The 131,749-nt window shown below is 40.4% G+C and overlaps 1 protein-coding gene across 4 annotated transcripts; it reads left to right on the top strand.

Moving 5' to 3' along the window:
- Window positions 1–10,233: 10,233 nt before the first annotated feature.
- fstl5 (follistatin-like 5) lies at window positions 10,234–117,749 on the top strand. Of its 4 annotated transcripts, XM_029847434.1 has the most exons (18): window positions 10,234–10,456; window positions 10,527–10,760; window positions 28,091–28,232; window positions 35,054–35,084; window positions 50,175–50,423; window positions 65,958–66,154; window positions 68,857–68,977; window positions 82,132–82,298; window positions 85,816–85,896; window positions 89,033–89,153; window positions 95,965–96,126; window positions 96,333–96,467; window positions 105,872–105,898; window positions 106,109–106,227; window positions 108,511–108,660; window positions 110,811–110,918; window positions 111,775–111,899; window positions 115,448–117,749. In XM_029847434.1, the coding sequence occupies exons 2-18, from the start codon at window positions 10,738–10,740 to the stop codon at window positions 116,148–116,150; spliced, it is 2,661 nt and encodes an 886-aa protein (XP_029703294.1). In that variant the 5' UTR covers window positions 10,234–10,456; window positions 10,527–10,737; the 3' UTR covers window positions 116,151–117,749. The 4 variants fall into 4 exon arrangements, with proteins under 4 accessions (XP_029703294.1, XP_029703296.1, XP_029703297.1 ...); XM_029847436.1 differs by having other exon boundaries at window positions 10,236–10,760; window positions 85,885–85,896; XM_029847435.1 differs by lacking the exons at window positions 10,234–10,456; window positions 10,527–10,760 and adding an exon at window positions 25,773–25,910.
- The last annotated feature ends 14,000 nt before the right edge of the window (window positions 117,750–131,749 follow it).

Here is a 131,749-nt window from a genome sequence, read left to right as displayed (position 1 = left end):
ATTTTTCATGGACTTATTGCTTATTCTCTGTGTGATATTTTCCTCATGTAATATTTTCCTAAAAACAGAGCTAATTAATTGTCTGCATACCAATTTTTCATTTGCAGGATGCTGCTTTGCTCTGGTTTTTAGTTCATTTTTGTTCACTTTCTTTGACTTTAAGAGCTTGATTTCCTCTCTGACCTAGAGAACCCAGTCTTCTTGCTAGAGCTTATTAAAGGGATGTTGTTCACTGTGTGCGCTGTCTGCTCAGCTGCATATCTAGTGGCATACTTACACAAGATAGTGAACAAACTAAATTACACCCAGATATACACAAATAAGCCAAACTAACGTATCTCCAACTCTTAAAATGTTTCATTCCTTTAAAAATAATTATATTGTAGGCAAATCTGAAAAGGCTATAATGGGACCATTAACCATTAGGAGCTCTGAAAATGTGTGAAAGTGAAGAAGTGAGCCAAGGGTCAGCTCAGTGTCTTTTTACCAGACATTTGCCTTTGTCTCTTTGCACTCTCTACCACTATAGAGGACAGTGCATCGTCTCTGCACTTCGTCTCAGCCATTTCCTGCATGAAATCTGTGTGCCACAGTCCACTTATATCACCACTGACAAATGTGGCTTAAATTGTTCTCCGGCTGTAGGAGAAAGTCTAATCATCCAGCCAAATTGTTTGGACCCTAGTCCTGTGGGAGACTCTGGCTCCACTTATGTCCCGTCGGGTATCTCTTGGACACGAGTAGGCATTTGACACATAAGTCATTTGGATCTTCCGCCGGTCACCCACCAAACTGTGTCAAGCACTACTCTGTCACCATTTGAATTCTCTGCACGCCCTTGTTGCAGCCTCCAAATGAGAGTTTTGGTCTGGTCCAGGACTGTTGATTGCTTCTTTTTATGACTTTTAAATGTGTTGGGAAGCTGAGCAGCTTGGATTGGATGCTTAATGGGAGCTAATCACATGGCAGAGGGAGGCAAAGCAGGGACAGGGACATGGAGACGGGATGGAGCACTCCACTGCCTATACAGTTCATCAAATCACATTTATGTTAAATATTGTACACAGTCATCTTAAGAAATTAAATGGTAACATGAATAAATACAGAAATGAAATACATAGACTCAGTGGGAACTTTATACCTTGTTAAAACGAGTTGTGCAATGTATACCCTTATTTAAGACATGCTATGGTGTTATAACAGTGTTATAGTAATAGCTGAAACTGGATTTGATGATTTTTTATATACATATGAAAACTGGGCTGAGAGGTGGAGGGTTCTTGGTTCACCTGGAAGGTGTTCTGGTGCTAGGGGACGGTGCCAGAACACCTTCAGAGTACTGCCGGGTACCTTTGAGCAAGGTACCGAACCCGCAAATGCTCATATAGGGACCTGCGAAGAACTGTCAACTCACCCAGGGGGTGGACCCTACCTTCGCCCATTCTGTAAACTCTTCGTGATCCCTGAAAGAGATGAAGTGGTTAAGAAGACAAGAGGAGAGACACACAATATTGTATTTAATGCAAATTTTTACATTTTGCAAGGTTTCCACCATCACACTATCTTGTTGCTTCACCCAATCAACACTAGGTGGCCCCATGAGCCTTTCATAAAAGCGGAACAGCTCTCACTTTTTTCATCTTTTCCATGCCAAGAAAAGGGGAAGAAAAAGCAGTGCATAAATAATCCTCAACAGGCAGCTTACTTACTGTATACCCCCTTTTAGAAATGAGCCTTAACGTGGGTGCAAATTATATAATTAAGCAGCCTTATCAATAGGGGTTTAGATTACTCACTGTCTGGTATCTGCTGTGTGATAACACACAATCCAGGTGTGTCATGAGAGCTGCAAAAACAAAACCCTGTGTATCACAGACTAGGCAGTCTAAACAGAGAGGATTAGATGGCCAAGCTCGAGGGGTGCAACGTCTCAGATCACACAGCAGCTCGGCACTAAAGTGGATTATGAAACTAATATTGATGTCCAACATTTACTGTCAGGGTTAGAGAAGGTATAAGAGAGGGGGCTGGGGGTAATCTATTGGTAAACAGAGGAGGCGCCGTCAGTGGCTGATGTAAGATAAAACTGCAGCTCGCCTGGAGTAAGGCTTAAGATCAGCATGGAGAAGCAATAAAGTGATACTGTAGTGCCTGTGGGATGGGGAGCTGCTCGAAGAGGCTTTAACAGGAGGAAGAAGTTGTGATTAGAACAAGATTGGAGGCAAAATCTCCGCGAATCACCTCCGTGCACAACACTGCTTATTGAAGTCTCACTTTCACGGATGTGAGGAAACAATTCCGATGAAGTTTGTGGAGGGGGGGTGAGCTTACCCGTGGAAGGATGGGGGGGGGGGGGGGGGGGGGGGGGGGGGGGGGGGGGGGGGGTGGGGTAGCAGAAAGGCCAACAGCTGTTTTCCTCACTGAAATGATAATTACGAACAGAAAAATCCATCCATTTGCAAGCAGGAAACAAGATTACAGCATCTGCATCTTCGGACAACACACACGTCCTCATCTGCTGTACTGTGCAAATGCTGTCAAAGTCAGGCAGGAATCGTTACAAAAGGTTAAAAAAATAAAGGCTAGAGACAGTTTAACACTAAAAAGTCTTCGGATTAAAGCTTTTCTATCTGTTTGATTCTCTGCTCTGATCCTAAAGGAGTACGAACCCACAGCACGTTTGACATTTACAGGCAAACACGACCAGGAATCAGGTGTGCTGAGAAAATACCAGCACAATCATGTACATCACACCTTTAATGACGGCGGGAATTAAAGTAACAGTCATTTACCTTACAAACACAGAGCTACTTTATTCTTCATTTGCAGCAGCCAACATTACTATGGCAACCAGTGCTCACCATGTCACAGTATGTAAATATCGGTTTAATGAGCTGGTTGAACACACAACCTACACCTACATTGTTATTTTAGGATAGGACGGGCTGTATAGGTAGAACTTTACTGCCTGGTGTTTTTCTTCAGATATTGTCTGCTACTTGGTGAAATCAAAGCTTCAGAAGAGAAAAAAGATCAAGCTATGCCAGACCAACGGAAAAAAAAAGAGGAATCAAAGCATTAGAGTGCATATAGGTTGAATAAAACATGTATTAATATCTGCATTCACTTCTATTCTTTTCAGTACATTTACCAGTTGGCTACTTTCATAAAACTTATTAATATATGAAGTTTATTTTACAGAATCATCAGAAGTTGACTGCTTTGGTTTGAAATACACGATTTTACACACAAGATTTTATTTCATCTACAAAGAACTTCAATTTTCTTTACAGGAAACTGGCACGGTAGCTTTTACAGGTTCATTTTCTTTACCTACAGTAATCATTTACCGATAAAAAAAACAAACGGCTGTTCCATTGCGGCTGAGCTCAATGATCAATCAATTATTGAAGAATATGCCATTTCTTTTTCCTTCAGAAAGTCCTTGATTGCTTTCACACTTTACTCTTAGTTACATTACCCTTGAGCATTGTGAAACACTCTCCGATCTTTTCTATAGGAGAGAGCGCCATGCAGCCATTCAGCTGTGTTGGAGACGAGAATGTGGCTCTGGACATTTCAGAGTTGCTCCTGCTTCTTCTGCCCGGGGTCCCTTCATCAGTGAACAGAAGTGAGCAGAGAACTTTTGCTCTAAAAATTGTCATGCTGCGCATAAAAATGGCTGTCATCAAAAGTGTAGCTTGGGTTGTAAACCACAGTGTAAACGTATTGGTGGTTTTGTGATTTAAATGCCAAAATAAAAGCAGAAAAAGGTAATAGAGTGTAATATAATAATTGTGCTGTCATTGGTTGTTTACTTGTTATTTTAATGGTTGGAGAAGAAAAGAAGTCTAATCGGGTACGTGCCTCAAGGGATATTTTTTGTTTTATTTGTTGCAATTTCTTGTGACACCAGTAATTAATGGGTCTACAAAGAAATATTTCAAATGGGACAATTGATATGGCAAATTGAGTTGATTGAACACCAGCACATACCCAGTGTAATTGCTGTTTATTGGACTGGATAGCATCATTCCTCACCATCCCTCCTCAAGAAAATCCAAAGTTGAACTTCCCCAGGAGCAAAGACAAAGAGAGTCCCAGTCTGTGCAGCAATCTGTCATGTCTGCTTCCTTTGCATAATAGAATCTGAGCACAATATGGACGGAATAAAAATGAACAACCTACTATGGGATTAGTCTGTTCATAAGCCACCTGGGGGTCCAGATGTAATGAGTGTGTACTGACCATAAAGCCCTGAGTTCAGTCACTGAAAGTTGGTGTGAAGTCCTCATAAGTATGTTGAACATCATGTGGGTTACAATCACCTGCTAAACTACTTGTTTAAATGAATACCAGGTCAAACTTAAAAAGAGCACATTTCTAAACATGTAATAATGAATACATTGATGAGGAAATGGGCCCATTTCGAGCCAAAGTTCTTGTGACCGTTCCAACTCTGCCTCCTTAATTCTTTAAAAGTCCACTTTTTGAATAAAGTTCATCTTAATCTTAATCTTATTGTAGCTCCTTTTTGGAGAGTTACTGGGACCTTACATCACTCGGTCATTCCCGCTGAGATAAACGGAACAGAAAGGAAGCACAGACATCAAGAAAACAGATCTGGGCCTCCATCAAGCCAACAATTCCAGTCTGTTTCTCGTCCATTTCCGGGTTGACTGCCATCCCATGCATCCACGTCATCTTGGCGGATGTCTGCGATGGAAACATTCGCTGATGTTCTTCTTCAGGGCAAAAGCTTTCATTAATCGATGACTAACATGAAGATTCATCCACAACCGTCAGGCAGATAGCTTTTTCATTTAGTCAAACACAAAACGTGAGTGGTCCATTAGTCAGTCCACTTCAGAAGCCGACCATATGAAGAAATAAACAAGCTCTCATGGGATTAGCTGTTCATTTTTGCACTGTGCCGCTATAAAAAAGTATCCAATATTTCTAAACCATGATGTTGAATAGAAAAACCAACCACACCATATTAATTTAATTAGCAGGTTAATATTTAAGTGCATTGACATATTTTCTCCTTTCACACTGATAGACTAAATGGTGCTTAATGACATGTTTTGAACTCCCTCAACAGCTTTCACACACTGTTAAAGTGTGCTTTAAGTGAAAAGAACTCAAATTATGAAAGGTCATTTTTGACAGCTCCAAAAGAAGTCTAGGCTTTTGTGTGATAATCAGTGCCTTGTAAGAGGAGCGCTGGTTCTCACCCAACTATAAACCAACCTCTCAAAACATAGGAAATTAAATATTGATAAAACCTAATGCACCATCCACAGGTGAAGAAAGATCTCTGCAACGCCATTATTGCCTCTAAAAGTAGAATTACAAATCCGCTCTTTAAAGAGAATGCATGTAATCTAATTTTGACTGTCTAATTCCAGAGTAACCATGTCTCCACAAGATAAAAGCCTGCAGAAACATTGTTATCAGTGTTTGGTTTTCTCCTTGCCAATGGTCTGATTCTGAGACCTGATTTAAATCTGGAGGTACTTGTTTAAGGTCGAAGAGGTGTTTCATGTCTGTCTCCATGTTTGTTCCCCGTGGGAACAAAGCTTTGCTAAGAAGAACTTCAAAAGGCTACAATGCTAATTTGTAGCATCACCAAAAAAGTTTTGATTAGCGGTGATCCACTTTTTGGTGTGGACCTCTGGGAGTAGTGTTATTAAGATGTTTGGAACGCCGCCCCTTTTTACACATGTTCATGCCAAACAGTGTGATAGAAAGTACAAAAATGATCATTTAAATTAGTGGGTGGCGCTCAGGTTGTTGTTTTAAATCTACTGATCACAAATTTATTTGCCCAAGTACAATTCAGGACACAGTGAGAAGCATGCAATTATATTTGTACTGGCTCCCAATGAAAGAGGCAGCCTTGAAGCAGCACTGTGGCACCTCTCTCTTGGAGAGCTATTTCGATTTCCGTCTTATGAAATGGGATCGATGTTTGGACTCCATCATCAGCGCTACAGACAAAAGGCGCTATGGCTTCCTGCATTAAAAAGGAACCAGCAGAGTGGTCCGTCCTTCCATCTGGACCGACTTATCAAAGGCTTCCAGCCATTTGTAAGATATTTCCCCAACCGACAACGGCGAGCAAGTCGTGGGAGAGCATGCTGAAGCACAAAGCAGGGCACTACAGGTGTAATCATGGAAATGCTGCAGTCTTTTACTCTGTTCTTGTCAGCTGATGTAAAAGTCTGGAGTTGTAAGGGTCACTTTTGAGTTGGTGTGAGAGTATGCCGACGTGAGGAGAGGAACGTCCGCAAAAAAACCAGATTTGGACTGGAACTCTTGAGTTACCACAGCAACGGCCCTTTTATCCTCTGCGTGATAATAGTCAGATAAACAAATGAACTACACGCCATCAGTTACATGCTGTATTGTATCCGACATGTGCTGGTGCATGTTGCTCATTGATCAGAGTTGTGGATGAGGAACGCAGGATTCAAATCGTTCCACATTTTGCATAAAGAACACATTTAGGAAGCAAAGTATGGAATCTCTGCATTAATGCACTGTCATGGAAATGAATGAGATGGCTGCCTCCATTTGACAAAGTGCTGAGGTTATTGTGAACACGGCCTCCCTAATGTGGCAGGGATTCATCCAAATCAGGAAAAAAGAAGGAAAGAAAGAAAGAAGAAACTGGCAATAATGGCACTTTAGACCAGAAATGTGACTATTAAATGCTGTATTACATGATCAACCAGTCTCACTTTGATTATGGTGTTACCTACTGGGGCCAAAAATCAATAGAACAGTGGAGTAGAATAGTTCAAAAAGCAACCGTATCATATGATAAAATGAAATAATTTAACAGTGCTGCTTACTGGCAATACAAAAGAATCGTATTCTTTGGGTCTGTAGGGATATTTGAAAATGTGTTACAAATTTTGGTGCACATTGTCAGATCCGATGTCACTCTTCCAAATCTGAACTTGACTGCGTGACATTTAGACATCACTGGAGGCTCCTCTGATAGCAGGAAATAACTCTTGTTTGACAGTCATTTGACTGACACGGAGCGTTGACAGTGTGATCTCTGTTTAATCTCCATCTCTGCTATGTATGCAGTGGGTGTTCTATAGTACCTAAATGTGACATTTGACGGCTGTAAAGGGCATTTAGAGCCAAATAAATTATTGGTCAGCGTTGCGTTATGCCCTGATGTGATCCGTGACATGCAGCGGCACAATCAATACTGCTCAGACTTTCTCAGCATTCATGTTGGAACTTAAAACATCTTGCTGAAACTCGGCATACAGAATGTCCACCTGAAAATTGCTTTTTAAGAAATCTATTCTACTCCTTCATGTCTTTTCTTTTGTAAAATGAGATTTGCTGTTGAATCCTTCAGAGTGCAGGTGGTGGAGGTGATTCAGCCCAACTGCTGCATTAATTCACAGAGGTTAAAAGGAAAGTAGTTGGGGAAGATAGATCCTATCTAATGTCATTCTGTTTCGAACAGAGTGGGAGCCATATGCTTAGTCTTAACACAGCAGTCAGTGAACGTACACGGGGTTGACGTTGCAATCTGGAGCCTCGTGCGACGTGGTGCAGTTTACTGGATAATGGGATGTGAAACTGGCCACATCACATCTGTGTGAGCTCGCTGCTTCTGCTGACACTCCCTATATCACACGTCACAACCAATTACCGTCTCCAGCATGTACCAACTCACGCGGACACACACCCATTATTCTCACTGTTGTTGGATGGTATAAATGCACATACATGAAACGGCATACACGCATGTTTGACTCCCCCCCTTAATCGCAAATCTGCCAGAACGTCTGACAAAGTCCATTTTCCCCCTCTCTGTTGTCTAGAATGCACACTGTGATTCATTGTCGTGATCAATTACAGCACGTCATCAGCATTCAGATGACAGATTATTCATATGAGTAGATTATAAGCACAGATGTGCGGATGTGGTGATGTAGGCATGGTGGTAGCTCAGTCTAGAGGGGACTGGGCCCAGAAACAGTGGGTTCTTTGTTCAAGACCCAGTTTGGACAATCAAGCCCCAGTGCAGACAGAAATTGAAGTTCTGTTGGTGGGGGAAGGTGTCACAGCACCACTGAGGTATCCTTGAGCAAGGAACTAAATCTCCAACTGCTCACGTAGGGCCCTACAATGAGCTGGCAACTCATTTGGTGCATTCTTTCATCACCCATATGACAAAAGGTAAGGGTCAAGGAAAAGGAAAAGGAATGTGATGATAAGCTCTCTGGATTCATGGGGGAAATCTCAGAGCATCGTTCTTTTTGTTTGCCTTCATGAATTCTGTTGACCCATTTGGCTGAATCAGCAACACATCTGTTTGAAAATAGTGGTATTGCCCTCAGTCAGTCCCAGTGTGTCAGATAAGTACGTTGTTTTTCCTCCCACAAGACAACCTGGATAAATTTGGGTTGAGGTTCCACCAGTTTAATGGAGTGAAAAGCTGAGGCAGTATTGGATTTATGCAAACGATGATTTGTCTCTACTCCTTGGGGATTTTTATTTTAGCTGAAATTATTCTCCAGGAATAAAATTTATACCCCAGGTCTTTTGTGCAAAATAGATGTTAAGATCTTGAGTAAATAGCAATTTAATACCCTGAAGTTCTGTTACACTGACGATGGAAATGGGGTTTGGGCCAACATGAAACACAGCAGATTACATTCAAAGGTTTATTGGATTGAGGCAAACTCACAGGTCAAATGCACATATGGTCAAAAGCCAAGCAATCAGCCTGAAAGCAAACAGGGTTCAAAGCACAGTGACCATCCAAAAACCTAAAAGTAATAAGGAAAAGGTAATAAAAACAGGAAGAAATGCTGTAAGATGGCACCATGATATACATGCACATGGGGGTGGGGCCGCCAGGACACAGGTGAGATGCTTGAGAATTGCAAAGGATGGCAACAAAGGAAGTGGATGTATATAAAAAGGAGAAGATCAACAGACAGAATGTATATGAGGTAATGGAACTGCGAGGAAATTAAAATGTACCAAAGATTAAACATTGAAAGCGATTATAGACCAGAAACAATAACAGTCACAAGAAATTAGATGTAAAAAAAATAGAAACCTGAAATACGTTTAACATAAAATTGCCTATTAAGCAATAAACACCTTCTTTTTACAAGAAACAACAATTTAGCTGCTGCGAAAATGGAGCTATTAACACAAATGACAACCTGAAACTCAAATTTATGACACCAGAATGCACCTCGATACAAATGCAAATTGGAGCCAAGGATGAATCATTCTAAAATGCAACATTTTGCAAGAATGCTTAAATCCATCCTGTGGGTGCTGGGTTGACGCGCGAAAAGGAAAACGGAGGGTGATGAGTGGTGACAAGTACAGATGTGTTATTTATGACTATTCCTGAAGACGCTGACATATGACCTGCTTTGTGTTCAGGTTCATGGTGGTGTTGAGAAGTCTTCTCGCTCGAGTCCAGTTTGAGCTTCCTCAGAAAGGATGAAACCATTTGATACACAGAATTTAAATACATTTATTTGTAATGCAAATTAGTTATAGAGAGAGGGGGCTAAACTGGAACAAGTGCACAAATAACTCAGAATAAAAATGAACCGACAGCTGTCTCTGCTTGAGGGACAGACTCCTGATGCTGTTAATAATGCATCATACACATATATGCATCTTAAATGGAACTGAGCCGGTACAGCGTAGCTAAAGATTGTCTTCTGGGGTGATGACTGCAGTGTGTAGTGCACTTACCAAACTTTACAAACTCAGTTCCATTCAGTGTGGTAAGAACTATTTTGAAATGCATGTGGAAATAGTGGCCTTCTAGCTTCACAGTTTTTATTAATTTTTGAAAATGATTTAATTATGTTTTTTTTTTTTCCATTTGTTATTGAGCATCAAATAAATATTTGAATGCTTCTTGCGCTATGTCCCAGGATGTGTTCTTGAATTTTTTTCGGGTTCCATTCATGCAGCATTTCAGTTTTTGCACAAGGTTAATATTTATAAATTAATAATGCAAATGAATTAATGAACTTTGTATAGAGGCTGACTTTAGTTGCCATCTGTGCCTGAAAGTGACCACCTCTGGCTGCACAATGGATTGGGATGTGTCACTTTTTGTGTGCGACTGGGTAAAAGTGCATCCATAAAGAAACCCAACACAGACTCACACGCGCGCGCGCGCACAAGCTCTCTATCTCTCTCCCTCCATTTATTTCATTCCTTTGGTCAAGGGCAGTTCCGCCTGACGCACGGGATTGAGCCGCTTCATATTTCGTCTGCTACGGGATATTCGTGATTGGTCCGTCCCTCCTTCTCCTCTATCCCTTCCTCCCCCCGTGATTGTATGTAAATCCGGTCGGGACTGAGCCAGTAGGTGAGGTTGGGGCTGGTGGCTCCTATCTCGGTGGCGCACACAAAGACCCGAGAGGCAGCCGAGGTGAGATCGCTGCGCCGTCGGAGCTGTCCACTGTGCCGCGGTGCTGAACTCCTTCTCCATCTGTCCACAGTTAGTGCACCTTGATGAGATTTTGGGACGGGATTAACGGCTTCCACTCGCTTCGAGCTGCAAACTTCTCCCGAAGACACCTCTCTGCCCTCTCGTCGCATCGCGCACTGCGTGAGCCGTGGATTTGACCGGAGATTATCGTCACTAATAGTTTGTTGCGAAGTGTTGCCTCTCCGCCTTCACCTTTATTCTCGTTTGGATTATCTTCCTGGATGGTGGACGTCTGGACACAAAGGTAAAATCGGGAACAAGATTTGATTCCGGTGTGTGCCTTTTGTGCGTGTGTTTGTCGAGTATTTATCCATCCGTGAAAAGTCCTCCTCTCTTGTAGTTTAACCCTCATCATCGGCGAATGGCCACAACTCTTGTCCAGTAATCCACCCGGTCAATGTCCTCGACTCAGAAAATAGCAGGCAATCTTCTGCCTTCATCTTTGATCCACCGATTCATTCTGTCATCACGGGTCCCGGCGGCTCAAAGCAGATGATAGGAGGCTTTCTGAAGTTGAGATTACTGTTATTCAGGCGCAAACACCTCCCCGCTGCAACGCAACAATACCTCTGAAATGACTGGAGACAAAAACATTGCCGAGAGCTTTTAATTTATCCGCGTAGTATTTAGTGGGGGTTTTTTTTCCCCTTGGCACGCTAATCCTTGAGTGACACCGTTAGCAGCAAAGGGATTATACTTTTGTTTTTATCCTCTGCTGTGCGCCAGACTCTTTTTGCACTATATTCTAGGCTCTTGCGCGTATATGTATTTATGTTTTTCCAACAAACTTCACAGGACTAAGTTAGTAGTAAATTACCTCAAATTCATATCCCTTTCCATTTGTGCATTTATGCAATCAACGGAATATGAATTTTAATACTAATATATTTTTAAAAAAAACTATGTTTTCACTGCACTCCCATGCATTTTTCAACTTCCTGCCATAAGGCCACAAGGTTGCCTGTTCAAAGCCCTGGAGGCTTGACTGGGGAAGGTGAAAGCCACCACTTGTCCCTCTTTCACATCAACCACATATTATACTGTAAAATGTTACATATTTTACAGTGTTTTGCTGAGTACATTTTCAGGAGTCTGGGGGTTTCCTGTTTGAGTAAAAACTTTACAGTCTGTGTATTTGTGAGTCTCAGGCTGTAAAGACACCAACAATCCCAGCAGATTCTCCTAATTACAGCAATAATTGAAATTCTTGAAGTGGAGTGCTGTAAGGAAACCATGCATTTTCAACATCCAGCCATCTGTATCCATTTAAAATTCAGTTTTAGTCCCTTCATTCCCACAATTCAGCTACTTTATCTGCGAAGGCTCTTTGAATTGACGAGATATAATCTATATCCAGTGGAACATTAGATAAATGAGAGGATCATGCATCTTTTTCAAAGCTGCACTAATTCATTAAGTGAATAGAAGCAGCAATCACGCACTGCACCATTTACCAAATATGGTCTTTTTGTGTACTTCATATCTGAAAAATTGCTTTATAGGAACTATAGATGCTTTTCCCGATAGACAACATAACCATGGTGATGCTCAGACCCACAAGAAGACAAGACAAACTGCAGCATTGTGGGCACCCTCTAAGGGAAACATTCAACCCCACCATGCCTAAGCTAAAATCACTACCCACTCATTTTCCTCCTCAGCTCAGATCCAATTAAGTAATCTATCCACAGGTCCGAGATGACGCCAGCTGAGCAAGAGAGAATGTTAATGGTGCTTCACATTTTTTTTTACAATGGCTCTCTCTAAGCACTACAGGGAGGAAAAAAGGTTCCGAGTCAATGATGCTTTCATGAAAGATGTCAGCAAATCTTTCAAAGCTGTGCAGATTTAAGAGGAAACTGGAAGAACCAGAGCCCGGTAATGGCAAATATGATTTCAACCTTACGGCATCTCCATTTTGGTGTGTGTGTTTGTGTTTTCAGGGGAAAACTTTGGGAAGTTTCTACGCATCACTGTTGGTTTAAAACTCACTATCCCAACTACTGTCATGGTGGGTTTTTTTATTTGATGGAGAGACTTATTTAAAACACCTTTTATGGTTAGATATGATAGATATATGGTCCTGACATTTAGCAGCTTCCATCTGGATGCAATAAATTTGAACAATTGCAAAAGTCCTAGCAGCAACCAACATTCTCATTTGGGTCACACAGAGTTTTATATAAAAAAACAGGGAAAATATCTACTCTGTGATTTTAGCATTTTTCATGTGGGATGATTTTTTTCCCTGCCTGGTGTGGGTTAAAACCTCTGGAGGAACATTAAAAAGTATTAGCTTGCAGCACCCCCAGTGGAAAGATTCCTCAAATTTGAAAAGAATGGCAATTAGAGACGTGTTCTCAGAGTTACTACGAGCTGCAGGACCATCATAAGAGACCTCCTGGTGTTTCCTGGACTCGGATCCCTTTTAACGATCTTCTAGCTGTTTACAGGGGATATTGGAGCATCTATTATATTTTCCCTGTGGTTTCTCCTGGGAAACTATCCTTTATTCCTTTGGTTTCCAGGATGGAGACAAATTCAATCTTCAGCCAACATTCCAGTATATACAACGCTTCACAATGCTACTGCAAAATGTATAAGCCACATATGGCCACATTACTGCATCTACAAACATTTGTTTGGGATGTAAATGCACTTGAGCATCATGTCATACTGTCAACAGGAAAGTTAGTGTTTTATGACATTGGCAAAATTGGATTCTATTCTCTGGTAGGACGTCTCTAAAAGGAAAGGGAAGTAAAATATAGATTTTCAATTGGAAAAATATTCGTTAAACCTTTCAAAAAATGTTGTTTTAATTTTGATTGTTGCAATTAATCTGTGTGGCAAAATGTGTATCACAAAAATACAATTAAAGTTGTTAACATGTTCTAAAGAAATGAAATGTGCACATACTGAATATCACTACCTTAAGACTGCAAAACTTCTTGAACATTCCTTTTTGTTTTGACACTTAAATTATAAATGACTGCAAACACTTACATCACATTCAGCGCTCCACATATTAACACCTGGGAGATGCACATGACAGGAACAAAATGCAGAGTCAAGCACTGCACTTCTATTATGGCTCCATCAGTGCTGTTTGTATGATTTATTCCTCTTGAAGCTGCTTAGAGCATTTGTCAACATGACAACTTTATTTGTCGGAGAATTTCCCCCTTCACCAAGTAGCGGCCACATCTTAGAACACAATGGATCCAACAAAATCACCTGCCTGCATGTAAATCAACTGAAACAATCAAAATCAGCTGGTGGAACAAAAGGAAATAGCTGCATTCTTCCCACCAATAAAAAAAAAACATTTCAAACATTGTTACGGCTCATGTCTTAGAAGTTCATACCTCAACAATAACATTTCTCTCCACCATCTCACCCCTCCCTTTGCTCTCCACCACCTTCCCACTCAAAGCAGAGCGCTAACTGCTGCCAACTCCCATCTGTTTCTGTCACTGTTGTTCTCCTCAGTACATGGGTTTTTATCACACACGCGCGCGCGCACACACACACGCACACACACACACACACACACACACACACACGCACACACGCACACACACACACAATCAAATCTGTTATCTGCCTACCACATTAAAGGGTACCCCACTTTAAATTCAATTTACCTTTATTTCTATAATATCCATTACAGTCAAAATTCTCTACAGGGGCTTTACTGACACACAGGGCCTGACCCCCAGTAAGTGAGAGTAGCAATGAAAAACTGTAGTTTAACAGGAAGCAACCTTGAGCAGGACCAGGATTATTTCCTGTTTTATACAGGTTTACATGCAGGCGATCTGTTTTTGACTGCAGGTCTTAGTTAAAGTGTTTTATTGTGGATGTGTTTTATTCAGCAAATTAAACCAATTGGTCTGTTTGGCTTCGCTCGCTGTGGTGATGTATGAGCGTCTCCTCTATGTGAAGCGAGGTCAGACATTTCCACTGGATCATATTTCTTTTTTTTCTTCTTTCCACTTTGAGGGTCAATTGAAGGCAACAGAATGAAGCTGTGTCTCCTGACTTTTCAAACCGCACCAGCTTTCTGAAGCGTGACCTCCTTTACTCCACGTCTTGATTGAACTCCATGTGGGTTGTTAAACTGTCAAAGTCACAACCACTTTCATACCTTTCGAAGAACACATCTTTTTTGGAGGATGGGGGGGGGGGGGGGGGGGGGGGGTGTAGGGGGCTGCAGTTTTAAATCAACCCTGGTTCAAATGTTGGTACATCTCTTTTTTTCCTTCTGACTGCTCATTGGCAGATGGCCCAGTCTGATCCGAAGATTCACAGACCTTAAGGTTGAGGGTCAACAAGCTTTATGAGCTAATCCTGTCATGCTACAAGAAGGTGGTTGCAGAATGTGACTTGAGGCTTTAACAAGTGGTTTTCAAAGGAAGGGAGGGAAGGTAGCATTGATCAGGGCTAGATAGTAGATGTTACAGCCTGTTTTGGGAGTAATGTGGTTTGCAGAGCACACAACAATGAAGGAAGCAGCTTTCGTGGCACTGCAGACCACAGTTCAGTGTCGCTGAGGCCAAGTGTGATTGCATTGTTCTGGGCCACAGTAAAGTACATCTGACCGGCTTGATTATGTAATAACTGTTGAAATTTATGCAGCCTCTGGGCCTCAGGCAGGCTTCTCCCTGAAGACTTGGGCTTTAGAAATGGGCCATAAGTTGAACATATGTATATAGAGACCAGAAGATTCCAGGTGTAAGAGCAGAGTCAGTCAAAAAACCTTTGTTTATGTTTTTGTAATGCAAGTCAAAATATCTTTCCCAAAACAATAAGTAAAAATCTAAAAAGAAATAGGTAAAGATGCACTTTAATAGGAAGCAGGGAATTTGAAAACGGAAAATTCAAAGCAAAGATTCAATAAATCCACAAAAGGAAACTTGTTAGCTGAGCAGCTGCTCAGGTCCAACATTTTCAACAAAGAATTTTAAATGGATTGTTAATAAAGATCTTATTAAAAATGGCTTTAATTTGCTTTTTCATCCCTCGAGACACCTTTGCCAAAAGTTGTTCAGTTCTCTTTTTTTAATGTCTGAATTCCATCTCATCAAATACTCACTAAATGTTGGACTTAATCTCAAACACGCTATCGCCCCCTTTTTCAGTCTTCAAAAGTGAGGCAATGGGACTCTGATGGTCTCAACAAGAGTCATTGATCATTAATTTTGCTCCCAGTGGTATTCACATTTGTATTTGGGGAAAAAATAGAAATTCCAAATCAAGATGAAGATATTGGTGAGGAAGAAGATAAAGATCTTAAGCCATTAAACTGGGGAGTTAGACAGTGAAGCATAAAAAGGGAGCTGTGCTGATGAGAACCTGTTGTTAGACCTCATTTAAAGATTCAGAAAATAATATTGGCATCCTTGCAGGACGGTTTCACCCACTCTCAGAGAGAACTTAAAGCAAACCGTCCACAACACTATATTTCTATAGTTCCGGCTGAGAACAAAGAAGGTTGCTAAGTTAGAGACACATTGGGGGCTCATTAACGTTCCATTGATCGACCAGCTGAACTCCTTTTACCCTCATGACTTTCCTGGGGTTTTTACTGCTCTGAATCCTTCTGCCGTCTTTCAGCGTATGCAGCCATTTCAAAGGGTCGGCATCACTGTAATTGAAACAGAATCCTTTTACAAGTCAACTCCGAGCGTAGTCTTTTTCCTCAAGATGGAAAATAACTACCTGGTAAGAATTCTAGGAGTGCCCACTTCTCTGGAACAGCGTTTTGCACTCGCTGAAAATCTGCATTGGATTTTAAAGGTTTATCTGCTGGGATCTGGACTACTTGCCTTTTCTTTTTAAATCCATAGGTGGTGATTCCCTTTTTCACAAAAAAGATCCAAGCCATTACTGTACGGTGAGGAGCATATCATCATTTAATTAAATGATTACAAATAGATTATTGACATTTTGGATTGGGAATAAATTTGGACAATACACTGATGGTTTACCCATTTTATTCAATAAGGCCCACAGGAAACATTGATGATGTGCCTCTCTCAGAACAAAGGATTCAATACAGTACACTTTCCTAAGTTCAAAGCTCAGTGTAATCACATTTTATGCTTTCGGATAGATATCTGAATGGAACTGATAACACCCTCATGGAATGGATGAGGGATAATGAATTATGTCATCACAACAATGCACACAACAAGTTTACACTAAGGCCTATCTTCTCCTTAATCTGTTATCTGGCTGCACAGGGATGCACTGCTGTTATCTGCTTGCTATTTGGTGACATACACCCTGTCTAATGAGTTGGGATATCAGAGCAGTTCAATCCCAAAAGGCTTAGAAGCAGAGTTTTAGATGGCAAGCTCCTCACTGTAAAGTCCAGGGGAAATGAAGGTTCAAAAATCCCAAGAAATATAAAGTAATTATCCATATATTAATCAGGGTTAGAATGATGGCAAAGCCATCTCTCAGAATTTGTGTTCAGTAAATTGAAAGACTGAAGTCAAATAAATGTAGCTGTAAATGAAGTGTTCCTAAAAAAAATGGGATATAACCTTTTTATAGAATACGCTATCAATTTTCAGTTCAATTCGTTTCTGTCACAATCAAGATCATCTCGAGCCGCTTACAGAAACCAATAACCTGATTTCCAACAGGAAGAAACCTTGAGCAGGACCAGGCTCACATAGTGGTAGGAGAGGAGAGGAGAGGAGAGGAGAGGAGAGGAGAGGAGAGGAGAGGAGGAGAGGAAAGGAGAGGAGAGGAGAGGAGAGGAGAGGAGAGGAGAGGAGAGGAGAGGAGAGGAGAGGAGAGGAGAGGAGAGGAGAGGAGAGGAGAGGAGAGGAGAGGAGAGGAGAGGAGAGGAGAGGAGAGACTGCTGACTGTTTAATCATTTGTTTTGGCCTTTTCCCCTATATAACAAGATAAACACTGTAGAGAAATGATGCCAGAAATGTTGAATTGGTCAGGATGCATAATATTAAGGAGATTATTACCACACACGCACACACGCACGCACGCACGCACGCACGCACGCACGCACACACACACACACACACACACACATACATATGTACACACATACACACACACACACATACATACACACATACACACATACATGAGCACCATGAGCACTCACAGTTCAGCAATACTGAACATTTTGGATGGCCATAGAATAACAAGTTCCCTGGTGAAGAAAACCACTGATTCCTTCAAGAGTCTTAGAGCTGTTATTATTAAGGTCGAGATTCATGAGATGGCTGGAAATCAAAATATCCCAAGATCGGGCTGGACTGCTCACCTTGAATTATGAAAACGTGGCATTCGACTGTCAAATTACACCACCCAACACGTGTATATGGCTTCCAATGGGAAGAGCTCACCAGGGTTTATTGATGAATCGATTCATTCTGAGAAATATAAATCTCCACTCGTTTTGCTTTTATTCAGTCAAACCCGGCAGAACTGACGTTGTTGTAATTCTGGACCATGTCTGTGAGCTGCAGGTATTGACTGCAAAGCACAGCCATCCAAGTCTTAAGTGTTGTATTCATAATAATTTCTCCAAATATGTTTGCCCCTCTCAAAATAAGGAAGTACGTTGTAAGTCTTCTACATTTTTTTGCAATAAAGCTGGAAATCTCTTGGCCAAATTTGATATATTTGAAAAATCCAATGTCAGCATCTACATATCAGCCTATAACTGTATATCTGAGCACTTGTATTCCCTCCAGATATTCTCACGGTGATTACTGGACACTACCACTGTCTGCAAAGGTCAGAACTGCATAATTGTAGTTATATGTGCTGTAATTGCCTCAGTTTGTCTTCATTGCACAGCCTGTGGTGATGCTGCATGTACAATGTATGTTTATGAAAGCAGCGCTTCTGCCGTTCCAGGGTTCCCGCAGTCACAAGTGAGAGCTCCCCTTAACGACTCCAGCTTTCATCCACAAACCATTTAGCAGCCTGCGGGAGCAAATGGAGGTTAAGTGCACATTAACACTAATGAGGTATTGAAAAGTCATCTATACAGCCAAATTTAGTATTTTGTCTTCATTTTGGCACTTTCTATAATAGAACTGGGTCAAAACGAAGTCTCAGGTTAAAGACTCACTCTGCAAACTTGACAATACCAATTTAGGCTAAATAACAAAGCTCTCAGTGGCCTGGGCCTAACCACCCAACAGTTGCCTAATAACATTATCATCCAAATAAATGTTCTCCTTAAGTTCTTTTTTTAATTGAACTCTAATAACCTGAGCAACATAAGTGCAACAACCCGAAGGTAAAACAAGGAGTCACATCATTGTTATTGCTGCTGCACCTTAAAGTAACGCTTCCGTCAACCTCTTCTGCCTGTTTGCATCAGAGATTCTGTCAGCAGCAAGTTTTCTGAAGGTAATGACTGAATATTTCCATAAAATGCTAAATTGATGGAAGCCATTAGAGGCATTAATTATCAGGTTAATAGCTAATTAGTGTGGGTTTTTTTTTTGTTTTTTTTTAAAAACATAATTATTCTGGGAGAATACAGGAAAGCTCGAGAGGCTCCTATTTGGATGCGATCCAGCATATTTGAAGAGGTGATTAAGGCTGTGCCAGGCTTAGGCCTCAGCTGTTTGGACCCATTTTAAACCTCCCTTTTGAAAAAGTTCCCAAGAAACAAGGCAATACAGCTATGAATGTTTTCAAACCACTGCCCTTCACGTCATTTCACTTCCACAGCGGTCATTACCCATTATCCTACTGTGAACAGCGCAAAACTGAGGAATAGTTAATGGAGTCTTACACGTCCAATGGCTGCCCCTTTGAAGCAGGGCACTGTTGAAAAGCATCTTAAAGGTGAGGTTGACTTAGTAAACATGCCACACAGCAACACTGATCTCTGTCTTTCTGCAGTTAAAAGCACAACAATCATAGAGGGCTCAATCCTGATGATCAGGTATCATTAATTGGGTTCACTGACACCTAATAACATAATTTGCATAATGTAATTCTAAATCATTTTGCACTTAAAGCCAACCCAGGGATACACTGTGAATCTTAATGGTGTTTCACAAAATAGGCAGTTCACAGGGAAATTAGAGTTGCATACCAAGCAGAATGTATGCTAGCTGTCACCATGATACAGCTGCCTGCACAGCTGGGTGTATGCATAGGAAGTGTTTAAACAGGAAAAGATGCTGTACATTCTGTCACCATGTCTTTTTAGATAAATAGCAGGTGATTTCAAATGATGCTTTTGTCAGGTGTTTTTTTTAACCAACCTATTTTAGGTTTAGTGAAGGTTGCTGTTCCTGTTGCTGCATTCTTCAGGAAGAGCAGATGAGTCGGGTCACATGATTGGCTTTTGTTCTTGGTGAAAATCTAAACATTCATGTCGAGTCACCATTTAGAGGGGTGTTTTCATCTTGAGTCATTGCTTACATTTACCCAAACTTGCAGCTTAAATGTTTTTAAGAGCTGACAGGGAGACGCCAGTCTGGGTTATTTAGCGTTTGGTTGGTTCTGGTCAGGAGACAGGTTGGGCTCACACATTCAGTTAATTAACCTCAAAGCCAGGCAACACCAGCTGATGCCTCAGCTGATTCTCCTTTCCACAAATCTCCTGCACAGCCTGGTATTTAAGCTGTTTTGCATCCATCCATCTAGAATGCCCCTCCTTTCTTTCTACTGGTGCATTCACACTAAAATAATGCCTATTATTTTCTTTTTAGATGCAAATATTTGGAATTCTTTTAAAGCACAAAAGCCAGCATAACCGTGTGAGAACTATGTAACTTGACCTTTATAACATTTTTCAAAGGAAAAAAGAATCTGACAATTATTTTAGAGACTAAATATGAATTTTTAAATCAAACCATTACCTAAGATGGTTGGATGCGGTGACATAAACAAAGACTAGCGAAAGCTTAGCATTCCCTGTGTCTCCCATGGAAGTCACAATAAAAGTAAGGCTCACAATTTATGAGATGGAAGTGTTGAAAGAAATCACGTGAAATCATATTATGTGGTTATAAGAAGAATCAAAGTTAATCTCACAGCACCTCAGCCATGAAAATTGTAAATGGCCTTTTGTGCCAATGCCAAAGATTTTATTAGTTACACATGATGGCAGATTGCTGCTGTTTATGGGTCATCTGGAGAACTATCCAGGGATGGTGGAGTGCGTATCAGAAAGGAGAATTTGGGGGTTTTAAAAACAACAAATTCCCACACAGATGTGGTGGCTGAGTAAAGGCCCACATATTTATCTGCCTGAAGTTCTGTGTTCATCATTGGAGACACAAACATTCTCCTTTTATCTTCAGAAAACAATATCTTTAGAGCAAAAGCAATTTGAGTTTGGGTTTGAACAAAAACACTCACAGTTGAGAAGAGGATAGCGAATAATTGTCTTGAAATTGTACTTTCTGGAAGTTATTTCTTTATTGATTTTGTTTTTTTTTAGTTTAGTTTCTATGTGTTGAGTGGAAAGTTGGCAGGAAAAAAATCCTTACACTGGATTTTACTTTTTATTCCTTTTGTCTCACCAGCTTGGAAAAAACAAGGTAGTTATTGTTTCCAGCAATAAACTAAAAGAACAACGTAAAGAAAGCCAAACTTTGTCAACAGAAACTTGAGTATGAGCCAGATTTAATTAATCTCGGTGTCGTTCAAAAATCCTACCATAAAGTTTATACTGCTCTCACAAAGAGAAAAATCAGCACCACAGTTAAACTTTACTGCACAGCAATAAAAGCAAGGTGGGAAAAAGAGATTAAATCTGCAGAATCCTGATGAGTGTGTACTCACGCATCTGCAAAATGTGAGCAAGGACAATACTTTTACCTTAAAAACAGCGGATGAACAACAGTTCCGAGAATTCCTATTCCTCTTTTTAATTATGCTGAGCAACTCCCATAAATGGATAAAATAATCAGGGCTGCTGAGTCTGGATGCCAACATCGGCAGGACAACTGAGCCAAACTCCATCTGCTGTGGAAACCAGTGTGTGAACTGAAGGAATACAGGAAAAGCTGCATTTTTAATGTCTCATAAAGAATTAACCAAGTTTTTTTATGAAAAACCAAATCACACGATAATAGGTGTATACCTTGATTACACCATATATGAGGAAATTAATAACATCAGTAAAACAAAATGTATGAAAGAAAAGTATCATTTTAGTTTTATACATTGTGTGGGTGGCTTCAAAAACAATAAAGTCTAAAAATAGATTCACCTTTTGAACTGATTTACCTCATGGTCAGAATACTTTTGCTTAAGGCTGTGCTCAAAACCAATAAATATTATCAGGCAGCTCAAACTTGACCTGACATTCTGAATACGGAAGCTAATCTGCATCACTTTGATCGCTGTGTGGTATTTAAAAATTACACATCTCCAGTTTCTTTCTTGACCTGTAGGTCAAATACTTGAGACTGCAAACACAGAGGATCTGCCCATTGCGACCAACTTTATTGATTTTCCCTTTTCCCCAGGAGGATCTTCAATAGCAAGTAAAAAGACTTCGGGGCCTTTACTTCACACATGCACTTTCTCACAGCTTATATGGACTTCATATAAACTTACAACCTCGCTCTCACCATTCAGCTTCTCTAACCTGAAGGCAAGCACAGCCTCCTTTTATGAAGCCATTCTGCCATTTATTAGCTGACTGCAAGTCATGCACACAACGCGTGGTCTTTTTGAGCAATTGTGGCTTTGTACTTTACAACCTGCAGACAGTGCTGGGACATGCTTTTCTCACAGCACTTGAAACATTCTCAGGAAAACCACAAGCGCTTCTTTGTATAAATGTGAAGAAAGCTGCTGATGTTTGCTCCATCCCTGTAAATATCAGCAAATCGTTCACACAGACACCGCCAAGCGACAAAACGTGAATCTGAGAAGCTTTACTCGATATCCGCTTCATTCAAAGCCATGCTTCTCCTCCTTTGTTGTCAGGAGCTCCACCGGAGTGAATCCAGCAATTTAGGGATTTGCAAAGGAAAAGCAACAACCAAACAAAGAGCTACCTGTGGTTTTAGACACACTTAAACTTGAAGGCGTTGCTTATCAGCGTTCTGTGCCGCCGGGAATGAACAGGAGAAATGCCATAGCAATGTGCCCAAATAAGACCTGCGACAGTGGGGTGCTCGGGCAACAAACGCAGCAGATGGTCCACTTCTCAAAAGATCTCCAACACATCTCAGTCCTCCAACCAAACTCATCTGTCCATAGGAATTCTGTTGAGCATTCTTGCAGACGTCTGCCCACAGGAGCAGGAGCGGGGACAGCAATTTATCTGCACACTTCCAGTTCGCCTGCAGTGACACCACTGACAATTTGAATAATTCCAGACAAGCCTCTCTTTGAAATTACTGGTTTACAGATCAAACTGGGACACCCCTGCAAGAATAAACAGATCCATGGGTCCCCTAAGAAATCTATTTTTTCTTAGCAGCCTCCCTGGATGCTGGGAAGACACTATTTTTCAGCTGGGACCCACCAGTGGAGCTTAAAAATGAGAATCGGTTTATGGAAGCCTTCTTATCTAGTCCAAAGTTGCTGTTATGAGTTACTCTGTAGCATACAGATTCCCAGAACCGAATCTCGGTTTGCATGATGGGGAAAATTCTGTCAGCCGTTTAAAAAATACCAGACAACTTCTGGATTTAATGCCCATAATCCTTTGCAAGAGGATATAGAGTATATCTTTGGTAATCAGGGACATTATGGAATCATCAATGCTGCTGCATCAATGCTGCTTGGCAGCAAAAACTATATTTTACTGGATCTATTTTACACAACGGCATCTGAACTCAAGCCCAGTTTATACCAGTGAAATACTAACTCGTGAAGAAAACATATTCTGACACCTGGACATGGCCCCACTTTTGCGGTGGCGTGCTCAAGGACACAGTGACTTATGAACAAAGCGTACAGCCTGAGCCAATAGGGACAGACAAGCCAGTGCATTTATCATCCTGGTCCCAAACCCTGCGTGTGTAAAGTCTTCTCCAATTCAAACAAGCACACGGATTATAAAAGTCAGATTAGTTTCTCCGTTTGAGTGAAACATTATGCCTGTGAGACTGACACAGGAAGAGTTTTTTTTTCCAGACTTAAAAATGAAACATATAAAACCATTTTATGTATTCTAGATTCAGTAATTACGGGGGTATAATTCCCACATCTAGGAGCCAGTGGCTGCCCAGAGCTTAATAACGTGGAGCTCAACTTTTCTGTTGTGGGAGGAAATTGTGCACATTATTGGATGTTCTCAGCCGCTGTGGAGTTTTGACACACACCGACATAAACTGTTCCGAATTTTCTTTCTGAGGTTCAACTTCCATGATCACCACTTTAAATTTCTGTTTACAAATATTAAAAAAAGAAAATTTGATCAATTATCGAATGGTTTCCTGGTTGTTGGTAATGAAAGCGAGTAATATCTTTAATAGGAGTTCAAATGTACATTTTTTGACTCCTGTAGTCGTGCAGAAATAGTTCCAAGGCAGCAAAAATCCCAACTGGTCGTGACATCACTGTCTCCGCTACTGTATAGTGTGTGGTGAGTAGTGAAACACCTCTGGCTGAACAGGATTTCACGATAGCAGGCGTGAAACCAACTGACGGCAGTATGACAGCGTGCAAATGAAAAAAAAGTAGTGTTTTTCAAGTCCGCACACTTTGAATATAATTCTAAATAAAGATAGTTACTTGTGAAGTAGTATTTCAACAGCTGACAGCTTTCTAATGTAGCAAGAACTGCATTCAAAGAAAAAATTCTGAGTGTCAGAGAAAAGAAAACAGGATTTGATGTTGAAATTAGCTGAGGGGGACGCAGTTTCTGCTGTCTGTATATTCTGTCTGACAACAGCTTATGCCGTGGCAGACAGGCTAATGTGTGACCTTGAGCGTTACAGAAGCGGGAGGTGTTTTTGGGATGAGATGCTGGAGAAATTCGCCTCATTTCTCGATGTCTCACTGATGGCATCTAAGGATTTAGTAGAAATAAACAAGTAAAAATGATCAAAGCTAATAAATGATCTCTTATCGAGGTAGACGGGGCCAAATTGCACTATTTCATAGTTGAGTTGTCTTTTTTCTCTGCGCACTGCACTGTGGAACCTGCAGACTTTTGTGCACTTTTCTCTGTTACTGTCTTGCATTTTGTTGACATTTTTTGAGGTTTTTGAACTTATGGATTTTGTACTTATATCTAAAAGTTTAGTCATCAACACAAGCACACGTTTTTAGCTCTTGCGATGAATTTTGTCCAAGACATATGAGCTGTCACTGTGGAACAGATGCTGCAGCAAAGCACTGTGATGGAGAGTTTGTTGCCCTTTTTCAGAGCAGCTGAAATATCTTAACTTGCACCATATGTTCCTGCAATTGTCCTCTTGTCCAGGCTGCGCCTGTTCCACAGTGCTGTCATAGTGGAAGAGCAGAGAAGACTCTGTGTTCGCAGAGTCACAGTTGAACCAGATTTCTCAGAGGCTTTGTTTAATTATGTTGGAAACATGTTGACTGTAATTACAGACTTGTGAACCCCAGAGTTATCAGCAATAATTCTGAATTAGCATAAGCTGACTGATGGTCATGTGGGAGATGAATATTCCTCAAAGATATTTAGGGGAAAATCAAGTATGTCAAGAAAAATGTGTGCGTATTTAGTATTGCTTCTCTACTTCCCAGACTTATGTTTGGGTTAAACATGTCTGACAATTAATCTCAGAGCATGCGCTAATTAAAAGCCTGTCTATTCTGGGTGTGGCAGCAGTCAGGAGATCAGCTCAGCGGAGATCAACTACAACACACTGCTGTTGTTTTGCTTTCCTGGTGCACTGTGGCCAAGAAAAATCTGTTAAATGAAACAGATGTGGAGGGGTTAGAGGAGAGTGCCTGTGAGCTTGTCAAAATATGATGCATTGTGTACATAGTAGAAAGTAGGTAGGCTTAATTTGAAAGTCAATGCCTTAGCCTGGGAGAGCTCTAGGGAATGTGATGCCTCAAACATTATGTGGAATGCCCAAAGGGGGATTTCAGAGAAAACTTCCAGATGGTTTCTGTCTCATGTACTTCCAGGACTAATAAATATGATTCAAACTATTTACTCAGTCACACCCCATGTGGCGTAGGGGTTTAAGTACACAATTACCGGCTCAGGGGGGGTGTGCTCTAATGGAATTAACGAATATTTAAATTTCTCCACTAGTGACCTGCTCTTAGCTCCCTGGTAATATTCATCCACTAAACGCTGAGTGCGTTCGTTGCGTAGGCGCCGCAAATACAGACCACGCCCCCTCCTGCGGACACCTGTCAATTAAGCCGGACGCGCAACACCTGGAATTTTTAACAACGAAAGCGACTCACTAATAATGAAAAAGGCAGCAAGGTAAAAAATATTCTTTTTTCGACACATTTAACGTAATGCTGCCTGGATAGAGTAGACAAACTCGACCCATTTCGTGATTTGACGTTCATGCGTAAAAACGCATGACGAGCTCGCGCGAAAACGGTACAGCGACCCATTAACACCCAAATTTATTTATTTGAAGTTAGTTTAGCCACAATGTGTTAGTCACGCATGCAGAGTGCACACAAAAAGACACTGGTTGACATTTGAGGCCAACGAGGTACTCAAAACAAGGATTATTTGAACTGTAAACGACCCCTTAGTTTCTATATCATAAATAAACTTGATTATAAGCAAAGAAAAGAGAGTAATAATTAAACTAATAAATTCGCAGATTTCTCAATCTTGTGGTCGTTTTTGTGTTTGCTGTATTAACTGTAGCTTCAGTGAGGTTGTAATATTAAAAGCTACACCCTAACGAGCCTTTCTGATTCGGTTTTGTGTAACCTGTGTTGTAAATAATGGCATACAGGATGAATACTCGCTCACAGAGCTTGTAGTCATTAATGAGGAAAATCTAATATGCAGTTTAAAGCGGCCGTGCACTGCAAAACACATTCGTTGCAGGTACAGTATCTGGGTTCCTTGCGTCTTAAAACTGCGTATCTCTGACACGGCATCCTCCAGAACTTGGCCATTAGTAACCCATTTAAAAGCGGGATGCTGCGCGGAAGTTGATTGATTGTGCTTGCAGATATGGTAATCGACTAAGAGCGGCTGTGATAGCAGAGAGGGGAGCCGCCGCCTCAGCAGCTGCTGTAAGGCGGGGGGTCCTACCTGAATCTGCAGAAAGAATACAAGCATTAAATTTGGCTATGGGTGAGACTGATACCCTGTAGCATGAAGCAATCACTCTGTTTATAGGGGATTTTGTATGGCTGCTGGTTACTGCTGTTGCTGGGTTTTGATTTTCTTATTCAGCCATTAAAAATAAAAGCTGCCTTCCCACTGAATTATCAAGATCATATTAATTGAAACAACCTAGGAAATGTGGCGATAGTTAATGTTTGGCTGCTAAAATCTTTCTTCTCTCTGAAGAAAATGCTTAAATTGTAAATGCAGCACAGAATGCACAAACATCATGAATAATTATGTATCAATCAGAGTTGTGATCGGATGATTCTTTTTTCCCACATCATTAAAGATACCTGGGTGAAGGGTTTGTTCAGTTGGGTGAGAGATTCTGTACTACTTAACACTCTATAAAAAGGTGGCCCTTTTTAAAAAAAACATGCCAGCATTGTTAAAGGTCAAAATCTAGAAGATTGTACCAATTAAAAGTTAGTTTTGAACTTTGTGTCACCTGAAGGTTTCATGTTCGGTTGTCACTGGGTACAGTTGTCTCTTCACTGGCCATATTTCTGACCCCCACTGAATAGCATGTGGATTTCACTGCTGCCACATTAATGCCGTTGTTGTATGAGTCAGTATGACTTCAGAGGAACCTAAAAGTGGGGGTCATCAGCCTGCCGTCAATTATTTGCAGTTGCAGGAGGCTGACAAACAGCCACTGGTGGCTCAACAGAATATCACTTTTTAGGTTTGCCTGTAAACACCAGCCAGACAAACAGAATCAGGTTTGTTCATGAAACGTTCAATATTTACATCACATACTGAGGGCATAAATATAGATAAAGATGGTGGAACTGGAAGTTATGCGTGGATCTTTGTACTGCATGGTAAGGAATATGGGTGTTTGTCTTTACACGTGGCTTTGAAAATTAATTTTAGAGGTGATATGAGAATAGTTTTAGCCCTCTCAGATAAACATTTGGACTGCTTTGCTGCACGGTGTAAAGAACCCATTCGCGATGTAATCGCTCTGCTACATCACAATTACTTTCCTGAGACACTTGCTGTAATTAATCCAAAGCCCTCAACTTAATTGCTTTTAATATATTGACTCTCGGTCTTCTTTATCTTGATTCTTTTTTCTTCCTGACTTGTATTTCCCCTTAATAGATTCAAAAACAGATCTAATCTCTTTGCTGAGTGCAAAGCAAATATTGATGGCTTTAGTTTAAACCGGGGACAATTTTTCCGCTCCTATTGTCTCCACTAATTGAGGTGCGCCTGATGTATTGTCTTTGGAAGCCAGTATCGAACCTCCAGCGTGTTGAAGAGGTGCACTCACCATTCTTGTGTTTGTTTTTTGACAGGAAAAGACCAATGAAGGCAACCAGATGGGGGCCGGTGGCAGTTCTTCTGTTGGGGGTCGCTATACTCGGTTCTACTGGGGAACCCAACAAGGAGGGATACAGGCTGACGCCCTATCGACCAGTTTTGAGATTCAGACACAAGGTATTGATTGCCATTTTTTATCATTTGCACGCCATAACAAGTGGGATATTGTTCTTTATAGACCTAATTACAGCGATGCTTTCTACCTGCCTCTAATCGTACTGGTAGTTTTTCTGCCTGCTGAAAAACATTCCTGGTGATTCATTATCCATCCCTCTGCCATGATTATATTGGTGTGAAGCACAGCTGAGCATAGACGAAGGGAAATTAATGAAGTGAGGATGTTCACGCACTGTTGTAGCTGAATGGTTGAAAGGGAAACATGTTGTTTTATGGTCATTGACCCAGTAGAACTTGGCAGGCACCATAAGCAAAACTCACCACCTTAATTGAGGTACTGTATATTTTAAAAGCATTCTTCAAGGTTTGGGACAAGTAAACAAGTTGTTTCATTTGTTTTTTTTCCCCACTTTGTGTTCATAATGCCAGGGAAGCAAAAAGGTTGATTAGAACTGGGGCAGGACATTAATTAACTGGTCTAGCAAATGGGGAATTGAAAAAACAAAAAGTTTGGTCAATAGGCTTCAGTTGGAGTTTGGTTCTCGATTTCCTTTCTGTTCACGTGGAAATTTTCCTCGCTCTCCAATCCAGGATGAAAAAAGAAAAGGTAAAACGTGCTGTACTGAAAATACTTCAAGGTTCAATTGTCACCCTTGGATTCAGTCCGAAGGAACTTGGTGGTTCTGGAAAAAAAAAAACCTGTGTGCAGCGAACTAGAAGCGACACAGAGCTGCAGACGTGACAAAATAGCCAAACCTTTTCAGCAAGTGTTTTATGTGTATTAGACTTGATTTCAGCTTCCATTATAACCAGTCATAATGGATAATCTGACGGGTAAGTAAATGTAATTTTAAAACCTTGCACTTGAAGTCTGTGAAGAGTATATGTAGATATTTTTCCAGACTGGGCTGATTTATACCACAAGAAGAACAATAATCCAAACTCATCCCGTTAGGACAGTGTTTAATATCCATCTGAAGCAAACCAGATTGTTAACCTTATCTCTGGTGGGGTATTACATTATTGCTCTGTCAGTAACTGGCCAGAATTTACATCCCCAGATAAAATAATACATCACACTGAAAACGGAGTCTGCCTTCCCCCTTTTAGAGGTCTTTGAATAAGGTGAGAGGTAAATATAAAAGCAGTCATTAGTTTAAGCCCTGTTACTTTGAAGGCCAAGTTTACAGTAGACATCATAAAAATTGGACACCTTGTACAATTTTCCTGCAAATTATCGCCTCTCATGCCTTTTAAAAAATGTTTCGCTCACAACCCAAAGAAAAGAATTAACCTAATTTACCATTGGAAAAAGGCCGCTGCTACATATGTATTGCATAATGTATTGTTTTATTAATGATAGCAGGGTAGAGTTGGACCCTTAAGTGTTCTTTCATGTCACCTTATTATGGATTATTCAGATATTTAACTCAAGTCTACAGCAAATTAAAGCATCAGTTGCACAAAGTGCTGCATTACAACAGAAGGCAGGGAGAATGATTAAATCACAAGAAGTGGTTTTAAATATCTTGAACATGGGAGCTACTGTAATATTGAAAGGTTGTTTTGCTTTCTAATATGGATTAACTTCGTATAATTCCCTATCATTCCCCATCCTGTGGAGTTTATTCAGTGGACTTTTAATAATGTCATCAGGCCATAAGTTTGTTCTTTTTTCTCCTCAAGTGCTGGTGGTAGATGATGTTAGTCCGAATAGTTCAGAAAATATTTATAGAACTGAACCCGGTTTGAACTGAAGTAAGCGCAGCTCCCCTTTTTAGTTTCATTTTTGAGCTTTACTGTGTACCGAGGGAGCGTTTACATGACAGATGTGGTACTGGATCACACTCGGAAGCCATGAGCTCTAACCCAATTGAATTTAGTGTGGAAGCACAAGCTAATTTTCGTTATCGGAATCCTTTCCTGGTTGTCTCTCCATTTGTTTTCTGCCAACTCAATCGAGATGCTTTTATATTATTCTTTATTGTGCTCCGCTGCAGTATATTATTTAGGGTATGTACTATCTGCAGGGCCAAAGGTTAAGAGGTTAAACATACAGGATTTTAGGTTTGAAAAAAGTAGTTGCTGTCTAAATTGAGGATCTTGACACAAAATCATGAGACTTTGCAGGCACAAACATCAGCAAACCCTTCATCTGATTATTCCACATCAGTTATTTTGGCTATAAATTGCAGAGTGAATACAGGATCTAATTGTGTTTCTGTTCACCTTGGTTTAGTAGTGGAAAAGCTGTGTCTGACTCAACATAAAAGGATTTTATGAATCACACCTCTAATGTTTGAGCTTCCCTGAAAAAGTCTCTATAGCTTACTATTTAGTTACACATTTAATTATTTTGTATTATTTTCCTAGTTGCATACAGAATTCCCAGTAGTTTTGGCACATTGCCTGTTTATCAGGACAATAGTGCTCACCTTCAGTGAGGAGAGCGGGGTTGTTCATTGGCCGGGGGGTGAGGGACTGGGAGAAAGGGACGCTGAGCTGCATCTGCTTGGCATGGCAACAGGGAAGGATTGGGCAATTTACTATGAAAGGCTTATTTGCACTGATTAAATATTGGCTATGACACCAGTGAAATGTATACACTGTTTTCAGTAAAGATATAAAGTATCTCATTTTATGAGAGCAGGAGTAGCCCCCTTAACGACAGACAAAATAATCACCTAATACCCACAACTCATATATTAAATCAACCATTCTCTGGGGCTCGCTGGGCTCCTTTCTTGAATATAATTCATGCCAGGTCTGTGGGCAGGATGAAATCCTCTTCTTGCAAAAAGAAGGGTGGGATTGGGCAGTTTAGAGCCCATGTGGATGATTGCTTTTAACTTGATGGACAATATTAGCACCTTTCCCCTGGATTCTTCTCACTTGGCTTGTTGCTTTTGTTGTGCAGATCAGGAGCCTCTACATTGTGACCTTTATGGGGGATAATCAGTGGGTTCATAGAAAAGGAACGAATGTGAGATTTTGTGAAGAATGGAAATGATGCAAGAGTGTGCGAATGAGTGTACAAAAAGTCACACAGATTAAGAGGATTGTTTATTTTTCACAGACATCTTAAGTGAGAAATTCAAATCCCAAGACAATATTTTAACATAGTGTATTTTGTTTGTTACTTGCCAATTATGTACTTAGTTTAAGCTTTGTTAAATTAATGTGTAAAGTGTGTATTTCACTATTTAGGTGCCTTTCAATGGCCATCTTTGGTGTCTTGAAAAGAGCTATCTAGGCTTGTGACTTTGTAATATCATTTTAGCTTGTTTTGTACATCGACCAACAGCATATATATGTGAGTGTCTACTGGTTGGCTACTGCCAGTCTTTCTTGCCTTTGTTGAGAACCAGTGATAATTAACATAATGTCAGCATGGAGTGAGAATTTGACAGGATGCTACAAAAATGATCTATATGCATTTTCTCTGCAATTAAGTTGGTGTGCCGGTACGGCGATCAAACTGCAGGAGCGTCATTGTAGCACCACCAGCAATTACAATTTATCCCGCAGGAGGACAGCAGTAAACACATCTCATCTATCTGCCTGTCAAGAGAGACTGTAGAAATGTCAGTCCTTTGCTGTAAAATGGTCATATTGGACCTTTCTATTGCTCAGAGAATTTTCTGCGCTGGTGGCAAGATTGCAGAGACCGAGGTTGTTCGCTTGTCAATACGATTGAACAGCAGTAAAGAACAGTTGTTTCAAAAAGAGCCCTCCTGAGGCTCCCTTTGAGAACTTTCCTCATGGTTTTGCAATGGTTAAACATGGTTACAGTATATAATCGTCAATACTAAAGCTTTGCAAAACATTTTTATTAGGTCCTTTGACATTTGTAATTAAAAATGTGGAATGGCACAAAATAATGTGACTCCAAGTGCAGAATGGTACAAACATATTGATAATTGTTTTATTGACATAATTGCAACAATTTTGTAATTTGTTCATTTTGGAGAAATGTAACAAGCTCTACCAGCAAGCCTTGATTGTTGAGTAACGCTATGCCTGTTCTTTGAAGGACAATGGTTTACTGACCGACAAAAGGATTGGATATGAACTCTGTAAGCTTTTTTCAGAAAGACTTCAAGCAGCACGAGGTGCTCAGCCATGACACGTTCTACCCATAATCCCTTTGGTATTGTTTCAGCATTTCTGTGTTGAATCCTCTGTATGAGGTCACCTATAGGACACAGACTGACCCTGATCTCCAGGGTCCAGATGTGATTGTAATTGATGAAATGGGAATCTAAAAACACAACACTTTTCATATCTTGAGATTTAATTTCTTAAAGCTTTTATTGTGTTTCTCTTTGGGAGAGATGGAGAGACTGTGTGTAATTTGTGGAATAACGACCAAGCCGATGCTGGAGATGAGTGATTTCAGAGAGTTTGTCGCCATGACATCAAGCTGTTATTTCAGGACAAACAAAATGGAGGCAAGGACAACTGTGTGCATTGCCCAACCCCATCCATTCAGCACTGGCACGACCACGTAGCTAAATCTAGATTAACAGAGGATAAGCAGAGAGCCAGAGACAGAGGGGGATTGGGTAAATGACATTCAGCCAAAGAGGGAGAAGGAGAATTAATGACAAAAAAAAATCCCTAGCTTTTTGGACAGCTTCAATTGGCTGTATGTGGGGCTAAAAAGTGACAGTTGTCAGTATTGCATTACCTCTCGCCATCTCCTCCTCCACTGCTGGTCAGTTTTTGCCCGGAATTGTGCCGCTCATCTTGATGAGCAGTCTATTTTCAAATGGCAGCCACCCTGAGGCAGAGGTGAGCAGCTTCTGTGAAGTCTCCAGAGGGACTGTAGCAACTGTGCTCGAACAATAACTAGATGTTGGTGCTCTTAGTGGCATTAACTCATGTTATTCTGCTCTGCAACTTGCTGATTCTTGGTTGTTATTCTTGGTCTTATGACTTATTTACACTGTGGGGGGTTAGCAGGGGTACAATATGTAGCAGTTGTCAGATATGAACAATACCGCGTTAAATACTGAATAACAAGTGAGCTGACACCTGGTTAAAATGATAAAAAGTGAAAATTATTAATTGTAGACGCAACACGAGATTCATTTGGCAGTTACTGAAATGTGAAACAAGTATACAGTGAAGCCACGCCGCTAATGTACACAGTCATGTACAGGGCAACATCCTGTTCATTGTCTCATAGATGGTCGCGGTGTGGTGTTCACAAAGTTGCTCGGTCCTGGATTCTACTTGCTCAAAGAAATATGTTGTAATTTAGAGCTGTTATCAAGTGTGCTTGAAAACTGATGGTGTGGGGGAGCATGAGGGGTGAAGCTGGAGCAAGCAGCAGGGGAGCGGGTGTAAATTGCCGGAGAGTTGAGATGATACCAGAAAGAGAGTGACGTGGGTGGTCAGCCAGCTCGCTGCAACACAGGCAGGTGAACCGCAGGTTGAGCAACTGGGTGCTTCCTCATCCCTGGAGTCTCTGAGAGGGGTCTGCCAGCAGTCTTGGGGGAAATCACTCTCTTCAAACAAATGGAGTGTGAACACTGTCTGCCATATGCAAATGAACCCCATTTGATATCTTCCCTACCTGCGATGCAATTCAAAATGTCACAGCCTCCAGAGGGTGTAGAAGATGAGAGCCCCAGGTGTTACCAAGTGATTTGAGCCTCCTAAAATTCTAGCCAACAGTGTTTTGCAAAAGATTTCCCCCATTTTCTTTCTTTTTTTAAGCCACATGAGAATTAACCAAATGTGAGCCTGAAGGTAGTTTTCAGAAATGTACACTGCCAACTAGTTATTTATTTTATTTTGAGCACAATCTGTGAGATTTGTTTTTAATTTGATTAGAATGCAAAAGAAAACACAAGACCAGCAACATGAATGCAAGTTATTGCCGTTGCTCATGTGGATACATTGAAGTATTGGAAGTGTATTGAAACACAAACCCTTCTCATCGATTAGGAGCATTTCCAAACACAATTCAAACTCAAGCCTTTGCTGGGAACATGGAACCGCTAATAGTCCGTTTTCAACAGGCCGTCAGAGACCAGTGTTTATTACCGACTGTAGACCTGTTGCATAATGCATCATTTTAATGATACCACTATGCTGGAACTGGGAGTGGAGCTGGAATTTCTGTATGGGAACAAGAAGGATGAGCAATGCAGCTTCCAGAGGAATTAAACATTTATGCGATCTCTTTTGTATACATGTTCTGTAAAATGCAGCTATTTGGTGTTTTATTCCTGATAGGAGCAATTCTACAGCAGCATCATACATATTCTAAAGCTGCATCTCCTAAAAGGGTGACGGTTATTTTCCACTTTGACACATCTGGTTTGTGTTTGATTTGTTTCTTTATTTGTGAAGACAGTAAAGTTATATTGGCACATATATATTGTCAGAAATGTGGCCCAAGGGATTATTAGAGGCAATTTTAATTTGAACTGAACATGTTCTACAATGGATAAACATAAATAGGCAACAATTAATTAACCAAAAAATAGACATTTGGAAATCATCATGGAACCATCCTAGAACCTTGGGAGAGTGATGTGTGTGTTATAGTTAATGGTTTTACAGAGTCTGTCTGCTTCAATCGTGCCTCCATAGCTCAGCTCTTTGTTACTCACTATTCACATTAGAAAGGAGGAGAAATAATGTGCTGAAGTGAATTATTTCAAGGAATATAATCAATGCCTGCAGCTAAAATGTTGGATTTCACAGCAATCACTTTAATGTCTTCGTTTTGAAGACGTGTCAACGTATCAAAGCTGCTTTATTATAATTGTGATTCTTTTTCTTTCCATTTGTTCATGTTCCAACAGGATGGGATCCCTGAGAGCTTCAGGATAAGTGGTGAGTTTGTCTTTGTCCTTTTTCCTTTTACTTGTGCATCATACTTGGTAGTTGCAGACATGCGAGATGCCTCTGCTGTAATATCTGCAGGACCGATGGTGTACATTATCCACAGATTTAATATTTAATCGATGGTAATAAATACTGAATACAGAGAGCATGCTGGGAAACATGTCTAACCCAGTTTACCCTTGAATGGTTTATTTGACATGGTTTATTTGACATTTAGTCTTAACTGACACATGCCGTGCTATTGTATGAAGGGTTATGAAGATTTGAGTCCAAATTTATTTTCATCTGTGCACGCGAGTGAGTGAGAAGCAATTTGTAAAATGTCAATTTCGGTCCAGGTAATCTGCAGAGGTGCATTAACGGTCGCTCGATGGCTTTGCTGCATCTCGAATGTTTTTCTCCCAATGGTGGTCGTGCATTTCTGCAGCATGGTGAGGCTTGATATACAGATTTAAAACTGTATATTTGGCCATATTTATAAATGTAGACTCATTGGTAGCTCTCTGCTGTCCTGTAGCCTTATTTCAAGTTTTGTGGAAAGGTAGAAAATGCCTTCAGGTGATTTCTAAATGTGTTCAAAGCATAAGTGTGGAAGAGAGTTCTACTTCCATGCTGCTGGCTATCAGAAGAGATTAAGAGGGAATGTGATGGCATATTTTTCTATTAATGCCAAAAATAGCTGTTTATCTCTTTAAAAATAAATCAAATAAATGGTTAGTAACTGCAGTGAACCCCTTCTCATGGAAACTCCAGCTACTACTGAAACATCTGCATGAGAACCCACTGGAAAAGCATCAGTAGATGTCCATCAAGCATCTACGTTCATCACATTCCACATGCTTTCGGCCAGTAATAAATGACAAATTGAATGTAATTCCATAGTAAGAGGTTTGTTCGTCAACTTCTGTGTATGATGTCTGCTCGTCATTTAATTTTATAATGTATGTTTCTCTTTTCCATTCAGTTTCCCAAGACTCACTGCAAACTATTGTCTTTTTTCTTATACTCAGCATGTTTACATGCACTGATTAATCGAGCTATACTAAAAAAATCTGACATTGGCTTCTGGTTGTATGTAAGGTAGAAGGAACGAATTCCAGGGGGATGTCAAATACCAATTCTGAGCATAGCCCATTTTAGCCGCGTATGTAAATGTACTGACTCTGTCAAATGTTAATTTAATTAGCATTCAATGCAAGGCATCAAATCAGCATGATTACAGGATCCTAAATGATTGCAGATCAGCTGTTTTTGGCCTGAATGGGAGAATCTTTGGGCTAAACTACAGGTTGATATGCTGTAGTTTTGTTGTGATAAACTGACAGTTCACTGAGCATATATTGTTGGAGACCAGGATGAATCACTTGACAAAGAAAAAATCTGTTAGCCCTGAAAGTGTTTTTGAGAGCTGAGTTACCTCTGAGATAAATGTCTCAATTAACCTGGATTCTCAAGCAGAAATGATTGCTGTATCATTATGGGATAGAAGTCCTGGCTGTCAGTTTGACAAATCAAGCTTGTCACCATAGAAACTACTGTCATACGAAATTGACTTGGTAACGTAATCAATATTTAGATTGTTTTATAATAAAGCTAACCAGTGGTAATGGCAGCTTTATTGGACTGTCTGGTTGATGGCAGTATGGATGCATTAAAGTGTCAGAGCCCTCCTTCTGTTGGACACATCCATCTCTTCTGTCAAGCTGCCACCTTCTCCAAGAGTCAGTGTCAGCGAATAGGTGGTCCTGCTGCCCAACATCTGACACCCAGTGTCCGAAAGGGCCACTAAATGGAACCCCCATCTCTCTTTACTGGGGAAGGGCGAAGCTATAATTGTGGAGGGTGTATTAACATAAAGGGCGGACTCGGCTGTCTACTGTGGTTTGCTTTAATTCACCGTGTTTTGTAAGCTGAGAGGAGATATTGCACTTTGGCTAGCTTTCAGCAAACTCATTTTCAGCCCTGATAAGAAGACATGCAAACAGAAGAGAAAATCATAAATAATTCAAACCTCCCTCCCCCCAATATATTGAAAGCCTTTACATATTATGTAACCAAGTTTGGCATGAAAACTTGTCTCCAAAGCTGTATTTTGAACGGCCATATACTGTACAGTAGGAAACACAAATCTGAGGGAGACAGAGGGACAGCACAACACAGTCGAGCAATATTTTTTTTTTTTTTTTTTTTTTTTTAATAAAGCACAAAATAAATTCTGGTGGAGATTTGGGTGAGGTGGGTGAGGGTCTGTTTCACAGAGTCTGTCGGATAAATTAATGTTACTCTGGGCTCAAAACTAAAAAAAAACTGGGTATTGTTGTTTCTTGTTCTGTATTCATACATACAGCACATACTTGAACCTGTTCAATTGTGCAAGGTTGTGATATTCCCTGACCCGCGATAGTCTGCCGGTCCATCCACAGAGGATTCTCTGCCAAATGTTCTCAGTTAATGCGTGCCACAACCACGAGCAGGGAGCATAGTTAAGAAAAAGAATGGGGCGACTATTAAGTTCCTCCACTCGGTGTGAATAGGAAAGGAACAAATAAATAAAGCAATTATAGATTGAGGGAATACATTGCCATATATACTCTGTGTGTCAGCACAGGGGCAGACCAGAGGAAAAGTGTCAGCTGTTTTCCTGGATGGACTGTAATTGGTGTCCCAGAGCAAGCGTGCGCCTCACAAACGGAGCTTGTTCTGCAGGCAGGCGGCACATAGTCCTGCTGCCAGTGAATGCTATTTTATGCAATAGACATTGCTCGATGTAACACACCTAATGGGAGTTGTGTTTATTCTTTTTTCTTTTTCTCTCTCCTTTTCTCCTAATTTGTTAAAGTATGACTTATGCGGTGAATCCGACACTGAGATTTTTTTTATTTTGGACTGTTGCAAACGAGCTTTTGACAAGTCCATTCTGACAAGTTTCAGCATGTAGAATATTTCTTCAATTTCAAACCCAGATTCTTTGTCATTTTCTGGTGCGACGGCGGTGCACTCTTATTAAAAGTGATATCGCTATCTTACATCTTGTGAGGGATTTTTGCCAATTTTGTTCCTTGAGGTGGCATCTGAAGTGAATGTGGAATGAACGTGCAGCTTGGTGCCTTTCCCAACGTAAATGGCACAATTAAGTCAGAAATGCAATTGCTGCCAAAACCTATTCTCACTGTATATTCAGTAGTCTGCCTACACAAGATATGGCCCAACCACTCACTGCCATGTAATTATTTATGATCAGTTCTGATTTGAGTACAAATCGTGTGGCTCTGTATTATTAGTATTATTATTATTATTATTAATGTGATTTGAAAATTCCACATTTATGTGAGGATACACAATTTGTTGAATGAAATATTTTATATAAAATGATTTTATAGTTTACAACCTCAAAACATTCACACTCAAATCGGCCTTTGTAGTTTCAGGGTCAAAGGGTCATAGGGTCATAGGGTCAGCTCGCCTTCAGTAGATCCTTCCTGTATTCTTTCTGTATGTATTCCTATTGGTTTCAGACAGTATTATGCTGGCATTAGACCTGTATAATTACCAGTACACGGCTAATTTATTATACATCTGAGTCCCCATCTGAGTGTGGGTTATGTCTTAAAAAATACAATTTTAGAACAGATAAGTAAGAAAACAGCTTTTTCTAATTCCTGGTGGTCTGTTAAGTAAGTTAATACTGGGGAATAGTTATGAGGAAGGCTACAACCTCATAACCTGAGCTCTGACTATCGTGCTCATCAATCATTTATTCATCATTTGACATATTGACTTGTGGTGCTTAAACATGATTTCCAAACACTTTGGAAATGATTTCCAAACACGGAACACTGGAATGCAAACATTATGTTCCTTGAAGAAACACAGGAATGCTGATAAAAGCATAGTTTCCTTTAAAAAAAAAAAAAAAAAAAAAAAAAGTTATTGTGATGAAGTAACTAAAGTATGACAAAAAAAAGTATAGCCTCTGACAATAGAGTCGACAGTATTGTTGCAGTATTATCTATGTATTGTGACTGTATTGGCCATATAAATTGATGTTGTAGACTTTATTGCAGTTGTAAAATGGCCAAATCTCTAAAGACTTGATTAATAGTGTGCTACTAAACGGAAATATTGTAATGCAGCTTATAATAAACTGATTATAAATTACCATTAACAGTTTTAAATAAATGTCTGGTTGAAATGTCATAAATGATATTTTTATTGGTTCTTCTAATACAACCATAATTAATAACAATTTCATCTAACAGAGAGACGTGTTGAAACAGTCCGGAGCACGTTAGCCAACTGAAGATTTTCTCACCGATGGTAAATAATGATCGAATGACTGACCTCACCTGTTTTCCTACTATGGCACATCCTTCTAGTTGAACACAGCACCACAGCAAACATCTTGTTTTGTAGCCCGGCACCACTGTTTGTTCCTCTAATGTGTTGACTCCCATTCTTTCATATACAGAGGTAATATGTTAATCTGTATGCAGAGCAGCTGCCTCACTCCCTACCAGACTCAGGGCCCGGTGCAGTAGTATGTTTGAATAATTCAGAGGATGCAAGCACAGGGCTTTAAATTGTATATTAATTCTAAAATTACACACCACCCCCCGGGTTTAAGATACAGTTTTAATAACTCCTCATAACTGTATAACGGATTGAGCATTTCTGCATTGTTCTGCGCTTTACTTGGAATTAATGGGAGACTCGTTTTTGCTCTGTCTAACCTCTCAATTTCTGCCACAGTTTAATTTGCTGTCGCTTTCACACAGTACGTCTTAATCAGTCCACTGACTTTTGCAAAGTGTGCAGTCTTGTATGTAAAAGGAGACAAGTGTTTTATAAAGAGAGGCTATGGTCTTGCTCTGGGCCATCTGCTCATGAGTCCTGCAGGATTCTCATTTGAAATTCTTAGGGGACTTTTCTGGGTATTTTGACAGACCACTTATGCTTCTTGACCCACTAAGCTTTAAAAGGACACTTGTCTCTGACCTAAATAGTGTATGGGACAGCTCTGCCACCTTCCCAAGGGAGCAAGCCACCTATAGCTTTCATGGTCAGAGATGCATTAAGGTGGATTTATGGTTGTGCAGAAGCTCCTCACAGAGCCGTTTGCTGTAACTCAAACTGGTCACACATGCCACAGTGAGCATTTAGGATTCACCATTTGTGTAACTTCAACATTCCACAGCTGAGCCTGTGAAACATTACAATGTACAGTAGGTTACACTATGCTCCATGAGACGCTGCAAAAAAATGTCGGAAAGGTAAAGAGCAGTTAGGAAGATGAAGTATACTGCACTTTCCACATTGCTGATGTGTTTGCATCTCATGTGTTCAAGATTAAAAAACATTATTAGCCAAATATGGATGGAGCTCGAAATATAAATGTAAAAAAAACAACAACAAAAAACACATTAAAACAAACACGCATTTAAAAAAAAACAAACAGATTAAACCCAATGACGGTTTGTTTGTTCACGTGATGCTGTTTTAAGTGTGGTGTTAAAGTTTTTGTGGAGTTTAATTTTCAGCCTGTCATTATGTGACGGGCATTAAAGTGTTTTTGAAACTTGAACGCAGCATCGTCAGTAGCAAACAAACAGGTGGATGCAGTGAAACAGTTTTGGAGTAAATGAGACCGATAAAACAGCACCCATGCCAAACATCAACATCATTAAGTCTTTACAGCCGTCATAGAAACTGCATAAAATGCGAAATATCGGCAGATTCAATATAGAGTTTTTATTCTGCAATGGTCTGGGCATCCGGCTTGCCAAACCAGCGACATTTCCCCGACGGGGGCAGCCATGTTTGTGTTTACATGTTTCTCTGAACAGGACGTTTCTTTTCTCCCCTGATCATGAAATATTGGTGCCAGAATTAACTTGTTTATGAGTAATGTGTTGAAGCCTGCTGTAGTTTTCCATTAGACCTGTTTGTTAACTGCTCTCACCTGGTGTCCCAAGTGTGTTTGCTAATTTGATGCAAGCTTCAACATCTTGTGAACAATAATTTGGAGGACTCAAGTGTTTCCTGCAGAAACACTGACGCTAATGAGCATCTGTCTATATATAAATTATTGCACAAAATTGCGTTGCTTTAAATTCGGTACCTCAGCTGTGCACTGCTTCGAACCACTTAAATCACAAGCTTGTTGATTTAGTGTTTTTATACCGTAGTTTAAAGGTTTGAATTAAAAAGGCCTAGGCGCCAAAATGAAGCGTCAAAGAAGAAAGGAGCGCCACACTTCGGTACTGTTGCTAAATAAACCGAACTCTGGGGTGTGTATTTAGTATTATTTAAATTTCATTTAGACCCATGATTTTGAAAATCTGGCTCTGGCTCAGAATCTGTGAGTTCACGCTTGCAAGCGTTGACTGATAACCACCCGGGGCTGTTAGAATTGTGTTTACGAGCCGTACTATAACTGACACGTGTGGTGCTCAATTATTTTCATGTCTGTAAATCGTTTAGCGATCTTGCAAAACTGCTTACTTGACCATGAGAGGGCAAGAGGAGAGCAAAAGATGCAATGATGATCAGCAGTTTTACCAACGAGTGTATAACGCGCTGCACAATTAGCAGCATCAACATCACCACCTTCAGCCGTCATTTTCAGCATATAAATGAGTCCCAGGATGTTGATCCAATCACTTTTGGCAAACCATATCTTTAATATGTACCATTAAATGAAGTGGGACGAATCAATTGAAATTCATCAATAAGACGTGTGAACCCGCAGAGGGTAATGATGAAAGCTTGGTAATAAATGTACTACTTTTCCCAGCTGAAGGTCACCGCGGCGATCGCTAGAAGAGACATTGTTTTGAATGATTGTTCCAGCTCCCGTCCAAAATAGAATTTCCTGGGAAGGATGGCACTGCCTCTGTGTCTGTGAAACACCTTCCTAAGAGATGTACTCTTCACACGTGAAACGCGTCTAATGTCCTATTTTATGGCTTCCAATATGAGCAGCTCCAAATGATTGTCAAATAAAATTCAGGATGAAAGAGACGGCGAGGGAAAACAAGCAAGGTCCTAGTGTGTCTGGTATCGTCATAGTGATAATAATTCAGAAGTGTTTTTCCCTCATGTACAACTACAGGGCCAAGGATATGAGGAAGCAACAGGCTTTGGATATAAACGGCTGACAAACTGCTGCATCACTATTATATCATCTTCTTCAACATCCCATCACCAAGTTGTTTCGATTATATGCGATAAAATTAACAGAATTCCGCAAAATTGTTCTGCTCTACAAGAAGCTTAAATTAAACATGAAATAACTTGGGCTTTTTGAGATTCTCCATTCATGTTCCATTGTCTAACATTTCCTGTCTCCAGTGGATCTACATAATTACCTCGGAACCATTAACACAGAGCAGAAAAAGAAACCGTTGAATTTCCTCCATTTGCTCAGAGATTTTGCCATAATGTGAAGAAATGGGAGGAGCTCTCAATTAGTCTGCAGGGCTGATAAACGCCGGTATTGGCGGGAAAACGGCCGCATGCTGATGTGGATGGAACGGTGGTGGGACTGGGCCCAGGTTAAGTGATTAAGCAAGAGGATAAAATGCGACAGAAAGCTGCTAAGTGGCTTCCAGGCGTTCTCCTATACATTTTCCGATACTTGCATCTATCACGAGGACCAGTGTCCAGGGGTGGGCAACAGAAAAGCCTGCTGAAATTGTGGAAGCGGTTTTAGACACTCCTGGTTTAGGTTATCCACAAATGTAGGGGGGTGGTTTGAAACAGTGGGCCCCAACCCCCCCTGCAGAAGATGAGAGGGACAACATACCATAGCAGCCTCCAGATTCCTGAATTAAATTCAGTTTTCAATTAGTATTTAATATCTAGAATTGCAATCAGAATGTAGTTTGGCTGCAGATGGTCGACGTCATCTTTTATTTATTTATTTATTTTATTTTCAAAGCTAACAGTATTGTAATTCTGGCCACTATATATCAAACTGATTTAAAGAGCTGGATGGGCAGACGATTAATCAAATTTGGCTCCACACAGAAGAGCCATGCTGTATAGGAACATCTGATCCTGGCACACAGATTATTTACTCTGCACATTCACTGTTTTCTTCCAGAATACATAAAATTCCATTCTTAACTTGATAAGAAGCATAAAATATGAAAATATTCCAGTTCCTAAATCTGTATCTGTTGATTACGAGTGCAGATTTGTTTTCGGTGAGGCCACTGATCACCAGAGGAACCCCTGAGTACGCTTCCAACTGGTGTTATCTCAGCAACTCTTTAACTGAAAAACAACCGCTGCTTTGTGAACGGGGCTCTTTAACACATGCACACGCACTTCACCAAGCTAATCTTTACGAGCAACCGTTGGCGGCATTTGTATCGATGCTTTCAATGCTTAAATTAGAAGAAAAACTTTTACACTGGAGTGGAAAACAAAACACATCAGAGGCTTTAAGGAATGTACTTCATGTCCTCCATACACATTCACGTTTAGTAACTTGGGTTATTTTTGGCGTGGACAAAAACCCTCGAAGGGAAGCCTTTTTTTTAAATCCATGATCAGATAGTCAAATAAACCTAATTATTTTTGTTCAGCTGCTGTTGTATGTCCATTATTAACAGGCTACATTATATTTCTGTAGTTTGTGTAGATTTTACCCTGCTTTCTTTATACTCTGAACGGTGGTGATGATCATGTGAATGGATTGTTTACTCTCCTAATGGCCTCTTGTCTATAATCCAAGATGAACGTTCGGTAGTGAACGTCTGTCTTTGCAATATCTGCCTCTTCTGGCTTCACTCAACATGTTCTGCTTGAGTGTCCATTTCTGGCCCAGAATGATCTTGATGATTGAGGTGTGCACGGTGGCACTTTGGTCAGCATTTTAATGTTGTGACCTTTGCACTTTGAGACAGCTGCATACGTTGTTCAAAGTGACTTTTCACTGTTAGGTCATCTAGCCTGAGAAATAAGTGCTGAGCACTTAATGCAAACAGGTTTATGTGTTTCAAGTGCAGAATTCTGGATAGAAGCTCATAAATGGCCCGTCGGTCTAAAGTCATCACACAAAAAGGTGCAATTTGGGATTAAAAGAGCCACAGTTACTCCTTTTGAAACCCATTCAAGGAAATCTTTATAAAATGACATAAGACCTTTTAAAAATTGTACTCTGGGCTGTGGAGGGATTCATTGAGGTGGAAGAAAAGATATAAATGTTTTAAACTTTGTGTGTTACTCAGCCTCAAGGAGCTGAGAAGCTCTTGTGCCTTAAATAGCTTCTCATAAAATGTTGACAAGTCCAAACACCACATGGAGTACATCTCCTGGAACTGAAATTAGTCAGGTAGAGGATGTGCATCAATATTTCTAACTCGAAGATAGAAAAGAATGGGTGTTAACAGGAATCTTTTCTTCAGAGGCAGAAAAACAGCTCTGATCATTTGCACACTTTAATTTAATCTTAAATTTCCTTTTTATTTTTTTTAAATAAAAATGGAAGCTGCGCAGTTTCTATGCTAATGGCTCCATCCAGCCACATTAACACCCTGTTGATAGTATTCAAACAGGCAGGGCAGATAGCTCCATGCTCAAAGATGCACTGTGCCCCTTCCAGTGAGACTCTGTGGTCTCCACTTAACCCTGAAATCGGCGTGTAAAATAATGCTGCTGCCGCATGATGGGCAGAGAAAAGGAAAAGTAACCAGCGAGTCGTACACACAACAATGGGCACGATTCCACACACAGGTTCGAGTAAAGCATCCTTCTAAATCACTCAACATTTTATAAAAAAAATAAAAAACCTTTTAAGCCTGGAAGCAGGCCAAATCCATATGGAGAGACACAGTATACAGTTCAGTCATCTCAGCCAGGCATGCTGACTTATTTTTCATTTAAACATTGAACATACTTGTACAGGTTGTACTTTAATTTGTATATAATGTGGAATCTTTGTTTAAAAAGTTGGATGGATCCTCTACTCCTTTCCAAATGCTGCTGCAGTCTGTTCCAGTGACTACTCCATGTCTGTCGAGAGTGTTGAGCAAAGTGTCAGCTCGTGCGTGAGGATGTTTCATTGTTTATGTGCCATGTAAAGTTTGAGTTGTAGTCTGCTCCGATTATGTTGTTGTTAAGGGGCCTTGTGGGCCAGCTTAACTCCGTATGCCGAGTGTGAGTCTTTGAGTCTGACTGTTGTTTACCACTCTTTGCTTTTTCCCTCAGGAATCAGGCCCCTTTAATGGAGAACATCTGATGGGTACTACACAGCCTCTCTTAGTTTAGGAAGCAGTGGGGGAAAAAAGAGGCGCGCAAAGTGGTAAATGAAATGAAACTTGAAAAAAAGAAGTTCGGCTCTGCACGAACGGTGGCAAACATTTAAATTCCGTCTGAGCAGCACAGATGTCACAAAGCGCAGGAACGGAGCAGGCTGTTCCACATTTGGAGGACAGTTTCCGTTTTATTGCTTTCTGTTGACGGGCACGTCTCTCCCTGCAGAACGGTGCTTTGATCCATCCGCAGCGACTGATCTGATCATGTCAGCCACATCCAAATACATCTGTTATCCATTTACACGGTCCACCTCATTATGCGAGCGGCACAGGAAGATGGCCTTTGCAAAACAGACTGGAGTCATACGTGTCAGGAGTTGCTGTTGCCTACATGCTTGGAGTTCAAAATTGTTCACTTTTAACGAGGTGCTTCGGTATGACTAATAAAGTTTAGTCTCGAATAAGTACATTTCTAACTTTGCCAGATCTCTAAGATGCAGAAGTACAATACAAATAGTGACATTAGTGGAAATGTTGTATGATAGAAGCCACTAAAAACACTAGACCTGTAGTTCTTAGAGTTGCAGCTCATCTTATTTAAAAGCTAATATTTAGTGAAGCAACTGCCAATCGGGGAATTAACTTTAGTCTGACTTAATTAATTGTTGTCAGTCATATTTCTGTTTGCAAACGCTGTCAGGATGTCTGATTGTCACTGTATTTCAACGAACCAATTATGGAGCTGGTAAATTCTTCTCTAAATAAATGCTACTAATGTGAGTGATGCCAGTTTTTAGCATCTAATTTAATAAATCCTTTATATTTTTTCCTAAAACCTGGCAACACAGCTGGATTTGCTGCACGGCGTTGCCTAAAAGCACATTCATCCATTTTTGTGTCCAGCTCTCTGCTGTGATCTCTAGCAGCAATTTGCTGAGTCATTTTACCTCCACACGTTACCTGAATTTGTGCATGATTTCATCTAACCCCCAGGATCATCAGTGTATTTCCGTCCATGCTCTGGAAAAGGACGAGGTCATCAATAACTGGTCGGCTGCACAAGATTTCTCATTTGTTTCTGATGTCAGCTGATGACCAGATTGTGTGACGTGCATACTGATAACAGAGATGTGCCCTTTGTCGACCTCGCTTGTGGCAAGGGATGCTTGGCTGTTCGACACAAATTTGCCAAATAAATCATTATGCCAGGGCGCTGCGGGGATTTAATAAAGTAGAAAATTGACTGGCTTCAGTCAGGTCACAGTGAACACGCATGTATACTGTCTACTTTGACAGCTAGAGGATAATGAAGGAGCCCGTCTGGGGAAATGTTAGGGACACAACTGAGGCTCACTACTTTAGGTCAATCTATGCAGAATGGCTACAACTTTGCTCTGGTGTTCACAGAAGATTAAAAGCCTCTTTTTCAGTCTTAATTTTAATATTTACGCTGAGCAACACCGACACACTCTTTCCAGGTGATCTTTCTTGCTGAGTTAATGCCAGTTTATCTTAGAGTAGTGACAGCTGTATGCACCCGTCCGTTTGGAAGAAGTGGCTTCTCACAAATGTTCGTGAGCCCTAAATCATAATTTTACCAGCTAGGCTGCTATAGCTGATATAGTTGGTTGGGAGAAGAGGTAAAATGGGGGATGGGGACAGGTGGAATTGGAAAATGCCGCAATTGGGGACCTTTTTGTATTTGATATTATCATTCAATACACCAAAGATAACCTATGTACGGTATATTTATGACCTATATTGAATAACATTTTCCAGAATCTTGGAGATACTGACTTTGCGGCTCTAAAGTCACCAGCAACTTAATTCATAAGCCAAAATTCATTACTTCATAAAACACTTAGAGAAGCCTTGATGTATAAATTGGAAAAGTTAAGATAGTTGTGAAACAGTTTGATGAGATAAAATAAGCCCTTTAAGCTGTCAGAGCAAATTATCTGGATAATTTCTCCTTAATGGACATGAATAGAAGAAAATGTCATTTCCTTTACTTTTATATGACTGTAATTGGTTAAATGCAGTATAATGTTGGCTCAGGCCACATTATCATTAAGTTGAGCCATGAATGTGTTATGTTGTATAATAAAAAGTGCTGAATGATAAAGGAGAGGAAAATAATTTGCCATCACATATACCAGTTGACCAGAAATCACAAATTGATGAGTTCACCCAGCTGTGTGTGTTTGGTGCTTTAAGGATGAAAGATAATGACTTACCATCACCATTGGATATATTACGTAATGAAATTAGCATGCACATGGACCACAAATCTACTACAGTACACATGGTGTTTAATAAATGATGACCAATAAAAAAGTGATTGAACATAATGGAACAAAATATTATGCCATAAAAGCCTGAAAGCTTTTTAAAACTCCAGAATTTATCATACACTTTAATAAACATAAAAGTTATGATTTATACTGGAAATACATGAGTTTACAGATTTCTACAAATGTTTTCAGAACATCATTTTATAAAATAGAAAATTGCACTTTTATGGACTTTCATCATGATAATACAAATGTTGTGAGCTTAATATCCTTTTGGCTTATTTGATTTATTTACTTCTTCCTACTCTGAAAAATCAATGCCCAGTTACCAGAATGCTGCCATTTTGCACTCATTTATTTATAGTTTGAGTTATAGAAACTGAAGTTTGGTGCAATTGAATTTTTTTCTTCACCTTACTTTGAGAAAAGGAGCTCATCCGTTAGCCTGTTTGTCCGCCTCATTCACTGCATGGATGATGAATCAATTTTTTTTTTTTTTTTAAATATCATGAATTAACCTTATCAGTCTTCTGAAAGCAGAAACTAATGTAGAGTTTGCCATTTCACAAGAGGCACTTGACACATGGCTGCCTCCACATTAGTCTTTCATTTGGCATATTAGCAGGTGACAGACGAGTAAAAGCGTGTTCTTTACTATAATGCCAACAGTACCTGACCTAACGGTACCTGTCCTGTGACCTTTTTGGAGCCTAATACTTTACAAACATAGGAATACTGTGGTTTTTCATTATGAGTCTTCAGCCTTAAGCGACATTCTAATGAAGCGATATATTCAAAATGGTTTATGGGCTGCTGTGATGTGATCGGTGGCCTGACAAAGCCCAGTTAGTGTTCCTACAGGTTGAAATGGCTGACTGGACTGGGCTCCTGTCCTCCCAGAAAGAAATACAAAGACTATTCCATGATCTTCAGATAGTGTAGCTTTATTTGTTTGATGACACTGTTTTGCTGTGATTCAGTGCTGACGAATTTGCAAAAAAACCTTTCATATAAGGCTATATTTTCTTTCCCTGCATGGCCAAGAGGAAACTCTTTATTTCCTTCTCACAGAGGTCAGGTCATTGGCTACTGTGGAACTGCAGCCCTGCAGGCTGAAAATGAGTGTTTTTCTCAAGGATGCTTTGCTTGCATTTCATTTAGATTTGGGTTTTCATTATAATAACCCTTTGAAATCCCTTAAAAAAGCCTGAAAGCAAATAGAATAACCAATGAAAGTCATTCAAAATCTTTGGGTCAGAAAATGATGTCATCGCTGGCATTAGTGTTCTGTTGTGGTCCAGTATTTAGTTTCTCACTGAATAAAAGCTTGACCTTGCTGGCATGTCCAGAGTAACAGACACCCATTTTTGCAAGCTTAACACACATCATTTCATAAAAAGGCAGTCAAAGTGAATACATTTCTTCTCCCTGAGTATTAAGCCAACAGTGCAGAGCCGGTATGAGCAGGAGGCAGCGATGTCACAGACAGAATTTACCACTCGCAGACCTTCCTCCTCCTCCTGGGAGTCCGTGTCTAGCTCAGACATGTACAGTTGAGTTGCACCAGTGATTTTTCGGTAGTGCCTCACAGCAGGCTATTTTAAAATTGACAAATGAAGTGAGCTCTGACCTCAGGCAAGGTGCAGAGTGCTGAGTAGAGGTGGGGGAGCTTAAATAGATCCCCTTTTACTGTAGCTATTAGATGTATAATTATATCCAAGACATTAACAAGAAAAAAGGGGACACTTTTTGGAATAAAAACAGCATCAGACCCCACCATCCTCCTCTATCCCTTTCTTTCTTTAAGCTTGTAAAAGCAGTGAAAGGAATATTATTCCACCTATTTTATTTGAGGCTTTTTAACAGAACAACAAAATAGTAATCAGCAAATCAATTTGTAGATAACAAAACTTTAGCTGCAGCTCTAAATGATAGATTCTCCTTCTCTTATATTAGGTTCATTACACATTTCATGAAACCTAACTCAGCCATGAAATGGACAGGAAAAGGGACATTAGGTGCACTCGCTTCATCATTATAATAGAGTCAATAAGACTATTATACAGTAGGCATGAGGATCTGGGCTTAAAATTCAAATCAACCTGATTTTAGAGGGCTATTGGGGGGTGCACGTGTCCCCCGCAAAAGGGATTACAAGTTACAACTTTGTTTTTTTATGACAATCTGAAGTGGTCACCTTTGTGGTCTGACGTGGTCACCTCACCTTTGTGGTCTGTGAAGAACTTGATTTGATTTCTTTTTGGAACTAGAGAGATATTGTCTGAGAGAGGCTCTGAGGTAAATTTTTAAAAAAAAACTAATTTCAACCTGCGGTTCCTGAAAGCAGCATTTCATGGGTCATGTTGCGCACTGGAAGGTGGTTCACTGGTATACTGGACCCATATTGAAACATATTTGTGTGTCCTGTAATTTTGTCATTACTTTGTGTCTGAGGCTCCTGTGTTGTGTTGGTAATTTTTTTTAATGTTTCTGTTAAAAAATGATTTGTTTGTTGTTTCCAGGACTTATGGGACACAGTCGCTACCCTGGTCCTTGTCAACACAAGTATTGTGGTTTGGGTCAACACTGTGTGGTCAACCATGAGACTGGCCAAGGGGTGTGCACGTGCTTGGACCACTGCAAACCACATTATAAACCTGTGTGTGGGTCAGATGGGAAGCTGTACCAGAACCATTGTGAGCTCCATCGGGCCTCCTGTCTCAAAGGGTTCCGGATCACCATCGTGCACAGTGAGGAGTGCTTCTACAAAGGTAAGAGCTGAATTTAACTATTGTCTGTGACAAGCTTGACCTTTATTATGACCAGAACTAGGTTACTTATTAAGGAATAGCAGCATAGGCCTGAATTAAAATAAAGTAGGAGCAAACTTTAATTAAAATCATATAAAGGTTTGCCGCAGAGACAGCGGACTCTTTGGAAAGCAACGAGCTACCATCAGAAAATGCAAGACAAACATGTTTTAGTTGCTCAGATAGTGTCAGTTTTCACAGAAAGCAATATTAAGGAAACCCCATAGAAGGTGCTTACCCAAACTGGGCCCCTCCCACTGCAGCGTGCACCACACACGGTCTTTATTTGTGTGCACCTTTTGCTCTTTAGGTCTACATCTTTACAAGTTTGTATTTATTTGTGTCTTTACACAACTTTAACATGATTTGTTGTACAAGTTTTCATTCTAGCTCAACAGTATTCTTAACATTGCGTATCCAGCTATACAAGACAATGGTAGGAAATCTTTATTTAACAGAGGCAACATGCTAATGTAATCAGTAGAAAAGCCCAGAAGCTTTCATGCAGCACAGCGTGCTAAGAGGCACAGGCAGGTGGTGGAACTGCAGTGCTCATGTTTCCCATGAGCAGAAGTGTTGGAATTGACTGGAAACTCTAATTATTTGTGGTCTCTGTAAACAAGGCCTCTCTTTTGTTAAGTGAGACATCAGGGAGGTAAGATTAACTGACACGTTGACTCTTTGTTCCAAGGCAAAGGGGAACAATTGTAAACTGCTCACAGATAACATATTCATAACATCCACAAGTGTGAGTTTGCACCAGCAGGGCAGCTTTGCTCCAGCATGAGGAGTTGCTTTGAATTCCTTAATATGTGTTTATGGTCTCTGTGTGCGTTCTTTCCATTTTAGAGCGCAACATCTTGTGATTGTAGAGGAAATCTTTAAAATTAAATAAAGACTCTTCTCACATTTGACCCTTCTATCATAATGGAATGATTTGCTGATGTTTAGTGACATTGCCCTCTCGCCTGGAGGAAGCCAAATAGGCTCCAGCCCCACCGCGACCCCGCTAAGGGACAAAGCAGTAGATGATGATTGTGACATTGCATCAGTAGGTCAATCAAAAACAATTCCCTCCGGTGTACAAAAACATCACTGATGACATGAGCGCTGCAGCCGCAGTCATCTTGGAGGAAAGCCAGTCAGAATTAAAGCATCCATTTTATCACAGTTGCAGAAAAAGCCATTTAGATCAATCATATGTCCCTGCTTGGTGACAGTCCTAATCCGCCTCCCTCATGTGTCCCCCTCAGACTACATCCACCCCAGGCCTTCCGTGCCCGCTCCATATCTATCCACAATGCAGAGTGGGATATTTGACCGATGTCAGGCAATCAATATCAGATCAACAGCAGCCAAAAAAAAAGAATAGAATAAGAAAAGAACACTAGCAGTCTTTTCTCCTTTCATCTCATCCTGCACTCAGTCCAGACCTTTTTCTTCTTTTTACTGTGACTGACGTGTAATCAATTTCTCTGAGAGGTCCAGGGAGAGGACACAGGAACCTGTTCAAGCCTGTAGTAATCGCTTCTGATGCTGATGTTTTCTTCTGTGCCTTTGTGAAAACAGCCAAAAAAGATCTTATTCAGAGAGATTTAAACCTACTAATTCATGTTTATTAAAAGTTACTTGGCCCTAAAACAGCTGCTCTCAGTTAAACTAAAAATAAACCACTGAAATGTGAGGAAATAAAGGTAACTAACAAAAGCATGCACCTATTTTGACACTCCAGAAGCACAATAATATATCCTTATTTCATTATTAACGTCCGTACAAGGTATTTCATTCAAAAGCTGTGATTGTTGGCAGAATTTTGACTTGGATCAGTTCAGTCAGTTTTGTTTTTTGTCAGATTAGAAGGTGATTGACTGTCATGTTAGAAGACAATTTGAGGCCTTGATATTAAAACGGTGGCATATTTGCTTTGGTCCCTCTAGAACAGATGCAGACATTCTGAGCTGAGTGAATTAAGCAGCATTTGACATGAAGAAAAAGCCCCCATGTAGGTGATATGTGATCCATCGTGATATCATTTATAGTTAAGTTGTGATAAGTTTGAATGGTTCGATATGTTTACAGTTTTGGAAAACATCTACTCTCTTATTCTTACCTGCCATTTTATCGCAGCACTCACAAAAAAACTTTTAGAATATTCTTATCACCTCTAATTCATTTTATTTATCTTTTTAATATTTCTTTCTTTTAATCAGTCCTTCAGATTAAATCATACCAGATGCATAAATATTGTTTTTAAGGAAAGTATGAATTGGGGCTATGATGACTTAAATATGTAGATTCATATAACTGATAGTTTCCCCCGATCAATAACACTGAATTATTGTTTTGAAGTTTGCATTGTCACCTTTACCAATTGGAAATGAATCAGTATTGGCCTGGACATACTGTATATACCAGCATGAAGCTGACATCTAAAGCTTTTCAGTTGCACTGGTGAATGCAAGTCATCATTTACCCATCATGACAAATGGATGAGATTCTATCCAAAATAAAGTCAGCAATAAAATGGAAATGTTCAAATAACATCTGGAAATGATTGCAGCCTCCCAGTCAGGATCCAAGGTTACAGCACATCAGGGAGGTGGCTTCAGTGAGTCTGGCTCATCTAATCATCTCAAATGTCCTACATTTTCATAACCTACAGAAAATGTCCACCCCACATTTCATGGCAGTGCTTCTAAATTAATTAATGCAGCCCAGCATTATCTACTTCCCTGCTGCAACATGGGAATGAGGTTTAAAATGTGAATTTATTTTGACATTACAGCTGAGATGCTTTTTTATGCCAGTGCAAATATTTATGCTTAATTGAATTCAGAATTGCAGATCAAGTCATATGCGCTTTAAAGTTCAACTGAATAGTAGGCTGATGTGCTTTTTCCCTTCCTTTCTTATTCTAGATATCAATGCATAAATGTTTGAAAACTGCACTTAACCTGGCAGAGTTGACAAAGTTTGCACATTTAATTAAACATAATGAAGTACGGACCTTTTTGAATATGTAAAATAAATATATTCATGGTCGAACAGCACGTAGAGGAAAGCAGGAGATGGAGTGCAACAGTCGGGTGTTTCTAATTACAGTGAGGCTTTTAATCAGGAATGGGTTGCTGAATATACATGATCAAACATGATTAATGACTAACACCTCAGAACCTGGAATAGTCCCTTCACTTTCATAATTGCGGTGCCATTGCAGATAGCCGAGTAGCTCCTGTACCGCATTAATGATCTCATATTTCCTGGTAATGCTTTTGTGAATCAGTATTTTTGTATGGGTTGTAATTAGATTTTCCCCTCCACTGTTCTGCACATCTGGAGTTTTAACCCAAATTTAAAATCTTCTTCTGACACTTGGGGTCAAATTTGACACCACAAAGTGTTGAGCTGATCATTTTCACGTTTCTGTCTTGGTTTCTGTCTCACGTTTCTGTCCCGCGAACTGATTAAGTAGCAAATTTCTAAAACAAACACTTATTTTTTGCAGATCAAGGTGTGGTGCCTTTGCTTGTAATTTAAGGTCCTACTAATCAAGGATGTAATTGCACAAAAGATGAAGGGAGATTGTAAAATGGTATTTTCTGCTTTGCAAAGCAAAGTAGTAAATATTTAGTGTTTTGCATCAGGCATTGGAGAGATAAATTAGTGTCCTATGTTGGTGCCTCTCTCTAACATTAGTGCCTGTATGGGTGTGGGGCTCTTTATGTAACCAAACAATGATAAAAGGAGAGCTTTGTTTTGTTAAATGTTTAGAAGGAAAAACACATGTGAACAATCTAATGCTGTTTTGGGGGGTGCAGCTACATAAATCCACATATGAGGTTTTTTTTTCAATTTTTATTTTTTAAATGTATTTGTTGCTTTGGCGTTGACTCATTGCAAAACACAACTTAGAAGATGAAAATGTTTTAACTCCCATTTTTCAGACTCTACATCGTATGACAGCCAAGTTACACTATAGATTTAGCAGCCAACGAGGCACATATGCTGCACAACAACAGTAAACATCTGTAATTAGGCTGTGTCTAAAAGAAGTAGCCCTCGTTGCTTATAATGCTTTTGTTATGAGCTGCTTCTCTGGTACTTCAAAGTCTCTGTGGATGGCTTCCCAGAAAAACATGCTCAGGAAGCGTCATAACTGAAAGCCTCGAGAGCCCTTCAGCAGTGGTGATGCATGTGTGTTTTTGTCACCAGAGAAATGCTCCAGTGGGATCGAGGTGTACACATCAACAGGCTTTGCAATCTCCCGTGCATTCATGCACTTCTTCTAACGACTCTGTGGCGCCTTTAACGCTTCGACCTCGCTTTGGGGCCTGACATTGTAATCGGCAGCCACGCCAATGAACAAGCTGCTCATTAAAATCCATACCTGTGGATCATTAAGTCTGCAAGGACATCCAGACCATTGTCAGGAAAGCCTTTCTGCCAAATGCAACTGAAGTTTGTGTGTGTGTGTGTGTGTGTCTGTGTGTGTTTTGGTCATGAAACCTGTGATGTTAATTAAGTAGACTCATCAAAACAAAACAAAACATTGCTAGTGTCATTGTTTAACAGTTGGATTCAGCTCCATTTTTTTTAGTCTCCTATGGCAACTATATGATATTGCAATCCTATTTATAGTTGATTACAAATCACCTTATCTTATGTTTTTAGGAAGGTCACATGGATATGAAAAACTTTAGAGGCAAAATTCTTGAAACAAACTGACAGTATAAGGGCAGAAAAGCCATTAAGTCAAAGACAAAGTTGCAGCATGAGCAGCAGCCTTGAAATTCCATAGGTTACACATGTTCGCTGTCACTCATCATTTTGTCATTTTCAATGGTCAGCTCCAGAATTGACTTGTAATGTGAAAGTACAGAAATCCAAGGCCAGGTTCATGGCCTGTGTGATGAAATCACTTTATTAGACAGAGGTGCGTGCTGGCTAGGTAACACGCTGCTATATTTTACAAACAAAACGTTCAAAAACTCTTGTTTTAAACCGTTTCTATCAGCTGCCCCTTGTAAAAATGAAATTTGCTTCTTTGTCCTATTGATTTTTTTATTTTTTCCATCTTATTTCCTCTGGCCGGAGATCTCCTGATGATAGTGATATAACTGAATGCACGGCACCGTTAGCTGCTCTTATTATGTCTGAATGAAGACGGATACTGTAGAAAAACGGCATAGACGTATGACATAGCTGTAGGGACTGGCACCGGCCCATTTGTTGAAAAGTGATACGGTCATGGAAATTTCAAAGCACAATGGTGCCATCACACTTTGTGTCTGCATGAATGGCTTTTCTCATTCAGTGATCAGGAAGTAGGCCCTGAAGGAGGTGAGGATTATTAATGATGCACAAAACAAGTCAGAGTGGGAGAAAAAGTAACATTAGTTTAGACATTGATGGGGGTTTGTCATTTTATGTCTCATTTGTGAAATGACAGCAGCCCAACCATTCTTGGGTTGTTTCCTGCAGTCTAGGAGGAGATGAGGCCCGAGGTCTTATTCTCCTAATCTCCAGCAGTTTGCAGCCCCTAACTCTTGTCAAAGTCAGCCTGCCTACGTGTTGCCTAAATTAGGCAGATGGTAACAGGCGTGAGCTGGAATTGCTGTTTGATGTGTTTTTGGCGATGCATTTAGGAATGTAGCATTGCTCGTTATTCCCCAAATGATAGAACAATTACACAAATGTGAAAGCATAAGCCTTACAGCCAAAACATGCCAGGTAGTGGATGATACACAGGTGACCTCAGTGTGGTTACATTTCCTGTCTCTAGGGTTGCCTTGCACACATCTTTACATGGCTCCTAAATTCCTATATGCATTCTTGTTCACCACAGTGATCAAATGTTTGGTTGACTTCAGCATCGGCTCAGCTCATCACCTCACTGTCTTAAATTTCCTGTCAAGGGCTGCTTCTGTGTTTTATCTGATTGAGAGTAACATGGAGAATTATTTTACTATGTCTATCTAAATGTGAAGTTACAGTGTATATTACATTGGTTTTAGTCCAAATTTTATGCATTCTGTGCAGCTTGTCATCAAAGTTATTATTGTCTGTATTTCCTTCTGCTCTTTCTGTGTGTTCTTGTTTTCTGCTGTGTATTCAGTGTGTCTGGATCCATTATCTTCAATATCTATATGTACAGTATTTGTTAGTGGCTCAGTCTAGAGCCCCGAGGCTCAGTGGGCTGGTGCAGTGGTTAGCACAGATGCCTGGGGGTTAGGGCTTTCGTCTGTGTGGAGTTTGCCCCTTCTCTCTGTGTCTGTGTAGGTTCACTCTGGCTTACTCCCACAGTCCAAAGACATATGGAGGACGACAATTTGGTGACTCCAAATTGGCCTTGGGGTAAAAATGAGTGTGTATTTGTCAGCCCTGAGATGAGAGGGCTACTTGTCCTACGTGTACCCCACCACATTCACCTACTGTATTCACATCAGTTATTTTAATTAAATATCTGCGTATTGTACTGTCATGTCCTGTTTCTGATTTACACCCACAGGAGCAGCATGTTCCTAAGTTGAGACAAATTGGTACTGAGTGGATAGAACATTTTGTTTGTGGAGTGTAGACAGCATTTAAACCCCTGTAGGTTTGTGTACTCAAGATGTTGGGTGGGGGGGGGGTAGTTGTCTGTGATTGATAGGTTTATTTATAGCCAGCCCAGCTTCAAAGCACCTTATAATCAAGTGGATCTTCACTGTGTGACTGAAATGGCCCATTATTCCATCAGAGGTGCTTGAAGAGGACGGGTCACAGATCCAGAGCAATCGCAGACAAATTAGCCAATTAAAGATGCTTGAAGTTGCTTCCCCTTTTAGTGCTAAATGGTTACAGTGGGAAGATTTTTTTTAACAAAAGGGCAAACATACACTTTTATTTGGTTTGGTATTGTAACTATTTGTCTCCAACTTGTTTTTACTGCAACATGAAAACATTTTATCAAGTAAATTATGCATGTTCCATTCTATGTTCGGCACCCACTTCTATGAAGGAATGCACAAACTTGGAGAGTTTATCTTGTGGTAAGTTGAACTTTTTGTGCACCAAATCCACTGGAGGTTTGCTAAAAGCCATGTAGAATTGCATATGTTAACCTAAAAAGAATCCCATAACAAATTAATATTGCTTCGGTTTTCCTCCTGTATGTCTTTCGTTTCCACCCACTTTATCAAGAATATCATAACTTTAAAGAATCTAGTGAAATGAAAGCAAACAATAGTTGTTACTATTGCTTGGAGCGATGCATTTGAGTAAGTCACACATACAGGGAGGAAAAGACGAGTGTAGGGAGAGAGGCTTGCAGCACTGTAGGCGTCTTCTAATATCAAAACATTGACTTCATTCTATGTTTAGCAGAGGCCTTGTGACCCAGGCACATGATGGATGTGCTGGATTTGAAGTTGCTGGGCAGTGCAATAAAACACCTCTGGAATGATGGTGGAATCCAGTATTTAATAGCAACATGGAATTAAGCATCAGGCAAAGACACAAGGGGTTAAGCGTCCTGTAATAAAGGTTTAAGAACATTTTTAGGTCATTTGAAGAGGTAGCAAAAAAATAATACCTTCTTTTATGCAACTGTAGAAGTTTGGGGTGAGTAAAGCTTCAGTCCCTCCAATGATAAAGATGCCGGACTTAATGTGTTTTCTGCAGACCTAGAGGTTTTATTAGCTGGTTTTGGTAAAAGGTCACTGGAACATCAGATATGTGTGGTGTCTGCTACAAAAAAGAAACAGTATAATTCCACCTGTCTGGTAGTAATGGTGCACAAAGAGGTCAGATGCTTTATTCTGAAACCAAGGCTTTGACAGGCTGGTGTTATCCTGGGAAGTACAACAGGATCCTGCAACATGTGGCGAGTTTTTATGTTCACCATTAAAACTTTATGCCTTTCTGTTAATGGTGATGTGAGGGCCTAATGATGGAGAAAAATCATAATAACTAGGCAGCTGTGGACTGGAAGGTTAGTGGTTTGATCCTTAACCGCTGCAGTCAGTCAAAGTGTCCCAAGGCGACGCTGAATGCTGACTCTTGATGCTGCGTGCGAGTGTGTTTGAATGGTTGCTACTTCTCATGAAGAGGTGGAACTCTGTGCGGCAGACACAGGGTGTGAGTCTTGAATGCAGCACTTGCTGTTGTCAGGTTTACTAGAAGGGAGTAATGTGCTGTAAAAAAAACAATTCATTTTATTGACTTAATTGCCATAATCAGTTTAATGTTGCATAGTAAGACAATAGAGCTGATTAATCTTTAAAATTGGTGTAAATGTGATGATGGTTAACAGAACTGGGCATGAATATTTTATTTCAACATTGTGGTGTTGGTTAAATACAAAGTCCAGCACATACTGTATGATGCACATTTGACACTAACAGCATGAGGTACTGATTAAGCTGACATCATATTGGATCTCAGCTTTACCCTGATCACTGAATAAAAACATTACTTTTGCTGGCCTTGACTTCAGCATGTGAATTTTTTTTCCAGCCTTTAAATTAGCATCATATGATAGTTTGGGAAATCCATCAACCCTTACCCATTTCAGTAAGTGAAAAAAAGCAGTTGACAAATTACTTCTCACTGCAGATGCCATCGGGGATTTGGACAGAAGCTACTGAACAGATCACTCTGTCTTAATTAGTTGGGTGGTTGAAATTCAGTGAGTTGTGTTGAATAATGTCCTCTTCATTTATAGTATAGACACAAAGAAAATTAACATTTCCTATGGGCTTTTTTTTTTTTTTAAATTTCAGTACTGAAACACATGTTCAGCACAATCTTGCTTGACTTGGTTAATGCATGTATTGTTCATCCCTACGTTAGGCTCCATCTTATAAATTTAGATTACTTAAGTTGTGAAAATGGAGAGTCATTGAAGATGTCAGTATAGGCTTGGAATTGTGACTAACTAGAATCGAGAATAACTTTATTTGCAAACCATCCAGCCCAACATCAGAATCATTTTGTTCCTGAGTAATTGATGGTTTTGCTTGTTTGTACAGTAAAATGAGCTGGACTATTCAATACAGCACAGAACACTCACAGATTCTTTAAGATATTTCTCAAAAATCCCTTTAAGATCTCTTCAGCCGTATGGAAAAAGTGAAGGCTTGAATTATTTTGTCAGAGCCCACTAAACAGCATCTGGGAGGGGTGAGTTGCTGGGAGTTTCAGGTAATATCTCCACCATGTTAATGATCCCCTTCAAGGTGAGCTGGAGTGGAGAGAGATACATCTAAAATCAAGACATGAGCAAGAGCCGCGGTCCTGATGAAGGATTGGGAGGGAGAAAATTACAATTGCATCTAGGAAGGAAACACAAGTGGATAAGCTGAATGAAGGAAGAGAACCTGTCTGGAGTTGTTAAACATTCAGGAAGTTGCCACTTTGTTCTCAGAGGTTCTCAACAGTTTTGCATGAAGACGCTGCTTAACAAAGTTGACAGCGCTGAGGGCTTGTGTGAGTGCAATCTTCAGAGAGGTGTTGAACAACCCAGGGAGGCTGCCATTTTCTGCTCTTGCTTAAACTTGCCATCTTTAGAACACAGCTTGTCTGTCATGTATTGTGTTTTAATGAGATGTTAGAGGTACAAAGCTATTTAACTTTGTTTTGATTGCTAACCAACTTAAGGATCACAATGACACGTCCTTAGCCTTTCAGCATGACCTGTAAGACCGTATTATAAATGTCCAGGCAAGCAGGTGAGACTCAGAGGCTAAAATGTCATAGCCACAGAAGAACAAGAGTTCCAGGACTAACTGCTGGTAGTAATTTGGAAAACGGTAATTAGCAGAGTAGTAAATGTATCTGTGACGTGTCAACCAGCTCCCGCATCACCCAGTTTAGTATCACACATTTAGAGAAGCCTGGAGCATTTTAGTTGAATAAAACTATGACTTTACCTTAAACCATAAGGATTAAGATTATGACTTTAACAGGTTCTAGTTTCTGTGGCCAGCATGAAGGCGAGGAAGCCAAGTTCTTTCTTTTGAATGTTTGTAATTGCACCTGTAAGGAGAGAGCCAAGAGAATGAGAGTTTAAGCTGTTGAATATTAATAGAATTCATATCATCTTGGGAATAGTTTCAGGGAGGAGATTGCAATCCTAGATAGCCACTTTAGCGTCAGTCAGGTGTAGCGGCACTGACACCTCTAGTTGCTCTTAAAGATTGCAATCAGTGACCTCTGATTTGGTTAACCCAGTTGTCACACTGTGCTCTCTTGATGTATCGTGAAAGATGCCTGTACTCGGAACCCTGGAGAGGCTGATAAGAAAAAGAAAGGGGGAGGGGGGTCTTGCTGCACTCTAAAGATGGGCCACTATCAGCTATTTGCTGAGCCACCTTTTCTTTACATAAATAAAATAGTAGTGCTTTTAAAGGAGGAGGCGTGGGTACAGGGGTTCACTTGTGATTATGCACTCAGCCCACAGGGGATGGAAAAGTTTTTTTTTTCCTTCTTCACAGGCTTTACTGGGGATCGACTAGTTCTTGTTTCAGACAAAAGCAGTTTGACCTGCATCGTTGTGCTCCTTAGGTGCTTAGAAAGCAGTTTTTACTGTTAGTTCTCAGCAGTATAATCATGCACTTTTAATGAATACCTGGGTGAAATGATCAGTGTATCTGTCGACACACTAATGCAGACCACCCTTGGTCCCTCTGAACTGGGCCCAGTGCAGAACCTGCCCTGCATATATTTACAATTAATATATATCATGTAGTGCTAATCTGTTACCATATCTACCTGATTCTACCTTGACAAGTGAAGTTCAACATGATGCAATAAAGGATTTTATACAATTTTACAATCAATTTTGGGCTTAGTCTGCCACACAGCACTTAGGCAAGGCATCAATTTGAGCTGGTGTTGGGGGCTACATGAAGCCAAAATCTCCCTTTTGTCCATTTAAGCATATTTGTATACAGCTACAGAACCGGCTAAAGTGGTGCTCAACAGCTCCCAGGCAGAGATATCCGTAGAGATTATACTCTCAACTCTTCAGCAAAATTTACAGTATATTGTAGTTTTACCAATTTCCTGACAAAGGCCAGTAAAACCATTTTGTAACATTATTTTCCTTTGACTTTAGTTTGCCCAAGAAAGCAGGCTTGTTTCAACTGGGTGTTGCTGGAACATGTGCACTCCTGATTAGAAACACACCACCAGAACAATGAGCTCATGTTATAGCACGCCTGTCATGAGGTCAGTGGGCAGCTGGTGTCAGGGTGAAAGCAAAGTGTCACCAGCTTTTATTGCTCGATGAAAATGCCATTTATTTATTTTTTATTTTTTTTAAATGAAATCCCCTTTGAAAGACTCTTCAATAAAATACTCTCTGATAACCGGCTTGAAGCTTCTTTCTAATTCAGCAATATCAGCCCTTTTCTGTGCAATCTTTAACACTCAGAGCCAAAAGTGTTTTATTGACGGCCAATGTGGCTAACACAGCTGTTTACTAAAGTCCCCCAGTTCATGCTTTTGTCACAAAACCCTCAGAATTTATCTACAGAACTGCTATGAGGACCCAAGATGGCAAGCAACCAGGTCATCATAAAGCTTATAAAGAACTGTAAGGAATTTTGACCTTCCTTCAAGGTTGTGGCGACAACCTGAGTGACCCTGGGTCCTCCTCACCGGGGCACAAACTGCAAAGGTGTTTGTTTTTAAATGCGGGACTTTAAAATTTCGATTTAGCAATGTTCCTTATCCGCTGAGCAGCAGCATATCAAAGTAATAGACTGTATCCGATTTATGTTGTTAAATGATATATTGATGGTAATTTCACCTTCAGAGCAGCCATGAAAGAGCTGTGATCACAGAGAGATCGCTGCCTGTTAAACCCTTTTAAGGATTCTTTTATCAATCATTCAGTAGAAACTGCAGCTAGGAAAAGGGAAAAGCCAGGAGTCTTTTCTGGTGTTCTGAAGTAACAGGCAGAGAGGTTTTTTCTTCTTTTTTTCCAGAGCTCTGTTTTTGGATGGGGTGGCTGTTCTGTTCATCCTGCAGCTTGGTCATAAAAACAGGATAACTCATTTGTAACAGCAGGTTGGCTCAAATGTTGCTGGCTTTTATCACCACAGACGCTGTGAGCTTGTTCACTGTGGTTGGTGGGGCGTCGACAGTAATGTCCTGAGCTAATGTCACTCAGTGTTGTACCTCACTAACACATTCTACCATGTTTGCTATCAACTCAACAGTTGCCTTAGTGTTTAGATTCAATAAAAAGAAACACATTTTTATAGATGTTGAAGGAACTTTAATGTGACTAATAATTAAGCAGTGGTATATCATATATTTCACTTTATGCTTAACTTCGTTATCTCTGAGTTAGTTTAATGTCCACATGCATTCTTGAACATTCGAGAGTTTACCAGCATGCATCAGTTTCCAGAGTTGTCAGTCTATAATGACACAGCTGTAAAAAAAAGATGATTTGACTGACAACAGGAAGATTAAATCTGTGCTTGTGGATTTCAGTAATCAATTTTGAGAGTGAAGCACGGTGGAAATATTCACTGAATTTGCTTTTGCCGGTTGATTGATTGGATTCTGATGTGTCCCACGCAGCTCAAATGCAATTTGGGTGGCTGAGACATCCACTGAAACCCGGGCTGAGTTGACAAGATAGAGAATCTCATCAGCTCTTCAACAAAATGGACTGGGCTGCGGAACAAAATGGATTCTGTTGGCTTGCTTCTTATTGTTTAAGGCAGCGATTTTAATTTGAGACAGACTCTAAAACCCATTCGCCAATTAACACTAAAACCCTCGAGAGTAGACCGACTCGTATCCCAGAGCTTTACATTATTACTTATCATACACACAGTAACGCAGGAATCAATTTATGCTTAATGCTAAACGCTATATTTCAGAGGAATATTCCAATATAATAAACCATTATGAATTTTACTGTAACTAGGTTTTCTTCAGAGTAATGTACATACATGTGTGCATGTGTGTCTCCATGCATACGCTCATACCTTTGACGTCTCTGACCTTCATGTCTGCTGCTTATGCCAGCAGCATTTATCATTTATTCATCCTGCCATTTGCGGCCAAGCTTTTCTGGCGCTGACACTTGTCAAACGGGACTCAGCCTCGTGATGTGCAATGCGCAACAGCCTGCCTCTGCGCTCCAGCAGCTGATAATAGACTCAAACCTGTTATTTTCGATCCAAAGAATTTGCCGTTCATACTTAAGTGTGCGCTGTAACACCAGAGCAAATTCTTTTTATAAATTACTAGTTTTTCTAGCTCAGCTAAAGAGTAAAGCCTTCAAGTTAAGTCCTTTTTATATAAACTGCAGTTGCGGGAAGGATCCATAAGCGCACGGCTCCTGCGTCTGTCAGCAGTCATGTTCCTCACTGATGCATTGTTCCATAACACTGTGCTCATAATATTTCATTGTCACCATCTGGTCCAAGCAGCTCCCTTAGACATCGCAGGTATAGATCTAGTGCAGATGGTGCACATCTTTATCACAATTTGGAAGTTTATGCAACATGGCTATTAATTTCTTTGACCTCCTTCACAAGTTTTATTTTCTGCAACACAACTAAATCCTTTCCTAGTGATATACGCTAACCGCTTTTGGTGGTGGTGCCATAACAGCTACACCATTGCATTCCTTGTAAGTGCTCCATTGGAAATGGAGCTGGCATGTTTTGAGGCCTGAGAACAGATTTATGCTCAGTTGTTTGGACATAAGGCATTATAACTTGTAGATATATACATGGCAGGAGTGTTTATTACAGGCTACCTCACTAAATCCGTACAGTTTGAGGTAATTAGTGACTGCATTGGTCACTCTAAACTGCTGTTATGAATGAATATATTGGGGTATAGCCCTTTATTTCAGTGTTGTCAACTATACCTCAACCAGTTGATGCAGAAATATGTGTCAGGACGGTAACTGGTGACTGATGCACGGACGAATCAATGGATTCAAACCAATGTACTGTAATTAGAAAATCAGTTTAATTTAATACACATCACACTTCAATGTCTGTGACTGTGACTAATCTGTGTAATACCTGCATCATTTTTTTTTTATCAATAACAGTAGCCCAGACATTTTAAGGTCTTTTTTTTTTTAGCTTTATTACTTACAAAAGTTACATGGTAACTGATCTTTTGAGTCATCTCTTTACTCAGATCGTTTGTCTATATATAGAAGAATATAAGAATTCCCCAGTTCAAATTGAACTGTGGATTGACAAGGTCACATTAAAAAGGGATGAAGAGGAATTGATGCCTCTATAAAAGCTCATTGGTTAGGAAGCATATCTGAGCCCCTTATCCCCTGATGATGTTTGCTGTCAGGGTCGCAGCGAGTGTTTCATCTCCCTGATTGCTTAAGTTGCTTCCCTGAAAGAATGATGGCAAAAATGAGATTGTAGACATCTGAAAATGATATGTCATTGGTTCCTGGGGTTTGTTCTGATTTTGCTTAACCAGTCATCAGCTCTCAGCAAGCACCCGGTTCTGCTGTGTGGAGATCTCATTACTACGCTCACTAAGTCATCCAGCCCTGATCATCTTCAGCCAAGTTCATTTGCCTTACAGAAGGCTCGATTCTGAAAGCTGTCTTATTATTTTTATTATTAGTAGTATTTTCATTATTATTAATATGCTCATTAGGAGTTTCACTATTAATGTTTTCAAGAAGAGGTTATCGTGCCATCTGATGTGCCAGAGATAACACATTCCTCCCCTGAGGTTTGCAAATGAATCTCAGCGAACAACAACTTTTGTTGTTTCTTGCGAGTTGTTCGGCACCAACTAATATAACCGTTCTTAGAAGCGAAATGGTTCCACCATTCAGATGTTGATATGACATGTCAACCTGTAGTTCTACTCATTAGTTCCTCTTTACTGTGACACCTCTGTGGTGCATCTTTCATGTAGTTGAAGTTTTGATCCAGAGTCTATTGTTGTGGTTTGTAAATACACCATCTTGTTCTCAGTCGCTGGCAGGGTAAGCTCTTAATACTCCATGGATTTTTTTTTATTTTATTGTCAGACTCTGTTCCTTTTTGGAGGCAGGGAACAACAGTGCGTCTGTCACCATTGGTGCTCCTCTCAGAAGAGTAATCCCCAGCGTTAATTATTCTACATGTGAGCTATGGTAAAAAGTGGTGTGTATGAAATGCTTAAACCGGGTAACCATAAGACAGAACAGAATGGAAATGAAATGTTTGTGTGTGCATATGAAGTGTGTGTATGAAGTGTGTGCGTATGAAGTGTGTGCGTATGAAGTGTGTGCGTAAGTGGCACGGCTCACTCCGTGACACCCCAAATCACCTTTACGCCTGAACTATTGTGAGTGTTTAAGTGAATTTGAGCTTTCCATCGTGTTGATTGACTGATATGACAAACACCCCCATCCTGTCATAAACTTAGTGCTTTTAATCACCTTTGTACCAAGTTTTGGGTTTATGAAAAATTCTCTCAATCTGTCACTCTTGTCATTTGCATTCCTGCTAGATGACAACTGCAGACTAACTGACTACCGCCAGCTGAAAACCAAGATTCTGGATCTGTATGATAAGCGATACACAGGTTCCAACGCCCGCGGTGCCCACAAGGACAACATGGCTGCCAGGAAGCAACTGGTTGACGATATGTTCAAACGCTTTGACGCAGATAACAGCGGCCGAGTAGACGACAACGAGCTCTCACAGGTAAGTCAAAAATCAAACTTTACAATTTCAACCCAGATGGAGTTCTGAAACAGAAATTTAAATATCTCTACATTGAGATTTGTCACAGTCTCTTAAACACGTCGTCACATCAGTTATCGTTTCGGTCAGTCAGCCGACCATCACCACCACCTGGAAACACAGCAGGTTTTAAAGTTGCATAACAAAATTACTCATTTTTTAAACACCATTTGTATTTTTTAATCTTTAAAAAGCGCAGGGTCGGTTTTCTCTAAAAAAAAAAAAAAAAAAATCCGTCGAAAAGAGACTGATTCTGCTACGACGTTGGCTGCGATGGTGGCTATTTTCCGACTTTTACCCCTCAATCCTGTAGCTGTGCCGTGTGCCTCCAAGTGAGCCTTTTGAAAAGCCAAGCACGTCAAAAGGGGCCCCGTGTGTTCATAGGATGTTGCAGCTCTTGACCAGCATTGCCATGAGGAATGCTGGGAAAAATGAGCTTCCTTCAGCTGTCAGGCGAAAAAAACCATAGCCTGTGCTTTACTCGTTTTTCAGCTCGCAATGGCTGCGTTAATGTAAAGCGTTGAAATAATTGAAAGCAACCTGCAGTGGGATGAATTCTCAGGTGAGTTTCCTGCTGATTCAGTTGGATGTCCCATCTGTCCGCGGGTCACCTTGGTTAGCCTTGTTAGTGCCCTCTTCGCTGACACAAACTCTTATTTACCAGAGAATAATTTAAGCATTTCTGAGTTCCAGGCATCCAACTAAAGCCGGAAAAATTATTGCGAGCATATCTGTGCCTTATTTACATATTTTTACACAGCCAAGAGAAATCAATCAGTCATGGCTGAAAACCATTGTCAACAAGCCCTGTTGTCCTGTCCTATATGGAATATATTGTCAAATTTTTTGGAATATAATTTCCATATGCCCTTTAAACCTAGTGGAAATTACTCTGAACTGCTTCTTTAGGAGGGTTCTGTTTCTCTATCCCCAACAAAGTTTTATCACAACACTTCTGGCGTTTCTGACATGTTTTAATATTTAATATTACAGGTTCATTGTAAAACATTGAATCACATTCAAAGGGAGAACAGCAGCATTTCTCTCTGTTTAGTGGATTTACACCTAGATCATTTTTTATCATGTCTGGAAGTACAGTAGATCTATGAAAACCTTTATATTTAATCAGTTTCCCCACAGTGATGTATAAAATATTAAATGCAGAAAGCTGCTGGTGTGAGAATAGAAATTGTAGAATTGTAGAATAGAAATTAAGGAGCTACAGACTGTTGCATACGAAATAAATTACCTTTCAAAAGGATGGGTTTGAAATATCATCCTTAATGAATATTATGTCAGATTCACCCAAACTGATCTGCGTGGGCAACCTAAAGGATTTTCTTGATTGCAGTTGGTTTTAGCAGCTCGGGAGAATTTCGCCTTCCTGGCTAGAAGATAAATGTGGAAGAGGTGTGAATACACCTCTCAGTACACCACATAGGCAAACTTCACTCTTATCAGCTGAACACACCACTGCTGCCATCATTCCCCAGTGCTCTCTTAGCTCGGGGACCATTGTCTGATCTCATTATTAATTCTAGGATGAAAATGATTGACCCTGGATTCACAGGGTGCGTGAACATCATGAGACAGGCGCAAATGTCCCTGGCCTTTAGGTCACTGGTGCCCTTTTTAAAAATGGCAAATCAAACAATATTCCCCAACCACTGGATGTAATTAGACCTTTTCTGAAAACGAAATTCTCTGCCCGATTTGGAACATTTGAAATACTGTATAACCTACCTATTTACTTTCTGGCACTCCCTGTAACCTACCAACAATTTTCTCACACTGTCGATCTAAATTAGAGTAAAAGTAGCCTATAGTTATCTTATCATTGATGTGATGGTTCATTTATTTATTTCTGTGCTTATAAATCATAGAAACGTAACAGCAAACATGTACAGTAGCCCACTAAATACATTCATTTTATTTAGAGAGTACGGTTATATGGTTTTTAATATTCATCATCAAAAATTTTAAGTGGTCCAGAATAGGGCCCAAGAGTCAATAAGGTTTTTGATGACTTTCTGATGTTTTCTACATTTTTGATGAACATGTTTTGTTCCTTAGGTGTAAAAATATGTGAAAGAAGAGGAAAACAGCAATTCTTTGCAAAAGAATGCAACTAATCCCTGACACATCACTTGAGGGGGTGATTTTCTGTGTCTGTGACGCATTTAGGCATAAAGGTGATGCTGTATGTTTTAAGTCATCCAGAAAGGGAAGTGCACTGATCCAGCGGCTGAGTCATCATCTATAAATGTGTCTGTTGTGATCAGTATTTTGACAGCTGATACAGCCTGATGGATGGTTCAGAGCTGAGGGCGTAAAGCAGGATCATGCTGTAGCGGGATGGCGGTGATGATGAAATCCTCCACATTGTGAGGGGGGAGGGGGTTAAACCACTTATGGTGTCAAAATCAAGCGAGCCTTTTTGGCTGTGAGGAACTTGATAAATACATATTTATCAATGAAACTACACACAAACAAGACTTGAACATGTTAACACTGGTGAGATGATAATGACTGGACTTTAATCTCTGTTCAAGCATTTAACTTCTTCAGTTTATTCATCAAGAGTGTATTTACGTCTGCTAGCCAGTTGGATATACATGTTGAGAACGCTTTTGTAAGCGGACCTGAACACATTGTCATTAAAGGTCATCAAGCAAGAGGGGCTCTTCAAGGATGTGTCCGAATGCACGCTGTTCGACCTGCTTAAGTACAATGATGTCAACGACGACGAGCACCTGACTAAAGAGGAGTTCTACACGGCTTTTGGTGAGTTTTAAGAAACATATTCCTTTAAATAAGAAACACAAAAGAAATAATCGGTAGGCTTCACAGGATAATAATGGGGATAATCACCACAGGTTTTCATATGAATAACCCCCACAAATGATATTCTCACCTGATACACTGATTCTGATTGGTGTAATTGGAAGAATTAGTAGTAATTATTAAAGAAACTGTAGTCTCTCAGCCTTTCTTCAAAACTGTGGGTTGATAAATTGTGACTAGCATTAATCGGAATGCTGCCATGTCTGAATCTTCTCGCTTCTTGCATCATTGTCCTCGTTGTCGTCCTTCCATTGTTTCCTCCTTATCTCTGTTTTACGCTGTCGTTGTGTTTGACATTTTCAGACATCTCAGAATCCAGAACAGAATATTCTGACATTTGACGGGCTCGGCATATTTAGCAGCTGCAAGGAATTCATAATCAGCCATCTTATCTCGCTGGCCCTTTGTCTTTAAAGCACTCCTTCCAACACACAGGCACAAAGCAAAAGAAAAAGTGAATGAGTCTCATTTTCTGCATAAAATACGAGAACGTGTGAGCAAATCCCTTCTGGCAAAACACAAAAAGAAAGCACGCCCAGTCTACAGTGACTTGAATGGATTTCTCTGTCCCAACTCTTTTTTTTCCCAGTTGTTAGATCTTTTTTTGCAAGCTTCCAGCCTAAGTCATCATAAGGAAATGGGATATTATGCTCTTTTTAATTTCTTTTTCATCCTTATATGCCACTTCACTTATTTAGTAAAAAAGATCGCTTGGAAAATATATAAATGAGTCTTACATAAGTTCTTTTGCGGCTCTTAGCTGTATATACTTAACAGTAAAGTACAGTCTCTCAACTTCAGCCAATATTTTCATGCACAGTGAAGCACAAAGAGCCGGCTGACCTCTTTACACATTATTATATGTTTGTAGATCACTGCACACACTGATATTACTGATGTGTAATTGGTGTGTTTAGATTTTGTGTTTTCATCATTCGCAGCTCTGTTCAATGATGATGTGTGTGAATTACATTTGATGAAGAGAAAAAAGTACTTTCTTTTTAGGTCGTTTTCATTTCATCCAATATTAGAAGTCAAAAAACAGTTGTACTCTTCTGGCAGACTAGGAAGCCAAAAAAGGCTCAAAGCTGCAGTGAGCGCGACATTGATTCCAGTGATCATACAGTGTCTGTATTTGATATTTGCAATTCATCATACAAGCCTCTTCGATGCTTTTAAGCTGCTAGTTAATACCATTTGTATGCAGGGCTGAAAGTATTGCATTCAGTGGACTAAAATCCTGACAATTAAGCTGATTTTGTCTACTTTTTTGTTTAATTAGACTTACTTGCGTTTCCAGGTGAAGCCGTTACCAAGTAACTGAGTCATTTATTTGATTTCTGTTCATTTTCACCAACACTCACGTGTTCTGGTGGATTTATTGATCTAAAACTGTCCTGTTTTTTCATTCTTTTGGAATTGGGCTAATTTAGAGTATTTACACTGAATAACTCAATACTGAGTTGAAAATGAATGACTTGTTTACAGAAAAAAGAATTAAATTGTTTAATGAAACAGAATATTTCTAGAATCATAAAGAAATAACACCCATTTTTCTGTATAAAGCAGAAATAAATGAAGTAAAAATATCAAATACATACTTTTATGCATATTTAAGTAGATTTGTGGAGTTTTTTCTGAGTAAAGTTTTCCAAGATTCTGTTGGACAGTAGGTTGGATTTTAGTGTTTCCTATGACCAACACAACACACAGTGCTGGATATGGCCAGGAAGTCATCATCTGAGCAGAGTCATGTTGGAGGGTTTTATAAGCCATTTTAGCTCAAGGGTAATTGGTTTGAAATGACACTTGATGTAGCAGATCCCGCACAAGTGGATAGGTAGGGGTTGTTCGGGGAAACATGAAAAGCCAGTGATTTATTTAAAAAAAAAAAAAAGCCATTAAGAGGAATAAATGTATGTGTGTGCTGTGTTTTAAGCAATTTGTCCAAAGTAAGTGATGAATCATTCAGTCGAAAGAATTTAAAGAATTGCCATATCATCACTATTTATATGTTGCAATGCGATGTGCAACCTGCCCTCAAATCACCTGACATTTATTGGTCTCATATTCAGAGTGGCTGCTAATTGAGAACGCATTAGTTTTTATTATCATGTTATTGGATCGACTACAAAACACAACTCAATCAGATTTACTGAGCATAGCCAATCGTTTTTATTACCTTTTATTTTCCGCAGTGCTACGACCACATTTTTAATATGTTGGACTAGTTGCACAGCTGCTCATTTAATGCAGTTGCAGGAAATCCATATGAAGTCGAGTCCTGAACAAACTGGTCACAGATGTGTCCGGCAGTGGATGAAACTAATATGGACACTAAATTGCGTAGATATTTGACCTTCCAGCATGCCTAATGCATGAATGCATGCCAGTAATGCAGTTTTTCATTGCCGATCACGTATAGCTGATAAACTATGTGTGACATAAACTGAACACCAACATAAACTGGTGTCTTGTTTCAGTTTCTAAATCAATATGAATAAAAAAGGGACACTCGTTTATTCAATGATTAAGACATTAGTCATAAATGTGCAATAATCATTTGCAAAATTTAGTTTACAGTCAGAAAACTTATAATTTATTTCTTATAATTAGATATACAGATATGGATGATGCTGGTGACTCGATTGTTTGCCATAGTTGAGTAATTTGGTAAAAACCAAGTGCCTTCCGAGTAAACAGATAAGGTGTAATCTGTCATTAGTGATATGGGCAACGCAACAGAGCATCGACTGTCAATCATTTAATATAAAATAGAGGAGAGAGAAGTGAGTGTCCTTTCAGCACAAAGTGGCTCAGAATTTATTTCACACAAGTTGAAGATTTCTCCTAATAAATCACAATTTTTAAGTCCTCATCTGAAGTGTACACCAGGGGTACTTTAAAATGCATTCACTGTGCAATAAGTCTCTTGCAAACCAACATAATGGTTTCTGATGCACTTTATCACCAGCCGTAAAACATTATAAATTTGAATGGATGCTCTGGAGAAGTCATAAAGTCATAAACAAGACATTGACTGATGGGACTACCTCAGCCAACAAGGACTTGTGGTGTATTGGTCCACATGCAGTAGTTTACACAAGCCTAAAATGTACACTGATGAGCTATAACATTAATACCCACAAAGGGTTCTGGATAGTCAGCAGAGGTCCATGGACAGAGCGGTTGTAGAGCCATGATGGGGAGCTATGAAGAAGGCGATGTAAAGGCTTATCAGCATTTTAGAATCTATAAGGTATGTATATGAATAGAGATAGTCACAGAGCATTTTACATCCTTTTATATGAGACATAGAATTCATTACTATCTGAGTATTATCCATAGAATGAACTGGGTTATAATGGCGGAACAGCTTATTCCTGCAGCTGTGTTATGATTGCAGCATTTTAGTAAATACAATCTAGTAGGTTCGTCAGAGCTGTCTAAAGAATCAGAGTCTTTGAGTTACGTTTCATAATATTCTGTTCACAATGGAAGGGGGGGGGGGGGGGGGGGTGTTGGAAGCGCTAGGTGGGAAGCTGAAAAAAAAGAAACGGTTTAAGGAGAAACAGATGTGTCGTTAGTTCAGGATGGTTGTTGTGAAAAGCGATGCAGATGCTTTTCAATCCATCTGCATCTTATTTTTTCCCCCAACGACTCTTCCGTGCAGCATTTTTCCTTCCTTTACACGTTGTTTCACTGGTTTTCTGCAGCTGTGCACCCCAACAAAACATGATCGCTACATTACACATTTGAGTGTTGTGCTGGAACGAGGCAGATAAATCAGCATCTGTGCACTTCGCCAAAGTAGTCGAACAAAAGGTCATGCGTGTAATATTTCTAACAATGAACAAAAAAGCCCAGGACCTTTATTTTAGAATTACCATTTGTCATGTTCAACAGAGGGTTGAAAAACACAAAATAAATATAATAATTTTCACTTTTTAGCTAATGGAGACATCTAGTTGTCCCAGCGAGGTGGAGGGCTGTTCTACATGCACTTGTCTGTAACTGTTCATCGATTTGTCTTTTCACCACCGACTGTGTCCCCTGTCTGATGTCACAGCCATTGGAGAAGCCATAAATCAGCCCAGTATTGTATCCCCTGATGTTAAACTGACCTCCACCTGTTACACTGGCTGTGTCTGACCTCCACCACATCTTCAGTCATGTTCTGTCTGCAGTTCAGTCCAGATGCCCTCAGCATTTTTTTTTGTTTTGTTTTTTGTGGTACAAGGTCATAGTGTGGAGTCAATGGCTCCTTTTCTCATTTAGCTAATTATTCTGTCCTGAAACCATTGAGTAGATAGTACAATGCAGCATCTTGTGAGACATCTAACTACTGAGGGATCTTCCAGGATCTTCTGTAGTTATTGAATTGCCCCCTTAATTGTACTTTTTCATCAAGTTGACCATTAGAGCCCATTTAGATAGAACATGTGGAGGTCTTTTTTACTCTGCTGATAGTTTCTTAAGTGCCTGGCTATAAATCTTAACTACCGATCTACAGAAAGAACACAGAGCCAGAAAATACAGTGGGTAGATACCTGCTGAAGCTTGAGAGTGATTATCTTAAATTCGATAACTTTAGTGTTACATTGGCTCCAATGATAAAAGCAAATTTAATTTGCTTTAGCAGCATTGCCAAGTTATTTGTAATTTGCACATTTGTTTGTTGTAGAATCTCATTATTTGCTATCTAAAAGAGTTAACATTTGGTGGGATTTAACTATTAAAGTCATGAAGATTATAGAGGAAAGAAGCTGATACCAATTATTAGAGCACAAGAACTGAGTCAGTTGGAGAAAAAGTCTCTCACTGTCCCTCATTTCTGGTTTCAGCATTGGATATTATTTTTCTTAACGATAAAACACCACCTCCGTGACGCACGTCCTCAGATTCTGTGAATATAATGAGAAATAAAACGTCTAGACTCCTGCTTAAAAAAGCTTCTTCCATTAAAACGGTGCAATTCTATTCAGACTCTACTTCAACAATTAATTGACACTCAGGGGTTGTTATTTTTCAAACCCCTGCTGATTATTCAATAAGCTTTTGGGAAAAGTGCAGTTTTAATGGCTTTATTAGTACCCTAACATTTTGTTGTATGGCATGAATGTATTAATGATTTAAGGAAGCTCGCTCCAAATGAAGCCAGAATTAGTTTTGTTTATTTTTTAATCAAAATCTACAGATTTAACAGGGCTGATTTTTTCATTTTCCAGTGGTTCATGAGAGTCTGATGCTTTTATTTAGTCACCACTCTATCAGTGGTGAAGCTGACAGACTTAAAGAGCTGTGCCTCCCCCCTGCATATTCTTTGGTCCCCGACATGCATCTATCTCTTCAGTCATGTGCTGAAAGCAGTTGCAGAGTCATGCTCACATGCAGCTGATGGGTCTGGTTTAAATTCACAGGAAGAACAAAGCACCACTTGCAGAATATATTCTCACAAAGATGCTCAAGCTGCTTTTCTGCCTGTCAAGACAGTTCAGCAGCTCACTATAAAGACAGTCCTGCAAATATCCACTTTTCTCAACGTTTACCGTGTCTTCTCATCAAGTTGGAGGCGTGGGAATGCAGCATGTGCAAGCGTGCAACTACTGTAACGTGTTTTAAAGCTGATGCTGGCAGATTGTGGGGTTCCTTTTGTATCATGCCTTTTAATTATGATGGGCGATGTTGGCACATCTTTGTTAGACAGACCAGCCTCAGCACACAGATAGTCGCCCCATTGGGGGGAAAGATCCTCACTCACCAATAAACACTGAATAAAAAGGAGATCAGGCCATGTGATGACGTTTCCAGCCATGCAAGCATACGTGCATGGATTACGAGTGACTGCTGGCTCACGTGCGATAGCTCAAGTATTCTGATTTACTTGTTGCATTGAGATAGGGTGATTTTTCATGAGTTGTTTTCCACAGCGTAGCTGTGATAACAATTAATCCAATTAGAACTCCTCGTAGGCTGCGTTGCATACTAATGCCTGCTGTCTCTCAGGATCTCTCCCAGCTGCTTTCAAAGCAGACTTGCGGCTGATCAACCAAAAGTAATGCAGGCCATTTGTTACATTTAACTAAATCCCAAGTTCCTCCTACACAGAAACGTTGAAAAATTCTTCAAAGTGCTCAGATCAGAGTGGCAGCTTCACGTACAACCTGTCAACATGTATTTCGGCAAGAGTTCCAAGGTGCTTTTAGTGGAATAATATCCTAAGCCTAAATGATCAACCTGCAAAAAACATTGCTTTATAGTACAGATTTGTGATTTGGTTATTTGTGACGACAATACGGTTGTTTGCTTTCCTGTTCTCTTCTGCTTTTCTGCTGGAAATATCTTGGATGTATTAGTCCGTCCATGTACGGTTTAAAAACCCATTAACAGCTGCACTCTGTAGAATCTGTGCTTTCATTGTCTGTTTTTTTAAAGCATTTTTCTGCTTGTAACCATTTTGACTATTATGCATGTGTGCAGGTGCTGTAAGCAATGTACAATGAAGACTTGGTCTGCACTGGACATTGAGAGACAGTTGGTTTAACTGATCATTCTGTTGTACATTGACACAACTTATATTGTAATAGCTGTTTATTCTAAACAAAGTTATTGTATTCATTGTGCTATCATCTCGTCTCCAGGTAGTCTGGCATCCATTCGGTCATTTTCATGCAGAGACTGTAAACATGGACAAGTTTGAAAAATGTTATTGTATTTTATGTTAGGAATGAATTATCATGACATACTGTGGTAATGTTTGGTTAGGCATGGAGTAATTGTTAGCAAGATGTGCTAAATGAATTGGCTTAAAGGCAAGGAAGATCATCGAGCTCATCGAGTTCATCATTCAACAGCTGGAAGGACTAAACCATAGGCAGTACTTTGCTGAAGGACCTAAATATATCAGACATGTTGATTCTTACAATAAGTTAAAGTCATATGGAATCTGCATCAGTGGTTCCATGGATGGATTTTCATCCAAAATATTTTTGGTTGAAAGCTGTTGACAGCAACCCACGCGTCATAGTGGGCTACTTTATACAGCCCTTGGAGGAGTTTGGTGGCTGTCCTCGGACTGGACAGATGCAGGAACCCTCTTTCATTTAGCCTTACCAACAGTCCGACTTTGTTGACATTAGACTCGCCATGACAATAATAACAAGGTTGCTCATGAATACGAAAGCAGGCTATAATTAGGCTACCTTTATTCATGAATTATAAACGGCATAACCTTAAAACTGATGGTTCCACATAGACAACCATCCCAATATTGAAGATTAATTATCTCATGGTGACAGATTCCTTTTAATACCATTTCATGAGAGGGGTTCCATAAATGTAGAATATATGTAATAAAAGATAATAATGAAACAAGAGAAAGATCATTTTTGGTGCAGAATTTGATGGGATATGAAAATATTTACCCAAATTTAAGGGTAATAACACCTTATGATTGCACACTACAGGATAAGGCCTTTAAAACAGACTCACAATGGTAACATCCCTCCATTATTGACTAAACATACCACACCACAATGAGCATCAAAATTGTTACATTATGTGGAATAACATAAAAATTATCTTGATTTCTTTTTTTCTTTTTTCTTTTTAAATGGCTTAACAAGCCATGGCCTCACGTGGTGTACCTTATTACAATATAGATTACTTTTCATACATGAGATCACATCATTTTCTCTTTGGAAACAACAACAAAAAAAATTCTGCTGGAGAAGATGCTGAAAACAACTGAATGCCCAAATATCTATATTCCTATTCAGCCTTCTGAATATTCAGGATTCAGCTCCTTTATTTGTCCCACACAAAAATTTACAGCGCAACAACAGCAAAAATAAAATAAAAATAAAATAGAATAAAATTGGGAATATACAAAGAGGATGTGTATATACAATAATCCAGGTAAATGGATACTCAGCCCCTGTATACCTGTACATAGTACACAGGGTGAATACAATATACATATCAGAATATATATAATATTCAGTCTGTGGTTTGAAGTGTGACCTTTTAGTGTGAGATCAACAGAATGTTTTTGAAATTTTGAAATGTTTGTTGGTGCATTTTGGATGCATTGTGGAGACTTTTGGTTCTGGTTGTTAGAGAAAGAGTGCATTTCCACTTCTGTCTCCATCAAACATTCATGCCATATATGTTAGGAGAAAGGGAGACTTTGTTCCTCTTGTTTGGGGGGAGTGAGTTTGCACAAATCAGCTGTCCAAGATCAGACAGCGTTAACATGAGTGCGTATTTTGTTCTCCCTGCTGTTTATTTCCCCAAACCTTTGAGCTATCGCATATGGGCCATGGATACTCGGCATCGGGGAGAATACTTTTATCTCCACTTCAAAATGTCGAAGTCAAAGCAGTTGTGGGTACGTAAGTGTTAAGCCCCAGTAATACTGAGCATGTAGAGGAGGAGTGTGCTGGAGCAGTGAGAGACTTGCTGAAGAGAGACGGGGCGAGCAAGTATGTGTCTGAGCAAGGGAGTGACAGAGCATGATAGAGGATGGGGTAACGGGGTTGGCTAAGCAACCTTGGTGCAATTTGTCTTCATGCAGCCAGCTCCTTGCAACATCTTGCAGTCTCATGCTATTTTCCTTGACAAGCATGTTGCCTCCTGTGCGATGGGTGATTTACCTCTCGCAGCAGAGCTGACCAACATTCCATTCTGGGAGCAGAGAGAGTAAATGAAAAGACTGGACTGACTGTTAATCACTCATTACAGGGTGGATACTGAAGGGTGATCTTTCCCCTGCGACTGAGTCCCCTCTGGTCCCAAGTCAGACAGGAAATAGGAGCCGGGGCTACTTCCTCCTGTGATAAATCTCTGACAGAAGATGTGCTGGACTTGAGTCAAGTCCTACAGACCACGATCTGTCAGAGGTTGGATACTGACAGTTGCTTCCTAAATCATATTTATAACTTCACATGTCTGCACCCCCAAAGACCTGGTGCTAGAGGGCATTTGAAAACTATTATGGTACAAGGTGGCCGTAATTGAATGGTTAGGGGAGGCATTATTGGGGGAGAGGTCTGTTAGGACCTTCATCTCCTCAACACAGAGAGCATCGAGTGCCTTCATGGTGTGTTGAGCTGCTGGCTAATGTACCCTTAGTCTGATGCCCAGATAAGAAATCCTGGACCGGAACATCCATTTTCTGTGAGTGCGTCAAGCCAGCAGTGTTTATTTTCGGTCTATATTTTTCTGACAATATATGTATATGGAGCAATTAAGTAAATGTAGATCATCACTGCCACAAAACTCTTTATATGAAGCCAATCCACGTTTACATTGATATTGAGCTGCTGCCATGCAGTAATGAGTACTTCGCTGTAGTATTAGGACCAAGTGCATGAATTTAAACCAGTCACATCAGCGCACAGTTCCAGCGGGATGTCACAGATATCTGTGGCAACGCCATACAAGATGCCGCAGTCTGTCAGGAGTTGTTCAGTTGGAGCCAATGTAAGGACTGACGAGGTGATTGGTCGGCCGTCACAGCCGCCCTTGCAGCAACTGCCAGTGACAAATGGACAGATATCTTTTTTCAATTACACAAGTTAGCTGCTATTTCTGGCTGAACAGCAGCAGCAGCAGCCTGGAGCAGGGTTGCTGTTCATCCACAGAAACAAGTAGTTTGAATATGACCGCGTAGCTCCTAGTGTCACACTTCAATTGGTAAATGAATGTTGTTCTCTCTGTTTAAATATGAATTCTTACTAGTATCAAGTCCACAGAGAAAATGTTTGGCTTTTTAATAAGGTTTGTTCTGGCTTTTCAAGTAAAATTAGAAACCTTTCTTTTCTCATTTATATACAAGCCAAAATGAATCACCCGTCACAAGACACCTTTATTACCTACCTGGAAAGGAGCTTACTAATGTTTGCATTTACTTTTCCACAGTGACACACTGATTGGCTCATCAAGGGCCATTTTCTCATTTCCTGTTTTGTTTCCCCTCCCCACTTCAAGCGTGTGTGTAAAATCCATTCATTTGGGAACAGTCTTCACAAGATTCTTGTCAAAATGAAATGCAGCATCCAACAGAAATTACTCACACATGCCAACATCATCTGCAGAACTATCACCTCAGTTTACAGTCTGGTGCAATAGCTCTGTAATCTTTAATAATTTGCAACTCTTAATGTTCGTCTTTTGTCAACGAAGTCTCAGAGGTGAATCAACAATGTTTTCTGAGCAAATGTGAATAGTGTTGCATTAAATTTCATCACCCTGTTTCTGTTATCCAGATGCAAAAAAAGAGGAAAACCTAGATTTCAAATCCTATCCCGACACTGAATAATTTTGTATTTAACTTTGTCTTTTGTACATAAACCAGGCTAAACACTGTAAAGTGGCTTGAAACGCAGCTGCTCTTCTCTTTAATCTTTCTGTGCCTGTCACCTTGACATTTGATTCAAAGTGGGATGCAATCCTTCCAAGGTGAAAGCTGTGTGCGGCCATATCATTGCTCCTCGCTTTCAAAGCAAATACACAATCACAAATAAAGCAGGTCTGTACTGCAGTTTCCCAGCTGCCTCTGGCCAAGACTTGAGGTAAATGCTGAACAAGTATTCAGCCCCGCTAGGGGCAACATGTAGAAAGAACCATTCACGCGTAGTCCTACGGTCAGTTTAGAGTCGGTAGTTTACCTATCCCCAGAATGTATGTCTATGGGCTGTGGGACAAGGCTGGAGCAGAGATAGGGAGAACATGCAGACAAGCCCTTGACCCCAGGGGGATTTAAACCCTCTGCACCACCGAACTGGCGTGACATTTATATATCTGTCAAAAATCCATCCAGAAAAAAAGTTCATCTTTGCCTTAAAGCCCTAAATGGAAATGTTATTTACCGTAGTTTATCCTTGAGTCCTGTAGGAAGGTTGATTGTATTTAACAATAGAAGGTTTGTACAAGGTGTTGTAAAAAAAAATTCTAAAGTTGGTAGAAAACTGTAAAAACAATTGTAAGGGCTTTTCTGTGAGTTTGCATGTTTTGCATGGATGGGTTGTGTGACGGATGCAGTTTGGACCCAAAAGCAGCACCCTGGAAAGCTGGGACTGTTGGTAATGACCTTTATTAGTACACGGGCAAACAGGAACTCAGGCAGACAAAGAAGCACAGGAAACAGTCCGTTCTTCAGGCTCAGGGCCCACACAAAGTCTGTGGGTTTCAGGCTCGGGGATTGGGTTGAGCAGAGCCGGAATGCGGAACCGAGGGGGAGGACGTGAACCCTCGGAACCATACAGTCCCGTTTACAGCGGGCAGGAGTGACAGAAAGGGGCTTACAGGAGATGAGGCCGACGATGTAGCGGAACAGACTGGGAATGAGCAGCGAAGTCGGGGCCACGCGGAGTCAGGACCAGGTGAGCAGACAGGAACCAGAAACGCTGAGGCAGAAGTCGTGGTCAGGGACAGAAGGCTGGTGAGTTTACCGGGAGACGGGGGGTGCAGGGGCAAACAGGTTCGGCAACAGGAGGTCAGGCAGATAAGTGCCGGAGAGTCTTGCATGGAAACGCAGAAGAACAATCTGGCAAAGACAGAGAGTGCAGGGGAGGCTTATAAGCAGGGCTGATTGGGAATAAGCTGCAGCTGTGCTGCAGGTGAGTGGAGTTGAGCTGACGGGGTGGGAGTGGCTGGCAGGTAGAGTGGAGCAGAGGCAGGGAGAGAGGAAAATTACTGGGGCAGAGGGACAGGAGGGAAGTGGGGAAATGGGGCTGTAACAGGATGGAGAGGTAAACTCACATTTCTGAACTAAGTCCGCCCACAAAGAATTGACAATGTAAAAAGGTGGCGTGTGTGTGTGTGGCTCGGGAGGAGCACGGGGTGATCATTTCACTCTCGGATGCTGACTTCTCCCCATTGACTCTCCTTGCTTTAAGCATCATTGTAGTAGTCCTCATTCCACCTCTTGTTTACCAGGGTGTGTTATTACCATATTAACCGGGGCACTAATGTGTTTCTGAACAACAGAGCCTCATGGTTTGTTCTACGCTCCAAGCGCAATATTTACTCCCAGCTATGTTTGCTTCACATTTTCATTTGTTGAATGTTCAAGAAAAAACATTCAGACAAATGAGCTGGATCCACTGTCAATTAAATTATGTTAATCAACTCCAAATAACCCTACATTCTATTATTCTGTGGATTTTTACTGTAATCCTGACAGATTTGCTTGAGCTATTCAGAGTTTCGTTGGACTAAAAGTTAGAAATAGAGTTAGCTGTCTTTGCTTGGGTGTGTCTCTCACGGAGGAGCTGATCTCACAATTACAAACCGCAACAAGCCGACCAAATATTGTGGTTACAGAAGCAGTGGTGAAGCTGAAGGGATACAAGAGTCACGCTGTAATTGAAGCTGCTCTGATCGTCATTCTTTGCCTGGGAAACTGAGTCTGCTGGACCCGTTCTTTCATTAGGTTTTGTATTTCATGCCCTCAGGAGCAGAACAAATTGAATCTGTGTTTCCTTTTGCTCTGTTGCTCATTAACCAAACGAGAGATTAAAATGCGTTTTCACACAGACCATGTTACGTAACACTACCAGAGAATCAATGAGTGTTGTCATCGGAATCCTGGAATAATTAACACCATGGCCTCTCTCCGACCGACCCTGGCGTCTCTCTTCAGTCATATTTGCTCTCAGTAATGGGTAAAAATGAACACAATGACATCAATTGACTCATAGCAGCAGTTTAAAAACTTTTATGGAGGAGAATTTTTTTTCTCCATATTATTTTAACTGTAAGGATGTTTGCATTCCCTAACAGCACGAAGAGCTTGTGTGGGTTTAGCCTGTCAGGATAATGAGCATATTTTTGTCAGTGTGTTTGAACGGGAGGTAAAACACCTTGTGTGAATAGTTACGTTTGCTCTGACACTTGAACTTTTAGCTGTGGGGCCCTTCCATTTCTTTTGATCATGTTTGAAATGTTTCTGCACCTTAATGGGGATCCACCTGCGCTAACTTCAGCTGGCTGGACGTGACTCGTATAGATGACAAACCAGAGCAATCACCAAGCCAAGTGGCCATGATTTCCTCAGCGATGTCACCAAACTTCTTTTTTCTTACCAACAGATGTGTACCTGCTCACTCTTCCCGATGACCAAAAGGTGAGCATCACCACGGTGACGGTTGGCCAGAGTGCTGTGTTGACCTGTGCCATCACAGGACACTCCAGGCCTCCAATACTATGGAAGAAGAACAATAATTACCTGAACTCCTTGAACTTGGAAGACATAAACGTAAGATAATGGCTCTTATTTCATTCTGTGCTTCAGAGTTTGATAAACTGGTTGCTGGGAACGATGGATGTAGATGATCCGCAGATGCTTTGATGCGTGATATGATTTACTGTTCTTTAACACATGCGGCGCACATGTCTGACTGCCCTGTTTTCAGGTTAGGAAGCATCATTAATTCTTAACTGCGATGTCAGCACTCGCTTGTTTTTGCACAGGCTGAAAATTCCAACTGTTATTTCATTCTCCACGTATTTCAGCACTAATGTTCGGCAGCAGCTTAGACTGTCAGCACATTTTATTTGACTGTCGGCACCAGCTTTGTATTGTAGATCTGACAGTAATCCAGGATGTCAGCTTGTGTTCTCGGCATCTGTGTTTAGACACTGCTGGGAGGGACAGGGATTTGAGACAAAGAAGAGAGATGAAGGGGCATACCGAAGGGGGCTCAGCCCAGGAGAAAGCACCTACTTTTAGAATTCACTGAAAGCCCGAATGGATGTATCCAACTCTGTGGTAATCCTTAAATGGGACCCTGGACAGACCACTGTGTCGCTTTCATCCACATCAAAAGCAGAAGAGACACTAAGATGGAGAAGTACGGTACCCTTTCCCTCAGTGTCAGAACTGACCAAGAGTGTGATACTGCTGTGCATAATCAAGTCAACACTGTCACAGTGGATAAACAGAGATCCAGTGAAGCCACTAATGCAAGATAAAATGTTGATGACCCTTAAAATGAGTAAGAGGCACCCAGCTGTCACCAGTCATCCTTGGCATCAGCAACTGGACCTAAACTAGCACACAGCTTCCGAGAGCTGCTGAAGTGTGACTTCCATTTCCCTTTGATTCCACACAAAGAGCTAAACATAATTTAATGTCTATCCTATTATTGCTATTTCCCATTACAATTCAAGGATTAAAGACCAAGGGCAACAAAACAAATGTCATTATTTTTTTATTTTTTTTCCCAGATCAGCTTATTTTCTTCAGAAACGGCCCTTTTCCTCTTCATTTATTTTATATTTACTATTTCGTATGAAGATTCTTACCTAAGTTCAGTGTCCTGACCAGGTGCGTTCCTGGTTTTCATTCCCCACACAATAAGTTTTCTGCAGTGATGTTTTCATTCAAATGCCACCTCAAAGATGAATGTCAGCCAGGTGTTCACGTTTCATCAACAGCTGAAAAGGTGCAGGTTTTCACAATGAACATAAAATGATTTATTTTTGTGCTATATAGCGTGTCTGTAATTTTGCACTATTAATAATAATATTGACTTTTTTAGTTTCAACTCTTTTTTTTCCTGTTATTTTTGCAATCAAGGTAATATTTGGCTAATCAATGTTGCCTTGTTGGTGCAGAAGAAACTGTCTCAAGTTCACACAAGTAGAACAGAAAGACCAAAGCAAAACAGCACTATTTGAATAAATCCCACAATATCTGAATTAATTCTGGGCAATTTGAATACATTTCTGCATAAAATTAACTCTTCCTCCCCCTGTGCTGTCTGCAGATTATGTTGGCATGTTGCCAATGTAGCCTTATGAATCCACTGGCCTCTTCTGCCTTGACTAATGCATCTCTTTATACTCAGAGAACATGCACTTTGACCTCTGCAAGTCTGCAATAGTTAGATATGATTTTCCATTGCCTAATAATGTATTTGGTTCTTGTGAGCGCTTTTGGACCACCACAAAATACAAGAAAGTCGTACTGCAGAACCTCTTTTGCTTCTCCACTAGAGCTCCACCTGCTCAGAGCTAATGGTTTATTCCAGATTTAATTTAGCATTTTTGGAATTACGAATAATCCTCATTGCCTGTTTCAGAGCCAAGAAAGGATTTAGTCTGCACCTGACATTTAAAACCTAGATTTAATGTCAGATCAAAATTGCAGACAATTTCTGCCGACTTCAGATGTTCTTAATTATTAACTGCCAGCCTTAATTAGCGTCACATTTCTGAAAGTAAAGGTGAGTTTCAAGCACTTTGATGCTGCGTCTGGACGTGAGCTTCTGCAAAAGTTCCAAATGTGGTTATTTTTTGAATTTTATTGGTATTCAGACTTGGTAAATCTTGCATTAATCCCAGCGGTGCACTTGTATCCCAGAGTTCAACAGAGTCTCTCTAAAATTTGACAAAGCAGCTTACTGTAATTCCATGAAGTTGACAGTTGCTGGCTATTGCATCATCATCCAAGGCTGTTAGTATTTCAATCCTCCCTGAGTGGCCGAGCCAAACACACAGTTGTGTTGTTGTGTTTTGGTGCGTGTTTTCAAAATCCTTCATTTGGCCAAACATTGATGCATTTGTCCCAGAAAAATGAAGGGGAAATTTTTGGAAATAAAAGAAAGGCAGATGAAAAGAACAAACACTAATAAATACAATCATGGACTGCTTTTTACTCAGTAAGTCTGACTGTGCAGCTCACAAGGACACTATGAATCTCTGAATATGAAAGTGTGTATGTGCATGTGTGTGCGTGTGTGTGTGTGTGTGGGGGGTGGGGGGGTAGTACTGTTTTATTAAAAATAAAAATCTGTTTTGCGGTTTGCTCCTTCAAGAGTGACAGAGATAAATCTCTGCTCTTCTCCTTTCTTATCAATCCGTGGATTTATCCTCTGTAAAGTTTTGACACCTTATCCGTGTAGCCTTCACCAGATTTACTACGTGTTCCATTAAATAGGATTATTATCGTCGTTTCTTCAAAAGAAAAAACACCTTACCTTTGTTTCGCTCAAGAAAATCCAGGATCTTGTTCATTGCTCAAGATTTTAAGTTAAAGTAAACTTCGGATGGTTCCTCAGCCAAAAATGTATTGTAGTTATATTATTATCTCCTAGCACAGCTGTTTTTAAACTACGTAAACAGACGAGTTGATATTTCAGAAACGGCATTTTCCAGTTTTGACTGTTGGCTGAGGTAAACCTACCTCCCCCACAAAGACTGAGTTTATATATATATATATATATATATATATATATATATATATATATATATGTGTGTGTGTGTGTGTGTGTGTGTGTTTATGGTTAGAATATGTCAATTTCCTGTACATGGGTGTAGATCAGTCATCTTTGACAGTTGCAGCTCAGGAGAAAATGTGATCTTATAACACCATTTTGTCCTCCTTCACCAGCTTTAAGATCGTGCTGCTTGATTTTGAAGTTTTGAAAGGGGCAGCTCTGTACAAGTTCTGCTGAGATGAGAAACCCTGAAGCCATTTCTAAAGATCAGCATTTGTGTTTGTGTATTTCTGCCTCTGTACAATAGCTGACATTCTAACATCTGCATTGTGTGTCTTTTGGTGAGATTCTCACAAGGATGACCAATGGTGTTTTGCCAAATCACAATAAAATGTTAGATCTCCATTTCCTATGAGGATGTCAGAGAGTGATTCATGTCATCATTGGTACAACTCTTATCTATTGATCTTAAATAGCATTTATAAATGTACCACTGTTTAACTGGAACAGCTGCGGGTATTTTTAGCCAAACAGCTTTCACATCTTTCATAGGTTTTAATGCTGAAAAGAAAGAAAGAAAAGAAAAGCTCTAATTGTTTGACCCTTTTTCCTCATCAACAGATCCCATTGAAGGTAAGTCTTTTTTCTTTTACTCGCTACTGTGCACAGTTTCTCCACTCATTCCTTTATTGTTCCATTTACAGAAACCACACAAAGACATCGAGCTGCCCACAAGAGCTGCATGACAGCTAATCAAACATGCACAAATAAGGACATTGTACATTTGTATGGCAGCTGCATCTGTTTCATCCATGCCTGACAAAACAGGATTATGAATAGGAAATTCAGTATTTTATTATTTTTCTTTTTTCTTTCTTTCTTTTCTTTTAATTTTTATTTTTCGCCATTAAAATTGCAAAAAGAGGAAAAACTCAAAAGGAAATCTTGCTTTTTTTCTTTGCTCAATGCTTTGTCATCGCCAGCATGTGGGCCGCTCTGAGCCTCAAGCATTTTCATTCCTAATGAAGATGTAAATCAAACAACGGTTACAAATATATTTAATTATTCAAAAAGCCTAAATAATTAACTTGACAACATGGCAAAATGAATAATAGTGGCACCATCGTGGTAATTAAGAGGGACAAAGAGCACCAGTGTGGCCCATTTGTTTTGAAATATTTTAGATATAAATGGGAAAATAGTGTTACACCTTACCCAGCAGCCTTACCTCTGCATAAAATGTTGCTATATGTTTTTGGTTTTGATATAATTTAGAATATACTAAAGCATTTATCATATTTTGCTCCTGTACACTTTTTTTTTAGAAACTCTTTAAGACTGCCAAAAGGAAGTCAAAGGGCTTTCTTTTAAGAGTACATATGTGAAGGTCTCGTCTCTGCAGTTTTGTGTTAAATCAGTCAAATCCTGAGGATTTCTTTGACGTTGACAAATGTATAATCCCTGCACTGGGTCTGTTGTGCTCATATGTCACCACTGGTGCACTCCCACATTTGAATCCCCTGCTACGCTACCTGTGAAGCTGTGCGACTTCCAGCGGTTAGCTGTCCAATGAGGTGGCTCTGTTAGCGTTTCAGAGGTGACCTGCCACTGACAGCTTTATTAATTATAGTTTCTGAAGCGTTGTGCCCTATTTGTAAACCCACCTCCACCCGCCCTTGTTTCCCTCAGAGTTGTAGTAGCTGGGCCCGCTGTGAGCTGGGTGCAGCGATAGCTGGGCCGGGGCGAGGTGGAGATTTCGTGTCAGGGGCTTCCACCGTGCCTCATTCCACCCCTCTGAGTTTTATTTCTCCAACCGTTCATTTTTCATTTGAGAAAGGTGACACAATATGCTCCTGGCCCAAAGGACCAAAAATGCGCCATCGATTTCCCCTCACACGGTGAAGCTCTGATGCTTCACTCAGCTGCAGATGTAAAGCTTCTAGAACAGATCAGTGAACAACCAGGACAAACTGAGCAGCACCCTCCATCCCTGTAAACATAATGATGGAATTTCCTAGATTTTCTAATTTGAAAAGGATGCTAAAAGCCCAGGAAGCCGGCTCACAGATATGGGCAGTCATTGAATCTTGTTGAGAAAGCATATTCCTTCCTCTTATGAACCCTCCTGGAACAGGACTGGCAATAAGGCATCGAGTCTTTTTATTTCCCCCTCAATAATCCCTGTGATGTTTAAGTACCGAGAGCAGACATTCCTCTCAGAGCAAGGTTCACACCACTTAAGAGATCCGAGTGATTTATTTATTTTTTGCAATCCATAGCAATTGAGTGTTTAAAGTGAGCTATAAAAAACCACTAATGAAGGGTAAGTGCTCAAGCATGAATATTACTGAAACCCTGTTCAGCATTAGAAATTAGTATTAGTCCTTAAAATCCACTCATTCCTTCGTGTAAGCACAATACTGCCTTTGTTTCCAAGCCCCCTGAAAATTTGAATGTGAGCATTTGATTTAGAGAATGCGCTCAACCCGCAGCAATTGTGGTTTAGTTTTGTTTTAAAGGGACATTTTATGTGTTTTTTCCATTTAGGGTTGATGCATAATGTAGTGGAAAGGGAACAATAAAATCTCTGGTGCATGTTTCTATGGATGTGCATTATGTCTAAAACTCTGATCTGCATAATACCTCTCCCCAAAATGGATATTTGAGCAAAATATATGAGAAAATGGTGTCATCATCATATAGCACTGTAACTAATTCTGCACAGGGATGAAGGACCTACAATAAAATCAATTACACATGATAATTTAAATGGAACAAGGTTCAGAACTGCAGCCATTTGAAGCAACACACATGCAAGCTGACAAAAAGAAAAAACAGTTTTTTAATGATTTCAGGAGCATACTGGTTCATTTGCATGTCTGTAGAACATCCAAGCCCATTCTCTTGACTTTTCTTGATGACCCTTTTGTTTCTAATTGCAGTCAGATGAAAACAAGATGGCAGACAGCCTTTTTATTTTCCGTCCAACGGGCACGTCTTCCTGTCACCCGAACATCGGGCTCATTAGCTTTCGGGGATTCTGTCAATGCTACAGCTACAGAATCATTCTGCAGCGGAAAAAAATGACGAATAACTTGAATTCATGTTTATTTTTTTCTTTTATTCTCCAGCATGGATATATTTCTTTGTGAATGCACTGGCCTAAAACACAGCATGAGTGAAGTCATTACGGTAGTCCCACTAATAATGTGCGTAGTTGTTTCTTCCCAAATAGTCTTTCTTTTAACGAGGTCACATTATGACGGAAGTGCAGCGTGTTTTGTGGCACACACACGGGGGGCAGTGATATTTCCACCAGCAGCACGATCCTTTTAGATTGGCTGAATGTATTGACTATCAATTATTGTTGAGGTTTTATTTTGAAAGCAGCTGTGCAGTTTTCACTTTAATCCATTTTACTCCGAGTTCCTGTTCTTGGGAACGCTTTCCTCTGATTTGGAAAAATGACTTCCACCAGAAAACTATTTTCCTTGACGCTGCAGTGTTTTCTCTGGTGCCTTTAACTTTTGACACAGACTGATTGAGTTGCGCTCAGAAATGTGCCTTTTTAGACTATTGTTATTTTTTTTCCTACATGATGAAACATGTTTATCTTCTCCAATGCATGCTCCAGCGTTATTGCATTCCCATTGGGACATTGTTCATTTCCAGCCATAAACATCCTCAGCCGTCACCGATGCACCGTTACAAGACCATCACCATATTTTTCTTTGGGTTATTAAAGTTTCTGTCTCTCTTTCTCTGGCAGGATTACGGCGATGACGGTTCGCTGTACATCACCAAGGTGACTACGACCCACATGGGCAACTATACGTGTCACGCAGATGGATACGAGCAACTTTTCCAAACACACACTCTTCAAGTAAATGGTAAGAGGCGGCCAGAAGACATTTCCAGGTTATTGTATAGCAAACTACGAGATTTTGTTGTCTGAAAAAGAAACTATCTTGGTGACAGATTCCATGCAATCATACCACAAATGTTACAATAGTAAGACATCCCACGGTCAGCAATCAGGTTTTCCAGAGGGACGCTGCACTGCCAATGTGAGCTGATGGCCTGATCAGCATGGATCAGCTCAGCACATTCAACAGCATGTTTTTACCGTCTCTACTCACTTACCCGTGACATGTGGCCTACAGCGCCATTTACCTGAAGCATTTTCTGGTCCTCTGCTGCTGGTCCGATTGATGCCATTTCCCACGGAGGAAAGAGGGTAGAGGTGGGTTTACAGAACTATGTGACACTGCGGTGGCAAGGCGCTGTAATCGCAGAATGATTGAACAAAAAAGCTTTAGCAAATAGAGCCAGGGGTGTTTATGAAAATATGAGTTTATAAAGCTCCAGCCAGCCCCGCTTCTCTTCCCATTTGCTGTGCTTCGTTATGCATTCATGTTGATGTTGACCTTACATCACAGATACCATAAATCAGCATTCTTTATAAAACATATCAGTGCATGTTTCATGAACATGCACATTACTCAGTATCTGAATATTGTGGACTTGGATTCTGGAAATTGTGTATAATAGGCGATGCCAACACATCTGGTAGTACCAGACCAACGTAATCCAAATACACAAGACCTGCATTGCTCTCGTTAATAGAGAAAACACTGCATGTTCAGGTTTTTCTTGGTCCCAGATGTCAGGCAGCAGTCTGTGAAACGGGTCTGAATATTTTCTTTACTCAAACAGTCATTTTGAGAACAGTGACTGTCTGACCTTCAATATTGTGGTCTGGCTGCAGTCTCCAAGGAGCTGCTTTCACCCTGCCGGACCTACTGAGATTTTCTAAAACTCTAAGAACAGCTGAACAGGGGTGGATGTTGTACAGCATGCCAAGGCCACACTAGATACGTTTAAGAATTGTATTCTGACGTTTGAATAAAATTTTGATTCCATGAACATTTATAAAAAATAAAAATCACTTTTTACAGAGTAAATAGTTGGTTTTCCAAGTTTGACAAAGACTTTTCGAAGAAAATGTTCTCAAACTTTCCCATTGCAGCTCGTGCACATCAATTGAGTTCCTCCTCATTTGTTCTATTACTGTAAGATCCGTGTGCTCTCCCAACCACTTTTGCTGAAAACTTTTTTTTTTTTTTTAGATGATTTCACTCACATTTACTAACAATATGAACCTGTCTGTGCTGCTTTGAAAATAGGTTTTTCCAATTTGAAATGTGTTCACTTACTGCTACATCTGTATCGTTCAAACCTTTATGCCGAGGGAAGAAGCCACAACACATATGGTACAGATCTAATTTTCTTTTTCCATTTGTTTGCACCTATGATCTGTCTCAGATGCTTATTGGGTTAATGGCTCCTCAGAGGGAGAGGACAGGGACATGCTAAGGGTGTGGGTTGATACCCAAGGTGCCTTGTTAGTATGTAATCTGAGGCCGCTACCGTAAAAGCCTTCAGGGGTAACTGCATGTGGCAGGATGTGGTGTGTTGATCCCAGGCTGAAAAAGTAAGCCCTTAGCACATTGAATATCATATTTATTAGGACAGGGCCCATGATAGAGGAGGGGCCATTACACATAAGTGGATAAATAGTATTTTAGCTCACCTCAATGAACAGCAGCATCTCTGCAGCCTGAATTGATCATGGTTAGACTGTATCTCTCAAGAGTTACTGGACCGTTTTAGAGATACATGTACAGTATGTTAGACAGGCAGATGGTCGACTGCATCTTTCATACTGGATGACTCTAGACTATGTGTGCACTCGCCCCAAAGGAGTTAAGAGGAAGGTGTTGCTATCTGTGTGGTTGGTTCCTGGAGTAAAGCTAAAAAAGAGAATGTGGAAAGAATCGAGGCATTAATTATGAAGCGCAGCCACAGACAAGATTCAACCAGCGTGCTGCGGCGTACCTGCCGCAGACCTTAGACCGATATTGAACGGTACACTTTGTGATCACAATCTGACCCACAGCCAAATGTGATGCAGAGGTCTTTGAAGAGCAGAGCTTTTAAGTTCTCACTGCATGAACATTTGAACCGCAACTGCCGCAAAACATCAAAAACATGCAGGCATTCATTATACACGGGCCTTTTTAAAAAAAAATTGTGTATGCTCCAAAGAGCATGTAGTATCGTAGTTAGTGTGTCTTAGATGTTAAAGGACATATTCATGGTTTGGTCATTGTTAACTGCTCTTAATTTGCCAAGTGGGATGACCTGTAGACCTGTTTCCTCACACTTTCTAGGCCAAATGACTGAAGCAGGCAAAAATCCTGATGAATTTGGTTTTATTTCCAAGTACACTTCCACCAGCAGTGTGATGCACTTGTAATTCCGAGGATTCAGGTGTTGGATAAAAGCAGTTTTGTCCCTTCTGAGCAGCATCGCTCCCACATCCGCCACGAATTTCAGGTGAGAGAGTGATCCATGACACAGAGGAGGCATCCATCCTGGTGCATCTGTGAATGCCGTAGGGGCTTTATGCATCATAGAAGTGTATGCTAAAGACAACACGGGACCGTCATTTATTATGTGTCACATATTTTCTCTGTCCATTGTTGTTTCCTCTTGACAGCCTTGAATTCAGTTGGATTGTTGAAGCAAGTCTGTCAGGCTTGGTTAAAAATCCACTGGAAGTTGTCTGCTACCACAGTGTTGGTGTGCTCTTCCCTATTTGTGTGGATGTTTGGGTGTTTGCTTGCATGCTCATCTTCTTGAGCTCCATGGTCGACGGGAGCCTTGCTGAGTGATTGACAACTGGCTGGGGAGCTTTATGATGGAGATATCAGCCCTGCTGTGTCACATTTTCCTGGCAGTGGCTCTCCTGACACTCAGAAACGAGGCAGAATTCAGCTCCTCTCTCATCCTTTCTGAATTATTTTTGGAGTACAAAAAAAGTCCAGGCAACTACCTCTTAACTTTTATTTTTTGGAGTGTTTGGGCAAAAGTGAATGATCTGAATGCAGGAAGCAGGCAAGTTGAAAGCTTTTATTCTTTAGAAAGAATTTAAGAAATCTGTGGTTCTCTGCAACTAATAAAGGATTTAACTGGAAGAATGCAGAGTCTACTGTGAGAAAAGGAAGATTTAGTGATGTCCTCAAGCAGAATACTTAACACATCTGAGCATTTTGAGATGCTTTCCCACGATCTGAGTCAAACTATGACAGAACTCATTAAAGCGGCTGGCTGCACTTTCAGTTCTCGTCGAGTCAGGGGGCACAAATGCAGCAGGACCTCCACTAAAGTGCTTTCAGAATTGCTTGGATGTGGTTGTAATGGATGAAGACCTGTTGCATACCCATTTGGTACAGTGCTCACAGTCACAGGAGACTGCAGCTAGAGAAGCTAAATTTAGCTGGATTTTAGCCACACGAACTCAAGCAAACCATCATTCCATGGCGTTGCTGATGAAGAACAACAACTCGTGAACTTTTGGCTTCCTTGAGATCTCATTCTTCACTGGTTGGCTCAAAAAACGAGGTTGACTTGTGATTTTGTTCATGTTCTGTCTTCAGTCACTTCCTGTTCACTTTTGGGAGCTTTCCTCAGTATTTACAATGATTTGATAAATCCACTAAGGAACTCACCTCCTGCCGTTATTCTGATCCAAGAACAATAAAATAAGAGACTAACTTTTGTGCCAATAGAGAATAATGATAGAAACTCTGATAAAATATGGCTCTGTCTGCCTCTTGGCCAAGAATAAAAGCTCAAACCCTCAAGAGTCAGCTTTATTTATTTATGTTTTAATTTTTAACTAAATTAGTAGTCAAGTTGTTCCCGCCTAAAAACACGTGTAATGAATCTCTTTTAAACTTGTAATAACTTGTATTCATTGATCTCAGTTCGGGGATCTCAGTGTTCTTGCATTTTATGACTCAAATATTTCAGAATTCCTTTGGAGACATTGAAGGCCATGACCAAAAATGCATTTCACGTCAATTCCGAAGCAAGCTATTTAAATAACCTTTTAATTAATTATACAGATTGACATCTCCGTTTCGGCAGGAATTTTTCATTTGCAATTGCTGATGGATTTTTCTGATTTGCGATTTCTCCAATGTAGCTGTGGCCACCTCAGGCTATTTTCCTATTTAGTTTTCAGTGTTGTAGAGTGGTGTAGCATATTCTGCCTTTGTTGTGATTTTCCATTCAGGTCACAGTTGTAACCGTGTCATGTTGAATACCTGAATACCTGCATCCAAACCAGATGTCAAGGTTTGATTTAACTAGTCCTGGTTATTAATAATTAGGCAGGGGCTGACCCTCCCATCACAGATGTTTTGTGAATTAGGCCCTGCTCTATTTCTGTGCCACCCCAGTCAGCATCTTTTCACAGCCTAACGACCTGCACTTACTGTGTAATTACGCCTGCACACGCTGTGTTTGCACTATCAGCGTTACCCATCCGACTGACTTTGATTGGATCTTTAGCATTACGTACCATGATGGTCCTTTTTTAATCTTTCATTTTTGCTATTTTCAACATCTCTTCGTGACTGCAAAATGCAACAATTTAATCACAACCTAACAAGATGAAATATAGCATTTATTGGATAAACACGGACTAATTTTAAATAACTCCGTAACTTTGGAATTGCAAAGGTCAAGTGCAACACAAAGAGGCAACCCTGCAGATCCATGCATGTACATGCATACTGTCAATTATAGGTATATGGGGGGGCTTAGTGTGTTGAGGTCTGGGCTGAGAAGTGGAGGTCTCGGTTCAAGACCCAATGCGGACAAAACATGGAAGATGTTCTGGTGGTAGGGAGAGATGCCAGAACACCTTCAGAGCAATGCCAATGTACCCATGAGCAAGGTACCGAACCCACAATGGATCACATTGGGTCCTTTGAGAAGCTAGGCAACTTGTCCAGTGGTGGACCTTGCCTTCACCAATATGCAGCTGGGATAGGCTCCAGCACCCTCCCCGGGAACCTGCAGTCTTCTTCAGGAAACTCAAACAGTAGAGTTGCCATGACCTGGATGACTGAGAACCTTCACAGACAATTATAGTTATGATTAAAGAGCAGCCAAGCCACGATAACAAATCTAATTTTGGTCAATTGTGCTACACAGCAGGCCGTGATTATTCCATATTTAAGGGACATACTTTTAAGTCATCTACTAAACTGACTCAGTTTAGCATTGAATTAAGATTTTTACTCTCCATATATTGTTTATTCCTCTTAAAAAACAAAATATAAGTTGGAAAGCTGTTGAAGCTTCTATCTAGCCACAGAAAAATGTATTATGCAATTATTACAGTCTTTAGGGTGTTTAAGCTTTTATTGCCCATTTAAGGTCAGTTTGAATCTGCAAAATATTGACGAAAAGGGTTATTAAAAACAAATATATTTTCTTTGGCTAACCTTTGGTTAACTTCCTAGATTTTTGATTGCGTGTTTGGCATAGTTGTGTTTTAAAGGGGCTCCTGGATTGGTCCGTTTTACTGCATATATTTATAAATTGAAGCTTGGAATGCACTGGAAAATGAGATCTATCCCTATTACTCCAAATCCAGAGAAAACCCCAAGAATGAAATAAAAGTTGATGCTTCTTTCTGCTGCTGTGGTCACATGAGCAGTCTCCACTCAAGAGCGGGCACAAAATAATTAGCCTCCGCTGGTCATATTCGGTTAACCTTTTTATTCTGACGGGTACCTTGGATACTTAGCTGCCTCTGTGACTCTAATTGCTAAAGAAACCCGGTGCCTTTGGACATTGTCAGCAAAGCCCAGGAGTGCGGTGGTTACCAGATGGCCGTGGCAACAGTCTTTGGTCCTTTCACTCACCTGGCTAAGTAAAAGGCTTGTTCTCACCCAGCGCCCACAGGAAAAGATCTCTGCAGCACGTCTGCTTTCTTTCTTCCTGCCAAGACATGCTCTTCCTTCCTCTGCTCTAGTCCCTGAAGTAGGTGTCAGAATAGAGCACCACACACACAGACGCGGGCGCACACACGCACGCACAGATCTGGATTGCTGATCTGTGAGGTATTGCTCGGAATAAGATGAAAGACTGCAAAATGTGACGTCCCTGCTCAAACTGGAGAAACTTGTCAGTCCTGTATGTGACACGTTTGTGAATGAGTCGTGCTTCTGTTACGGCAGCTCTCTAAACACTTTCAGACCCTGCGATGATGCAAAGGTTTTCACAGTTTCTCCTTTTGTGTTGTTATTTCATTCCAAGAATTCTCTCTCTTTAAGGAATCATTTCAGTTAATTCTTCTGCCTGGTGTTAAACTGAGCCAGACTCAAACCAGAGATGGCTCCCTGGTGTAGAAAATATCTTTTTTTTTAACAGTCTCTGCAAATAATCCATGTTGAAATATTTGTGTTCTATTGCTTTATCTCCATTCAGGGAGCATTGAAGGTTATTGGGTTGTGTTTGTTTGTGCTTCGGTGTGATTAAGTTAAATTGGCACATTGTGCAACAACATCAAAAGCCAGATTTGCAGACAGTGTGGATTAAAGTGATGCATATGACATTTTTAGTTCTTTTTTTAACATAAAATAAGTGAGACCTAACATTTTCTGGCTTTTCCAAGCAGGTTAAGCAGAAATCTAAAAATCGGCTATGTTGCACGCACATAAAGGTGATCCAAACCTCCAGTTCAATAAAGTTCTCCCACCTCTAAAGCAACTGCTGTAACAAAGACAGATAACTCTTTAAAAATCACATTAATCTCTTTGCTCTTTTTTGTTGTCTCAGTTCCTCCCATCATCCAAGTGTACCCAGAAAGCCAAGCAAGGGAGCCCGGCGTCACTGCCAGCCTTCGCTGTCATGCTGAGGGAATTCCGAGCCCCAAGCTAACCTGGTTGAAGAATGGCATGGACATCACCCCCAAACTGTCCAAACAGCTCACCCTACAAGGTAGAAACAAGACTCTGGACTGCTGAACTCTAATGCTGGATTACAATATTCACTTTCATTGAAGTCTGACATGAACCTAACAAAAGGCTTGAGTGTGTCTGATCAACTTTGGAAAATGTGAATTACTTGATAAATAAGGAATAAACGTCAGAATTGAGGAATGAAGTTTCCTCATCTTGCGTTGTGTTGTGCTTTGTTGTTCAAAGCAAACGGAAGCGAGGTCCACATCAGCAACGTGCATTTTGAGGACACCGGGGCGTACACCTGTATTGCCAGAAACGAGGCCGGCGTGGACGAGGACATCTCATCGCTGTTTGTGGAAGACTCTGCACGCAAAACCTGTATGTATAAGTCATGATGTCGGCCTCTATTTTTAGCTGGGAGATAATGGAGGCGTGTAAATGGATCTTTTAATAATTTATCATCTCCGGACAGTTTATTACCGTTATGCAACAATGGATTCCTCTGCAAAGGAAATAATTATACCAGCATATGCTCCCTTTTACCTCTGGAATTAAGAACACATATATTCAGTACACAGAACTGAAAAATCCATTCCATGACCTACACTGCTTTGGGCTTATTTATTAGTAAATTTGGAAGCACTTTACATCACAACCCCCTCTTGTGTCTGTGAATGGAGGCTTGTGTGTTAATTGTTGACCTTCTCAAAAATGTCAGAATCTGTCTTTAGGGTTCGTGACCAATTGCTAGTTTTTGGCGCCTTCCTGTGCGTAATTAGATATTTACACAAAGCTCCGTCGGCCACTCTGCAGTCCAGTCGCGTGCGTGCGTGCGTGCGTGTGTGTGTGTGTGCGCTCTGTGCCACACCTCTGCCAGAGCCGGCGTGTTTAGATGTTATCCCTCTGGTACAACACTCCCTCTGTCCAACTTGTCATGCACAGAGAATCGTGTTTGCTGAGGTCAGAGGTCATTTGCGTTCTTTGAAGCTTCTGAAGCTCTACCACAGGCAAAAATGCTGCTCAGTGTCGGATACTGCAGAGCCTTTTTCATCCCTGCAGGACAGGAGTTCAAAGAGTGTCGGCAAACAAGCAACGATGCTTCTAAGGAAGAAAGAAACAAAACACTGTGGGGTCGGCAAAAATGTACGAATGACACTTTTATTCAAAAGCCTTTGGACTGGGTAAACGGAAGCTGAATTTTGATCCTTGGACCTGTGAGCCTGTGTTTTATCTTTGGTTTTTAAATGCACTCTTTTGACATTTAATTTCCAATAGACCCGTCACTTTGGCCTTTATAATAACAACCGGAAAATGAATGGTTGGAGATCAATCAAAAGCATGAGCATGAACATCAGCAAGTCGATGGTCAGCGTTGTTTTAGCTACAAAGTGATGGAGAACCATCCCCAATTAGTGGGATTTCCCAAGCATGACATAGTTCACGAATGTGCCTCCATTAAAGATTGTGTAGTTACATATTTGGTTTTATTGAGTGAAAAAAGGCAAGATCTTCTACCCTTCTGAGATTGATCTCAAGGGCATCAACAGGAAGACTGATCTTATGGGAATGGACCAAAAGTTTCCTCTGTTTTGAGTGAGCAGCTCTTGCAGCTACCACAATGGCAGCCTGTTGACTGGCTGCCCAGTGACTAAATCAGAACATGGCAGGCAGGTACATTAATGCCATCAGGTAATATAGCAAGACATCACAGGATGCCTTTCACACTGCAGGCGAGTTGAGTCGCTAATTTCCCGGGACGATTGCAGGGTTGTTTGACCCAGAACAAAATGCCACGACAACCCTTTCACAGTGCCAAAAGAACCCGTGACAATGTGCGATTTTGGCTGTACAGAATCACATCACTTTCATAATACCTGGAATATTCTGCCAAGACACAGGTAATCCATCATTGAAAAAAAATTAATTGATGGTGTGAAGTTTTCAGCCCTGGAAGTTAAGACGGACTATTTTACAGTCATGTAGGGAGAAACAGTATTGGTCTCTTGTTTTTGGAAGGATGTGTTTGGCAGAAATCTAAAGACCACCATATGGGCATGCTATTGAAGTACCTACAACTTCCATATCTCACCTGTAAAATGCTGTATATTATGGAAGTTGTAGGTACTTCAATAACATGCACATATGGTGGTCTTTAGTTTTCTGCGAAACACATCCTTCCAAAAACAAGTGACCAACACTGATTCTGCACTGCACTAATGACAAAAACAAAGTCAACCAGCGAGGAAAACTGATACGATAAAGCCAATACTGACAGCTTGTGTGAATAAATTGGTAGATCAAAGCACAATGGAAACGTTGACTTGTGATGCAGCAACTTGCCCAAGGAGCTCTTTTTCTGCCTCACTCATGTCTGACAGAATTAGCAAATTCAATGTTAGATTTTGCACAGTGCAGTAATTTAACAACTGCGATTCAGATACTGAAGAATAAGAAACTGCTGCGTCAGTTTGCACAAAATTTACAACAAATTCTCAATGAATCTTTTTTTTTTTTAAATTTAGATAAACATTTGAGCTAGAGGTGTTAAGTTATGAAGTGAATCCGAATTTTCCTCTTGTATAAAGATGTTTGCAGAATATATAAGTTAATACTTAATATGCATATTACTCTAATTACACTTTGTTGTGTAAATAAGGTATTTTTATCTGCTGTTTATAGGAGCCTATAAATATGAGAGATAAGAAGAGTAAATGCTGATACACGTGTTCGGGCCTATTTATCACTGTACAGCTGCTCATAGGAAGGTGAAACAAACAAACGTAGAACTCATTAAATCGGCACGAAGGCTGCGGATGTGAGTTCTGACCTTTTTGTCATTTGCATTATCTTGGCATTTGATAAGCGACCAAGGATGGGCGCACATTTTTATTGGGCTCGCCAGTGAGGAGGCGGCTGGGTGATATTTTCCGGAAAGGGCTCAGGCGCCGTACCGCGCTGAAGGCCAGAGTGTGATGAGGACACACTCACATGTTTGTGTTAAGTTCTACAACTTTATTAGGCATATTTGCTACGGTCGGGGTCGCAGACACGTTGTACAAACAAATGTTAATATCCAAAATAGGAAGAAAAAAAAAAAGGTCCGTTGTAGATTGACGGTTAATAATTATTCTGTTTTTGAATGTTAACAGGTTGCAGGCTGGTTGATTTGTCTGATGTTAACCTTTGTTTAATGACTCCCTACTGCGAGCTGCTGATAGACAATGATGTCATTTCAGATTGTCCTTGAATCTCCTGCTAAAACATTCCGAAACTTTCCAATGAGCAGTTATGCTCTTTTTCAACCTCTTCACACGTGTCCAGCAGGTCAGATGTTTCTTTTTCAGTCGGGTTCAGCAAAGGATCTGTAGCACTTTAGAAACGCCTCAGTTTGAATCCAAACAAATGCGGATATTTGACATTTGATTTTAAAAAATAAGTGAATAAATTTCAAAAAAGCTTTTAACTTAATGTTTTTGTGTCACATTAGTCTTTTACAATGTTTCTGGAGGCAGAAGCAGCGGCATTCAGAAAACTTGAGTGAACAAGTAAATTGCAAATGCAGTGCACTCGAAATGACAAGAGTGATTTATATATTGGTGAAATGCAGAGAAAATTCAGCCAGACTTGCCAGTCTTGATCTAAAGTGTGTAGACGGGACTATTTGACATGCTTGACAGACCAGACGTTGCTGTAGTTCAGCCCTGACATTGATCTGAGGTGATGCATGATAAATAACCTTAAACCAGCAATGTGGGAAGTCCAATCTCAAACGGCTGGTATATTTAATCTGAATTAATGAGGTCCTAAACATTTATAGTGGCACTGACATTTTTTGTCCTCTGAGCAGAAGTGTTTCTACACCGCCGTCAGTCTCTCATTGTGCTTGCTAATTAATGCCGTGCTGCAGCTGGGAATTTGAGGATAAACTGCTCCTGTGTGGCTTCAGAATATCGGCGTACCTCCGCCAGCCCCTTCAGTTGTTTGTAAAGATTTACTTTAAAGATTACAGAGGTGAATTTTGGTCATTGACTGCGAGGGTAATGCAAATGCAGCTAAACTAACATCAAGACTGCACAACCACTTGTTCGGCTTCCGATTCGACCCAGGGATTTGGACTGAATTTATGCTGTAAAACTCATAGTAACTGATTCAGTTTATGAGCCGATGTGACGTCATTTGGCAGAGTTTAGTTTTAGCCCCTCAAATCTCTACCTCACTGGTGTCCACATCCAGTGTTCAAGGGCCACAGTCAAGCCAGGTTTTTTTGTCCTACCATCCAGAAACTTCCTTTACCAAGCAGAATGAAAGCGCAGGCTGGATTTTGGCCTTTAAGGACTGGGTTTGGATGCCAAATCTAGTTTCTGTGCTAGCATAGCATTGAAAATAGAACATCATCAGACATGAAGTGAATGTTGTCTCACTAAATTTGACCATTTGCCAAAATCCTGCCTTCTATATTTCTCACCTGGCTCATCAAATTCTGTGCTGTTCCCGATCCCTAAAAATGTTCCGAGGACATGAAATCCAACTATGAAAAAACAAGGAAATTGGAACATATGTGTTACCCCCCTTATTGTATTCCAAATAAATTGGCCATGTCAGGATCCTCATTCAACCCCACAGGCGGTGGTACAGCTAGAGTGTGAAACCAGATTAGGTCCATATGCCATCTTTCTCCGGCCAAAGTCTTTGGGCCACTGAGCCCTAGCTCAAAGATCAGCATCTGGTCTTCTGGAAATCCTGGCCTTGAGGAAGGAGCAGACAAATAAAATGGCGGTAACACGATGAACTGTTCTCACTGCACCAAATCATAACATTCAAACATTTAAATTAATTTCTCAAATAAGCAATAACTGCGTGAATGTGGTTGCATTTTTATATCAAATTTGGTTAAAGTCTGAAATGAGAATTAAGGAAGATCAAAAAGCTTTATTGGTAAATCTAAACTGTAAAATGCTGCAAATAGCTTTCTCTTATAAACCCATCTTATAAATGAATAAAGCAATAGTAGTTGTTCAGTACTTTAACTGCCAATATTTATTTGGATTTTATTAAAATTATGAAGAACTAGATTAAAGACTGCGGTGAACAAAACGACTGAAAAGACGTGAAATCAACGTAAAGATGCGGTTTGAAGCAGATATGTCTCCACCCAGGACTTCTAGTCCTAGAATATAGGCTTTAAAACCTTTTTTTCTCTGCGTACCACCCACCTCTGTGCTTGTTTATATTCCTGCTTCATAGCCGACTCTGGTCTTTCTTCAAAACTCGAGCTAAAGGTTCTCTGTACACTGACTCCACGTTCTCTTTCCTCTACTCAGAGCTTCATGACTAACTGCAAAGGCCCGTTAAGTAATGCATGACCTTGAAACTCCAGTAGGCTGGAAAGTGAATCCGGGATGTTTTACTGCAAAACGCTTTCCCTTCAGGGGCGTCGGTGGAATCCTGTGGGTTGTAAACCGGGACTTCCATGGATTAGACCAGATTCTGGAAGAGCTGTTTGAGACCAGATGAGGGAAATGGAGACGCTTTTGAACATGTGGCAAGGAGCACGGGTCCTACTGGGGGGCAGTAGTTTGGTCGTGAACCGCTGTAACCTGCCAGACCATCAGCCACCTCAATGCCAGAATACAGAGTCCGTCACCATGGTGACATGATCAGCGCTTTCATAATTTTTAATGCTGTGGCCATGCACAAAATATTTTTTATCCTTGCAGACAGGTTCAAGGGTTGTCCAGACAGAAAAAAAACATGGTTGGGGTGAGAAACCAACCATAAACATCAACGATCTGGTGTGATGCTCCTCTATCTGCGGGGGCTGCTGTTATATATGGAATGGGACTAAAATTCATAAACGATTCTCTTGCTGCTTTTTTCAACCCTGTCTGAAGTTACGGTTCGTAAAGGTTTTGGTGCAACATGCTGTTGATTCCAGTTTCAGGCGGAGCAGGAGGTCTAATCAGTAAAATCTGCTGCTGCAGTAATTTGAAGGAACAAAGCTCTGTGTCTTTGAACCCCCGGGATTGCAAAAGGATGAGTCCCTCCACTCCACACCAAACTCCTCAGAGCCTTTCATTCCTCAGTCGGCCATGCTGACTGCCCTCTGCCCGCTGAATAGCAGAGATCAGTTCCCGCCAAAATAATGTCCATATTTCCGTCAGCGGCGTCCCTCCCCATTATAGTTGGACTCTCATAGTGTGGACACACCGCCAGCAACACGGCGCTCAAACCAAAGCAGTGGCGCCCAGCGAAGAGTCTGCTGTCTGTCATCTGGATTTCATGCCAAAGGCTCTTTTGAATGAATATTGTAAATCCTATGAAAAAGTTTCAGCTCCCTCCAGCTTCGGTTTTAACATGGCGACATATGAATATTTCAGGATTTCATTTTGTAGACAGGCAATGTAATAAAAATATGAATAATGAAAAAGCAGGAAAATATAAGGTTATATTTTACACATTCTGCTAAGAATGACAATGATACCATCTACAACTGTACATTGATTTGCAATTTTGTTTTTATTTTCTTATTTTTGGTTTTCATGTTTGCAAGTGGTTTGGATTTTCTCCTAAGAATTTCTTTTATATATACCCTTAAAAAAGATGGTGCAACCTCCAGCCCTTTCACAGCCTTTGTTTAATTCAAGGGCCCTCAGTCCTGTTATATGAAAACTCCTTGGCCAACATCTGAACCGCAACAGGGCTGCAGGAAAGTCATTGTCTTTGTTAGGCCTCGAGCTTAAGGTGTGTGTGGTGAGTCTTTGTAACAGAGCTGTTACAGACAGCAAAATGCCCCTAAAGTTTTGTGGCTGGAGAAGAAATAAGAAAGAACATTTCTATAGTTACAGGTGATGTGATATGTGATGATGAGGAAGTATCATCACACCTCTAAAGGCCAGGGGCAACACTAAAATTCTTTTTCAACATGTTTTGCCTTCTTTAAGGAAGCACTTTTGTGTTTTATATTATAGCATATAAAACCAGCAACAGCATTCCGGTGAACCTTCTTTAACAGTTACTTTTCCTTCTAAATCGCAATGTATGCTTTCATGTTTTAGTTTAGTCAAGCAACATTTTAGAAATGAATGCTTTGCATTCCAGAAGGCATTATGTCTACTGCAGGAATAATGTTGGGTTACAAGGGAAAATATATACATGCAATAAACAATTAATGAACATGAATTTGAGAATTTCTATGATCCTAAAGTAAAGGTGGCATTTACAGTTTAGAGGAAAATAATAGAATTCAAAATAGTGCCTTTTCAAGCAATTCTATCCTAACATTCACACAGTCCTGGTTGGTGCTTAATGTATTCCACTTTTTTTCCAATCTCTTTAATTTTGCTCATGGAGAACAGTGATAAGTGAAGTTGGATAAATACTATAAATTAGTCATGTTGCCTACCGAAACTACCACCAAATGCACAAAATCAAAGGTTTGTGAATCATTTGAGTCCAGGCTTTTGTGCTGTAGGTTAACCTGCCATGTGGCAGACACATGAAGAATCTTTTTTGGCAAAGCTGCAGTCATGGCTTGTGGTAAACTTGGCCTGTAGTATCATCTTTATTTATATAGAACATTTTAAAAGCCAGGGTGTTTTGCTGTCCAATGTGCATGAACAGCTAAAAAAAAAAAGAGCACAAAAACAGAAATAAAAGAAAAATAGGATACCCTAAAGCCATGTATAACACTGCATAAAAGAGGGCTTTTAGGAGAGACTTAAAAGATTCACTGACCCTGGAAACTGTATCTCCTCTGGCAGGTCGAAGCCCAAAGACCTGACAGCAAAAGCCTGGTCAATGTTTTCTGTCTAGACTTTGCATCAAGCAAAAGGGGCCAAAACCCATGGCTCTCAACCTGCAGGCTGCCTATTCTCACTTTGACAACTGTGTATCAAAGCAAAACAGGCTTCAAAAGTGTAAATCATCTGGAAATAAAGAGTAATGATGTTACTATTACTTTGATTAAAAATGCTTTTTTTTTTTCTTATTCTTGCCGCAGCGAGATCGAAGAGTAGTTTAAATATGACCCTTGCTTTGAAATACACAGAAGGATGTGCACAGGCAAATGCTGCCAGGAGTCCTCTTGGATCTCCGTTGGAAAGTAAAGCAAATTCCTGCGTGCACAGAACTGAAATTTCGCATTTCCCTCTCCTGCGACCCAGTCGTTCTACCTGTATTAGGCATTCGTGGGCTTCTGCCATGCCTAGTGAATGCCATGGGCTGTTTAGCTCACTGTTGTGGCGGCGTGCTCAAGTAAACAAATTGAATTTATGTAACCTTGCTGACGGGAACAGACTGCGAAATCCAGGCAGGCTGGCCAATGCTGCACTCCCGATGTAGCAGTTATGACCAACCTGCCGCCTACAGTGGCAGCCAACTTGTTTTGTTATATGGATGATGAAGTTGATGTATGGGCTGCAAGTTTGTGCAGAGCAGCCACAGTCTTTCCTCACAGTGATGAATAGCATCAATACTGTGGGCTATTGGAAAAGACCAGGGCACATAACATCCCATCTTAAATCCTCTTTTTAATTTTCTCCATTTACTTTTTCTGGCCCATCTTAAAAAGACAGTTTTCTTTTGTTTTGTCCAACCTGTCCTCGTCGCCATTTTTACAATCACCCCTTTGTGCAACTTTTAATCATTTAAAACCTATGCAAGACTGCACAAGGGACACTTGACAAGGCAATTTTAAATTCTAACCCAGACTATACACTGGTGTCTACTTGTCTTTGTACCCACTTCTCTTCCCACCCTTTCTGTCTCTGTATCTGTCCACCCGGGGCTGCAGAAATGAGCATTGCAATAGAGACAAGATTAGAATCGGATGTGAATTGGGCTGGAGATTGGTTTGTAGACTGAAAATAGATGGCATGTTGCAGAAGCAGAGAAAAGATCAAGGGACAGGAACAACGAGGAAGAAGGTCACAAATACAGAGCCTATGTGAGAGAATTGTAGTGCGGCTGCTGCTGGTGTCAAGGATAAGAATGATTGAGTAGCACAGTTTGCCCCAGTGTTTGCATCCCGATTTCCCTTTTATTTCTCCTTTTTGGGGTTCGGAAAAGGTTCAATGGAAAAAAAGCATTTAAGCTTACGCCTATCAAATCTACTGATTTGTTGTCTGAATTAATGGAAGCATCGAGTCTCATTTTAGATCAGGCCAGGGTGCCCTAATTACAAGTTTAAACATTTAGGCAAAGCTTGATCTTTTAGTTAAAGCCCCCTGACTTTAAAATCACCTCGGTAATGAAACCACATCTTTTTACCAGTCTTTTGCAAATTTGTTTCTTTAATATATGCAGTTTGCATCTCGGTTATGTGTAAAGACCTTTGTGGCTTTATTACAGATTTACTCTCCACAAAATGAACTTAATGAGAAAGTACCTGTGTGAGAAGGAGCACTCTAATGATTTATGACCGACTAAATCAGTAACCTGCTAACATCGTTGAGGATTGATGATGCTTCCCTCATCATTTCACACTTTAAATTAATGCCTGACGACCTAAAAATTCTTTGGTTGCAGCTGTATACATCCAGAGTATACAGCTTGTCCACTGAACAGTTTGTCCAGCGGTTGGTATCAAATTATTTCCTAGCAGAGAGCTCCATCGATTACTTGTTGCCATAGGTGTCAGGGAGGTTGTTTCCATAAAACTTTCATGTGGTCTGCTTTCCTGTTTGACTCAACAGGTGTTAGTGTTGGGTATTAACGCTCACAAAAGGGACTATCGATTCTTACATTGATTTCCAACTGTCCTTTCCTCTTTCTCTCCCTCACAGTGGCAAACATTTTATGGCGAGAAGAAGGTACGTCAAGACTGTAGCTGCTTCATATCACTGTTCATGAAACTGACTTAATTGAATCTTGGTAATAGGGTTAGTGAACTGCAATGAGTAGGAACTGATACTTTGAAAATAGATGGTGTTGTTGCCGGCTCGTTTCTGTGGCAAATGGTCATGCTGTGCAGTCCGACTGCTTTTTGGATTCTGTAACGACTGTTTTTGCTTTCTCTGCAGGACTGGGTATTGGGAACATGTTCTATGTGTTTTATGAAGACGGCATTAAAGTCATTCAACCTGTGGCATGCGAGATACAAAGACACATTAAACCCAGCGAGAAGCTGCTGGCTCTGCAGGTAAGTGCTTCTGGAAAAATGAAAAGGGAAAATGGGGTTTTTATTTTTTGTTTTTCCCCAGCACCGAGTTATTTTAAAAGTGTTATTTTGAAGTGGAATATAGTCTGTGTTGGCTCTGAGTGAAAGCTAAAAATATAAGACAGCTTCCTCCTGACAGATCTTTCCTGGCAACTTAAGACTCTAAAGATGCTGAAATTTGAAGTAAATTCACTGTCCCTCAACACAGGACCATATACTGTAGTTTATTTCAACAATAAAATGGATTTGTAGTGTTATCAGCTGCTGTACAATGCAATAACTTAGTAGGCTGTTAACCTATAGCTGACAGCACCAGCTGGTATCTTCAGTATTTGCCAGACTGGTAAATTGTGGGGGGTAAAACTAATTACCTAAAAAATGCTACCTAATGTCTCTTTAAGAGCTCATAATAATGTAGTAAATTCTACTCCAACGAAGGTACCGAGCGGAGTCAGCATGTCTCTGTATCCTGAGTACACCTGTAGTATTTATTGCAAGTGCATGTGGTCTGGCCATCGTCTGAGAGAACACGCCGCCATCCTCCACCATTTATCTTGGAAGCATTCAAGCGGCACAATATTCAGAGCAGGTTGCTGATGGAGACCTGTTAGATTTACATCTGTTCCCCAGTGAGCGCTTTCCTCTAAGCTGCTTCAGGAGCGCTGCTCTTATTGGATGGCTAAAATACAAAGATGAATCCATGAATGCACAGCAATCAACCAGGCATTCCTCAGAGAGGTGTTTGTATTAGGATATCAATCTGCTGCTGTCAAGGGGGATCGCTGTGTGAACACATGCGGCCACTCACAGCGTGGCGCTCACAAAGGAGCTGTGCTTCAGTTGTTTGTAGCAATTTAGAGTCCCCTCATTATTTTTACCTACAGTATACATTGTATTGGTCAGGAAAAAATATAAAATATCAAGATCCAGTTGAGCACACAGCAGTTGGGATGGAACCCGTTGAAGCTACCTTCAGAAAATTGGAGTGCATCCTTGACATGTTGATTAGTTCAGTTTGTCTACTCATAGCTCCAATTTTGTGTCATAATATCGGATCAACATATCATAATCACACTTAATGAGAACATTCCACATGGCTCCATGGCACTGAAAAGTTTCAGTCTTGGAAAGTACACCGGAGCGCCCCTTATTAAATCTATAAAATGTTCTTTGCAGTATGGATTTCAGTGAATCTATGAAAAATGTGTGTTTTGTGTATTGTCAGAGTGTCTATGACACATCAGCTGCTAAATAAATCAAACAGAACAGCCACAGCGCCCACATGCAGACAGACATATGCAACACACACAAATACAGGGAGGATTGCGGCTGCCTCCATTTGCACTTTCACTTGGGCATCAGCTGTTCGATTTCTCGCCTCTTCAGGAGGTGCAAAAGATATTTGCAGCTCTGTAACACCAAGTGACCACATTGTAAGTAAAGGGGTTTCTCAGGGTTCAATAACAGTGAGTCAACACTGATTCCAGTTTTTGGCTAGCTTTTAATAACACATTTCCAGCCTATTTATGATTGAAAACACTGACAGATGGTGCAACAAAAATTAGAGCTACAAAAGAAATGAAAAGCTTGTCATGTACACCCCCCAGTACCTCTTTTTTTCCCCATTCTGCATTCAGAAACCCTCTTTGTGGGTTTTATTTTCATACAGTTCCAAAGAAACCTGCTTTTAGCATATAAATATGGAGGACCTGAAGTATAGATGAAATGAGTTTTACTGCCCCGGCTCCCTTTCATCCCTGATTGAGTTCAGTCACGTTCATGTATCGCCTAATGCCACTTTAACTCAGAGACTCGGGCTTTGGGGAAGGCGCCTGTCACGCTTTGTCTCTGTGGTTGTAAATATAGGGGAAGAGTTCATCCCATTATACTCTCTAAATCATACGGCCTGGAACAGATGACTGGGCAGAGCCTGGTGTCTCTCGGCATCGGTAAGGGGGCTCCAGAGACAGGAGGCCAGTTAAAGATCTTATTGGCCAGGAGAGCAAAAGCTGCCAGGGCTGGAAGTTGATCAGCAGTGGCGGGCTGCAGCTTTATTCTGAGGTCAAACAGGAGCCACAGAAAGATTTACACTCTGCTGAGTTTGTTTATTCGTGTGGTCGGAAAAATGGTGAACAAAAGACGGCTGAAGTTCAGTTATTTTATTGTTTTACATTGTGACCGAACAAGCCCAGACAGGAATAAATGCTCATACACCCGACCTTCATTTTTGTTCCCGTTATTAAAGTTTTGGCCGTTTATCTCCAGGAGGAGGTGTGCCCAACCTCACCGGGAGAGGAGGTACAGAGGTGCGTGTGGTCGTCAGCCGTCAACGTCAAGGACAAGTTTATTTATGTGACACAACCGACCTTGGATCGAGTGCTCATCGTCGACATCACATCTCAGAAGGCTGTCCAGGTAAGAAAATTGGAAAACACAGGACAGGTTAATTCTCCAGCAACACTGCACTAATTTATGATACAAGATGATAAATATTTTACACAGACTAGAAAGGAAACCCCTTCAACTGATCCTGAATGTCACCTCTCAGTAGACTTTACCTGCTATGGAGCCTGCCATCGCCCCGGAAATAGGTTGTCAGACAGAACATTTAGTGTCCCATTTTGACAAATTACAGAGGCTTCTTTGTCTGCCATGCCTGCAGGCATGTTTCAGATAGTTTTAGATGTGTGGAGGGTCTGGTCATTTCTATTCACCGCTCTAATTTCTGATTATGGCATCTGGCTCCCACTGAAAGAGAGGCCAGACTTCCAGAGGTTCTGAACTTGTAAAAAGTAATTGCTTACTGTGGAGAAAATGCACTGATGTTTTACCTCTGTCTATTTATTATGCAAATACTCCTGAATGAAACTTGAAGGATGAAAAGTAACTTTACTGGAAGTTAATGCGACATCTGCTGTCTGTTGGGGTTCGTTTTCAGCTTTATTGTTTCAGAGTCATTGCAGGTATTTAGTATCTTATTGCTAAACTTTATTAAATTTAATGATGATGGCTGCACCTTTAAGTGACTGCTCTGGACAAAAGATGTCAATTTCCTATGGGAGTTGTATGCCCCAAATCTCAATTACTGCGTCCTTTGCTGTTCATTTGCTGAGAGGGTGAAGATGATTTTAGCTTTGACTAGGGAAAAAAAAGTGTAGGATTTAGTCTGATGTGTGATGTGAACTCAGGTTGGAGGCTAGAACCTCTAGATTATTTATGGAATTACCCTGTAAATAAAACAGTATATAACTGTCTGAGACAGAAAACTCAATACTGCTTTGGACTCCTTTCAGATCCTTCAGCCTTTTCCACCGGTTAAATTAAAATGGCAGACTTGACTTGACTGACATGCTCCAAGGCCTGGCTTCCAACTTTCCCACCCAGATCTCCTGCCTGTCCAGAAAATGCAACCGGCGACTTTCTTTAACTCGGCTTTTGCTGCAGATCAGATTTCTGCCATTCAATTCTACTGTTGGGAGCGAGCCAGAGCCTGCACTGAACTGCAACACTGCCATTTCCAGCTGGAATAAGATGCATTTCTCTAGTATGCATCCTTGAAGCACCTTTTTAGAGGAAGTTTAGTTTAGGGAGTGAGCAGAATTCCAATATGACAACCATATTCAGCAAATATGGAAGCAACTATGTCTGTTTCAAGGCTCAGTGTCAATCCACTGCAGTGCCGCAGGCTTTGGTTGGCTATTTGAAACATGAACCTCACAAATGGCAAGATATACCATTTCATTTTAGGAATGTAACCGCAGTGATAATATCAATGTTGAGCACGGTTCTTAGAGACGCATATCCATTATCTTGGTGACAGACAGCTTTTAACTGGGAGATGTTTGTGCACAAGGCTAAACCTTTGAAGCTGCAGACGCATTTACTGTGGCTCATCTGACGGAGCCGCACTTGGAATCACATTGAGAATTTTGGCTGATGATCTTGAAAATCTTCGTCAGCCAAAAAAAGAAGTTTGTCAAGATGCGAGGAACAACAAGAACACCTGTTTTCTCTGATGACTACATACGCAGAGATTAGTTGGGATACCGTTTGCAAATACCCTCTCAGGAGCTTTTAGCCCTCTCACTGAAACAGTTTTTTTTTTTTTTTTTTTTGAGTAGGCAATGCAGCATTAAATGGAAATCATAATATATTTGCTTTCTTTTTTAATTGCTACATGCGTTTTTATTGCCATCTTGCTTTTTTCGCTCTAACCTGCCCGTCTATCTGCACTCACGTGGACAAAATGCATGACAAATGCATTTCTCTCACATAAAACTCATCTATTGTGCAGATGTTTAATACTGCTGCAAAGTGTTATGCAAGATAAAGACAGAAAGCAATTATTCCAGTGTGGTAAAGCAATTTTGCCTGTCACTGCTGGATTCAAATACGGCCAGGAAGGGATTATACATAAAAGAACACCTCCAGTATACCATCTTTAAAGAAGACATGCTCCTTTCAACCTCAAAAACAAAAGACTGTATATAAATTAAAGAAAAAAAAAGTTTTTTATTCATCGGTTCAGAGTAATTTTGCCTTGTTTACTTGTTTCTCCATTGCAGACCGTCAGCACCGACCCTTATCCTGTCAAGCTTCACTATGACAGATCTCATGACCAAGTCTGGCTGCTGAGCTGGGGTGACATGGAGAAAAACTTCCCCATTCTCCAAGTAAGTCATAGTTGTTAAACTGTATTGTTGTTCTCCATCTGTTGGGTATCCCTGTAAAAGATTCGGTGGGGCTCAAGAATAGATTGATGCCGAAATTACCTGGTGATATCAATTTCTACAAATGAGTGTCTTGATTTATGGTTGATTATTCCCAAATTCATTGTATGTCATAATTTTGCCATTTTTCCAATAGATGAAATGTGTGTAGCAGTAATGACTGCTCTCTTTCTCTAGTATTGATTTTTTTTTCCATTTGGGGAGCAATTAATAACTGGGAGTGCAGGGAGTAGGAACTGAACAGTGACACAATTTCAATTCTTTTAACTCCACAATAGTAATTTAAAAATAGACAAACATATACATGGACAACAAATCCTCAAAGGGTAAAAATGTTGATTGAAAAACACAATTCTGCTTATTAAATTTGAGAATTATCTCTACTGCCTTAGAAAGATAAAAAGCCCCTTCTGTGACTAATCGTGGGAGAGAACCGAAGTAAATGGGTAGTTCTTTTCCTGACAGTAACGGGTCAGGGTTACATGTTTCTATATTCAGGCTACAAGTTGAATCAGTGAAGGACTCAAGATCAGATGTGATTTATTTTTTTGTCTCATTTTCTTTGAGCGTCTGATTATTTTACCTGTCGTTACCTTAAATTTGATAATTGCCCCCACGAGAAGTTACAACACATCACCTCTCTCCACAGTGAGATGAGGAAAAATATTTTCACTTTAAAAAGTAAAACAGACACTTTCATTTGCAAGGATTTCTGTTGCGAGTTTTAAAATTTAGATTAGTCAGTGTACTTATGGGTTCATATTCAACACCCACCTTCCTCTGTGTCGGTGTTCATCAGGTGATTAATCAGGCCAGCGGAAGAGTTTCTCATCACACTGTGCACACACAGCCGGTCGGCAGGCGGTTCGACAGGGTGGACGACTTCTTCATTCCTGCTTCCAGCCTCATCATTAATCATATCAGGTACGTCCACTCCTGACTACTCCGAGCACAAATTGATTTGCAAGTTTAATTCACCCCATTGCCATTTTATCCATTTTTCTTATTTTTCCTGCTACAATACTACACTAATTTGTGTGATAGATACTGTAAGTGGCTGGTAATGGCGCTAATGGAGGTGCTTGGGGTAAAAAGGCCTAGTCGTAATCTACATACCACCTGGGGGATGAAGAAATATCCTGTGAAATTAACATTTCAAATTTGACTTTACAACGCTGCTAAATCCAACATTTTCAGAAGGAAAGTTAAATCATAGCAACTGGACTGTTTCATGAAGATGTTTCGCCTCTCATCCATGAGGATTCATCAGTTCGATATTCCTTCATGTTGATGGTGATTTGAGGCTTTTAAAAGGTCATTTGCACTGTCATACAAGAAGGGGAGTTATATATTGCACATGAAACTATTGATTCTTTCTTGTGCAAAAACAAAATAATTACATTGAGAAAAAAAAAACAACAACTTCAGAAGAGTAGAATAGAAGAGAAAAAACAACCATGAAAAAAAATTCAAAACCTACATTTCACAATAGTCCTTTTTTGTGCATAAATGTATTGATTGGCGTTGGAATGGAGATGACGAATAGTGAATTCTGTGATGCAATTTGAGTTTGAGCTAGATGATAAAATGAGGAACTCGTCCCATAAGGAAACAGAATTGTAATTTAGATCGAGGCTCCTGATTGTAATTTTTAATACTGTGATAACATCTTTCCGTCCTGCCACTTTGAACTCAGGAGGCCAATTTGAAAAGTCATTACAGAAGCTGTGACTAATAGTTATTGATTCCCCCCTTGATTTGTATCTCCGCTGTTAAAAATGCCACTTTTATTCAATGTCCAGACGACTTTCACCGAACCAGCTGACCCATAAAAGCTGCAATTTACTAAAGATTTAGTCAAATTGGAAAGAAAGCAAAGTAAACCACTACAACCATGTGTGAAAGAGGCTAAATAAGACTTAGTACAAGAGTGACTAACGTACTTGGATCAGGGCAATGATTCAGTTGGCTTCATCCCCAATCAGCAACAAGTCTAAATATGCTGATTTGGATGTGGCTTGAAGTGCTGATGTGGCTGTTCCACATTCATCAGGCTCACCTTTGACAGGGAAACTGGTCCCTACATGCTCCACTAATGTCACACAGGTCAGCATGATACAGGAGGTCTGGATGGAGGTTTCCTGGTGTGAGCCAATAAGCAGTCATGTGTGTTGCGAGTGGTTAATTAGATCCGCTGAGGCCTTCTGGGAAGATTGTAACACCTGGAATACAAATCATCACCTCACATACCTAAGAAACCCACCCATGAATGCCCCCTGTTTACATCAACATTGAATATCTGTATTCTATCTCTAAAGGTGCAGGATTAGAGATATGACGCAGTCAGACAGGTCTACACAACACTGTAGTGTTAAATTGTGATGTTTGTGTGTTTATCATCATCTCACTAAACAATGTTGGATTGAAATAACAATTGCTCCTGAAACACTCCGACAATCCTTTCAAGGACTATTCCAGGACCTACATGTGCTTCTGAACAGCAATACGGTAGCTATCAACAACAGATGGATGAAATAATAACACATGATTATAATGGAAGCACTTAGTGAAGTTACAAGTAAATCAGTTGTGCAAAGCATACATTATTGTCCTCACTCCTGTCACATTATAGCTCTAACATATGCCAACATTGTTGTAGTATAAAATAACAAATGCGCTTGCTTTATCTCTTACACAGCCGTATTTTAGCCTCTTACTAGCTGCTGTATTAATGCGCAGCTATACTACAGAGAGCTGGAGGTGCATCTTCATGGATATTGATAGTTTTTGGACTACAGCAGGTTTTTCCTTCAGATGTGGGGAAAGATCAAATTAACTGCTGCCTTTTGGCTTTGCGTCGTACATCAGGTGTAGTGCTCACGCAGGCGCATTGATTAGTGGGTTTGGCATGAGCACTGTGTAAACAGGCAACTTATATTCAGCAACTTCTGAGGATGTTGTAATGGCAGGGGATTCCTCCAGCAGTTAGCGAAAAAGGCAGGAACCTCTGCGGGCTGTCATTCATTAAAGCTATCGACTTTCAGTCACACAATCCTGCATATCAGCAAAAAAAAAAAAAAAAAGCTGCCATTTCTTATTTTATTTCATTAACTGGCCAGCCTGCCTTTTGGCAAAACAAACGGGGAGAGGCGTCAACTCTGCGTTTGTGCTATTTAATGATTGCTTGTGTCATCTTTTAAAGGTGTAGCCTACATTGCTCCTTTTGTTTTTGTCACCCCAAGGTCCTTCAAGAGCATCAGTGAGACCCATTCATGGCTAACCTACACATACTAGCATCATGGCATGTCGATAAAAAAGGCAGCACAGCTGAAAATAATCCTGCTCTGGAGAATCTTTAATGCATTAATCATTGGAACAAATAACAACAGCAGCTGTCAGTTTGGCTGAGAGCAATTTGGGTCTGCCAATGAAGCAACCAAGCTGTGCTCACATGGAATTGAGACCAAACAATGTCTGCTTGATCATTTATCATACAGGGGTGGGAGAAACACATTGCTGGGGGTAAAAATGATATTTTATTGACAGATCCATGCAGTATTGATCTTGAGCTTTAATAGATTACGGAGGTGTGTGTACAATAGCCATTGATTGGCTTAAAAAACAGCAGGGTTTGATAGACAGCAGTAGTGTCGGGCTTGTCATTAAGACCTCCAACAACCTTACAATTTCATGCAACTTTATGATTGTATGAAAGAAAAAAACACCCACAAACTTCACCTGTAAACAAACCCAGGAACCTTGTTCATTAGGACTTTGGTCTGTGGGCCAATGATGTCCGGATTGATTATTCTCCCTGCAGGGACGATTATGCGCACCATGAATTTCAAACTTCCATTTTCTATTCAGGTACAGACAGCTCGGTCATTAAATGATGAATGGTGGCAACACTGAAGTGCCTGTCAGCATCGATCAGCTCCTTCCACATTACCAATTTACACCATTCTGCTGTTAAAATATTATGCACCATTAACGGATTCATCAGTGTCCCAGAAATGAAACGTATGTAATTGGATAGTTAATGGAAGTTGGAATGACAATATAAATATCCAATCTGTAGTTGTTCAAGCGATTGACCTCTAAAAGCACGTTTTTCTCATCTTTATGCGTGTACACTATGTAATTACGCCACACAAATCAATCGACAGCTACAGTTATTCTTGAAACTGAGATCAATGTTAATTATAAAGAGCAAATAACTTTTTAAAGGAAATAAATTGTCATGGAAACGTCCACATTTCATTATGTGAAAGTGAAGAGAGAAAGACTGTGAGAACACATGTATCTAGTTTTATCATTTCTATAAGCTGATCCCAATCAAAGTATGTCATAGCCTGCATTACCCACAACTACTGTCAAATGGATGCGACCTTTCTTTAAATATTGGAATTATTCTGGCCTTGTACATACTAGGTGACTAACTGGGCCTGTAATTCCTCCTGTTTTGTCTACAGATTTGGACTCATCTTTCATCAAAATGAACCCATTTTCCACAAGATCGACCTAGAGACAACATCTTATGTGAAAAACATCAGTTTGCAGGAGTATAATTGCATCCCCAAGTCTGTGGCATACACCCATCTTGGGGGGTACTACTTTGTGAACTGCAAGCCTGACTCCACCGGAGCCACACAGCCTCAGCTCATCCTCAACAGCGTAACAGATACCGTCATCGGCCAGAACGGCGACGTCACCGGCACACCGTACATGTCTCCAGATGGCCACTACTTGGTTACTGTAGATGACAGAGACGGGTTGATGAGGATTCAGATCATCTCGGAGCGGGGGGAGATCCTGGCACCCTTTGACATTCACACCAACCTCCACTTGTCTGATCTGGCCTTTCAGCGCTCCTTCACAGAACTTCATCAGTACAACATCTTTGGTAGCTCTGGCCGCCAAACCGATGTTCTGTTTGTGGAGCTGAGTTCTGGCAAAGTCAAGATGATCAAGAGCTTGAAAGAGGCCACCAAGTCATCCGAGTGGCCATGGAGCAACAGAAACAGGGTCATGGTGAGCAGTGGACTGTTTGGACAGTACCTCGCAACGCCATCCAGAGAGTCCCTCTTCATCCTGGACGGACGGCTCAACAAGCTCAACTGTGAGATCACCGATGTCCTCAAAGGCAACGTGGTGGTATGGGTTGGGGAGTCATAGATTCTAACGCGGAGGCCCTGTAAGCATTCTTTTCCTCTAAAACGGTATCGTTGCACTGAGTTCTGTTACAGATTTTTGTAATTTTGTGCGAGTGCAGTGAGGAATACTGCAGAATCAGAAACCAAATTAACCTCTTTCAAAGTTATTAACTCAATGGAGTCTTAAACTTATTGATTTTGCAGGGTGGGTCATCTTAAGACTAAACTAAAGATACCTCTTGGCGAGATTTTAAAGGAAACGTCAATTAAAATGAAACAACTAAAATAGTTAATTGGAAAATCTTGTTAATGTGTAGGTCCAGGTAAAGAGTCATGTAAGTCTCTCCATCCCCAGCTGATTTCCTGTGCCTTCAAGGAAAGTTCCCACCCCCTCATCAGAGGAATTAGCGTAATTATTCCCAGTATGGCTGCAGACCACGTCTCTTCCTCTGACCCCCTCAACCCGCGGTGAGCACGGTTCGTCACGGATCTACTGCTCTCGTTTATCCGTTCATCTTATGCGAAGACTCAGTCTAATTAAAATGAGCCCTGGCTGTGAGGTCATTCTGCTTGAAGTGCAGATGGAGTGGTTCATTATGGCTATACAATCTTTAACCTTTTATCTCAAATTATAATCAGCCTTGAAAGGTTTTCAAAAATATACATATATATATTTCAAAAGGGAGAAAGATGTTTGTTTGATTGGTGGATCTTTTTTGCCCACAACATTTTAGGAAATACAGTACAAAACGTAAAAATGAATTAGTTTAGCTGTAACTTTCCAAAATTCATTTCCACATTTATCCAGTGACACGTTTGCAGTTTTGCTTTAATTTGCTGACATTACAAGGAACGTGTAATAATAGCTAACAACAGCACTTCGACTACAGCACGATCACGCCAGTTTTCGATCCGTGAACGTCAATGAATTCGAACCATAATTTGCAATGGATTTTCCTTTGTCTTAATAGGTGACTTGGGGAAAATACGATAGGTCATTTGGAACTTCTGTAATTATTACAAAATAACCAAGATCCCCAGTTAATACCAGTCAGATTGTGCTCTAGACTTAGAATATAGATTGATAAGGAATATTAGGCTTAAAATAGTCCACAATTCCATTGGGGGATGAATACTGAAGACAACTCTGAGTAGTCCTGTTGTAGATATTAGCTGGCAAGTTAATGAAACCTAGTTGGACACATTTCTATGCATTTTCTTCCTGGCACTCTGACCACAATGGGCATCTCTTAAATTTAGTACAAACTTTGTATTGAAGTGTACAAACTAGTCATGCTGTCTTTACTGTTAAATCTTTACTTTTTTTGAATTCCCCATCAGGCTGTTTTCAACCCCCAATGTTAATGCCCCTTTCTCTCTATTTTGTACAGTATATAGTGACTGTGAGTGCTTGAGTTTTCCATCAATGTACGAATTCAGTTTATGAACATGCTCCTTTTTAAGAACTGAAAACAAACATTACCATCTTGTACCCAAGCATATTGAACATTGTGATCACAAAAGCTCTATAGTCATGTCTTGTATTTTTCCTTCATGTGATTATTTATATAGAGAAACCACATCATTTTACCCTACAATAAAATTAGACCATTAAAAACCACATTGTGGTTTCTTTTATTTATTCACACTAGTGGCAAAGACACATGGACAGTTTCCTTCAGAGGCTACATAATCTTGTTGCCAGTTACGCTACTTGCACACCATCTCCTCCCTCTACCTTATAGAATGAGAAATTCAAGAAAATAAAACCTAACATTTCTTAGAAGAAAGGTGTGATGAAACATCGGTCAGACTGATTTAGGGGCATACTTGCGTAGGCAGTTAAATGTCAAAAACAAAACGGATGTTTAGAATTGCTCCCCAAAGGCCAAGTAGAACTTTTTAAGCTTTAAAAAACAAATGTTCATACACAATTATACTAAAATGAGTCAGGTGAACTGTATGATTTATCAAATAACAGCTTCAGGACAACCAAAATGTCCTGTTGTATATATGCTTCATTTTTAGTGAATGCACACACGCATGGGCAGCCTCAAACACACACAAATCTCAGGGCTTAAAGGATGTGAAAAACCACCCAAAAAACAACACATTTAGGGCTGTGCTGTTCATTGTTGTTGGACTCAACAGCATTTCAAAGGGACATTTTTAAGTCATTCACAACAAAATCAGTTTATCAAGCTACATTCATGGACACCAAGCCGATAAACATCTCTTAACTGTTAAATTGCTAAACAAATAAAATAAATTAATATAAAACTGCAAGTTCTGGCATTCTGAGGGAAATTGGAAAATGTAGAAACTTTCAGTCATCACAAATATCCAATTTAAAAAGAAATATCTTGTGCTTCAAAGAGGAATAGTCACTAAGTCTTTGTCCAAACCATTTCCTTGAAGTAGACATATTAAATGGATCATTAGTGAAATCTCATACACCTCTAACAATTTATTTCACAACAAGATGGCTGTGCTACAAATATATATTGAACTGCAGCCAACACTGTCAATTGATGTATTATTCTGCTGCCTCTGGGCTATTTCCCCTTTTAAAATGGATACCTGCAGGTTCTGTCTGCTGTTTTGGATGAAAGGACCCGCCTCGCTGCATAAAACCACAACGCCATACAGCAACCTCTCCAAACCATGAAAGGGTGCCTCTGTACATCAACACCACCTGCAATACAAAGTTACTGCACTACGGTCTGCTTCAGAAAGAGGTTTCAGATCTCAGCGATGGCACTGAATATGAATGATTTACATGTCATCAAACCAAGGTAAATGTTCAAACATTTGGATTTTTTTCTTTACTTTCTGACTCGACAATTATGCCACAAGACCCGTGCGGGCAGGAGGATGAATGTGAAATTATAAAGCCAAGTTAAATAAAACCAATGGGCAAATTATCAGAGAGGCTGGAGAATATTTTGAATTTTCGGTCTATATTTAAAAAGATACATTTCCTCTATCAGTCATAAAAATGCCATTGTTTAATTTCTTTGGAAATATAAGACAAGAAAAATAATTGCCAATTAAAAAGTACATCTCCAAAGGCTAACTGTCAAAAAATAAAATATAATCAACAGATCCAATAATTCCTCATCATGTCGCATGGATAAAGGAAATCAAAATCCACCATGAGGAGCAGCATTGTGACTCTGCGTCTTTGACAGCATCGTCAGCCTTATTGTTCCCAACATGTGTTAAACAGCACAGCTCAAAAAGAGTCTAAAAGTTTGCTGCCTTCTGATCACCATGTTGCCCTGCGGTCCTGATGAATGTTCCCTAATGCATTCCTCCACCAGTTCCAATTCAGATTCATCTCAGGGCCACACAGCCTGGTAGTCTATATTAATATTCTTCCTTACAGGAGCCCTTTAATATAACAGCCATGTGTTTAGGAAAGAGGTCCTGGCAGTTCCTTAATTATCTATCCTCAGTCCTTTATCTTCCCCCAGTCACATGGGAGGGCCTCAAATCCCCCCCCCCGCGCCACACACTTGTGTCTCATCTCCATCAGGAAAACCTAGTGCCAGACTCTGCCTCCTTATTTCATTCACAAGATCAGCAGCCTAATCATGCCGCTCCCTCCTTAATCATGTTGCTGGCTCTGCCGACATCACACCCTCTCTGCTCCGACTGTACCGAGGAATCAGACTGCTGATTGAGGCCACTGATGGCTCTGCTCCCTGTCCCGGTTCCAGCAACCCGCTTTCTCCCCACTCCCTCTCAAATAATCAGTGTACAACTGTGTAAAAGTAGATGGTGGCAAATTGATTTTCTCTCAGTGAGAGAAGCTTCCCTCTGCTACGTAAAAGGACTCGCCACAGTGCAGCGTGTTACAGCCAAATATGAAAATGCATTTTAAACATTTAAAACGGTGTGTCGCGAACTTTCCAAACGCAGGTCACACATCTGCCGATGACAGCTGCATTAACTGTGGTTCACGATACTGACAGGAAATGCCTTGGGGCACGTTTTCTTGGCGAGCTGGCGGCCATGACGCTAAGGGAGAAGGATGCCTGTGGACTCTTGCTGACAGAGATGCAGACGGTCCCGTCGCCTGACTCGCCTGACTGATCTTGTCCCGATAGCGCGCTGGTCAGCAATGACAAGAGCCACCGCCTCCACTTTGCATGCACCTTCTGTCCTTTTATTGTTCATTGTGCAGATTAAAGGCAGCAAAAGGGAGCTTTCCTCAAGGTCAGCACTGCTCTTATTCCACAGAAATGTTCATCTTTTGTCATATTTACATAATGGGAGAGAGTTTCAACGTTCACCACAGATAAAAAAAAAACATTTCTGTGTGGGTGTAACTCATTTGCATAAAGACAATGCATCCGCACTTCCTTTCTCCACACACATGAAATGAGAGGGCAGAGTGATGCGGTCATGGATTTGCATGTTAATTCTGGCATTTCCACCTATTTTGTGTAATTAAATCTTAAATAATGAAAGGACCCACCAGGGGATTGATTTCCAAGGCAACAGAAAACTGCAATGCAATCCCACAGCAGGATACCAACTGTGAACGCTTCCATTACTCAAATTCATTAATCTAATTGAACATCTTAACATTCATCATCTTGTACCATTTCTTATACATCATTAGATTTAGACATCTGGGCCCTACAAAAATACATTGATAACCTGTTAAACTGTCTTTCAGGAACCAAACCACCTGTCCATATAAACTTAAACTGTGTGCAACAGAGCAAATCACTTTGTAGCGCCTGCAGCCAAAGTGTCAAGTGAGAGTGACGTCTAGAGATAAAGATCTCTGCTTTAAAGCCTTAAGCCACAGAAATTCACTCAGTGTCAAACTAAGGGAGGTCACCACAGCTTTCTCCCAGGTCAACCACCGTTTGATGTCATTAAGATAATTTAATTCTCAATGGCACCCACCAACGTGCAGAAGCAGATGCGATACCAGTGTTTCTGCCAAACACAGCAAGATGCATCGGACATCAGGGGAAGTGTTTCTGCAGAGTGGCGCCATCGCCGCTGTGAAGTGCTGCGTGGCTCTCCGCAGTTCCACGGCTCGTTGCCAAAGAGCCAGCTGTAAAAAGAGAGGAAGTCCTTTGGTTTTCAGACCAACGGGGACTGTAATATGTTAACTCCCGAGCGATGGTGCAAAAGGACCTTGACTGGAAGAAGATCTATTCTGTCCCCAGCTTCACATCAATCTTGATTTTAATGGGAGAAAGATAAAGGAGAACAGATGTGCAGCCTTTCAAAATAAGATCAATAAAAGATTCAATGCCGAAAGAGCGATAAGGTGGTCTCCAAGTTGTGAACGCTTTCATTCTCATGACGGTTGTCATTCCATGCCAAGTCCTTTTTATTTGAAAGTTGTCTCAGTGGCCATTTCTAAACTTTAATCTTACTTACTAAGTCCACTTTTATTCACAAGACTTTGACTATTGTTCAAATTGGCTTTCATTTTAAACACATGCACATAATAAACATGGCTTTTTTTAGTCCATTCATTTGGAATGGGTCTCTTCATGATAAGACTCAATGAGATTATCTGTAAATAGAAATTTAAACATGAAGATCAAATTCTACCACAGTGAAATACAACATTAAGACTGCAATAAAGAAGGTCTAGTTTTTTTAATCTTGTGTAAGATTACAGGAATTTTGCATGCTAAACCATTTTTACCATAAAATATGTATAGAAATCAATATACTGATGAGTAACTACAAAGCCTCAATTTCCTCTCCTCTGTCTTAACAAAGATTGATTTTTCCTCTGTTTACACCTCTACACACTCAGGTTTGGGATGTGCACTGATGTTGAGGAGTTTACACACTACAGATAACACATTTTATGCATGAGGACTGACCCACTGGTGATATTGAGCACAGCGTATATCGGTCAGTAATTTTGCACCAAATGGTGTAAAATTAGCATCAGTAATTAGATAATAACGGAATTTCCTCTGAAAAAGTAAAGGTTGTCATCAAATTATTTGAGGTTATATTAACTCTACAGAAACCATTTTAAATTATAAGGTAAAACTAAGTGATGCAATTTCAATGCTTTATATTTTACTACTATTTATATTGCATTTTTTAAGTCATTATGCCAAATGTATGATGCCAGGCCTTAAGATAAAGGGTGAAATCTTTTAGAAGAGCTTAGAGACTGTTCCACTGAGGAGAAAGACACCCGACAAACATATGCAGTGTAAAAACGTAGGTGCATGCTGTAAAAATATACCCGATGCAAGTCGTGTTAAGTACTGCAAATGACAAATTTGCAACTTTTTCCTTCCAGCTTCCACAATGTTGAAGCAGCAAATGAACGCGTGCCCATTTGAAGGTCAATGCTGAGACTTAAAATAAGATCTAAATATCATAACCAGAATAATACTTTTTTTTTCCCTCCACAAGAGTTATTTGCCTGTAGCAAGCTGCTGTTTGGGGGCACGCTATCATTAAATGACCAACATCCTTTCAAATTTTACTGATGCTACAGTCTGTTAACTGAATTAGAAAATACCCTAAATCCATTAGGTGCTGTAAAGGTTTGAAATAAATGTGTTTTTTAATCTAATATTTAGGAGAAGGGTTTTAATGCAGTGCTCAGAGGCTGAACTAAAAATCAAAAAGCCCAATTTTGTTTTTAATCTCCAAATAAAGTTCTAGCACTGCCACAGAAAGCAGGAACAAAGCCACTGTTCAGGTGCAGTATTTTGCAACAGAGGAGAGCTGAAAGAAAAATGAAAAAAAAAGGTGTTTGCCTTCTGAATCTGTGGGGACAATCGAGTTACCTTTTCTGCTAGGAAGGTGTCAGAAGTTCCCTTGATGTCTGACACCATAACTGGGTTTTAATCTTCCCTCTCAAACATCTAATGATCAAAGTAACAGCTCCTACACTGGAGAGGGATAAGGTGACTTTATGGAGCTGGATATGCATCCCCTCCCCTTTTGTTCACTCTGTATGGCAGGAGAAGAAAAACAGCACATATGGCACAGGTATTCCCAACTGGAGATGCTATAAGCAAGCGAGTTGAGAGGATATTCAAATTCAATGGAGCAGGCGAGTTTGTATTTCCCAAAATAATAAAGAGCCTGCCAATACCTGCCCCGTGTTTTAACAGCCTGGCTGGCTACAGCCCAAAGCACTGCCGTCCTACGGGATTTTCAACTTTTTCTTGGGAATATATTGAGAACACAAGTGCTTTTCAAGGGTTGTGCTGTTCATCTTTTAATGTGGTCAAGTCCTTCAGCGTGAAGAATAAGGCCATTTTACATAAACAGGAAGCATTAATGGATCACTACTGGGCAGATAAGGGGATAAATCTGTCCAGGTTTAATTAGAAATGCTGTGCACCTCTTTCCTTAATGGATAAAAATGTGTCCCTAAATTATTTACATGGTTCCAGGTATGCATCACCTGGAATTGTGTAAAAGTAACAGCAAATATCAACTATCTGTGACTGCAGATATTACAGTCCGTCAGTCAGAACAAACAGTTTTACATCACGTCGAGTAGGTTGAGGGAAGATCTAGTAAATGTCAGCATGATGGAATCAGTAGGAGTTTGAAACCTGCCTGTTCTCGTTCATCTCTCTCCAAGCCAAGATGGCCTGCACTGTTTCAGGTTTGATCCAGCACCGCTCAGGCAAGTTTATAGCAGCATAAAATTACTCAGCAGCCAAAACTGGATTCACTCAAATGCTATTAACACCCTTCCGTAGGAGCGACGATATGCATCTTCATATAAGGAGAGAGGGACTATGAACACAAATGTTCAATTTATTCATATACACTCACTTATTTGTCAATTTAAAATGCCATAAACTCTCCTGACATGGCTTTTTTTTTTTAAATATGCATTTAATTTACCGTCTGAAATCTGAGCTTGATCACATCTGCATTATTAAGACAACTGGATCTGATTGCAGATAAGATGAGACCACGAGCCATTCAGAGACGGGAGCCAATGATCTGAATACAAACGGGATAGAAATGTTGGAATGGACTGGACTTCAAACATCACCTCTGCAACTTTAATCAAAACAACCATTTGAAGAGGAAGTCATGAGGTGCACCATCAAATAACTTGCTTAAAATTTTATGCAACAAAAACAAAGAGAACTAAAGGTGAATGGGAACTATTGCACAAATCTGAATGTCCCAAATCCAATCTATGTGAAGAGTAGCTTAGTCTATGCCACATTCATACACCCAATCATTAAATGTACCCACTTGCAGATAAGAATACATCAAAATGCCAGTGAAAACTCAAAACTAACACAAGCAAAGATGCTGCTTTGCCCACTTCCCTGTATCCAGACATCACCCTTTTATTCACCACAATGGCGCTGAATTGATGGTTTTAGTCGATGCTTTTCCAATACTCTCCGAGTTCACAGGAAAGAAAGCTTAAAATGTAGCCCGACCCTTTTTCCACTTCATATTTCCACCTTGGCTCTGCAGTTTTTGGATGCTTTTTAACTGCAACAAACCAGGTCAAACTTCAGAGGAAGACGATACTGAAAATGCAACCACTTGACAACAGAAGTGAGTGAAGGAGTTGGAGCAAGAGAGCAGGGCAGGTACCATCTTAGAGCAGAATGTTCACTGCAGCAAAAACAGTTTGAGTCAAATCAGTCGGATCAGAACACATCACATTTAAATGTACTGTATTCTTATCAAAGGGAGTGTCATCACCACGACGTTTAGAGCTCCTTTATTGTTCATAACAATCTACAGTCAGAAAATTGTTCTTGTTTATTGAATAAAATAGGTTGACATCTAAAAAGACATGATACATACTGACCATATTTGATTTGGTAGAATAAACCACACAGAAATTGTATGATTGAGGTTTGGAGTCATGCTGCTTTAATTAGAATTTGCATGTTGCAATTTCAACATAGATTTTCTTGGTGAAATTGTTCCTTCTCCACTGCACATGTTTATATTTTGTCATGATGGCTTCTTTTATTATGGTTATTTAAAGGCTTTATTGAATTACGGTGTAATTTGCTGCTCCAATGTAAACAAGGCTTCCACACTTTCTGCAGAATATGAAGTTTGTAACTGACTTGCGAAGTAGCCATTATGTTAGAACGGTTTCTTTTATTACCATAAAAGGTTGGCGATTACGAGTCTGTGTTAGGCAGTCAAACTTTGCAAGAAAGTATTTTACAAAGTACTAACTTACAGCGCTTAATCAAATCTGAGACAAAGCTGTCATTAAAGCATATAAACAAGAATCTAATTTTACCTCTGACTAGAGTGAAGCCTTTGCTGTGATTGTTTTGTTTTATTTTACATTTTCCATGCATATTTTACTCCTAAAGCCACAAAAACACACGTTTATAACATCACAAATAGCTTCAGGGCCTTTTTCTTGAAAACCAAGTTCATGATGCAGAAAACAACAGCAAGACGCTGAATCAAAATTATAGATGCTGCTGAAGCAATGAGAGATCAGTGAATATGCTAAATTTAAAATCAAATGATTTAAAAATAAAGAATGACTCCGGTGCAGAGAGTGCGGCAAGCTATAATCTTTATTCATTCAAAATAACGTGAAATGACCAGCGTTAGATACCCCCTCAAACCTCAGGCCTATATATAATTGGGTACGGCTGTTACCCGGACAAAAGACTGACTTGAGTGTGAATGTGGCAGTGATAATAGTGTTTATATAGGTGCGCCTCATGTTAAAGTGTTTGCTGAAATACATCAAGACCAGATAAGATAAGAATAAATGTGTTTATTGTGGCTTCAGAACTGTAGGTTTGTTTGGGACTATTGCAGCAAATATTCCTCAAATATTTGTGAAAGTGGGTTATTTATGACGCCTCCAACTCCTCTGGTATCTCTCGTGGCTACAACCACACCCCTGGGATGACAACGGCGGCAGCTGTGGTCTCCACTCGGATGGCTGACGACGCTTCCCTGAACGGAGAACCCGGTTGGCGTGCAGCAGCTCAGCCATTAATCACAATTGGCAGCTTAAACATTCATCACAGGTTTTATCGCACGCTGACAACCGCGCCGTCGCGATGAATTGTTGATTTGACAATTCCACAGACAGATCAAGCCACTCAACAGCAAGTCCTGACTGATATTTTAATTTCATGTCGTGCAATAATATCTGACAACAAAGGAGAGTTGATGCTGTGTGAGAAGCAGCCCGTAATCCCCAGATAAAATCCCCCCATCCTTTCATCGCCACTGTAGATCCTCCTTCACCCTCAAGTCCCAGAACCGCCCCCAGCAGCCTCGGATGCTTAAGCAGGTCCTTCGTACGAGTTTGGCGGCGTTTTAAAAACAGAACCCTTGAGTGCCCTTGAAGCTTCCCCATTTTTGTCCTTACACTTTCACAATCCTTTATTCGTCTTCCTGTTTACTCAGAATCCCTCTCTTGCTCCTCCACTCTTCTTCAGTTGCTCTCCTCTTCATCGTTCTTTCTGCTCTGATTAATTTCGCTGCCCTCTAAAATGTCTCCTCATTAGAGCCTAATTTCAGATTTCAACAGGCTTCACACACTAAAAAAAAAAAAAACTTTGTTCATTATGCAGCTTAAGAGTTTTACTATAAACTAAAACACATTTTAACAGGTTTTAAACTGTTTATTACACTTCCATTTTCAGTCAGTCATTTCGGGGGCGGGGGCGGTGGGGGGGGGGGGGGGGGGGCAGGTTGTCCATGTGGTGATTAGTGCTTAGGTAGAAAATAATCAGCCTCAACAAATTGTGACACCACCTTCAGGAAGGGACTCCTCTGCATCGCTCCTCTGGTCTTTGTCTCATCAAATTCGATTCTTTTTCACCAATTTAACTGCCCTTGAAGCCACAATAGTTGTTGCTTCACAGCAGCTTTAAAGTTCTACAGATTTATATCTGCCACATGAGTGAGGAGACAAGATGAGGTGAAAACAAAAGAGGGGTGATCGAGACGACTTGAACCGACTGGCTCTCTTTTGTCTCTTCTCAGTGGCAAGTGAGCATCTGCTGGAACTAAGCTCTCCCTTTTCCCTCGTCTCCCCTCTTTTTTTCACCCCTGCTCTGGGAGAGGCAAACTGGCAGACGTGTTCAGTCAAGCTGAACGCCATGCTCAGATGTAAGGCTATTCATTTTAGCAAGAGCAAGTTAGCAAAGTAGTCGGTATTTATCCGCTTCCTGGTCAATTTTACATCGGATGACAGAAACGGGCAGGGTCTGTCAAATTGGGGGGTGAGGGTGTTAACTGAAGGATCTGGATGGTGGGAATAAAGCTTTTCAGGTGTCATAAAAATGGAAATACTGCAAGTGATGAGGTGTTTTAATGATGCCCCAGATCCACCAGGTGCCTGGATACCCGTTTATTCCAGGGTGGACACTAATCACGAACCTGACAGGATGCGTTCAGGCAACTGCTGATTGCAGAAATGTGAAAACTGAAAGAGACAGCCCATCTGATCAACAAGCACGTTTAATAAATAAATAAAATCACATACAAGGGAAGGTCAAACAATGAAAGCACGAAAGAGTCTCGCATCCACAAGTGATGGACAAGGTTATTTTCTCGTTCTCAAGTGCGTTCATATTATACATACACCTGCCCTCAAGGAGTTGGGTTAGTTTAGGTTATGGCTGACCAAAGACTCAGTAAATATAGGAATGCAACTCTTCACGAGACTCTTTGGTACCAAGGAAAGCAGAAAAGCATGTATAAGAAAATAGGACTTTGATTCTGCATCCAGGTGAAGTTACAAACCTTGTTAAGGCTACTGTGTGACTGAATTGGTAACCACCAGGTCAAGAATCAAGATGTACTTTATTCAAAAGGTCAACAAATCTTTCATGGGTGACGTCATCTCCAATACTGGAATTACCCGACAGCTTAATCAGATGATCAAAGGCGTACGAACAGTGCAACAATAGAACGCGTCAGTCTCGACGTCTGTTAAGCATTCATTCGTGTGCGCGTGTGTGTGTATGTAGAGTGTTGTCAGCCAGTTCTCTGAACCTGCAGACAGAATAAAAAACCAATAAGAGATGATGTCTGAGGAGATTCATGTTGTGCCCTTAATAGTTTGGGAGCCGCACTGTTAAGTGTTGCGTCTCTAACTGTCTGGACACTCTGGGGACTATTATTATCATCATGACAGACTGCAGCTGCTGAAAGAAACTTTTAAAAAAGCAGATTTACTGGTTTGAAACAGAGTTTTCTTAAAAGCAGCTGTGAAACTGCTTGACATGCATCCCATTTCTCCAACACAACAACTACCTTAAAAAAAAGGATTAATAACATATGTTATTAATCAATTTGGTTAACAGCCAGCAAGGCTTTTCTTTGTTTAATCTCTTCAATTGCTCAGTTCATCTATTTTAATCATTTAAATTGGGGGTGTACAGAAAATTTAATGGGAAACAGTTAAGCAACAGGTTTATGATGTCTTGTCTGTGAAGGGAGACGTTAAAAAGTTGGAGATGACTCAGAAATACACTATTCCATTGTTTGCCAAGTGCTTTTCCTTCCACACCTCATCTTATTTGCAGAATGTTATTGTCATCAAAATGTGGAGGCACATCGTGATGTTCTTTGAAGAATGGGGAAAAATATCTTTATTGCTGCCACTACTTTTAGGTCCACGAACAAAAAATATGACTGCAAATCACTCCAGTAATTCAGTCCAAATCAAATCATTTAAGAATGTTACCAATCCCATCTCAACATCAGCTGTTTGAGACCCTGCAGACTCCAGGAACACTGCCTGCTTGTTAGGACCGGCTCAGTAAAATGCCAAAGACCTGGCTGGACCATATATACACACACCAACAAGTCACATTATTTCCAACACTCCTCTGTAAGATAACGTTGCTATGACATTTTCCAGATGACGACTTTAAAAAAAAATGATGGAAAGGCGTAACTGGTTAAATGGATTCTAGCCATTGCTGTTCATTTGATGTTTTCTTATCGACAAGCTAATTCCCAGAAGGAATAGGATGTGCCAGGGGAGAGACTAATGGAGCAAATGCAGAGGATTCCTTCCTGGACACGTTTTCTGTCGAAATTCTCCTGCTGGTGGGCTGCAGTGCCCTGACCCATTTGCATCATCCGCCACCTCCCTGCTGAGGCTACAGGTCAAATCCACATCAGATCTGGACATTTTTAAAGTGCAGAACGTAGAGTAATGATGAACAGGTTTGGTGTTCCAGAGATCACCGAGATTTTAAACCAACTCAAGTTAGACAGAACGAAGTGGCAGGTTTGATGAGTTCAATAGCTGCTCTGAAGCAGACACACGAAGACAGCATGGGACATGTCCAGTAGGAGCTGGGACACACCCAACATTATCAACCATCTCAACAACCTCTCTTTACCTTCCTTCATATTCGTTTTGACCATAAAAATGATCTTGTGAGGAGCCTGTGCTCCAACACAGCAGCAGGGAGTCGTTTGAACCGTCATCTGCGATACGTGCACAGCGTGATGTCTGCCGAACTGCTCTCATGTGAAATGAGCAGCGCCGCGATTGTAATCAAAGCAAAGACGACGCACGACGGCGGAATATTATTGGCTGAGATTCCCAAATCAAGATTCTGATTCCGGGGAAAATGTAAACTGACAAGTCAACACCAAGTTCATATTCCAGATGGTTATTAACATCTTCATAGATACGATTTTCGTCAACTGACAACTTCATTTCACAGATATTAATACAAATAATGCTCCAGTTTGTGTCAACAGAAGCTCCACTGAACAAAACTGAACATTAATTGGTCAAATATATACGTCAATTACAATTTCAGCCATTTCAGACCTGCGTTTCCATAAACGTGTTTAACATAAGACAGAATGAAAACTGAAAGCACAGGAGTCTTTTATAGAATTTGCAGATGCTTCTGCTAATGAAAGAGACAAAGTGCTGCAGGTCACTGCACGTCTGCCAAAAAGCCAAAGCACAAATGTGCACATGGTTCCAAACAATGCCCCCCCCCCCCCCAAAAAAAGTGGACTTCTAGACAGTCAGCTTTTTTAATGCAACTTTTAATGTGAATCCATGTAGAAGCATGAGTAACCCTGACACCGAGTTAATGAATCAGCACATTTGTACACCTCTGTGAGCCAATAAGATCAGACTGCGATGAATGTCTACACTCATATTTTGTGATTTCCAGAGAACTTGGTTGTATAATGCAGTTAGATGTGAAGGTCATTAACTAAAATCAAAGCTTGCAATTGTGAACGGACGGTTTGATATGAAATGTGGGTTCAATAGTTCAGTAAAGCTCGTTGAAAAGTTAAATTATTGAGCTAAATGGTGTCTAATTGACCCATTTGTGTCACTTAACTATAGTATTTATAAATGAGTATTAAACGGGGCTTAATGAGAGGGGTTTTTTCAGAGACAGTTGAACTGATTAATAGAAGTTTTAATCTAAACGAATACATACACAGAAACATACGAGTTAACGGCAGCCAAACCATAACCCTGGCCATGTCTGGTTGATGCTCTACCTATAGTGCTGCACGCGTAATAAAACCCTTAATACCCGCAGCATTAGTGTATCACACTGTCCACTGAGCTCAGAGGACACCTGACAGCCAAACCAGGAAGCACTCAAACATCTCAGTAAACAGGGAGATGCAGCAAAAAGGCAATGCCTCCATCTGATCAGCAACCATGACAGTCAGACTGTTCTGGTTAGTAACCCTCCGTGGGTGAAGGCGTCCTGGAGAGATGTGCACAACCCTCCGTATGTAACCAGACAAACCAGCTCCTTGATTAAAGTGTGGTAATAAAAGTTTGGACATCCCGCTGTGAGAATTTCTCATGCTGGATAAATCAATAAGCCACCAGCCACGGTTTCCACTCATCACACACACAACATTTTAACATCATAGCGAAACAAAGTCTTTGGCTTGTGCTTTCCGCTCCTCATTGTTCTGTGAGCCAGGCCTGACCACAAGCCAATTAAATGCATACGGCACAATGAACGTGTCAAATCGGCTCATACATTGCCTGTCAGTCGCCATTGTTCCACACAGCCAGAGTTGAGTCTTTGGCATATTTTTAGGAATAGTGAGCACTAACTAGCTTTGTCTATTCCTCTTTCCAGCAGTCTTTGCTTTCAAAGCTAAAACAGCAGTAAAAGTAAAAGTTTCATTAGAATTTTTATTTCGTTGGCATCGATTAAAACTACAGGAAAATCCAATTGGGATAACTTACAGTCACGTCAGGAATTGCACGCAGCTCAACTCAATTTGACAAATTTCTGCCACCTTGGCCAGTCAAAAAAGATCCGAGCTCAAATACAACAAAAGAAATGTTTGTTTTAAAAAGATTCTGTGATATTCATCATTCTGAAGAGGCCAAGGTCAGCTAAAAACGATTTTTCTTCAGTGGCCTTTATTCACTGCATCAGCCAAGGTTTGAATTCTGCAGAGTTAACCATTCCATAGATTTTCATTCTATCATTTTCTGCTATAAAAAGGTGGGTGGGAAGCAGGAAGTTCAAAAAACATTTCTGCATAATGCCACCAAATGACATGAAAACATTTAAAAATTCAAAGAAATTCAAAATTCAAAGAAAAAAAACAAAGTCTGCAATCACAGCTCTGCCCAATAGGCTCAGTGTCTAA

This window comes from Takifugu rubripes, chromosome 14 (assembly GCF_901000725.2).
Source record: "Takifugu rubripes chromosome 14, fTakRub1.2, whole genome shotgun sequence".
NCBI lineage: Eukaryota > Metazoa > Chordata > Actinopteri > Tetraodontiformes > Tetraodontidae > Takifugu > Takifugu rubripes.
This window is presented reverse-complemented; position numbering and strand designations above follow the sequence as displayed.

Bases quoted from the DNA above. Each gene is read 5' to 3' on its own strand.
- fstl5 (XM_029847434.1), top strand. From the start codon at position 10,738: ATGGTGGACGTCTGGACACAAAG. The intron at 50,424-65,957 runs GTAAGAGCTGAA...CATTCCTGCTAG, and splicing joins TGAGGAGTGCTTCTACAAAG to ATGACAACTGCAGACTAACT. The intron at 108,661-110,810 runs GTAAGAAAATTG...TCTCCATTGCAG, and splicing joins CATCTCAGAAGGCTGTCCAG to ACCGTCAGCACCGACCCTTA.